Source organism: Anarhichas minor, unplaced genomic scaffold (assembly GCF_050575085.1).
Source record: "Anarhichas minor isolate MPS153535 unplaced genomic scaffold, ASM5057508v1 ptg000041l, whole genome shotgun sequence".
Classification (NCBI taxonomy): domain Eukaryota; kingdom Metazoa; phylum Chordata; class Actinopteri; order Perciformes; family Anarhichadidae; genus Anarhichas; species Anarhichas minor.
The window spans coordinates 6,473,394-6,595,471 of NW_027466487.1; the positions used below are offsets into that span (position 1 = coordinate 6,473,394).

At 44.7% G+C, this 122,078-nt stretch overlaps 2 protein-coding genes across 4 annotated transcripts; both read left to right on the top strand.

Annotated features, from left to right (window-relative positions):
- Positions 1-14,009: 14,009 nt before the first annotated feature.
- On the top strand, positions 14,010-59,775 carry pou2f2b (POU class 2 homeobox 2b). 3 transcript variants are annotated; one of them, XM_076108844.1, is made up of 16 exons: positions 14,012-15,442; positions 44,137-44,202; positions 44,362-44,396; positions 44,772-44,828; positions 45,725-45,841; positions 46,004-46,327; positions 46,627-46,732; positions 46,847-46,938; positions 47,076-47,216; positions 47,321-47,462; positions 47,569-47,717; positions 47,959-48,156; positions 48,275-48,471; positions 49,499-49,567; positions 49,974-50,047; positions 52,238-59,775. In XM_076108844.1, exons 1-16 carry the CDS (start codon positions 15,343-15,345, stop codon positions 52,564-52,566), a joined length of 2,196 nt encoding a protein of 731 aa, XP_075964959.1. In that variant the 5' UTR covers positions 14,012-15,342; the 3' UTR covers positions 52,567-59,775. The 3 variants fall into 3 exon arrangements, with proteins under 3 accessions (XP_075964958.1, XP_075964959.1, XP_075964957.1); XM_076108843.1 differs by lacking the exon at positions 49,974-50,047 and having other exon boundaries at positions 14,010-15,442; positions 47,965-48,156; positions 52,238-52,419; XM_076108842.1 differs by lacking the exon at positions 49,974-50,047 and having other exon boundaries at positions 52,238-52,419.
- A 12,968-nt stretch (positions 59,776-72,743) lies between these two features.
- erfl3 (Ets2 repressor factor like 3) lies at positions 72,744-115,175 on the top strand. The gene is made up of 5 exons (XM_076108823.1): positions 72,744-73,372; positions 101,037-101,271; positions 109,174-109,289; positions 109,587-110,737; positions 110,971-115,175. The coding sequence occupies exons 1-5, from the start codon at positions 73,351-73,353 to the stop codon at positions 111,667-111,669; spliced, it is 2,223 nt and encodes a 740-aa protein (XP_075964938.1). The 5' UTR covers positions 72,744-73,350; the 3' UTR covers positions 111,670-115,175.
- Positions 115,176-122,078: the final 6,903 nt, after the last annotated feature.

Genomic DNA, 122,078 nt, shown 5'->3' on the forward strand with positions numbered 1-122,078 from the left:
AAACCCTTCAACCGTCTTGTGGAACCATTGGTTTATAGTTGCTGCAAGCAGCAATGGTGGCAGTTTGCCTTTCATAAAGGTGCACGGTATAGATGTGATCTGCGTTGATTCAAAAAGTTGAACAGGTATGATATTGCAAAAAATATATATATATACCAGCTACATTTGCAGAGATTTATAGTTATTATATAACCAAAAACAAACAACTGAAATTCTCTTTACTAATATACCAATTGACATTAAGTCATGTAACAGAATCTGTAACAGTTTTATTTATTTTTTGTGCAGAAGCAATTTCTCTAAATGTTTTGCACATTTGCAGCTAATGTTTGGTTCATTGTTCTCTCGTGATTTTATTTTATAATTCAATCTAGTTATCGTTTATTTTATTTTATAATGTAAAAAAATAACGACCAACCACAAGTTTCCAGACTCCAAAATGATGTTACAATGTAGGTTATTTATTGTGATGTATTGTAAAAAGAAAAAATCACATTCACATTTTACTAAATATGAAACAGAACTGAGGTCAAATTTTTGCATTTGTGAAGATGTAACCAGCTAATGTTTGGTATTTTTTCTTGTTAACTGAAAGTGATAAAAGATATTTGCACTTATTTTCATAACCAAAAGATTTTATTTTGATCAATTAATCAACCACGTGTTTCAGCGCTATTGTTATAAGAGGTTCTAAAAGTGATTATTATGGCTATTCATCACATGAGCCCTTTTGTAAAAAACAACAATATTACCGTTGCCAGACCATTCCCTACATTGATGGTGACGGATACCAGGCACCCACATATTTTTCTCACATGCCCAGCAGGAATTAAACTCCTAATTCTTGACAGTGTAAGTGCTGTCCGTTACCCGTCGAGCATCACAGGACCACATCCCTTTTCCTCACATCCCATCTCCCACAGCCTCCCTAAGGCTATTGTGCCGGATTGATGGCCGCTCCGGCCGAAAGGTGAGGGGGGTCTCGGTCGGGCTGGTCAGCAGAATTTGTAGTGGCCACCCTCCGCCTGTGAGTGTCAGCAGAGAGCAGCCGGTGTGTCTGGCTCGATTAGGTTTCCTACCTATCTTCCCACTGTGTCAGACAGAGGAGGAAGGCAGCAGAGAGGGGGAGAGCAGCGGGAAGTTGCCCAGAGGAGAGGGAGGACAACAGAGGAAGCAGGAAAAATACGTCTTTTTATCCCTGCTCTCTCTCCGTCAAAAGCCCTGTACAGTTTCTCTTTCTGTGTCTCTGGCTCTCCTGTTCTCTCCGCCTCTCACTTTGTCCTTCTCTCACCCAAACCCCTAATCCTTCTCCTTTTACCCCACACTCGTTCCTTAATCCTAAATCTCTTCTGCCCTCTCCAACGGCCCTTTTTCAATTGTTCTCCCTGTACCTCTCTGTTACCCACCTCCTCCCTCTTTTCCTTTCCGTCTATCGCATCTGAACATGCCACCTCTCAGCATAACCCTTTTACACACTCCAGATGACTGCAGCACCTTATTTTCTCTCCTTCATCTCTTGAACCTTGTTTTCTGATTTTTTTTCCTCCCTTGTTTTCTTTGTTATATCATCCACACATCCTCTTTGAGCCACTAAATAGCTGCCCAGCATCTCTTTTCATTGTGCTGCTTGATGTCCAATAGTGCCAGATTTCAAAGTCACTAATGTCACCATCACAGTTATTTCCAGAACACATTCAGTAGTGCTTTTTCTAAAATCATTTTCCTATGTAGGAATGGTAGCCGTGCCGTTGTCACCATGCACCTGCTGGAGATTTTCTTTTCTGTCCCGAGCAAGCTCAAGCACACACCAATTTTAGTCACTGCCGCCATTTTGTTGGATGTGATCAATTTTCTGTGATTTGGCTTCAGTGATTTCCAGCCTGTCAGTCTCTCTGTTGTGTTCGGGTTCAGCGGTGTTGCCATGTATAGCTCAACGTGTTCAGCCGTACCTGAGGGCTAAAAGAGGAATAGGAAGTTGTTCGTCGTGGTTATTGGAGCATAATCATGGACGGAGTTTTTCATTATCAATGATATAACAAATCGACAGAATGTAAAGATTATTTTTCCAATTGAAAGCTGATGAAGGAAATGGAAAAAAAAAAATAATAAATGTTACGACAAACAAAACACCATGAAAAACTACTTTTGCTTCCACAATTCGACTTTTTTGTTGTGAGAGTGGGCTGTAATTTCACTCCTGAGTTTAACCACACAATGTTTCACAAATAGTGTTTCTGTGCCACCTCAGCACTGCTCATATTATTCAGATAACAAGAAAGCCTCTGTCATGTCCGACAAAATAGGATATGTTTTCTTAATCTGTCAATGGCTCCGGCCTTGAAAGACTTCATTTTGGCTGAGCAATGAAAGGCTCAAAAACATCAATATGGCTGAGCAGGATAAGAAGAAAGAGCCATATTCCAAGTCTGTATCGCACTCCCTCCATATCCTCCTATTTGTATGGTGCAGATATTGGGTCTCAAGCGAGAAATCAGGATTGCGTTCTCTCAGAATGGCAGCATCCTTCTGTTGAAGTGGAATAGGAATGTTATATGGAACCAATGCATCCGGACTTGCCTGGACATCTCAACAATACCCCTTCACACTTTCTCTCTCTCCCGCTCTCTTCCTCCATGTCTCTCTCTCTCTCTCTCTCTCAATAACTTTTTCGCTTTCCATCTCCATCATAACCCACAACAGTGTGGAGGACGAGGTGTGGATTAGGCCTAAATGTAGAGTCGTGTCGACCAAGCCATGACTGGCTCTCATGCACCGGTCCACCATGGTAATAAAGTCTGTGAAGAGAGGAAAATGGGAAAAAAGAAAAAAAAATCCACTCCCTTTCATACGCCTCTCACTTCCATTCTCTTTGTGCGTTTAACGTGTGAAAAAGGATTGCTGAAAGGATGTCAAGAAGGAAGAGATAGGAAGAGACAGACAGTTATCCTTGCTTTGCCTCGCCTGTCACACTACAATGTGCATGGTTGATAACTAATTCAGAAAACATGCATGGGCCGGGTGTAGCTTTTCAAATAGCTTGTACGTCTGAATGCGATTTAAAGGGTGGTTTTTATTTATGCAGCTGCCTGTGGCTGATCAATGCTGTTCCTCTTGTCGTGCTGTAAGAATATCACATTGGGGTACAGTAATTCAACACTGGGCATAGGCAGCGTTTAGCATTGCCTATGGAGAGGGTTTGGTTTGTAGAGTGTGATGTATATGGATGCGGTTGGGGGGGGGGGGGGGGGGGGCTGTATTGTGGTCAGTATAACTGTCAGTGCAAAAACAGAAGAGAGCAGTCTCAGCACCGCAGACAGTGATTTCACCGATGTACAGTGGTGGCTTTTGCCTCCTGTCTTTTCCCCCTCACTCATCCTATTTTCAGCCTTTCATTTTTTTTTACACAAGGGGAAAATGAGGAAGAACAAAACCAACATATGAAAACTAAAACATGACAGAGATGGGAGGAGAGGGGGGGGGGGGGGGGGGGGGGGAGGGAGGAGGAACAGAGGAAGGAGAGGCAATCTCAGAAAACAAGAGGGCTTTCAAAAGTAAGGGATGAAAGCTAGTCAGGCTGTTATTTTTGAAAAATGATCCTTGTGTAGTGCTCCTCTTAAGAGCCAGGTACATATTATTTTATCTTCCTGAGGAGAATCAGTGAGGTGTTTTGGCACAAAGAATAAAACTTGGCAGTAGTTTCTTTGAAGTTGCACAGTTTATTGTCCTTAATGTGATTTTTGACAGGCATATTTTAAAGCATTTTTCAGCGAAATGTTCTTCAAATCATAAATGGATCATATCAAAAGGCAACTCATGGAATCCTGAAATGTCAGCATGCATCTGCTGTTTATTACCACAATATATTGACAACCAGCTATTCAAAAAAATCTCTTTTATACGTCAAATTAATATATAGGTGCGAACCGAGTGCCACCATGTTACAAGCAAGCACTGCCTCTCCCTCTCTAACACAGACTCCCTCTTTCCTTAACGGAGGCTGCTGCTGGCTGGCCGGTGGCTGAAACCTGAATTAGAGTGAAGCTGGCTTCCGCACAGAGTCATTTTGAGTCCCCCCCCCCCCTTTGACCCTCAAAGCCAGGGGTCCCACAGAAAAGATGAGGCACGCGATTTGATGTGATGTGATGTCGGAGAAGAAAGGAGATGGAGGCAGAAAAAAAATCTAAATGGCTCAGAGGACATTGTTGAAGTCGATGGTCAGTCTAATAGTGAAACACCTTATCGCTGCTGCTCGGGGGTGATGCTTTCTTAATCACATCCCCGGGCAAGACAGAGATGGCCATTATTGTTCTGTGAATATATATAATGTTACATGAGATATTTTGTCAGATTTACGGTGAAGGTTTCTGCTATTTAAACGTGGCTTCAAAGGGCCTTTCAGTGTGTTTGTGTCCATCCAGATCTGAAGGAATGCCGCTCGCCGTAACAGCAGATGTTTGTATTGGAATGTGCGTCTGCGCGTGTGTGTTCAACACGTGTCCCCCGTATCAATAGGTTAATAGCTGAGATGTCAGTTTCAGTGACTGGCTGATTAGTTGTGTGTTCACTAATCCACACTGGGGCGGAGAACTATTGGCTTTCCCATTGATTTTAGCGTGGTGAGCAGGCAGAAGATAGAGAGAGAGGAGATCTATTGATTGACCCCAAATTAGCCCCCCCCCCCCCACCACCACCCATCGTTCTGCCGTTCCCTCACTCATCCCCGGCTTCCTCATTGGGTGCCCGTGCTGACAAACATTCGGTATGATTGGACACTTCAACGGGGAGAGAGATGTCTCCTTTTTGATGTCGTTGATTTGGCAATGTCAGCTGTCAGTTGATTTGCTGTCTGGTGAGGATGAGTGCTACACTGTGTCTGACCATAGGGAGCAGCTGCTTTGGATGCCTTTGATGAACCAAACAGCGCCACTTCCAGAGGGAGGGTTTTACTTTAGTGTTTTCTGATCACAAACCATAACCGTATTTGTAAGAACCAGCTCTGTTACATGTTTCTTTTTGAGCAAAAGCCAGAATATTCATAAAGAAAGTGTGGAGGACAAATCCGGCTCTGTCCTTCCGCCCACATCCTTCAACTTCTCCTTTTCTCCTCTGTTGTCCTTCATGACTGTCACACCACTGCATCATATTCTTCCTTTTAACTGTTCTTTATCTCCATTCCTGTCCCTCGCTCCCTGCCTTTCTCCGCCCCTCCCTCCAATCCTGCTTTCCTTGGGTCTAAGCTTTGAGCTTTTTCTCCTGAGCCTTTCCTTCCTATATATCACTCCATCTCATCCCTCTCTGTCTGCCTCTGATATTCCTCTTTAGGCCTCCGTCACTCTCTCCCCTCTCTCCCCTGTGTCTATGTAAGCAAGAGAGAGGAGGTTGTTAAACATTTTTCTTCCCTCTTAATTGTTTTGACTGGGCCGATTGGCATCCCGATTAGGCCCATTGATTTCCTGGCGCTAAGTGCATTGATTTTTAAATTTCTTATTGATCCCCGCTCTAAATCTCCTGCACACTCACTCACACAGGCTCACCGTTTGCAGGGGCAGAGACGGAGAAAAGGTTTGAAAGGAGAGGAGAGGAAGGGGGGAAAGGAAAGGGATTGGTGTTAGGTAAATACACTGACTGGTGACTAGTGTAGTGAATTAACAGAGTGAGAGGAGAAGAAGAGCAGGAGGTGATGAGGGAAAACAGAGTTATGAGCTGTGAGGGGAAGTCGGCTGAAAACGCTTCACCTCACAGCGTTGGTAGATACATGCAGAGAAGAAAGAAAAGAGCAAACAGCACTGCTGTAAAAATGTAAAGAGAATCCATAATTTTGCAATCATAACAAGCACGAGGAAGGACTGGCAGCGAGTTGCCGGCCTAACCGCCCGGACGGAACATGTTCACACGTGAAGAATGAGTCACTTTATGGGTGAACAGAGGTTTATGAGGGATAGACAGATATTGGAAATGTCAGAGATGGAATGGAGTGTTTTGTCTTTGCCTTGCTATTTCACATGGTCTGCAGAGCCTACTGGAGACGTGTGTGTGTTATTTCTGGCTTATGACTGTGTTAGGCTTTAGAGGCCCGCTGGACTCCGAATCTTACATGCCCACTGGTGTTTCTCTGAAGGTGGTGGACCTAATTGGCTGTATCCGAGTCTCTCTGTGTGTGTGTGTGTGTGTGTGTGTGTGTGTGTGTGTGTGTGTGTGTGTGTGTGTGTGTGTGTGTGTGTGTGTGTGTGTGTGTGTGTGCGCGCGTGCGCGTGTGCGTGTGGTTGTGCACGCTTGAATGTGCATGCATGAGTGTGCATGTGAGCTAGACTTATGTGAACTGAACTATGTCTCCTCTTGTGTGTGCGCACAAGAACATATATGTTTTTACTGTTTGTATATTTGAGTGTGTGTGTGTGTGTGCGTGTGTGTGTGTGCGCGCGTCTGACCTTTTCTTGGCTTAAGTGTTGAGGCTCAAATTCAGACATTAAGTTGATAGCATTTTCTTTTTAAAGCCTCTGTTCTTGAGCAAATTGTGCTAACCTTTCTCAAGTCATTTGCTGCTTTTCTGTCTCAGCGTTTAGTTGAGTGCCTTGCACAATACACAATATATGGGCCATATGTAGCATTACTGTGTTGCAATTACAATTGACTCTCTGTAGATCCACTTAAGATAAGTGCTTTCAAATGGCAAGCAAGGAAAGGCAACTTTTGTCAGCAACAACAAAAAACTTCAAAATCACTACCGTTGTCGGGGATAATGTATTGCTGCGCTGAAGTGACGTTAAATGTACGACGTTATGAAGAGTGCTCTTTAATGGCTGCATTATCATGGAGATGGTGAAGCTGTCAATGACAGTGAAGATGAGGACGGAGGAGATTGTTTTGCTTAAGTTCTCAGTGTTTACATTTTCTGCCGGCAGTTTGCAGAAAATGTAAAATAACATATTATTTCACAGCAGAGTGTGTGTTGGCTAGACAATGAGAGATAAAGTGTTTAAAATGCATACACTGGGCCGAGCTGCTGTTTGCTTTGTGGCGATGGGGCCTGTGTTTGCTCTGGTGATAGGGATGGCCTTACCGCACGCGCTGCATGCACTCACACACTCTCACACACACACACACACATGCTGGTTTGAAAACACATGGATAAATCAAGAATATGTGTCTTTACTCATGTGAGATTGCGCATGTACAAACACACACACACTCCCATACACACACACGCAGACAATAGCGCTCCAACTGCCCGATGGTCACTCTTTCTGACTGCTTTTTTAGATGAGAAGTAGAAACCTGCAGACTCAGCACACACACACGGCCATGTGCCTCTCAGCTCATGCAGATATACACATATGATCAAGAGACAGACACACAAACTCACAAAAGCACGACTGAAATTCAATCGTACCCATAAACTGTCCTTGGACTCACAGACACCTCTCACATACTCACAGACACACACACACACACACACACACACACACACACACACACACACACACACACTCCGTCCAATACACACTCAAAACATAACCTTGACCTGTCGTACTCCCAGCCTGCTCTGCCATCCATCCGTTCACTCCGAGATGTCACACACACTACGATACACTTTTGAACATATATTGATCACATGGATGTTTACAAACACAAACTCATCTCAATGTTCATGTTAAGAGTTTTGTCAAGACGTGTGAGATTTGGCTCCAGCTCTAAGATGTATTACTCAGGTAAAGTAGGTGTTGATCATTTGAGCTTTCGAGTAAAGATCTTCTGTATTTTGAGAGTATTTGATAATGAAGAATGAATTGGCCGGCAACTAAATTATTTTCATTCTCAAGAATGATTTGTTATGGGTTGATCTGTAAAATTACAGAAAATGGTGAAGAATGAAATGAAGATGTGCAAGGTGACGTCTTCAAACATCTTGTTCTGTCCAACTCAGATAAAACAGAGAAAAGCAGGAAATATTTACATGTGAGAAGTTGGAACCAGGAAATTTGGGCTTTTTTTCTTCTTAGAAAATTATTCAAAACGATATTAAAGTTTTTGTGGATTAATTCAGTTGACTAATCAATTAATCCAATAATCGTTGCGGCTCTAGTGATGAATTTGAAGTATACATTTCTTACATAATGGAACCATGGCTCCTCGTATTCATCCAAACATGTCCGTAGAATTAGGGCAGATACAGGCCTACTCAGTGATGAATTTCACTGTCAAAGACAAATTCGAAATAAATCTCTCGCCATGGACTTCCAGCGTGTGTCGCACTCTGATAATTTCCACAATATCCTCTGCAACCCCCGGGGGCACTTTTTTTTTTTCCTGTTATTTCTCTCTCCATCTTCTCCTGTTTGTTTCTATCCCTGTAAAATGCTGGTTGCTTTGCTGAAATACTGCAGTGCTTTATCTGCCCTCTTTTTCCTCCCTTTAGTCCCCCTCCTATACTCTTTTTCCTCCCCTCTCTGTGTTTCTCTCCCCTGAACGGGTTGGGTGTACACCCCCCCCCCACCTCCTCTTTTAGTTGTTGTTGTTGTTGAAGATGGTGTGTGGGGGGGGGGTGCGGACGGGTGAAGCAGAGAGGGGAGGCGGTGGTAGCAGCCGGGACCCAATGACGTGGGTGCGACATGTAACCGTGGCGCAGGAGAGGAAATCAATACATGAAAGGATGAGGAGCACTGGGGTGGATTACCGTCTGGGGCCCTGGCTACTGGAGGGATGGAGGGAGATGGAGGGGGTGTAGATGAGGCCTGGGGGGGGGGGGGGGGGTTAGAGAGTGTGTGTATGTGGAGGAGGGGTGTGGGTGTGGAGGGCGAGAGGCCAGATTGTCCAGTCCCCTCTCTCCTGCATCCCCTCCCCTGACCAAGCGCTGTTTGAATCTTGACCCCTCCCATCAAGCCTTCCGTGGCTTCTAAACACTTTTCAGTGCCAGTAGGCTGCCATAGGTGAACCTTCGGCTCCACACACACACACACACACACACACACACACACACACACACACACACACACACACACACACACACACACACAAAGTGGACTCTATAATGTTGAGTGAATACTGTTATGGCCACTGTGTGCTAACACTGCTGATAACCCTAAGCTATCTGTATGGGGAATAATCGCCTGATATTACCAGTGTAAATTAAAGAGCCCCAGAGAGATTGTGTGTGTATGTGTGTGTTCGTGTGTGGTTGTGCGGTGAGTTTGCCGGCCTGTAAGTCTTCAGCAGGGTGCGTCCGCAGCACTGCCACAAACCCAGATAATAAATATCTATAATAAATATCATTATTATTGGGCCAATCTCCCCCAATAACGGAGCCTCTGTGAAAGATGGCACGAGGGACTGAGCTGGATATTGGCAATATATCAGCATTGATTATTGAGAGTGCTGACAGAGAGAGGGAGGCAAAGTTAATAAAAACTAATAAAAAACACAAGGAATACAGAAATAACAAGGGCTTTAGCTGGATCAGCTGCTTGTACGGAAAAGGAAAGGCAGAGAAGGGAAGGATAAAGGGAGTGAAAGGAAGGAGATAGTGGTGTACAGTCATGGTTCGTGTTCCTCTGTATGTCTAGTTGCTTTTTCTGTCTCAACATGTGTATCTGTGTGTGTGAGTGTGTATCTGAATTTAAGTTTTATCACTCTTGGTGTCTGCATGTGGGACTTATTTTGTGTGACTGCGAATTGGCATTGACATCTACACACACACACACACACAGACACACACAGACACACACACACAGACACACACACACACACACACACACACACACACACACACAGACACACACACACACAGAGCTCACTTTTCCCTCTCCTGCATGTGAGTCTTTTTTGGATTGATTGAATCCTGGTTGGATCTGAACACTGTGGTTGGGATCCAAACCCTGCACAACCTTGAATTGGGCACTAACCAAGATGCACAAACAATACTTATCCACTCACCCACACACACACACTCTCTCTCTCTCTCTCTCTCACACACACACACACACACACACACACACACACACACACACACACACACACACTGCCAAAGACACCCACAAACAAACATCATAAAAGGCCATGCATCATATCTATATTATCTTGACAAATCTATACATCATGTCAGAGCATGGCTTTATGTGAATATTGCATTTTGCTGTGTTATTGGTGTGTGTGTGTGTGTGTGTGTGTGTGTGTGTGTGTCTGTGTGTGCAGAGAGGATATGAGAAGAGCGCGTTGGCGCTTTGTGCTGCTGGGTTGAGGCGGGACGGGGCGACAGTGAGAGAGCGTTGTCCATTCTAATGGGGCCTTGTTAGGCCGCTGACAGAGCCAGTAACGCAACTGTTGGCTGCTATTGATTCCCGACCGACGCCGTTATTGATGAGTGAGAATTTAATTCAACCAGCTCGTTTGTCAACATGACATCACCATTTAACTACGGCCATGACATGGATGCGAACACCCGCGGATGAGCTGGGTCACACACACATTAAAACACAGACACACACACACACATGGAGAGAAAGGTTCACAAGAAAAAACTGCACACACACACACAAACATTTTTCACACACACATGCAGTCTGACAGATTTGCGCCGTTTCATGGAGGCAAAGGAATCATTTCTCTGTTAGAACCTGCTGCTTCTTTTGCATCGTTTACAATCAAAATCATTTTGTTCAATATTCAAACACTGTGTTTTTAACCATTCAAATAAATCATTCAAAATGAATTACAGGCAATTACCAAGAGTGCAATAAAGTATATGACTAATGCATGGTCCATGCTATGACTAATGTATAGCCTAAGGATACTTCTGGCTCTTTCTGATTGGATAAATATTTCATGCCACATTCTGACCTACAGCACATGACATGGAAAACATGTTGTGGTGAGGAATTGAACAAATTGCTTTCTATGAATAAATTTGTAACTAGTGTAGGACAGGAAAAAAAACAGTTAACCAAACCATCATTTGCAAATATTGTACTATATAGCAAACATGCTAACATGACTTTTGATTTTAAATTAAAGCATTACATTAATATTGCATCTGATCATCACTGAATAGCAATTGTCAGTATAAAATAAATATAAAGAATAATGAATAGTTTTTAATCATTGTGTCTGTTTGCAAACAATACAAAGAAAAGCAAAGAAATGCTGCAACATTTTAACTTTTTTGTTTAATGGTTACATTCCATATATTATTGATCGGGTGGAAGAATTGTAATAAAATACCTTAATATACCGGGTTTCCTTATATTAAATGGACCACCGACGAAAAGGACATTTGCCATCATGAGCAAATTTGTATAGTTCATATAGTTATAGTTTATCATTTTTGCAGAAGATAAATATTATACATTCTGACATTCTGACAAATTAAAAAATGCAAATGATTTTTAGTAAAAGTAGTAAATTGCAAAAGCACAGCATGTACACAATGTAATGCAATGCTGTATAAGTACAACCGGTAATCATTTTATAATTGATAGAAAAACAGTATGATCATTCAGAGTGGCGCTCCTGTATACATATTATATTTATTTATATTGTATTTCTGTGATGATATAAAGTATATATTTTACACCCAATATACAATAATCATCCATAATCACTGGATTTAACTGCCAGTATCCAGCATCCAATAATATATCCATTACATGTTTCTATCTGAAAAAATAGAGGTAAAGAGATAGAGAGAGAGAGACAATTTTGGAAGAGCATTTTTCAATACAGCAGGGGGAAGATACAGCCTAGAAAACAATGGAACCAGCTATATATCTCTCTGTATGGATTGGGAGGCTTGATAGGGAGGGAGGTGGGCAATCAGGAGCCTGTGGGCCCCCGATGAGAGCGGTCCAGCAGGGGTTATTGGCTGGAGCGGCCCCCCAGGGGAGCTCTCTCTCTCTCTCTCTCTCTCTCTCTCTCTCTTTGGGCCCATGGGTCTCTCTGTCCCCGGGGAGTAAAACTGTAGAGACCAAATCGCTGCAGGGTTCCTATAGGCACCAAGCATGAAACGCACACAGTCAGCTGAATTTTAGGCGGTCGGTTGTAGACGCAGACAGACAGATGGACAGAATCAAAGATAAACGAGATAGAGGTTATCTCCAGGTATCTTGGTGTTCTGTGTGTTTGAATGTGTGTATTTTACTTGTCAATGTATACTTGTATGAGAGAGTGGTGGGGGGGGGGGGGGGGGGAGCCAGTCAGAGGAATGAAAAGCGAGTTTTCTTCTCCCTGAAAAGTTTTTACTGCAGGGTGAGTCTGCGAGATCATCTTAAATTCACGTGCAGGTGCTTCGTGATGTCTTTTTACACGTATGAATAGTTGATCGTTTTTCTGTTATGTTGTCTTTGCGGTCATGTCAGAAGGAAGAAAAAGAAAGAGTTTGGTCTGAATAGTGCGTGGAGGACGAAGGGGTGGATGCGTAGGTGTTAGTATCCCTCCTCCTCCTCCTCACCTCCCCATCCTCCTCTACCCCTCCAACACCATCTTATTTTCCCCTCTTTCAATCTCACACACCCTCCCTCCATCCCTCTCTTCCACAGACGCGCACAACCACACTACATTCTACAAGAAATAATTGCTTTTGTCTGGAAGGAGTGTAGGGAGGAGGGAAAGGGGGCGCGCATGGCTCCCTCTGTGGAGAGAAGGGGGTCTTTGAAGGACAACTAGTCACTTCTCCCTTCCCTCCTTCTTTCTCCTCTCTCCTCTTCTTGCCTCACCTCCCTTCCCCTCATTCTTTCTTATTTGCCTCGCCTTGCTCCTTTCTATCAGTTTTCCTCCTCTCCTTACCCACTTCCTTACTCTCCATCTCTCTCCTCCATCTCCCTTCCTTCACTCCCCTCTTCCTCTCTCCTCTGTCCTCCTCTTGCTCCATTCCCTTCCTCTCCCTCATTGGACCTGCGGATGTCATCTGTCATACGTGAAGCGGAGGGAGAAGGACAATAAAACCTGGTTGTCTCCTACAGAGGATGACACATTTTTCATAATTAAGAATATGCCAGTTTAGTGTGCAGCGCACATGTCTTGACAACGTGGCTGTCTGTTGATGACAGAGACCATGACAAGTGTGGTGATGATAGAAAAAATATTTATTTTACTGCAATTTCCATTAAAACAGACCTAATCACCCGAAGCATTAAGTGAGCAGGTATAAACAGTCCTGTGGGATGGGGCTTTCAGGAGCAAGAGCTCGCTCATTTCTATTGATTTGCCCGTATTGACTGCGATGTTTAAAGTATCGATTTTTCTATTTCAAAATCTATATCGACAATAATCTGGTGTGTAAGCGCCCGGCGTTGACTGGTGCTGGCCTGTAATTGACAACGTGTAACATGTCGGTGCCGGGGAGGGAGAGGGCAGGAGGCGATGAGAGGCATGCTGGGGAGGCCGGCATGCGTGGCCGGGACGGGGGAAACAAGATCCGGGAGCAGGAGGGAGGAGAGGGAGGTGGTGATCACCTCAATCATGGGGGAGCTCATCCCCTGACACCCAGGCTCTCAAGTATTTTTATTCTTGAAGTGTGTGCTTTTTAAATTAAAAAAATAGTCCATGCATATGGTGCATTTATCTCACTTAGTTTAAGGTGGTTAGAAATTCCCCAAAATGTATTTTCAGGCAGCAAACTAGATATTTTCCATGCTCGGAGCAGTAGAGGTCGTCCTTGTCTTCCTTTATCTGAATAATAATGATACATCGTCCGCTGAGGAGGGCTTATTAAAAGCAGCAGTGATGAGATAACTTAATTGTGTGCATGCTGGGTATCCTGGTAGGGATTAGCGTTAAGCACCTATAGGTATCCATGGATTCTCTTATCTGGTCCTCATCCCTTCCAAAGCAGGCCGGTAGTAATGCACTGATCACCACTGGCATCATTATAGCCGGTATTATTAAGAGGGGGAAAAAAAAATCCAGAAATCAATACAGGATACCTTTTGCAGCGGTAGTGAAAACGAGGGAGATGGGGGTGGGTGGGAGGAGGGAGGGGATGGAGGGAGGGAGGTGCGGGGGTGGGGTGGTGATGTGTGAGTAGTAGCGGGTCCTCTCTCGCCTCAATGTTGCGGCCAGCCTAGTGGCAGATCGCTACAATCCTGGAGGGAGCCGGGTCGAATGAGCTATTGGGGTTCCCATATAATAACGGGGACAAACAGACAGACAAAAAAGACACAGACGGACGGACGGAGATAGGCAAGTGTTCCGATAAAACGCGAGACCATAGCTGGAATCTATACGCTGTCTTATTGACGTTTTTTTTTGTGTTTTGGTAGTTTTAATTATTTATTTATTCGCTTTATTTATTTATCGATTGATTGCGTTTTAATTACTGCCTTGTGACAGAGAGCGAGGGAGGAGGAGCGTCAGGGCCAAGCGCGCGCGTGGTGTTTGAGTGTGCGTGTGTGTGTGTGTGTGTGTGTGTGTGTGTGTGTGTGTGTGTGTGTGTGTGTGTGTGTGTGTGTGTGTCCGTGCAGCCTCTGCCCCCACTTGTTTATTTATTTGTTGATGATAGCCTTTAATGAAGCTGTTTTAAATGTGCTCGCGACGCGATCCGCTGCTTTGCCCGAGCGGATGAATGTAGCCTTCATGCGAAGGAGAGAGGAGAAGGAGCGCGTGCAGCTAGAGACCAAATACAATAGATCAAACCAAATACTACAGAAATCCAAATAAGACTTTCTAACTCCGCTGGCCTTTTACACGGTCTTGTCCGTTTCTATGTATCGTCATTTATCGTGCTGTTTTAAATTGCAAAGCGAATACCAAAGCTAAGTCCGGTCGGGGATGCTACAGGAGGAGGCTAGCGACTGTTCTCATGCCTTTTTCACACCTACAGGAAACATCACTGGTGAGGAGTGAGAGGATCAAATAAGCTCCCGGGCCTCTATGTTTACTCAAGGAGAACGCTTTAGCTGTGCAAAGGTAACAGAGAGACGCAGGTGCATCAACGACAGGCAGGTGACACACAGCCTTTTATTATAAAGCCACAACAATAGGCCTGCAATTGTATCACAACTTTTTCCCGTAGCCCGTAAGAAGTGAGGTCGGAACTCCCCTCTGTCCGTCTGTGTGTTAGTCTGGACTGTAAGATAACTGCTGCACTCAAGGGACCATCCTACATATATGTTCTATGCACATTTACCAAAACTAATGCCGGCCACCAGTCGACATCCACAAATGTAAATAAAAAAGGCGCAGCTGGGCTACATGTGTACACACCCAATGTTGTGAGCCCTCCTTACCAAATATTTTCCCAAAGCCGTCTACCAGAGAAACGGACGAAGACACGGAAGCTTCACAAGAGGACAGAGCTTATTACAGCACTTCTGTAAGATTATTTGCATCAAAACAAGAAGCCGGAGGAAGACCATGTTTGTTCCCTTGCCGGTGCCGTTCGTGTTTCAGAGAACTGCCCCTGACCTCAACGCCTGGCGTCTCAAGTCCCCTCTGGCTCTCCGCTCCAACTCCGGTAAGACATTTTTACTCTTCTCCCTGCTATACACATCCTCCATGTCGGTCAGACTCCGCCGCGCAGACCCGCCCCGCCTTGTTCGGTGCCGATGCACTTGCAGCGGGGAGACCTGTCGGCGCACACACCCACTTACACGGGCGCGCACTCGCTCCTCCGGCTCCGTTTTGAAGGCTTAAACAGAGTCCTTTACACCTGCAGGCTGGTTGTTCAGATCAAAGAAGCGTTCCCGAGCGAGCTGGAGTGTCCGTGCGGATTGAAAATGAATTGCGTAAAATGTCCGTTTTTTGCTGTCCATTCTGTGGAGCGATGCGCCACTGTTCCTCCCGTGTGTTGCTTAATTTCCACGCCGACTATGCCCCTTTCTCGGAGTGTATTTCTCTCATGTCTCCGTCCCCATCCTTTCCCTCTCCTCCACTGCCTGCGCCTGAGCCTGAACCTCCGTCTCTCCCCAACTAGACTCTCGGCAGGCAGGGAATATTCATGCCAACTTATCGATCCTGCGGAGATCGATTCCTGGGCCGGTGGAAGCAGGGAGAGGGGGAGATAGAAGGAGAGAGTAGGTGCACGGAGGAGTACGAACGTACGAGAGGAGAGATACAAAACACAGTTATTCATTCGTTTTATTCCATACTGTTTTGACATTGTGTTTTATTCAGGGGGATAATATATTTGTGACTTGGCTCTGAGCTTGCCGAACATCTCTAATTCCCCGCGGTGACTGCTTTTGCTCTGACTTGTGTTTGCTGGGTAAGGGACAAGGCTCGCATCTTTGTAAACACCACTGGAAATAGACTTCTTTAGTGACTACATCTCTCTGTCCTATCGCTGCTCGGCTGCTGCACGGTTGAAAGCAAAGGGAGTGTGGAGTCAGGGAGGGGGAGGGTGCCGGCTGGGGCGCCGTCTGCGTTTCATCTGCGCTGAAGCGGAATAAAAGGACGCATGGTGGGAGCAGCCAGGCTGGCTTCAGTGTGTCACTGGCTGTCGTTGTGAGAGAGCTCTAGCTCAGTCCAGCTTCGACTGTTTTTCAGACATGCAACAGCTGCTCGGCCCTTTTACCCCTACTACCTCTTTGGAGAGGGGAGGATGTGCTGGCTCTAGTGTATTTCTGCGCACTCTGAAGGACTGTAGAGCAGGCCCATAGGGGGAAGATCATTCACAAATGCATATACATACAGTAACTTGCGTATCAGTGCGTAATGGTGCGTAAATGTGGCTGGTGTGCACCTTATCCAATGGACAGGCTCTTAAAGGGCCAGGCACCCCCCCTGCTCAGCTCCCCCTCTCATTTCCAGATCAGTTCAACCCCATATGATTTCAGAGATGCCAGGCTTCACCCTTACACCACATACTCAGTCAGAAGTGCACAGCATGTGACAATGAAGGGATAGGTGATAGAAGGGGAGAGGAAAAGAGCAAAGAGGGATGAGAGGGACCTGTAACCTACCGTATCTCCAGAGATATACACACAGAAATGAGGGGAGAGGGGTTGGAGGGAGGACGAGGGGAAGGAGCGGGGACCGGGGAGGAGGAGTTTCCGCGCTTTCGCACGTTGAAAAATGGCCAATGTCAGAATGAGATAAAAAAAAATGTGGAAAGAGAGAGGGAGAACTGGGTGAGAGTAAGAGTAGATGACAGAGTGAAAAACGAGGAGGGAGAGGAAAACCCAGTTTGAGTTTGAGAGGTGAGAGTAAACCACAGATGAGCCATTATGTTGCAGTGTCCCGGGCCAGGGCCTGCATCTGAATAAGCAGGCAAACTGATGGGATGTGTGCCGCTGGATTCCTTAGATGGTCGGATAATAGTGATTCACAATGCTATGCTGATTTTATTCCATTCTGATAACACAGTACAAGGTGCTGTCCTTTTCAAACTCAGAGGGTTTGTCGCTAAAAAGGGTGCACGGCCAGTTCAACAACTAAGTACTGAAACAGGACTGAAACAGGACTGTGCGGTTGTTTCTTCTAGAATTGTGCATTGCCAACACACCACAGAAGTGTCTTTAGTGACTTGTCTAGTTTAGTGCCCTTGAGCTCTAATCTGATAGCTCACACAGGAAATGTTAATACCTCCACACACACACACACACACACACACACACACACACACACACACACACACACATACACACACACAATGTTTTTTGGTTTTAGAGCTCTTGATTCAAGCCCTCAGTTAACTTGTTTCTTTGACTGCCAGCAGCTCCTTGACTCCTTTTGAGTTAAAGCTTTGTACGGGGTCAGAGGTCACAGCAGGAAGGTTTGATTTAGCCCCACCTGACCCTTCTCTGCCCCCTGTGTTTTCCTTCTCTTTCATGTTACAACAGGCCTCAAGCATTCATGCACAACCCCTGTGGGGGCTCACGCACACAGACACATCGTCATGAAACAGGCGAACCATCATATAGCATAAAGTGAGGACGTTAGACCGTTTTCCACCTGGATGGCGAGCCGCTCTAACTGATCCAGGTTTTGTTCTATTTTTAATGGCATTGTGTCTGTGAAGGTGCAGGTCAGGGCCACTGCTATAGTGAACTCTGTGTGTGTACGTGTAGTAAAGTGGTTTGTGAAGCCATCAGCATTAACTGGTGTATGAAAGTTTAATGGGACATAGAGGAGGAACCGCAGGTCTCCCACACAGCGCAGGGCTTGATATGATATGATATGATGGGGCATCGAGGTGACTGCTTTTTTTTTTCCCCTCTCTCGCTCACATACACTTACACAAACACCTAGATTCAGTTCATCTCAGCTATGCACCTTCTGTCACACACCATTAACCACCATCTCCTACAACATACCGTCTAGCTCTCTCTCACACACACCCCATCAGATTTTAGACTCGCTTCATTTCTGTCTGACAGAGTAACATTAAGCGTACAGTTATTGATATTTCTATTCCTCATAACTTTCCTGATCATCTAGGTTTTTTATTTCACACAGCGTGTTACAATTAAATGTTCAGTTTTAATCCATTAATCACAACATCTCCAGTTCTGTGTCTGTGCTTTACCGGCTACTTTCGAGACATTTCTACATGTTTGTGGGGGTCTGGCACATGTCTTCGATGGTTGACGTGGGACCATGCATGTGCAAACCCATTTGCTCTGTGTATGTCTGAGAAAGAGAGAGTGCGTATGTGTGTGTGTGTGCACAAGCACGAGCACACGTGCAAACTAGTGTGTGTAGGTATAGATCGGTTGGTGGAGGGGAGCGTGCAAGTCGCAGTGTTAACATGATTGCAAATGACAAAATGTCAACCTGGGTTTGTTAGCAACATAATGGGGAATCAATAGACACGAGAAAGATGTCAATACTACATGCTTTATTGCATTAAGCTACCTCTCTCCTTCTCTGTGGCCCTCTCTTTCCTCTTCTCCCATTCCCTCCCACTCCCCCCTGCTCTCCGTCACAATACGATTCTCTCTCCCTCCTCTCGTCTCCCCGTGGTAGTAGAATTAGATTGCAGTATATGAGCCAGCCACGGGCTCCTAAATGCAGCAGGCTGATGGCAGAATGCTTCTGGAGCTAATGGGCTATCGGTTCGTCTATTTACCTATATTAGGCTCACGTAGATGTCCCAGACGCAGTTTGACAACATGACAGGGCCAAAGCAGCTGCGGCAATGACATCTTATGTTTAACTGTTGCATTAATGCAATGCGACTAACAGCATTTGAAATCCTGCTCCAAGAAAATTATTAAAAGTAATCATAAGATATTACTAAAAAATCATCTGGCAACAGAAAAAGGCTTGTTTATGACTGTATGGCATCATTTCTGAGCATGTAATCACCTGCTCATTTAGCGATGTACTCAAGGTCATGATACTCTGTTTAAATTGATACATTTGGGAATTAAACCTGTTACATGGTTTTGGAATTATCCACACGAATCCAAGTGTCTCGTAATAACACTGCTAAGCTATAAATTAATTTCAATCCTATTAACCGTTTACCTTTTCTATGGATTTGCACAGGTGTGCATATGCGCCAGTGGGTTGTATTTATATACAGTGTGTGTGTGTGTGGGTTGGTTGAGACTAATGTAGTATTAATGCTGATGAGGTCCCAAAGCTCATTAGCAACAGTGAGTGGTATTGAGTTTCTCCCGGGGAACGCGGACCCGGACACACCCATATATACAGTACATCCTCACCAGCCATTAGCGTATTAATAACCATTACCACACACACACACACATAAACACGCTAACGCAACCGCACTCTCACCAATCTGTGACCTTTACACATATGCTTTTAAATATGCATTCTTCAACACACACACTCAGAGCATACACAGCAGGACACAGCCATAAAATCAGGCAAACATATTCATCTAAAGAGCTTGATGAGCAGCAGTTACTGGCCATCCATTATTCTTGAATGTGTCCACACTATATCATTTGATTCACACACACACACACACACACACACACACACACACACACACACACTCAGAGGAATAATTTTGTGCACTTGGTCACTGTGTCCAGTGAAATACAGCCCAGCATTAGTCCTAATCAGAGGCCGGGTGAGCAGGCCACTTAATCAGACCTATCACCTGGAGAACACACACACAGAGGGATAGATGGTGTGTGCACGTGCAATTAATCAACACATCAGCAGGAATAAACACATACACACCACCTGACTCCATTCTCGGTATTGATTTATACCTCTTTCTGTGTTTCTCGTTGCCTCTCCCTCTCTCTCTTTCAATAGCATACAGATGACGTATATACGGAGATTTCAAGCATTCTTGACCTCTACACGGGGGACGCAGTGAGTGTGTCTGTGTGGACGATCGGTCAGCGGTGGCCTGGCTGTGATCAGGGTTGGAGTGGGCTTCGCCACATGCCGCCAATCACCCACGTCAGTCTAGGCAGTCAAAACAAGCCTTTGAGCTCCCGCTGACCATATTGAACTCTTGATTATCTGATTTCACAACCAAGATTGACTGATTTATTCAAACGCCAGTGCAAAGGCTCAGCGGCATTTCTCTGGTCAGAGAGAGCGAAGCTTTATGTGTTTCTTTGTAACAGAACATGCAAAGGTTCGAGCAGCCTATTTGCTGAGATGACTGTGTTCTCGTAAACACACCAACAATGAGTTTTCGCCCGCCGCTGTCTTTTTTGTTGTTGATTGCCGCAGGCTGTAACCTTTGCCACCCCGCTCATGTGTCGGTACATTTAGATAATAAAAAAGACCAATAAAATCCAAGGGTTTGATTGGGTGTCTCCCCTTAGCCCAGCAGAGCGAACGACTAAATCAGAGGTCCTTCTCTCCATTTCATTTAGCTGATAAGATTTATGGTAATGAAGGGGTCCTATTAACCTTCGGGGTTCCACTGCTGTCCTTCAGAGTAAGGGTGGACGAGAGTGCTCACCGATCGGGTTTTGAGGCGGAGGCAGCGAACATGTCTGCTATAAGCAATGTCACATCGTAGCGACTGCTCCCTCTGGAGTGCACGCGCGCTCAGCTCACACACACACACGCACATGCACAACGGAGACTCTCCAAAAGGAGCGCTTTGAGAGACATGAATGCATGTTTAATCTTCCTCCTCTCTTCTCTGGTCTGTATTTTCCCTTTTCTTTAACCCCTCTATCCTTCCCCCTCGCTATCCTTCTCTCGACAGTAGCGTTCTGTTCTGAAATGTGTCTGTTGTACTCCACCACCTCTTCTCCCTCTCATTCCCTTGTGCAATCTCTCTTACTTTGCCTTTCTTTTACAAGTGCACGGTCTCGCTCCTTTTCTCATTGCATGTGAAAACAAGTGCCCCGGGGCATTCAAACATTCTCCAGAGTTAACAAAAACATTCTTGCGATTGATTCTAAACTTTCAAAAAAACATAACCCAATAGATTTTGGGATTTTTTTGTTTTTCATTAAAAATTAACATTTTAGATTTTGATACACCTCCAGTGTGTTTCTATCTACTCCCTTTCTTCCTGCGTCTATCCATACCATTACCAACAATAATCACTGGGCGTCTATAAATATTAGGGGGCAGAAAGAAAGGGGGGGGGGTAAACCCCTCCTTCTCCTGTACAAGGGCTGCACCCCTCTGTCCCTTTGTCTGCTTGTAAAGGGGACGAAAGAGGAGGCGCAGAGTGGGGGGTGCCGAAGGAGTGACTAAGTGACCTCTCTCTCCCATTTCTTTTGACGCTCCCATGTTCTGTCCATTTTGTCCTGCACGTCCCTCTCCCTCCCTCCTCTTTCATCCTCTTTCGTTCCCCCTTTTTTCAGCCTGGTTAAGTCGCCATGGCTGTTGGCCTCATATGTCCTCTCCTCTCCCCCCCCCCCCCCTCTCTCTCTCTACCCACATCTCCGACAGCAGCAGCCCGGTTGCCAAAGTGTCTGTAGGACACATTAAGGCCCATAAAAGCCTAGTCTGCGGTCGCACTCTTAACCACCAGTCAGAGGTAGTGTACAAAAGTGACTTTAAATGAGGCTGTGATTACCCTGGAACATGGAGAGATACTGAAGTGGCCAAGAGAGTGTGAGACAAGGCCGAAGCGTCGGGAAGAGGAGAAGAAAGAGCTGCTCTTGGACATTTCTTGACTCTCTTAAGGAAAATTGAACAGAAACGAATATTTGTTTCTCCCACAGCTAAGAGCTAAAAAGGCTACCCGAGTGGAACAAGCGATGAAAAGTTGTAACACAAATTTCCTGCCGCCCACCCCCATCATCGCAAACTCCCCTCGCCTTGCCCCTCCCCTCCCCGTCACCCCTTTTCCTAATTGGCCACATGCTGCCTTGAGTGACAAGTGTAATCATCAGTCAAATTATGATGGGGGAGAGAGGTGGAGGCCAGGGGAGGTGGAGGAGGAAGAGAGGAACAGCAGAAGGTGGTGGTGGTGGGTTGGGGGGGCGGGGGGGGTTGAAAGGAAGTGCTTTGATCAGAGGTAGAGAGGGGGTGAGCGGGCAAACAGACAGAGCTACATGGAAACCTGCTGTCCACACACCTGCTGCTTCATAGATGGGCGACATTAACACCCCCAGACCTCAGTGTATTATAGAACATCACAGAAGAGCTTTGCAACAGCCCTCTGTAACCACAGTTAATTGGAAAAATGTGTATTGATTGGCGTTACAGTGTAAACTTTGTTTTGAACTTGGACTCTTTCTCTGCTTTCTCATTTCAACCTGAATAGCAGCAAACCTCCTCTGCTGTCATTACAATTGCAACACAGACTAGAACAATGAAATCCCAGGGTGTGGTAGCAGCGCGCTCTTTGATTCTCACTTGGACGCACCAGGCCAGGCCCGCGTTATATATTTGGATGTACTTTGTTAGCGAGAGCAGATGTTGCTCTCCCGCCAGCTAATGAGGTTTACAGTAATTTGGAGTGCTGATGAAGCGCTTTGATTCTCCGGCTGTGGCGGCTCTCTCATTAGCGGCTAGCTAGCTAGCGCTGCAGCAGGCGCTCCAGTCACATCCTATTAGGCGGCTCAATGTACACTCTGAATTAGGAGCGGGAGATTAAGTGGAGATGAAAACTGTCTGCGTACGCACACACACACATACACAGAGACACATACACAGAGACACATACACACATAAATTCAGACTATTAAAAAAAAAAAAAAAAAAGACCAGCAAAGTTCACATACACTCACTGTTATAATGACGTTAATAGAAGAAAATTCCTCCCAAAATTCAAGAAGGTACTAATTAGAGGCGGTGTTGCACTGAACATGACGCATACCTCAAACTTATGCATGTGTCAAGTGCAGGTTTTCATAAATTAAGGGTGCTGGTCAGAGAAAAGAACAAATGCAACAGGGAGAGGAACAGATTTTTAAGACATAAGACAAGTTTCTTTATGTGTGTATGCATGCACCCTCCGGTGTCTAATCCAGGTGGTGGAATATTTCCCTGTGTTTCCTACAATTTGAGGGAAACAAAAAGACAACCTTGAAAATACATCCCTTTTTTTCCCCTTCTGTTCTTCTCCCCGCTAGTCGTCAATACTCTCTACATGCTCCTCTCCGCTCACTCCTCTCCCGCTCTCTCGTCGTCTTTTGTGTGATGGAGTGATTATTGAGGACGTGGCTCCTGTGTTTAGCGCTGGTTGATGAAGTCTGCCTTTGTCTGTCTGCGCTAACCTGTCGCAACCGGGACACCGCTTATAGCAAAATCAATACACAGTGTAGAAGAGGGAGAGAGAGGCCTGGCAAGGGAGGTAGAGAAAAGAAAAGAGAGGGAGGGGTGTTCAAAGGTAGATGAAGGCAACGAGACAGAGCGAGGATAGAACGGGAAGTCATTGGAAGGAAAAGGGAGTACGAAATTTGAATACTTAACTCCAACGCTGCAGAAATGTAGTGACATTGAATGGCTTGGGTCGCTCATAGTGCCTGTGTGTGTGTGTGTTTGTGTGTTTAAATCAGTGCATTTATATGTGTGTGTTTGTTTTGCCTGCATGTGGTTTTGACCGAGGAGCGGTTGTATGTCTTGAGGCGCCTGAGCATGTGATTGTTTAAGTGCTCGTACGCCCGCAGAATGGGACGGACCCTATCTGTGCGAGAGCTTCGTTTGCTTCCACTCCCCAGAGTCGAAGTCGGTGTGAAGAGGAGAGGGAAGCGACAGAGGGACGAGGAGAAGAACAGAGGAGGAGAGAAGGACAGGATGGGGAGAAGGAGAGGTGTATGGGGTGAGGAGGAGGAGGAGGAGAGGGGGGGAGCAGTTGTGTGAGAGAGGCACAGCTGGGAAATGAGAAATGCAACCCCCCTCCCCGTATACCACCACCTTACACTCACACATACGGCGCGCACACACATATATGATCCCCATCTCTTTATCCTCCCCTCAGGAAAGAAGGGGCTGATGTGGAGGGGGTGAAGGGAAGGGAGAGGCAGGGGGGGGGGGGATAGGAAGAGATGGAGAAGGGGACAGATAGGGGCATTAAAATTCATGGCCTTTTTTCTTTTTTTTTTTTTTGCTGAAAATCAATAGTGTTTACTATGAATGAGTGGAACAGTGGACAACAGTGGTGCCGGGGGGACAGAGAGAGACAGAGAGGAGGAGGACGAAGAGAGAGAGGGAGAGAGAGGGAGAGGTAAAGGGGAGGAGGGGTGACTTTATTGCGTTAGGCAGAAGCACCAGAGGCCAAGGTTAAAGACCAGCAGGGTTAGAGAGACACGGAGATAGAAGCACCAAGTAAATTCAGTTGTCTTCTAAAACAGACATACTACCCTATAAATGCATATTTACTGCTGGCTATCATAAGAATGTAATGTAAAGTAAGACATTATCTGCCTGCTGTAATATCAACTGTTCCACCGTCTTTACTTTTCTAACTTTCCATTCCTCCTCATTCCTCGCTTCGGCTTCCTCTACCTTTCAAAAACTGTGTGTGTGTTAATTGGCAGCCAGCAAACACCACTGACATGGTCTTTCACAAACAAACAGACCCACACCCATGCACACACAAACCCCTTCACATACACATGAACACACAAGCACACACAAACTCCAGACCAGTTCACACTGAGTTGTTCTGCAACCCTGACCCTGTTTCCTGCTGCTGAAAGCCTAGAAGTTCAGGATGGCTTACCAGTGTTTTGATTAAGCGCTGCCTGTGTGTCTCACACCACTTGATCAAAGAAGAAACACAGTGTTTGAATCTCTTTTTAGTGGATGCGGCTGCTACATGTTCCATAGCAATCAAAGCTTTTTAAAACATTTATGTTGTTCTTGTGTCTGCAAAATACTGTCAGTAAATAGAGAATAGATTTAAGGGTGCCAAACAATACTTTAAATTCCCAGCAAAGTTTTTTTTTTTCTCCTTTTTCTTTTTTCCCTCTGAGACCAAATTGCCATTTATTTTCTTTTTCTGTTTTTCTCTCTTTTCTGCATGTATGGTATCAGATTCTCACCATGGAGTCTGCGTCTTCAGGTTGTCTTGTGTGCAGCTGTGGTGGACTGCGTGTGTGTGTGTGTGTGTGTGTGTGTGTGTGTGTGTGTGTGTGTGTGTGTGTGCGTGCCAGCCAGCATGTAGGTGTGCATGGCTATGTCGTGCATGTACTGTAAGCCCCCGTCATTGTTGTAGTCTGTGTGTGCGAGAGAAAGAGAGCTGTACAAGGGGTTATATATTCAGGCAGCTCATGCATTATGGAGAGTGCAGGTTAGAGCGTCTAAATGTGAACTTCTGGTATGAGGAGGGTTCAGGGCCAATCTCACCAAAGCCTTTGGTATTAGCATAGCATCTCCATTTCAAATCGGCCTGTCAAAAGCCAGCAGCATGTTTTATTCAGCAGTAGATATTGATCACTGGTATTATGCATACATACCAGATCTATATTACATACCAAATCTGAGCCTTTGATATGTATATGATACTGCTTTGCGAATATGCTGCATGCTGGATGTAGGTGTTTGCTATGTGCATAAACTCTGCAACTCTTTGGTGATGCAAAAAATATACTTTTTCTTTTTTTTTGTGGCTGGAGTTATTTGATGTGGTGATAGTATGCAGAAATGTTGATCGGGCAGTAAAGTTGGGAGCTGACTTGTTTACTCGTCAAAGGAGAGGACAGAGGCAGACAAAGTGCATCCGTTGAGCTCATGAGAGTGTGGACACGGCATCGTCTGCGGGGATGTGGAGAGTTTGCCGAGGTCAGAATGGCACAAAGGTTCTTTCCTGTGGGCTCGGGCTTGTGTGTTCATTACTCCGACGCCTCAAAAGACCAAAGTGGATGTTGTGTGCTAACTACAATTTCTCAATCCACTTACTGAGCTTCTAGCTTCTTGGTTGAAATGACCTCCAAGCACCCATATACATTAACAGCCAACATTTCACTGTACCAGCGTCTCTTTGTCCATCAACATGTTTTTCCATCAATAGTTCTCCATATGTTAAACCGGAGACCAGAGGCCATCTCTGCCTCTCTATCATGTGCCGGGTCTGACCATCACGCTGCATCGGTGCTGCACTAAATCTCCCCTCTCTAAATGACTGGAGTGGATGAAAGGTCACAGTATATGGGGGAGGAGGACAATGCAGGCTTTAGTTGTGATGGAGCTTGTTTTTCACCCTATATGAGCAGAGGTGGCCCATTTGCTGAATGGGACATTAGGAAGGTTTGTGAGGGAATTAACTTTTTTTTTCCTGACCACACGACTTTGCTCTTACTGAGGTAGAATTCAGTGTTCCATTACATTTTTGTCTTTTTCCGCTTGTTTTTTTTCCCAACCATCTTGTACACCCCTTCCCCTCTCTCTCTCTCTCTCTCTCTCTCTCTCTCTCTCTCTCTCTCTCTCTCTCTCTCAGTACTCTGTTCCCTTAGCGACCGTTTCCAAGGTGCCCATTCCCAAGGGCTGGAGGAGGGGTCCAGTGATGTCATGCATGCATAACTCCACACCTGTAATTCATGTCCTGTTCTCCCTTCCTCTCTGTCTTTGTCACATTTTTTCTTTCCTTACTTTCTGTTTTTTTTCTTCTTCATTTTTTTCTACACTACTCTACGTCTCTTTTACCCCCCCCCCATCTCAAATGCTTTCGTACACTGTCCCCCTCTCTTTTTGTCCCTTCCTCCGTGGCTTTATTTCACATCCTAAATGGCTTTTTCCACCTTGTTCCCGCTCAAATAAAATTCACTTTTGATTTAGGAATCACTTCGGTTTGTTCCAGATTTTGATTTAAACTTGTAGCACTGCCTTTCATTTTAACAGTGACGCTCATCTTTTCACTTGCCGTTAAAAGACAGACAGTTGTGCTGCCCTCTTTCCACAGTGTACATGACTCTCTACATCTGCTCCATGTTTAGAAGGTCATTTGTCAAACCTGACATTTTCTGCCCTTACGAAAGGTTTCCTCAATATCCAGCCCGGCTCCCCCATTCAGAGTTTATGTTTTTTCATCTATTTGTTTGCTTTTGTATAAACCTTTTCTGACAATACATTCCTCTTCAGTGTCAATAAATATGAAGAGATAGGAGGCTGAATTCTATCATCTTGTAATGTTCAATAAATTAAGGCATGACAGATGCAGTCCCCTGTGTTGGTGTGTGTGTGTGTTTGTTTGTGTATGTGTGTTTGTTTGTGTATGTATGTGTGTGTGTGTGTGTGTGTGTGTGTGTGTGTGTGTGTTGTCTGGGTAATGGGGCCAAGGATTCCATGAAATGTAAGTTGCAACCGGAAGTGTAGTGAGTGGGTACTTGCCCATGCACACGCTCAATGGGGTCTGATGAGGGATTAACGTGTGTGTGTGTGTGTGTGCGTGCCAGCAGGATGTTTTTACTCAGCACAGGTTGTCACTCTCCTGTTTCCCTCCATGTACCTTTTGTTCCACCCCTATTCCACCATTTTGGTTTTTGTTCCCGACAAAAAGAGGCCCCACATCAAGGCCCCCCTACCTGAGCACCGCCTCCCTTCTGATATTTACCAAAGCTCCCCCTCCGACACACACTCTCCCCCCACCTCTCATCCCAAAGCCGTTCTCTCTTCACCTCTCTCTCTCAAATTCAAATGTACAAGTTTTACAATGCAAGTATAATAAATCCAGAAAAAAAACAAATGGTGTGAACATGAGTACACAAAAACACAGTAACAGTAAAAAAAAAAAGGTATATATATATATATATATAAATAAATAAATATATATAGAACAATAGGAGCACAGAATTTTCATGCGTTTCTTCGCTGACTTTCGCTCAGCATCATTGCATCATGCATCATTGACATTGTCAGATTCTGTTTCCGAAGAAAAGAAAGAAAATATTGACATTTTTTGGGTCTGAACGCTTGGTATTTTGGAAACCGTTGAAGTTGTATTTTGATAAAGAACTTGGTCCTTATGCATACAGGCTGCTGCAGGTTGCAGGAAGAGCAGGAACAGCTACTAATGGCCACACTCTGTATTGGAGGTCACATGACACAAACTGGAACCAAAAAGACTTTTGCTCATTCACCATTGGATACATACAGTATACATACTTAGTCAATATTTTCATGCCATTCATGTCTGCTGGGAGCTGGTAAAGGACTGCTATGCACAAGCCTCTGTGGGGCCTGAAAAACATTTCCAGCGTCCGTGCCCACAGCAACTTACATTGTAATACTTTGGACATCCAGTTCTCTTAATGCATACAAGGTGTCTCTCTAACTTTTGTTGCAGTTTCTTCTGGTTTGCCGGGTTTGTCTGTGTCAACCAGTTTCAATGGTCAGACTGCTCACTGAGGGGAAAAATCCACAAAAGGATCATGCCGTTTTTGCGGCCGCTTAACCTGAACAAATGAGACAAAAAGAAACCGTGTAACTCTCAAAACACCTGTGAAGGATAAAATAGCTTCTTGGTGCTCGTGTGCGATTTGCATGTATTTAAATGAGGTAACATGCATACATTTGGCTCAAAATTGGCCTCTTGCTATTTGAGCTTTATTGCAAAAACCAAGTCCAATTCACAGAAATCAGCGCTAAAAGCCACATGCAGTTACAGTAAAATTATTAACGTCTTGGTTGGTGGTGTCGCCCATACTTTCCAGTGATCGTGGCAGCATTGAATGATATTTTTTCTTTTTTCCTCAAAAACAAAAAAACATGGGCACTCAGCTGCAAAACTTGATGGGCTTGTTTGCGCTGTAATACCATTGGCGCAATATCTTTTGTGAATCGGACCTTAGATGGGGCAAATAGCCGTTTCAAGTGATGTGTAATTCATGGTGCTGTCCGCGGCCGCAGTCCATTCTTTGTGAATTCGCCCATCAGTGTGTGTTTAGTTAATGTCTTTTTCAGTCTCCCTCCCTCTCTCTTTCTGCTTAGCTGTGTGCTGTGGTGATGGGAGGGCTCTGGTGGGCTTGTTGAATGAACTTTGTGGTCGTGCTGACAAATCAATGATAAAGAGTAATGACATCAACAATGTAATGTATCTCCTTGTGCTTTCATTGACTCTCCCTGTCTCCCCCCAACTCCCCTCCTATTATGCCACCTTGGGTCTTTGACTTCGCTTTGCACCATAAACTATGTTTCTGTCTCTTAATGTTTGGCATTATATGTATCTTTTATCTCTGTCGCTTGTTTCTCTCTATTGGTCTGTATCCGCTAACTCCCTCTCTCTCCCTCTCTCTCCCTCTCTCTCTCCCTCTCTCTCTCTATTGATCCAGTCATAGTTTTCTCAGTCTTCACAGTACTGGGCCGCTCTAATCAATACAGATAATTGTCTGCTCTCTCTCGATGCCAAACATAGTCTCCCCTTCTCCCCTCTCCCTCCCTCTCTCGCTTTTTATCAATGAACCCCGGTCTTCCCTCACCCCTCCTCACCCGCCCCGCCCTCCTCCACCTCCAGACGGAGATTCCCCCTCCCCTAATCACGGGAGATAACCTGCTTTCTTTACCGATTTTCTCCCACCCGCCCTCCCCCACACACATCCCCGCCTCGCCCGCTGCCTCCCTTTCCTCCCCCGTTCATCGATTACCGTGAGAGCCGGGGCCCGGCCCGCCCGCCCTACAGATGTAAACACACACAGTGCTCAGGTTGTGGTTTAGTTGCCATTCGACCGCTCCTTGTGTGTGGGCCTTTTGGTTAATCAGTGGGATCCAGCGGTTTTTACCGGGTTACGGCGTCTTACTATGATGACTCGGACCCATGAGTGTCAGGAGGATGCCGTTATACATTCACCATCTAGCCTGTGACCTGTCATCTCCAAAATATGATCTCTCATTTGTGACGTCAAAAGCAGACATCCTTGACTAGTAGAAAGCTCCAATCTATATTAGAATTGATCCGTTTCCTTATCAGAGTTATAAGGTGAATTAGAGCCTTTAGTAAAGCAGGACAAGTCACATCAAGTCCATTTTATTTATATTGCCTAAAATCAGAAATTAGTCTCAGAGAGCTTTAAAATCGACACCCTCGCAATAACATTCGACACCTTATATCCTTAGACCCTTGATTCGGATAAAGAAAACCTCCACTAAGCAATCCTTTAAAGCTGGGGTAGGCAGTTTTCTGGAAAAGGCAAAGAAAATGCCAGAATTTGGAAATACAACCCTCCTCCTGCCGCTGTCCACTCACTTTCCTAAGCCCCTCCCATCAGACGAGCACGGACATATGCCCGTGCTTCATGCAGTAACCTGTACGAGTACTTGTCATTTATTTCAAACATTATCCCAATAGTGACTGTGATCTTGATGCTGAGAGTGGCAAATAATATTGAGATTTACCATCTTGTTTTCTTTACAAACGTGTGTTCCCATAAAGCCCTTTGAGATGACATACCAGGATTAGAGGCTTCGGTTAGCAGAAGGTTAAACGATCAGCGACATTTTCTCTGCATCTCTGATACGCTTTGCCGATATTGACATGTGTTTTGTTGCGTTTATTGTCAGACTCCTGTTAAGACTCTTTTTGATAAGTAAGTCTTCCTTTTTTGGGATACTTTGCAGTTGTTGCCAATGCTGGAATAGCAACTTTTTCTGCAGGATTTTCCACCATTGAATTGGGCTTTGTGCGCATCTGCATTTGTAGAACATCCAATAGTCTCCTGTCATGAGAGGAGGTGCAGAAGTCTAGCTTTCTCTCAGTCCACTTGAATTACAATATGCTGAAAGGTTATTATAGAATTTGTGCCCAATGATGTCCCAAAAAACTACCTGCCTCAGCCTTTACAGAAAAAAGGGAGAAACCTCAGGAAGAGCAACAGAAGAAGGATCCCTCTTCCAGCACGGACAGAGGTGCAAAAAGTGTTAGCATAATAACATGCAATAAGAATTACACTATGGACAAACAGAATGAGGATGTTAAGTCAATATTAAGTGTAATAAGTTAAAGAGTTTCAAGAAAAAGAGTGAAGACTGGAGTGAACAAGCAAATGCCCACAGTTGGACCCAGTGCAGCATTCATATTCTGTTTCTACATATGAAATCCTGCGTGTTTAATAATGCATCAACCCATCCAGCCAACAAGACAGGTTACAGGCCTGCAGGTTATTGTGCTGTGTGTGCAAGTGCGTGTGCACAAATGTGTGCGTGTTGGTGCGTGTGTAGGTGCGTGCATGCTTGCGCACATGCATGTGTGTGTGGGTATTCTTCTATGAATCAGACGTGGAGCATCCAGCAGAAGTCTCTGATGTATACTTTATCACTGAACTGAATCTGGTGCTGCACGTAAACCACACAAGCAATATCAATGACAATATATAAACAGTATATGTATCCAATGTTTACACAAATATCTCATATCCACTCACATCTGCTGCTACTGATAGCTGCGGCAGTGCCGTGCTTCTGTTTGGTCTTTACCACAAGAGGAGTAAGTGAGATGGAGTTTGGAAAGGAAATAATCCGTTTCAATCATGATGTAGGTCAAAAATAAAATGAGTTGCCGGGAAAACAGAAGATAGCGAGAGCATTTGTATTTGAATAGTAAGTGTGCATTGGAGTTTTATGAATATGTTTGTGCATCGGTGAGTTATCTGTACGATTGAATGTGTGTGTTTGTTTATTAGCAAGCCCGCACGTGCGCGTGCATGTGCACATCTGAGACAAATGGAGAGAGTCTGGAGGCTAGGCTCAGGTTTACACGTGTGTGATCAGACTAAGCAGGGCTTAAAAGGGCCAGCAGCGTGATGGAGAGGAGAAAAGGAGGGAGGTGAAGCAGTGGGGTTATATTGTCCTGGAGGAGGTTTAGGGGGGGGGGGGGAGGGTTGGGGTCGGACGGGAGACAGCAGGGATCCTCCTCGCCCCTTGGGAGTTGAACCTACAACCCCCTAACCTTCCTCTAGCCCTCTGGTCATGGACTTGAACCATGTAACCCTCTGATGGACAATCTGTTCTTCTCCCTAGTCTCGCTGCAGCACTGTGCATGCCATTAACGGATAAATAGGCTGTCTGTGTGTGTGTGTGTGTGTGTGTGTGTGTGTGTGCGTGCGTGCGTGTATACATAAGGACACTTCCATGTATGAGTCAAGTGTTTGGTCAGTTGGCTGGGGCTTTGACGTTGGGTCTTGCCCCCTTTTTATTTAATGCTTGTCAAACAGAAGAGGTGAAAAAGGAAGCCTGAAGCGCGGTGATTTGTTATTTTGATTCTTGACTCTGCTTTGTTGAGATTTCTGTTTTGCAAGCCGGAGTGAGAGGTGATTTTTTTTATTGTATTTTGCACTCATTGAAATAGATAAATAGAGCATTATGTGTGATCCACAAGGGCTCTTTCTGTCTCCCGTGGATCCCAGCTCTCCTAGTGTCTCTCTAACGAGGACAGTAGCGGAGAGGTTTATGCACGCCCGGACCCGACTCATTCTTCACCTGTCAACAAAATCATTCACACCTCGGGAAAAAAATGGAGATACAGTAGAGAGGAGGACAGGACGGGGGGCAGTTAGTGAGAGGGGAAAGGCTATGAGGAAGTAAAGGAGGTGGCTGATGTATTCCTCTTGGCAATTGTATTTTCTCTTTCCTTTATTTTTCTATTTCTTCCATTGTTTGTGTTTGTGGGCTCTTCTTATCAGATCCCCGCTCCATTCAGGGCCTCTGTCATGGGAAGAAGCCAGACGCCTCCGTCTCTCTTTCATTCAATCTCTCTGACTCTCTTGCTTTCTGGTGCTCTTCCTCTCCTAACCTTTGAGAATAAGAGCCATGAATTTGAATTTCAGAGCGAGCTAGCAAGCAAGAGAAGGGTTTGCAAGGAGGAGGAGGCGGATGGGCAGGAAAAGAGGGGAGGCTTGGGCAGCTCGAGTGGGGGGGGGGCGGGTTGTTGGCGCCGCGGTCGTTGAGAAAGGGCCTGCTCAGCGCGTCCCCCGGCCTCCCCCCTTTGCGGGGCCCCGATCGATACAAACTCGGAGCAATAAAGCTTTCCCCCTGTCATCTCTGCAGAATACAAAGCAGAATAGAGAGAGGGAGAGAGAAAGAGAGGGAGAGAGAGAAAAAGAGAGGGAGAGAGAGAGGTGAAAAGCTGTTCCGCTAGCCAGACCAATTTCCTAACCCCCCTCCTCCTCCTCGCTCGCTTCACCACCACCTCCCCAACACACCATCACCATCACCACCACCTCTATCACCCCCTTTTCTTACCACCGTCTTTTTATCTATTGCTCTTTCACCTTCTTTTTCCCAAATGCACAATATATCCCCCCGACTGTATAGCTGAACAGCTATCTCTCCATAATAAATACAGCATGAATAAAGTATACAATAGATTCCCTGCTTCCCCAACTATCTGGGAGAAAGGTAGAAAGAGGCAGATGAGGGAGGAAAAGTGGCAAGAACTGTGGCTTGATGGGGGGAAAAGTAAAACAGTCAGGGAGCAGGACGGACGGAAAACAGGAAGGAAGGATAGTTATATCTGGGGATAAAGTGTGTGAGTGTGTGCAGAGGGGGGAGAATAGGGATAAGGTAGAGAAAAAGGAGAGAGGAAAAGGGGGGAGAGGGATTGCACTCAGAGAAAGATGGATGTAGCGATACAGGTACAGAGGAGGCGGAGGAATATTGATGAGGAGGAGGGTAGAGGAAGAGGTAAAATGTGTGGGGATGGGTGAGCGAGAGAGAGAGAGAGAGAGAAAGAGAGAGAGAGAGAGAGGTGAGGGGGTCAAACAGCAATCCCTTGAATTGAGAGCCAATTACTGTAATTGTAATCTGGATTCAAAGCATAGAGACACAGCAGTGACAGGCTCATGCAGGCAAACGCACACATGCACCCACAAAACAGACAAAAGAGAGAATGTGTGTGTATATGTCTCTACATGCTGTGTTGATTGTTCTGTGAAACTGCAGATGTGCATGCATTGTGTGTGTGTGGTGTGTGTGTATATATATAAATATATATATATATATGTGTGTGTGTGTGTGAGTCCCTGTCTCCATTCTTCTTCACTGAATGGCAGTGCAGGAGTCAGCCTGCCAATCAACTATTGTACTCTTGTCAATTTAATAATATTTCTGAGCGTTGACCTGCACAGCGCTACAGCCATGGCTCTATATTTTTGTGTGTGTGTGTGTGTTTTCCTATATAATTCTCTGTCTCTCTCCCTCTTTCACCTCAGTCTAACCCTCACCACTCCCTCCCCCTCTATCTCCCTCCCCCGGTCCCTGTCTCTCATTCTCTCCTTTATTAGAAGAAGATAGTGCGAATCCTTCATCTCTCCTCCACTAATTCTCTCCGTTATTGTCCCTCCGCTCGGCCCTCTGTGTCTTTGCACTCCTTCGCTTGTGTCCTCCTTTCTTTCCTCGCCGTGATCTATATTGCTCGCTTTTTCTTTGGGTTTTTTTCTGTTTTGCTCCGGCCGTCCTTTCCTGTTATACTTTAGCTTTTCTCTCATTCTTTTTTCTCTCTCTGTCGCCTCACACAGATGTCACATCCCTTTCTTTCCTGTTCTCTTTTCCCTCTCGGACCTCCTCCCTCCATCAACATACCTCAACTTCCCCGCTCTCACACTCTTCTCCCTTCTAACCCGCTGATGTCCCTTTTCCAGGCCAGCTCATATTCAACATTGTCCCTTTTTGCTTTTTCATCATCATAGGCTCATTTTGTCAACTCTATGTCCCCCTCTCATTCCTCAACCTCCCACCCTCCGTCCATCCTTCCTTCCTTCCTTCCTCATCCCTCTCTCCCTCCCTCCACCCTGTTCGTTCCCTGGGGAGGTCAGTAATAATGGTAGTGATGGAGTGAGAGAGGGAGGTGCGATTATTGTCTTGTCGGGAGTCAGAGGAATCGATCGGCCCAGAAATATGAGGCGCGAGAAAGAGCCGCTGTGTCAGATACAATAACCACCCGCTCCCGGGGGCTTACACACATACATACACACACATTTAGACACACACACACAGACATACAGACACATACCCGTATTAGACACGAACATACACATTTATTTGGTTCGACGCAAGACACTGACACGCCCGCACACTCGTACCATCTTTCTTTTTCATTAACGCAATGCACACACATCCTTCTTCTTCTGTGGTGGATGAGAGTGGCGAGGCAGCCCAATCATCTACATGCTTTGATCTGAGATAAAGCAGAGAAGTAGATCTGTTCTGATCATTCTTCATGCACAGATAAAGGGCAAGGCGAGGAAAATCGCTCACACACCTTTCACTCACGTAGCTATAAACAGACATAAACACACGCATACACGCGCACGCCGCACACACACGCTCACACTGAGACCTTTCACTGCTGTTGCCTGGCAACGTGGCCGAGTGTCCAATCCGAGGCGAGAACAGTGGCCGGTGATGTCACAGCTGCTGCTGACCAGCAGGTCTGAGAGAGAGAGAGAAAGAGAGGCGGAGGAGGAGAAGAGAAAGTTTGAATTGGAGAAAGAAAAGGGGGGAGGTCGCAAAAGAGTGGGATGATGATGATGATGAGAGGGTTTGAAGGAAAGGAGGCAAAGCAGTTGAAGAACAAGCCGAGGTGAAAGAGGGGTGGGTCGAACACATAGACGAATGGTTGCCATAACTAAAGTACACCCATTTTTTTGTATTTTAATTGGGGGAATATCAAGGCCTAATCTGCACAACAGCGTGCTTTGTCAGTGTAAGTGAACAGTTTGGTGTAAAGTGGCCTAAATGCTCCTTGAGCCGGCGATGAAGGCCACAAGTCCCGCTCTTGTGCCAGAAGAAGAAGAAGAAGAAGAGGGGGTGAGACAAGCAAAAGATTTGAGCATCAACCTTGGTAGCGCCGTGGGAGAGAGCGGTGTCTGTCTAGACAAGCCCGGCTCCCTATGGGCTGCGGAGATGATACAGAGAGGAGGGGAATGGTGTGAGAGAAGGATTGAGGGGCCGGAGGAAAAGGAACGATTGAGAGGTATTAGGACAGGAGAGGAATAGGTGTTGTAAAGGTGTAGGCGGTGTGTATGTCTGTGTGAGATGGCGCATGTCCCATGGTAGCCAACAGTGTGAGTGTGTTTTAGCCCCTGCTGCTTCTCATACAAAACCTCAACCTCTGTAGTCTCCACACTGCTAGACCTACTGTTTATAATCCTGCAACTCCTCATGGGGCTACACCTGCACACACACACACACCTACACCAGACTAGATTTTAAATCTCTCACCTTGTAGAATGGAGTCTTGCGGTCGGACTGTGAATAGGACTTGGTGGGTCCATCACTGAGCCGGGCTCTGTCCCCTCTTCAAGAAGAGGAATATGATGGATTATATGAATTAGAGCCAGTGTGTGCACCAGGCCTGAGGCTGCAGTAGATATAGGAGGACCGAGCCGTAGAGGGATACTGAACTGGTTTGGAGACCTCTGAATTGTCCCTGCAATGACCCATTATACACACACAGCGTCCTCACCCCCAGCTAACATCCTCTCTACGATCTTTTGATTTCTGTCTCTCCATCCCTCACCTTCATTCCCATCACTCTCTCTTCTCCTTCAGCTCCTTCCCTTTCTTTTTCTTTACTATTCCTCTATTTCCCCCCTCTCAGTAACCCCCAACCCTCCCTACCTGCCTCTCCTTCTCCCTCTCTGACAGTGGAGTGATTGATGGCGCTCTAGAGGCCTCAGCTTCCCCCCATCCTCCTCCCTGGGGTCCCACTATCAGATTGTGTGTGTGTGTGCGTATGTCTGTGGGTGTGTTTATTATCTTAGGAACGTAACTTCTTGCAGTGACCAAAACACGCTCTGCGTTAACATAACTCATATTCCCTGATAAAAATCATCAAAATAAATACTCATTTATAATTACATATTTACGTATTTACTATATTTTCCAAGTTAACAGTATCACAATTTCTTATGGGGAAGTGTTAATATGTCGTCTTCGATTGAGACCATTTGCAGTCACCCCAATATCATCTAAGTGGAGTGTTGCTAGGTCTGGTCTCCATGGTAACCAAGGCTCAGACCTCTTTGGGGCAGGAAGGCCCCCCATGGCCATGAACACACACACACACACACACATACACACACAGAGCACACTTACATTCACCAGCCACCTATTAGAGCCACTCAAACAAAAATGCACACACACACACACAGAGCACGCATACATACACACACACACACACACGTACAAAAACACATCCTCTGTTAGGTGGGTAGATTGGAGTTTGAACAAAGGTCACGGCCAATGCTAGGCTGCCCAGACGACCTCTGACCCAGAGAAACGCCCCCTCCCCAACGTGCAGTCTGTCACAGTCGTTGGACAGGCCTGGCAGTCTGCCCGTTCACGTCCTAATGAAGGCCCCAAACATTCTCACAGAAACAAGGGGTCCAAACAGATTAGTGAAACTGAAGATTAGTCTCAAGGCCTTAAGTCTGCTTGGTGTGCAACCTGCATCTTAAGATGAATGGACTGGGGGGGGGGGGGCACAATCACTGCTCTGACTGTAACTGACCATTTTCATTAATCTGCCGATTATTTTCTAGATTAATCAAAAAATCATTTGTCTAAAAGCGTCAAATTCCTTGTTTTATCCAATCATCGGCCAAATAAAAGCAGCAAATCCTCAAATTTCAGAAGTTAGGCCAATTTAGGCCAATAGGCGGTTCGGTTTCTGTTGGTTGACCGATCATTAATCGAATAAGCGTCTCAGCTGTAAATCCAGCTATTTACCCAAAGACATTGTGCTTCTGTGAGTTTTTTTAAGAAGGCAATGTACCCAAGTTTATGTCCTGATATTGTCTGCATAGTAAATATAAACGTATCTCAGAACACCAGTATTTGTCTGTATTTTAGGACAGATGTAAAAAGATGTCTCTGTATATCAGAGAGCACCTCCAGCGCCATATGCACTTGTGAGTGTCTATCCAGCAGTACATTGGGCGGTTGTAAATCACCACATAAAGTATTTATAAGGTTAAACTTGGGAACTCTGCTGCCGTTAGCTTTTGAATTAGTGAACTCGGACCAAGGGAGAAGGAAGGGGAGGGAGGGGGGTGATCAGTGGTCTGCCTTGTCCCCTCCTCTGTAGATGGAGTTTATTTCTTCATCAGGATTAGAGAATCAAGAGTGCCACCTTGTGGTTGGTTCATCCTGCTGTCAGAGCAGCACTTTTGTCTCTCAGATTTAAAAATCTAGGCAATATTTCTGCTGAAACATGCTCGTCTGCTTCCTTGATCTCATTCTCCGATGACAGATTTTCACTAATTTCGCATCTTCTTGGTCGGTTAATCTTTGTGGGCGGCACTTCTGGTGGCTCATATCTAGTTAATCTGCAATGTTCCACTTTCATGTCACATCTATTCGTCACATGAACAGATTTTGCGGCGTGGCTTTTCTGTGGTGCATCACTGTGTGCAGCCTATACAGTGTGGGTTGGTCAGTGGTACAGTGAGTGTTGTGACAGAGTTTTTCCTTTCGCTCGGGGTTAGAGTGGAGCTGTGGCTGGCAAACTTAGCCGAGGATGTCTCACATCTTCTCTTGTTGGTGTCGACCTCCCTCGACAGACCACCTTACCTCCCACTGATGTGCTCGCTCGCAAAACAACCCCACAGTCTCACACGGACGACCAAGGGGAGATGGTCATGACTCATGGTGGACAAAACAGACTACGAGAGCTTGTTAGAACAGCTTGGAGTTGAGGAAAAACTCTGCTCAGTTTGACTTATCGTTAAGGTTTTGAAGCAACACTGGGTCACATCGTGCATACGTATCATACACTCTTCGGTCACAATGCCAAGCCTGCTGTTTTTCTCTTGCGTGTGTGTGTGTGAGTGGCTGTTTCCAGCCGCGCCATCACTTTCCGTCGGCACCCGTCATCCCCCTCTTTTTCACCTCATCTATCTCTTCGATCTCCTCGCTCACTCACTCTCCCACTCTCTAACCTCTTTCGTGTCCCCCCTTTCTTTCTCTTTTTTCTTTTGTCTTGTGTTTTTCTCTCTTCTTTGCCGAGTTCCTACTCTTTTGAGGCTTACTTCCTGTTGTGTTGCAGGATGTGGGGAGGAGGTGGGGCTTGGGGGGTGTGGACTAGCGAGAGAGAGAGAGTAATTCTCTCAACCATATAATTTAATACACTCCTCCTTTTGGTTTGAGAGAGAGGGGTAGAGTGAGAGTTTTTCTTTACGTAGCGTGCACACACGCTCTCACACAGACACAGATATGACCAAGACAGCAGCAATAGCAGCAAAGGACTTCTTCAATATGTGGTTGCCAGGTGAGTGACTGTCTGTGCAGCCTTCTCTCTCTGCTGGCCTTCATTTACCAAGACCAATTAAGCTTTGCGTGAGTGAGAAGGCACTGTGTGTGTGTGTGTGTGTGTGTGTGTGTGAGGCAGAAAGAAAACTGTGTCTATGCTGTTGATTAATGCCACTGGGTCTAACAAGTTCTGCTAATTAGAGAACATCAAAGAGCAAGAGGTGGTAGAGAGATGGATGGATGGATGGATGGAGAGATGGATGGACGGGCGCCTGTCGCAGGCACAGGGAAAGGTCAGACACCTCGCCAGTCCATAGCATGCCTCTGTGTGTGTGTTAGAATGTGTTTATACTATGAATGGGGAAAACAAAATTAAAATTAACACAGTAGGAAAATACAGTGAAAAAGTTTTTCAAAATGTCTAATGAAAGGTAAACCAGGGTTGGAGCCGTTGTTTGGGAATATTGGGATTATTTTTCATTTGTCATCATAAAACATTTTTTCTTTTTATTGTCTCTGCAGCAGCGTTGCATTTGTTTTTAGGTTATAGATTTCTAGCAACCTCGACACCGGTGTTAACTTTCTGTGTGTGTGTGTGTGTGTGTGTGTTGCACTGATTATTGTTTTGTCCCTTTTAAAGTTTAACTGTATGTCAATTACTTCTCAAGACATTTTTTAAGGACTCAGATACAAAGATACTTGTTTTTTAGTTTTTTATAGAAGAACGATAATCAAAAGAGGAAATGCCTTAAATAACTGTCATTCTCAGTATTTGAAAATTGATTCAACAAAACAGAAGGATGGGACTCTTCTTGCCCCTCGGCCTTGTTTTGGTGGTCCGCTCAGGCTGATAGACGTACCAGAGTCTCAGTTGACCGACAGCGTGTCTCAGCAAAAAGTACAGCAGGCGGTTAGCTTACTCACCTATTACCAGAAATACATTTTTAAATGTCAATTAGCTCATAATTTTCAGCCTTTGATGTCCTGATATGATTCTTGAAAATTACAAGTGTCTTTGACGCCACACGTTGTTTATTAAGGAGTGATTCATGGGTTAAAATTCACAGAGTCACATCTCAACCTGATGTGGTCACAGCTGGGACCTTCGGTACGTTGCTCTGACCCGAGTGAAACCTCCTGAGCACCAAACTGCGACAAGCAAGAATATATCACAACGCAAAAAAAACAGAGTTAGTGTAAATAGTACAACAGGTTCATGCAAAACAAACTAGTTATTATTATTCGATATTCATTTTTATTAGTTAAAAATGATGGGGCATTTTCTACAATTATTTAGGTTGATTAAACTGTTATGCGGTTATGCTACTTTTTCCCAGAATTATATGTGAATAAATAAGTAATTTACCCAATTTAAACATTTTCAATATAGTCTTCTTGCCACCTGCATTTACAACCTCACTCATCTGCTCAAAGTGCATCAATGCAGGGAGAACATATTTCACTGTAAATGAGCATAAGTCTGCAAACTGGTGAACTGAGGTTCTCAGTGATAAAGGCCCTCCACAGTGACATCAGTCTATATTTCAGCCGCATTTGCTTTTATTCATAAGCTGTTTTACCAGTTGATATTTTGCATTTTTAGTCATTAGTCATTCCTCTGTGTTATTGATACAAACACCAACTTAGCAACCGACAATGTCACATCTCAGGTTTTCCTTTAGCTTCTTACTTTTGTTAGATTTTTCCTCTTCAATTCCGTCTTTCATTCTCCCATTCTGTCTTCATCCACTTACTCAATCTTGTTTTTTTTCTTCAGCACCTTATTTCATTCTCAAATTGTGACGTCAACTTATGTCTTCATCCTCATGTGCAAAAGCTGTTGAGCTGGATGGCCGAATCTTTGATGCTCAGTTTTAAATGGAAAATATCTATTTTGCAATCAAAATCGTTACCTCTCAGCGCTTCTTGGTTTTTTAAATCCGTAGTTAATAGGTGTGATGACTTTAGTTCCCAGACACCCTCCTTGGCGCTGGGGTTGCGTCCTGAATCAGGAAGTACGGGTGATTGTAGGTGGGGGGTTGGGGGGGGGGGGGGCATTGGGGTAGTTACAGCAGAGTTTCGTCTCAGCCAAAATACCCAGAGGAGAATAACAGAAACAGTCCTGCCTGAGCAACGACACTGTTGTTCCTTGTTCATTTTCTATTGCATCATTTATTTATGACACAGGATTATAGCACATTAAATTTGCTCCGTTTAAGATACAGAGAGCTGCAGCTCTGGTCTCAATGGGTCAAAGTTAAACCCTAAGCTTTGCTGTAAGATTAGTACATCTTAATGAGGGACAAAATAGACATAATAATCTAACCTTGTTCTTTGTAAAATGCTTCTTAACACTTCTATAAATTACGTTTTTACCACATATACGTAGAAAAAAACAAGGAGCCGCTGCCTCTTATTCTCAAACTTATTTAAACAAATTCACTAAAATTGTAAAAACATTGCCAACATGTAACTCTGCCCCGTGTCAAGCTAAATTAGTAGTGTGTGTGTGCAGCAATGTGTTGTAAAAGGGAGGGCAGGTTTTCAAAAGATAGAGTGAAAGAGAGGGAGAGAGCAGGCTAATATTAATAGCCTCGCTGACAGTAAGTGTTGGGTTTAGCACTCTGTGTTCAACCCGGTACAAGGGGAAGTCGGGAGGGGAAGTGAGAAAAAGACACAGCATCTTGATATACTGTCCCACTACTGTATTACTGACCACATTATCCACCATGCTACTGTCTGTAGGCCATTTTGAACCATGAATCAATACACACCTTGCCCGGGTGTCCTGCGAGCGAGCAGTACAGGACAAGAGGCAGCACTTTGGTAACTTCACATTACAGCTGTTTTATGAGCTGGACAATCATGTTATATGGTGGATTTGGCTTTGGAATATTGTACACTGCACGTGTTGATGATTGGAGCACAAGATAGTCCACTGTAGTGACACAAAATACATAGTTTCGCATTACAATTTGTCAAAGACTTAATTTGGTGCATCTTGAGAGGATTATATTTTCACCAGAAATTACCGAGAAATAACCAGAAGTCAACCCTAATATTAGATTCACCACATGTTTGCATCCATATGGCCAAATTAGCTTTTTTTTTGCAGAAGTCTGTTCATTTGAGGGAAACCCTGCTGTGTGTGTGTGTGTGTGTGTGTGTGTGTGTGTGTGTGTGTGTGTGTGTGTGTGTGTGTGTGTGTGTGTGTGTGTGTGTGTGCGTGTGTGTGCGTGTGCGTATGTGTGTGCGTGTGTGTGTGTGTGTGTACTGACCCCAAGTTATAACCAATGTGGCAGGAGAGTGGAGATTTTCTAGCTCACAGACACTTCCCCCTTCCCCTAAAAACACTGCCTGTATCAAAGTCCACTTATTTTTGATCAGGAAGTGGCTCATTTTATCTATAAGTTCTTGTCTTTATAAAGATTGGACTGATGATTCGCCTTTTAAAAATGGCATCAGGTCAGTGATGGTCAGCGGAGCAGTGATCCTCTCCATGTGTCACTGCTGCCCCCCGATGGAGAAAACCGAGCCTGACCACTTGCTTGTTGGAATTGCACTATAGGTCGAATAAAAGTATTTAGTGTGTTATAATGATAAAAGCTCAGCAATCCGCATATGGGGAAATTAAAATGTGCTATAGTGTCAGTCAGCGCCTTCTTATCTGGAACGTGAGAAAAAAACAGGACGAAGAGAGGAGAGATAAGAGGAGTGGAAGGGGTGAAAGGGGAGAGAGAAAAAGGAGGAGGGAGACTGAGAGTTTATTATGCAGGTGGCAGATATAATTAGTTGGTCGTTGGGCAGATTTGCATGTTTTCACAAAAGGGAAGTAGCTCTGCGTGTGTGTGTGTGTGTGTGTGTGTGTGTGTGTGTGTGTGTGTGTGTGTGTGTGTGTGTGTGTGTGTGTGTGTGTGTGTGTGAGAGAGCTTGTCAAGAAAGGGGGGAACAAGAGAGAAAAAAAAGGTTTCAAATGGACACAACAAAAAGTAGTCTTTCAGTTTGTGGTTTCAGAGAAATAAAAAGTTCTGTAATGAGATGATGCCATTGGGTGATTAATAAAACACAACTACTACACACACTATACAGACATTCAAACCACAAACTCACACATACACACACACACACACATTCAACACTCTTCTTGGATCATCCTCATCCCCATCTTTCCCAAACTCTGTGCCAAAATGCTCCAACTTTTGTAATACTGGAGATACATTTTAAAGACTTACATTTCTTGCCCTTCACTCCTGTTGCCAAAGGGACTGTCCCAATACAGTATCAGAAGTGATGTGACAACACACACAAAAAGATGACACACAAAGTGTTTAGTTGCTCCCACGTAAACACCTCAAGCTAAATTTAGAACAAGCTCACCTCAGGTCAACCCACTCTTTTGTTAAACCGCTAATTGGAAAGAATGAATGAATGTGGGCTGGATTCAACTTGTGAATGATTCAGCCACATTGTTTGTTGTACAGTGTGTAGGCTTGGTCTGTGACCTAAAAACACTAACCTATCTAAACTCGACGCCCTGGACAACCTCTTTCCCATTTCGTCATCGAGATTGTGATCGCCTGCTTCGTAAATGTGTTCTGCTTCTGTCTGCATTTATTTCTCTGACGCATATTTAAGAATGAGCCTCGCTGACTTATTTATCGGTGCGTCTTCCTGTTACAGATATCAGGATGTCAAAGGCAGTAGAGGTCGAGAAAATCGGGGCTGACTCACCGTTGGAGGGAACAGGTAAGACGTGCTGCTGTTAGTGGCAGCAAATATTCACAAGCACATACATATATTTTATATAAACAGTAATACATACATGATGTCGTATGCCATAGTTGTCTGTGCGTTGGAGCTCAACACATAATCAATTTCTCACTTTTTCCTTTCCCTCCCACGCAGATTCAGAGCGGAATGGACCTGAATCAAATCACCAGGTACGTCTGACTGGTGTGCTCATAATCAACCATTATCTCCCACTTCTGTCACCCACATAGTTAATGCAAAAAAAGACAACACTGCCAGTCAGACAGTTTGTACTGCTGGCTTTTTACACTATCGATTACTTTGGCCAGTCTTTTTAATTTAATCCTTTAATTGACCGTGAAATAAAGCAGAAGTTAGCAACAAATCCTTACATTTAAGCAGTTGGATGCAGCTTGATAAATCACTAAAATTAGTTATAAAATTAATAAAAAATATATTTTCTGTTAATAAATCCACTATTTATTTTAGCAAATAAAATAGATTAAATAAAATATGATGCATTTTGGCAGTCATTTTTGATATGAGGTCCGTTTTGTCTCCTCTAGGCTCAGTCAATGAAAGTCAATCCCTTTCCCCTTTCACCGACCCTGAGCAGCAGCAAGGTGAGTGTGTGTGTGTGTGTGTGTGTGTGTGTGTGTGTGTGTGTGTGTCCATGTCACTGAACTGCCTGTGCATATGTCTGGACTTATGTTTGTGCATCTTTTGTGTTTTAACCTCCAACAATGGGTTTATAGACAGTATAGCTGCCTCAGCTTTGTATTCATTGCTTCGCAATTGTTCTTTTGTCGCGTTTGACGTTGAGGTTCATAATGTGTCGACTCTCCACCCAGTCCTAAATCTAAACAAATTCACTGAGAGTATGATGGCACTCTCCCTACACAAAGTGCCTTGGGAATCGAAATATATCCATAATGCTACGACTTTCACTGAAAGGGTAAATTGACCTGATTTGCATATGCAAATTATTAAGCTGGAAGAGTGCCCCTCTGCCAGTTCAAACATGCCTGATCCTGTGAGGAAATATGATCCCTTTGTGCAAGAAAGAAACAAACTGGTGGACTCTCATTGCCTGAGACAGACTAGACACGCACTTCTCATTAGTTTATTTGGGACTGATTATGAGCGATCATCTGAAATTACTCCGAATTTAAACAGTCAACGCCGTCTATCATGATCTTGAATAGCCAGGTAAGCTTATGTAGTTGTACGTTTCTAATGGACCTTTTTGACCAATTCTAAGTTCTGGGACATGGTGGTTCCCTACCTTGTGTTTTTTTTTTTTTATATATTTGCTCTGTCTTTTTAGTGCAAGCATGCTTTTAACAGTTACCATTCATGCTGGAAAGGAGAGGCGTAATTGCTGGTTTCAGCAATGGGATAATGGGAATGTTCTGGGGGCATAAAGGGCATATTATGATTTATGTTTTGGATACATGTATGCTTTTTTTAAATTAATGTTCTATTACATTTGCCGCTCTGTTTTCTGTCTTCCACACAGAATAAGATGGAGGAGTGTGAGATGTCCCTGGCTCTTCCTCTCTCTCACGGCCCGACCCCCTCACAGACGGCCATGCAACATACACAGCTCATGCTGACCGGCTCCCAACTAGCAGGGGTAAGACAGACAGACTTATATTACCTGCTCACAGACACACACTGTGCTTTGCTTTTACCCTGCTTGCTTCTCTTGTGCTGCTTTTTGAACACTTTGTTTCCTTCTTTGTCTCCCTGTGTCCATTTCCTCTCCTCTCCTCTCCTTCCTCTCCCTCTTCGCCAGTTGACAGCTCTGTTGCCAGCACAGCAGCAGCTGCTGCTGCAGCAGGCTCAGGCGCAGCTCCTGGCTGCAGCTGTGCAGCAGTCCAGTGCAGCCCACGCTGCCCATGCTGCCCACGCGGCCGCCCAAGCCAATCAGCAAGCTCAGGCAGCCGCAGCAGCAAATCAGCAAGCCCATCAGCAGCAGGCGGGACAAACAGGGCAGCAGGCCCAGTCGCAGTCCCAGGGACAGGGACAGAGCACACAGGAACAGACAGCCCAGATTGTCCCTGTCCCGCCTCCTCCACCCCAGCTCACCCTCTCCCAGCCAATCCAACTCACCGCCCAGGTACTGACTGCCAATCTAAGCCTGATCCTGGTGATCGGCTTGATTGAGGAACCAGTATCAAGCCACGGAACAATTCTTCTTACATGTCAATCGCTTATTTCATGAGTCACAGTTTCCATCTTGCATGAATGCACACATTTTCCATTTCTAAGTTTCTCCTCCTACTTCTATGTTTTTTTGTACGTCCAAATCTGCTGATAACACCTTTTTGTGTGCCTACGCGGTCTATCAGTCTCTCGTAAAGTCATGCATTCTTGTTCTCTCTCTAATCTGTCCGTCACTCTCTCTTGATTGAACAGGACATCCAGCAGCTGCTGCAGCTTCAGCAGTTGGTGTTGGTGCCCGGCCACTCGCTCCCGTCCCCTGCCCAGTTCCTCCTCCCACAGGCACAGCAGGGCCAGCAAGGTGGGAAGGCCTCTTACTGGGATAGCGTTTTGTGTTATTGGCAGAAATAAGTTGTGAACATAAATTCTGATTTGTTTGTTTTTGGTCATAATTAAAGGTGATTTTTCCCCTCAGGACTCTTATCGACATCAAATCTCATTTCGCTACCTCAGCAAAACCAAGGGAGCCTGCTGTCTGCTTCAAATAGAATGGGACTCCAAGCACATGTATGAGGAAACTCTCAAGCTTTAGTCAGTGGAAATCGAAAACCAGCCTCTGCACCAGCAATAAACTAACACTTTTGTCTCTATCGCCCTTCCTTCTCCTTCTCACTTTCATTCCTCTGACGTCGTACCCGCCACAGCGAGATAAGAGTATGGAGGTGAGCGGTGTGACCACGGTGTCCTCAGTGACCTCTCACCCCGAGGAGCCAAGTGACCTGGAGGAGCTGGAACAGTTCGCCCGCTCTTTCAAACAGAGACGCATCAAACTGGGCTTCACACAGGTGGGGGAGAGACACCTACTGTGCATGTGTGCATTGGCAGGTTACATTAGCAGTTTCTTAGTCGTTGATTTATTTTGACTGTTCTTCTTTTATCCCTCCTACAGGGAGATGTTGGTATGGCCATGGGGAAGCTGTATGGCAACGACTTCAGTCAGACCACAATCTCTCGCTTTGAAGCCCTCAACCTGAGCTTTAAGAACATGTGCAAGCTGAAGCCACTGCTGGAGAAGTGGCTCAATGATGCAGGTGAGCTCTCATCAAACAGTACTTTACATATTAACATATGTTTTTAAAAAAATGTGCTTTTAGAGTCAGACACTCATCTGTTTTTATGTTTGCTCTCCTTCATCAGAGACCATGTCCATAGACTGTACCTTGCCCAGCCCCAGCTCCCTGTCCTCTTCCTCTATGGGCTTTGACGGGCTTCCTGGTCGCCGCAGAAAGAAGAGAACCAGCATCGAGACAAATGTACGCGTGGCCCTGGAGCGCGCATTCATGACGGTAAGACGATTAACCTTATTATTTAACTCAAAAAAAGAAGAAATTGAAATTCATCGATTTTTTTTTTCCTGTTGATTGTGTAACAGAAGAAAAGTGTGTTATGAGTTCAATTTGTTACGTTATTATTTTTCCGCTGAGCTCTTAAATGTCAGATTGTGCTCTTTGTGTTAATATAAACATCATGTGGCGGAAATATAGCACTGCTGAAATGATCTGAATTCCTGTCTGTCCCTTCCCGCAGAACCAGAAGCCTACCTCAGAGGAGATCCTAATGATCGCAGAGCAGCTCAACATGGAGAAGGAGGTGATCCGGGTCTGGTTCTGCAACCGCCGGCAGAAAGAGAAACGCATCAATCCCTCCAGTGCCACCCCTCCCCTGCCCAGCCAGCCCCCCCCTGCCCCACAAGCGCACAAACAGCCCTGCTACAGCCCTCACATGGTAGATATCCAACATTGTTGTGTATTTTTGAAGAATATTTAGTGATAAACATGACCCTGTTTTTCAGCTATCTTAAGTTTCAGAACTCTGAATTTGCCTTTTTCTTTCCCTGTACCAGATGTCCAGCCAGCTGTCGCAGGCCGTGACCAGTCTCAGCACAGCAGTGACCACCATGTCCCCCGTCTGCTCCCTGACTTCCAGCCTCACCTCCACCCACCCCTCTCTCAGCTCCGCACCCTCCCCGGTGACTCCTCCTCCCCGAAGCACGGTCAGCCCAGCCACTCCCAGCCATAGCACACTCAACCTTAACACAGGGTAAGAGACCATGACCCGTTCACAATGCACCACCTGGGATTCCCCCATCAGTTACTTGACAGCAGTTATTGTCTTGGCAACTTTGGGTTTTCCACTTACCTTTAGGGATAGGTGTTCTCCAAAGTGATTCACAAGGCAGAATCTGGAAAAGCGTGTTTCACTGCCGTGAGGCTTCCAGTTCCCTCGTCTCTAGAATAATGAGATGTTTTGTTCTATGACATAAAATATGTCAGTAAATATCCCCCTTGTGAATTCTGAAGCTTTTACGTGTCTTACAAAAGGCAGCCGCTAAACGTCATCTCGCCAAACACTAGTCCGCCTTTAGCTTAGTGGTGGTGACGCTGAAGTCATGTGACCGTGTTGTTGTTCATTTACAGCCTTACGTTAGCTTCATGGTGCTCATATGTGAAGCTTATCTTGCTGATGGAATGGAAAAATCCCTTTGGTTTTCTGTCGAGGAAACCATGATAGCTTCCGGGTTGGCCTCCAAAAATGCGTCATCTCTAAAACACTATATATTTGGTCGTCAGCAAAAATGTCAACATGATGGCTATTGAGAGGACATTGCAAAAGCTGATTAAGTCAAATAACTACCTGTCAATATACCACTAAAGTTGAGGGAGTAGCTTTTTTGTCATTTGTGGGGACTGATCCTTTAAGTATTAGGTCTCTGTTTGGTTTTCTTTTGAACTAATCTAAATTACAATATTTTTTTATAGCTTCCACAACTGAATACATTTAGGCAAATTGTTTCAGTGCCACTACATGCAACCACACATTTCCATAAACACGCTCACCTTGAATACTGTACCGGGCCATCCTCGGTTCACCTGCAGTCTGTAGTTAAATAGTTGACACTCTACAGACACACAGGGATTGTTTGGGCACACACACACACACACACACACACACACACACACACACACTGATATCCCAACATGCCATTGGGCACCACTGCTTCCGCTGTGCTACAGTGCACTCTAATCCTGTGTGTGTGTGTTTCTGTGTGTGGTGCTTGTGTTCACAGCTTATGGCGTATGGGTAAAAAGAACGGTGACGTGTCTAACTACATCACCGATTTTGCTGCAAACTTGAGGTGAATGCGACCGAGACACACACATGCCGATGACGCAGCACAACACACTTGTGTTTGGTGCAGAATGCTGTGTTCTTGTATTGAATCACTTCTCATATAAATGCATAGTTAATGAGAGTTTTGGTGTTTTATAACATGTTCCAAGATGTTCTGTTCCTTCTGCATTTCTAACCTCTTGTTTATTGGCTGTACAGCCAACTGTCAGCAAACTACTGCTCTTTATATGTGCAGGGCTGCATTTGCCCTCCGCTTGTCCTTGCTTCTAAACCTGCTTTTTTTCTCACCTTTTCTCCTCTGTCTGTCTGGGTTCGTATATATGCTTGCACATGTATGGTGCTGCGTGCGTGCTTGTGTGTGTGTGTGTGTGTGTGTGTGTGTGTGTTTGTGTGTGTGCGTGACACAACAGGAACACTGTGATGGGAGTTAACACAGGGATGAACCAAGCCCTCCTCGGTAACAATCCCCTGGCCACTCTCCAAGGTCTGTGTGTGTGTGTGAGAGAAAGAAATGGGTTTATTTCAGTAGAGTGAAAAAAGAGAAAGCTTAGCATCAGCAGCACTGATAAACAGAATATAATTTAGAGGTCAAGGCTCAGGTGGTGTACTTTATAATTCAATTTCTGGGAAGATCTTAGGGTCACAGAATACATAAATAATACGCAGAGAAGAGTGTTTATTTTCTGGCAATACATTCTCCTCCTCTCCTCTCTCACTTATACACTCCTACACGCACATAAATGCTCAAAGTCAGACACATACTGTACACGACACGTCTCCTCTCACACACCTTCCTACACTTGAGAACAACACAAGAATAGCACAAGAAAAAAATAGGCGTACAATCCTGCAGAACTGACCACCAAGCAATCCAGACCACCGTCAGCAGAGCTAATTTTCAATCATACTTTGTGGTGTTGTGATGAGGAAGGGGGCGAGAGACGTATTAAAAACAGAAGTGTGATGATGAGTCATACAGTCATGCATGGTAGGTGAATCAAATCGTGCCGGTAGACTGCAGACTGGAGACGCAGATGAATAGGCAGCCGAGGGTGTTTGCTCATCCACAGTACGAAGCAGCTGAGGCAAAGATAGTTGTGGAGAGGAAGAATGACTTGTTTCTCATATGTTGCCATCAACATCCATGACTCCATCCCATCAAGTGTGTGAGTGTGTGTGGCAATTATTACGTTAATGCGTGGGCTTTAGTTTTTGTGTGTGCATCTGTGCTGTTTCACTCATCTTTGGCGTTTCATCTCTTCATTTCATCATCGGTGAAATGTGTTGATGTGTTGAAATTCACCCTAAAACGTTTTAATTAATGCAGATTTGAAAAAGAAAAAAAAAAACGTTTGTGGGGCTGTTTATAGTGTTTATTTAAGGTTTTCAGTTTTAACCATCAACTTTGAATATCAGACCATCAGGGTCACAGAGCAAGAGCTACATTTTGGACTCACTATTTCACACCACATTGATGCTAAACACTCGCAGAAATAAGAGTTTCTTCACCAACAGTAGACCACAATGCAGTTCAGCCACAAGACATTTGGAGAAGTATGGATGCTTTTTCTTCAATGGAAGAAAAAAAAAATTGGGTTTTGCTGTTGCTGTGCAATCACGAACATTACTAGGCTGCGTTCACGTGTAGCATTTTGTGTATGAAAGAAGCGCTGCATGAAGCACTATTCACTATTCATCGACCTTGTTTCCATAACAACAGACCGCTCATGTCAGCTTACCTGTTGCTGCGGTTTATCTGATCCCACAAGATTATCTTGGTTCAGATATTAAACAATATTCAAGTATCCTTTTTTGGCAAAGTGCTGGGATTGTATATATATATATTGTTTTTTATTTTTTTATTCCCCAAAAACCAGACAGGTGCCTTTTTTACAAAGAAACCGCACTGTGAGCACCTTGAGGCCGCGCCCTGAGTTTTCCATTTAAAATGGGTGGTGACAGTTAAATCCACCTACTTCTGCTTAATTCAACAAGTTCAGGCACTTTCTCTCGCTTGGCTGTGTACTGTAGGACATTATTAACTGAAGTAAAGGTAGATGAGGAAGACTGACAAGAGTGTTGAAATTAAAACACTTTACAGCAAACAACAATGACTAAAAAGAGCTGGATGTTACTTATTAATTACAATGAATAAGCTTTTGTTTTCCTTTTGGAAGTGTCTGAAGGAAGAGGAGTAGGGAGGATTGTAAGTTTACCCATAACTAACCTTAGAAGGAGGCGAGGAAAAAGGAAAACACAATACAACCCAGTCGGCAGAAAAAGAAAGTTGGCATTTTATGTTTTTTAAACCACACGATATGTTTAATATCGACTTTTCTGAACCAAAAATACCTGTCATAAATAAGTTTCATATCAGCCTCGCATCACGCTTGCAGGAATGCACAATACCACGTTGTGGGTGTTGTGAAACGATCGGTTACGTTTAGGAAACAAACCTACTTTGGTAAGGGTGGAAAAAAGATCATGATTTGTGATAAAAGGATAAATTAACATTTTAACGTAACAACCGTAACTAGCATAAATAAATAACAAAAGCCCTTAGCAGACTGTTTTACGTATTACAAAACAAGCCTAGCAGCGTTACTTACCAAGCGTAAAGTCAGCGTTTCGTGCTACTCCTTTAATCTTTTTCTCTTCTTTCTCCCTCCCTCAGCCCTGGCAGCCAGTGGTGGCCAGCTGCCTCTTTCCAGTCTTGAGGGGGCCGCAAAGATGATGTTTGGGGCCTCTGGGGGCCAGGGAGGGTGCCTCCCCTCCTCCCTCTTCCTCAACCACCCCGCCCTCCTCCACTTGGGCCAGAACCCCGGCATTGGACTGATCAGCGCCGCCCTAGCTAAAGCCTCCCAGGCCTCCCCCTTCCCCTTTGCCTGCAGCATAAGCCCCACCCCCTGCTCCCCCTCCCCCTGCTCCAGCCCCGCCTCTTCCTGCTCCTCCAGCGAAATGGCACACAGCCCAACCTCTCTGGGCGGAGCCAAGATTGAGTGACTGCGCCAAGGGCCAATCAGAGAGGAGGAGGAAGGAGGAAACGAGAACCTCGCCTTTCACACCAAAGCTATCTCTTTCTCTCTCTTGCGCTCTTCTTCCGTTATTTTTTTCGCAATGGCTCTCTCTCTCTTTCTCTCCCAGTCTTTCGATGCCAAAAATACACAGAATGAAAGAGGAGAGAGGGAGGGAAAGAAGTGAAAGAGGGGAGAAGGGGAGAAGGGGGGGAAAGGGGAAGATTGAAACCAAAAATCTTTATCTATCCAAATAGATGGAGAAGAGGCAACGTGGGACCTTTTTGTCAATAACCCGTGATATCGACATGGCATCTCTCCACTCTGTCTCTCTAAAGGAAAACATACCAATGACTCTTTAGCAAAGAGACGGCAGAGAAGCATGTCGAAGTGCATAAACCAAAAATGACAAAAGATAACTTTACTATGTGACAAACGAATGGCGGCAAGGACAAAAAAAAAATGGAGAGGAGAACTGTGCTTAGGTTTTCCCTTTTTAATTATTTCGAAAAAGCTGCGGGTCTGAAGGAAGAGGAGTAGGGAGGATGAGTTTAAACCAAAAATTTACCCAAGGAGGACGTGGAGGAGGAATACACAATGACAAAAAATAAAAATAAAAAAAAAACGGCAACCATACCAAAATCCCAAATACCAAAAACCAAAAATACGGAGAGAAAAGCTTTATTCAAAGGACGTGTAAATACTGAAGCTATCCAGGACCAGGACTCTACTGCTACTCACACACACACACACACACACATCAAGAGCCAATCCATCCTGTCATCGACTCATCCTGTCTGTGTCAGCCCATGTGTCTCTTATCGGTTTTCATGCTCGATATACTGAATAATTTTGTAAAAGATTGTTACTGAACCGGTCAGGAGCTCACGTATGAATGATTGCCTCTGTATCTTCATGTCTCTTTACCTACCTCTGGTTCTAAGAGCATAGGATAGCTTTCCTGTCCCCTTTGTTAGTTCACAAGTCAATGACAGAGGCTTGTTATTCAGTATCTGTTTTTTACTCTTTGACAAGTACAGTTTGGATTTGTTTTTTAAATTATTTATTAGTATAATTTTATACTCCAACTCCTATTTATTGTTGCAGCTTTTTTTTTAGCGCTATAGCTTCTGGGGTTCAAATCATCATCAAGTGTCATCATCATTGTCTTCATCATATGTATTTTTGTCATCAACGTGCATTTTGTTTTTGTTGTTACCGTGACTATTCTGCAGGAGCAGAGATGACGCAGGTGAAGAGATGCTCACCAAGTGCCACATATCCAAAATAGAGTTGGCACGCTGATTTCAAGGTGTGAATGAATTTATTAAGACCTGAACAGGTGACATATTGTGCTGTTAATCAGACCACTCTTTCCTCACTCTTAGAGATAACCCATTATCAGTGACTCCGTGGCTAAATGAACATGCCCTGGAAAACTTCACATACTGAAAATGGCGCTTGTTAAAGAGTGGCGACCATTTTGAAAGTATGAAATAGGGCTCTGATTGGAGATTTAAAGTAATAACCGTTGAGACTGAAGGCTAAATAAGTCAATAAAGCCAAGTTTAGTCACAGCCGGCTCTCATTCCTGCCTCGTCAATCAGCATAGGCGCCCCGACACCTGTCTGTCTAGACATGTTTACTGATATTTGTCTGTTTCCATCATCACTCCATCGATCACATTTCACTGTCATTTTCCACCTCAGACTGCCATTAATTCTCAAATGGAAACCAAAGCATTCTCAAGGCTGTGCTGTTCTTGAAGAACCTCAGCCAAGACATATGAACACAATAAAGACCCAGAGGGGCAGAGGACAGGACGTAAGCCCCCTGGTATAATACCCTCCACCTGGCCCGTCCAAAAACCCACGGGGGAAGCTTTATTTAGGGAACTGATCCTTTACTCCGAACCCCCAGAAAGAAGGGTACACTTTGGACAGGGCGAGAGAGGGACACTGTAGTGAGGGGAGCAGGCGTCACACTTTTTTTGTAAGAGGATACCAAAAATAAACCCAAACCAAAAAAAAAAAAACACAACCCAAGGAATGACAGAAGCAAACCAAAAAGAACCCTAACCAAATGTGGCTGGAGGGAGGAGGGGAGGAGGACAAAATGCAGGTGTGTCGAAAGACGTGAAGCCGTCTGTCTATCTGTTAGCTTTAGGGCTGCAGCATACGCCCCACTCTGAAACTGTGTAGCATGGAAGGAGGGATGGATAGACAGGCGGACAGAAGAAGGACAGACAATTCCTCCCCTCCTCTGCCTCTCACTCTCTCCAGCTCAGCCCTCTGGTCCTGGATGGAGCTAAACGCAAATGACCTCACTGAACTGAAATCTTCTAAAAAAAAAAATCAGTTTTTATTTTTCTGTTGGTTGGTTCTGATTGTTTTATCTCTGCTGTGTCTCTTGATGCCGTTTTATGTACTGTACTTTAGTGCTTATTACTCATTTGGAATAACGTACTCGCTTACTTACTACAAGAGCTCCTTATTTTTTTCGTAGTCGTGCTAGAGATTTTTATCAGGTGGTTGGAAAAAATACTGTGAAAATTTAGCTTCCAGATTTTTATTAGATAAAGAAACAGACTGTCTTGGCAGAAGGAAAAAAGACACACAAAAAAGCCAAAAACAAAGAGTTGAATAGCAAACTGAACCAAATACTGAACCAAACCAAACACAGTAGAGAGGAACAGGAACGGCCTTCTCTGCATGAGGGCACAGAAATGGGTCAATTTGTCTGAGGTGAAACTGTGCGTCTGAAGTGTTAATGGAAGGCCAAATGGTTTTTAAAAAGGAAAAGGAAAAGGGTCTGCAGTGATGTCTTGTCATTAACTTTGACCCCAGAGACGGCAGAATATACACACTTCAGACACAGAATAACACACACACACACACACACACAGCAGCGGCCTCAGTCAGGTTGACCGTTTGAGAGTTGGACGTAAACGTATCCAAAGAATATTTGGTTTGATCCACACCAGAAAACAGTCGACACGCGAGAATCGTTTCATGAACCAAACTTTAGATGTGGGGTTTGCACCTTAAAGGTGAAACCTTTTCTCCACATTGACTCTTAGACGGAATGTATCTGTTAGTGCTTCTATAGATTTTGTAGAAAAAAAGATCTATGTTCTACTGCTTACTTATCGCTAATGTATTAAAAAGAAAAAAAAACGTACAAAAAAGACTTTGAGAAAAAAAAAAGATCCTAAAAACATTGATGATGATAACTTGATTTTAGACCAAAAATTGTAACTATCTCTCTTTGGAATTTTTTTATTTCTCCTTATTAATGAAGATTTAGACTTTTGATTGTACTATTTATTCAGGGTAGGGTTGATTTAATTGCTTGTTATCTTTTTTTTTGCCTTGCTATTTATTTCCTAATTTATTTCGAGCCGTGCTTTTTTTAAATTTTTTTGTTCTGGGATGTATTTGTGATGTAATTCTTTTTGCCCCCTGCTGAAGTTCTTTCTTACTTCTTTAAACCAAATAATACCACAAATGCAACCACGGGTCCTGTAGGGACTTAATAAGGGAATATGGCTGATTAGATGGTCAGCCATTAAGATATTCTCCTCCTCACTGAGACGACTCTCCTCTTAAAGCGGAGGGGAAGCTCACAGCATTGAGAGGCAGCACTGTGTTGATAAACACCTCATCGTTTGCAGGACTTTTCAAGGGAAAACAATGAATTTGGCAGAGTCATTCTGGACACATGCCTTTGTTTCTCCTGATAATAAGACAGAAAAGGGCAAGTTGAAATTCTGTTTCAATGGAGAACGCATAAATATAGTTTATGTGGGAAAAACTGCCTGAGTTACAGCATGAGGTGTTGTTTGAGACGCGGTGCTGCTTCAGTTCTCTACATTTTCTCCACAGGGAGAACACGCTGAAAGCTTTACAGCTACACAACCAAAAACACAAAAGAAGAAGATCAACTGAGGCAAAGGTTTTTTTTACACGATAGGGAGGAAAGAAGGAGGCAGGAGAGAAGAGGCCGATTTTGGATTTCCAGTCGTAAATTGCCTGCTTACCTCTCACACTGTCTCAGTCTCTTTTTCAGTTTTTGTTTCCACTTTTCTAGAAGTTGGCTTCAACTTTTTTCTTCATCCACTGTAGGATGTAAAAGAGAGATAGTTCATCATATACCTCATATTCTTTGATGATAAACCAAATAGATGAATGCTTTAAAATGCGGGGTTCCGGTGGGGATCGGGGTACCGGGATGGTGCGCGTGTGGACGGTGTGTTTGCGTGGCCGGGAGCAGACACAGTACGGCTGGGTCACAGGCTAAAGGTTGTTGCCCTAATGGGGGTAAATGCAGAGGTTTAGAATTGATCTGGGAAGTAACAGATCATCGACTAGATTGCAGTTTTTCTCCATGGGATTCAGAGGGTGCCATTTAAGGTCAAAGGGCCACACTGGTCCATGCTCCGGTCCACACACACACACACACACACACACACACCTGGTCCCCCTGGAAAACACCCCCGCCGTCTGTGTTGAGCTTTGAACACAGACCTCTCCTCATATCTGACCCTCACTGCTTCCTCCCTGTCACACACGGACTGTGGGCTTAAAGCTGCTCTTTGGCACAGATCAAGAATCAAATCTGGATCCAATTTTTGGGCTGAAAAAAAGCTCAAAGATTCCTGCCTCAGAGCAACTTTATCACCAAGGTCGCCGAGCCCTCTCTCGCCTTTAGGTGTTCGTTGCCTGATGAGGGGCCTTATTGACCATTTGATGTCCACGTGTATCGGGGAGCGCCGTAGGGCAGCTAACCGGGGAACGGCTGAGACCAGGGTTGCTAGGTGACACATCCAGACACTTCTCACGACTCGGGTGTGTTTTGAGACATTGGAAGAGTGAAGGAGAGGTGTGCCTGTGATCGAACTCTAAGGGTCCATTTTGTTGTTAAGCTCTCTCCGTGCATTCAGAGGAAATGGAAGCAGTGCTCTGCTGCGTTTCTGACCAGCCACTTTTTTTGTGAACCTCAGGCTTTCAGGGACCGGGTGTAAAGTGTAGATCCCTCCGGTGGGGATACCCCCTTAGTGAATGATACCAAAGTCAATGCCCCGCCATGGGATCCAGCATGATGTACACACTCCCTAAAATCCTGATGTCCACCTGAGTGTTCAGAAGCTCCACTTTCCTCAATAAGGCTTAAACGGCAGCAGATTCTTTAATATGTCTCTCGCCACACAATCGCATCATCTCTACAGGCTCAGAGATGGACATTTATGGATCTAAAGAAGAAGCTTTAAAAGAATAGCTTAATATTTGGGGAAATACGGTTACTAATTGTCATGCCGAGAGCTAGATGAGAGCCGCAAATTGGTATATTTACACGTGGGCTTTTGAACAGTGTAAACAAACTATTTAACATTTACATTTCTGAGCTTTAGAGGTGCTGGTAGGCAGATTTTGTGGTAACCCTGTGGTGTTCCGTACACCGGTGAATGAATCTTTAACAACATATTCAAACTAAACTGTATCTACTGAATTGGTAGCTTTTAGCAGTTGAGCTCCGTTCACTGGTAACTGAGAGCACTGTTTTAAGCTCAGCATTGACTCACAGTACACTACTGCTTGGTTTAAAGGCTTACCAAAAGACACTGATAGCCACATAAATAATTAAGCGGATAACGCTGCTGCGAATAAGTGTCTGCTGATCTATTGATGTCAAAAACAGAGCTTGTATAGGCATAGTTTTGTACTAAAAGTAACAACTTGCCAGGCTAGCTGTTTCCCCCTGTTTCCAGTCTTTATGCTAAGCTAAGCTAACCATTTCTCAGCTGTAGCTTCATATTTACCATACAGATCATTTTTTAATCTGCAAGAAAGCCCAAAAATGTCAAACTATTCCTTTAAAATGCAAGAATCAATGCTTGAACTTGATTGAAATCATGTCAAGATAAGAAGAAAAAAAAGGAGACACGGTGAGCAGAGCAGAGAGAACAACAACAAACACAAGCTGCTTCTTCCTCCTCCACCCACTCTCATCCACACCACTCATGCTCTTTTTCTCTTCCATCTTTTTCTTCTCTCTCTCTCTCTCTCTCTTCTACAATACAGCTTTAGTCCAAAGGTTTCTCCAGCAACACAGCAAAGCAAGTCAGACGTTAAAGAATTAAACCAAAGAGCTCTAACTTGACCTTCTTTTCAATACAAGGCCTCCACTGCATCCTTCACCTCTCTCTGTACATCCTTCCCTTCCTGTTTGCTCTCCTTTAACTCCTCCGTCACCTAGCGAGCCGGTCTTTGAAGCGTTAACCTCAGCTATCCAAAGGGGAATAATAATAATAATGATGATAATTTAGATGATGATGAAATGTATATTTTTAAGTATTTGTCATTGGAAAAATAATCTTCTCATAATTATGATGATCATGATGATGACTACAATGATGATGATGATGATGATGATAATGAAGTTTCTCTTGGTATCTTTGTAGCTGTTCTGATCCTTTTTAAGTTCTAGTCCTTTCTGCTCGTGCTGGCGGAGAGTACTGCTCTACTCCCATCAGCCCCCCCCCCCCCCCCACCGTCTTTCATTTGGTTTACCCAATGTTTAGTCCTAACGTCTACCTGTCAGACCTTTACCCCTGGATGTTTGCCCGTGTGTGTGAGAAAGAGTGAGCTGTCAAACCTTGACCAAGGGAAGTTCAAGATTTTTCTCTGGAAGTGGTTTCTTGTTGGGGGGGCTTCAGTCTATTACATGAGCAGCATATGTGTGCGTGACCGGGTGGGGCCTGCTGGGAAGCGGGCCGGGTGTGGTTCGCTGCAGCAAAAAAAGACAAAAAGATTCCCTGTTCTTTAGAGAACAACAGGCCCTCACACAGGCCGTTTACTGTCAACTGTAACGTCCAGTTTGCCAACTCCCTAATGCGCGTAGCTTTAAATCCCCTGTCACAACAGTTAGTGTGTGTGTGTGTGTGTGTGTGTGCAGGTATGGTTGTACCCCCCTCCCCCCCACCAATCCCCATTTCCCTTTCTGTCTCCCCCCTTCTTCTCCCTTGTGGTAGCAAGTTAGACCTTTAGTGTATTTATCTTGAAAACCAAAAAAACGAAGAAAAATAACTCTACTTGTTCATTGTACAGTGTTGTTCATTTTAAGTCATTTTTGTAACTGAAAGTGTTTCATTCATCCAAATAAAACAGGAGACAAAAACTGTACAGATGATCCCCTTCAACGCCTCTTAGTCTTCTCTGTTCTGTACACCAGTTTTCATCTTGAACCACAGGTTTCACTTGGTTTGGCGAAACCTCATCTACGAAACACGAAACGTAGCTCAACTTGTCGTGCCACTTTCTAACCAGAGGAGGGAGATGTTCGACTTGATACCTTTCCTGACAGAGCCCCGAGTAACTACCACTCCACTGATTCTTCTGTTGCTCTGTGACCCTCTCACATACGGGGGTCCACAAGTGTCATGGAAAATGTTATAAAGCGTTAATTAAATAATTAAACCATAGATAACTAAACTTAACAGGTGATTAATTGATACAAAAATGGTTAATGAAAATAATGATTTATAATAATTTACAATTAGATATATTAATCTTCAATAAATAGGAGAAAATAGAATATAATAGTCAACAAATACATTGAAAATAGTCCCTGCATATTCAAATCTATGCTCAGCGTCAAAAAAAGCAAAAGCTCTGATGGAAATGGTTGAGCCAACCAGCTGCACACTAAAAAACACTGGGTCAAAAGTGATTATGGGTCAATACAGCGACGACTCAACACTGGATTAGCTCTACCTGTGGGTAGAAGACCATTGGGTCACCAATCAAATCAGAGACAATGGATTGTTTTGACCCAACGTAAGTGTTACTTGTATTACTGACGGGTTGCTTACCCAAACTAAAATGTGATGTGGTCTGGAACTGCAATGATTTCCCAGATTGTAGACACGTTGAGTGAGAGCAGCTCATGCAGACAAGGGCTGCACCCTGTGTCCCCACACCTGCAGATAAGATCTCCTATAGTAGACTTGTTGGTGGGGGTAGAGGAAGAGTCAGATCATCTTCATCTATCCCTCCGTGTATTTTCTTTCAGCCAAGTCAGGGAACATCTGCTAATTGACAAACAGCCTTTCATACGTTTGGCCTTCTCTGATCCGTGTTTGTTTCTCTGTCTGGCTGTTTTGTTGTCTCCTTCCACATTCTCCTTCTCCTCCTCCTCCTCCTCTTCCTCCTCTCTTGTTAACTGCCTCTCCTCTTCAGTCTGTCTCGCTCTCCCTCTCTCCTGCACCCCCCCTGCTGTGTGGCTCAGTAGGTGGATGATTAGGTAGGATGCTGGAGTGTGTAAGTGTGACAGCTTTCAGACACCCACCTTCGAGTTGAGTCACGGACGGCGGTGATGAGCATGTGATCCTATCACCAGGGTGACTCGGGTAGATCTGTGTTGCTGTGTTGTCGCATCGATATGTAATATTTCTGCTTTCCCAAAATGATTCCAGTTTGATCATTTGCAAATATACTCAATGGTGCAATGTAGCTCAGTAGATTTATTACTAGAGCACACATTTGAAGTACTTGTACTTTACAACATTTCTGAGGGAAGTATTGTACCTTCTACTCCATTACATTTATTTGACAACAGTTACCACACAACAGAATCATTAAAACAATCTATCTCAACCCACTGCAACAACAAAATAGAAATGCATTAATGCATCAGTATTAATAATCCATTATCACTCAAAGGGTGACCGTTTTCTACAGATTGAGTGCTTTTATTTGTGACACTTCAAGTATATTTAACTGTAAATACTTTTGTACTTTTACTTAAGATTGTTAAGATCTAAGATTTTTAGTGCAGAAATAGAAATAATATGGAAATGAGTCCAAATTCCCCCAATGTTCACACCACACCGCCTCACCTCAGGAAATTTGGACCATACACCATCAATAATACCATCTCAAATTTAAATAAAAAAATATTGTTGCCCAAAATGACCACCACATGTACGTTTTTATTTGTTAACTATCAGGTTTATTAAGGTTCATTCTTCACCATGAAAACAGTAATTTCTTAAAGTCTAGTGTTTTTTTGTCCGGTTTGAGCTGCTGTAGAAACATGGCGGACGTATGCAGATAACTGCTAATTATAAGCTTACGAAAACACAACTGTTCTCATTTTCAGGTGATTATACAATAAAGAAAACATATTTAATGATGTTATATTCCATTTCTGCCAATAGAGTTCCCTAAATTCTTCACACTGTACCTTTAAATCAATGTCCACTTACTAGATTTCTTACAGAGCTACTTCTTCCATAACTGCATATACCTTGACTCAAGTTGATGTTTTATTCTAAGTCAGATGTATCTCACTCTTCAAACATTTATTAGTTTTCTTGTTCATTCCTAAATTGATAATCACACATGCTTTTCTTAAATAAAGTGTTGCTGCTGTATGTCAAAATGTCATTCTATCACCAGATGGTTATTATTGGGGGATGCAAATTATTTTCTGTGGGCCTGATGGGGATCATAACTTTCTGCGTGTCATTGTTGGAGGTTGTTTTGATATCATCTTCGAAATGAATCACTCTCCATGACCGTAAAACCACACTATGGCATAAAGCGGGTAACTGGAGAGCAACATATCTGGTTAGGTGAGGAGTCAGTTATCACAGGAGCAACTCACAGGTGCCCCGGTAAAGGTGGAATTGGCTACGAATAAGGCCTCACTGTGTCAGTGGTACGAGAAGACAGAGTGCCAGCTGTCAGTTTAACCAGAAACGCTGCCAGTGTGTGTGTGTGTGTGTGTGTGTGTGTGTGTGTGTGTGTGTGTGTGTGTGTGTGTGTGTGTGTGTGTGTGTGTGTGTGTGTGTGTGTGTTATTGGTGCCAGTGAGAGACAGTGCCAGCGGTGAAGTGCCACTAGACAGATCTGGTTTCCCTCCCTGAACAGCAGTGTGTGTGAGAGAGAGAGTGTGTGTGTGTGTGTGTGTGTGTGTGTGTGTGTGTGTGTCTGTGTGTCTGTGTGTGTGTGCGTGTGCCAGTATGAGCTACTGTTGCCTCACCCGTCGACCCCCTGCCCTCTAGCAAAGCCACAGATGGAAAGAGTATTGGTGTATTCTACTCAAACTGTAGTGCATGTTTTCAAGTACTTAACGAAAAAAGGATGAGTAGCTCAATGAAAAAAGTGACATGATCTTCTCACTGAGAGCTATTTATTTTAGTATAATCCCTGCAGTTATTTCAACTGGTAATTTTCAGGCACCATATTTGTGGAGTGCCTTTTCCAAAACTGTCAGTGACTTCAAGGTGTTCAGGCCAGGGGCATAGTGTACAGTGGGAGGCCCGATGACCCCATCGTCCATCAATCGACTCGCACCCATCTTCGAATATAATCTTCTTTTTGATCTCAACTACTCATGTGTATATTTACATATAAACACCTGACAAAGAACTACCAAACTGCTTCCCGAGCACTGTAGCTGCCCACCGCTCCTAATAGTTGGGCAGGTTGGTTAAATGCAGAGGCTAAATTTCACTGCGGCGATATTAAACGCTCAGAGTGGTTGTGGTGACAGAGTATGGAGAGCGAAAAGTCCACTTAGGTTAGGTGGGAGTGATGTAAGGACGGGTCGAATAAACACAAAACCTCACACCCAGGAGACCGCAGTTTGTGTCCCTGGTGAAACCAACAACATGTTGGTGTCTAAGTTAAGTATTACTTTTACTTTACAAACAGTCATTTTAACCCAAACCACATGGTTTTGTTCATCAACACAGAAAGAGAGTTCCGTAGTTTCTTTAGGTTCATGAAGAAAATAGAAAATAGTGTCTGAAGCAAACCTTGCTTCCCATAGCTTTAGGTCTTATGAACTCTCATTTTATGCTGTTCAATCAATTTCAATGAGGTGTTTACAATTTACTGAGATATGTTGTATATTTCAGCAACTCTGTTCTATCCTCCTCCTCTTATCTTTTCTGTGGCTCCTTCTGCCTTCACCTTGTCAATAAAATGCATGAATAAAAGCAGGATGCCGACACTCCAAGGAAATTAACATCAGAGCACTTTGAGAGACATAAGGATGTAACAGTCATTTAATACATTTGCCTCCTCCATTCCTTCATCTTCCTTTGGTTTTATAGAGATGTTGAACGTCACTCAGAAACACACAGGAACACACAGCAACAGTGGGCACAGCAGGGATGCCGTCCGCCCCCCTGAATGACACATCGCATAGAGCTCCCACCGCCCAGAGAAACCCTCCATAACGCTCACACCTCCTCTCTTTCCCACAGTCTGACAGATTTTACTGACTTTTATTTTCTCCACTGATGTAAAGCTCCTCAACAATAACCAGATTGACCTGACTACAAACCTGTTTGGTATCCAGAGCGAACATTAAAACTGTTAGGAGAAAGAAAATCTTAACTGCACCCGTCGACAAGATGCAAAAAATCTCCTGAAGCTCATGTCAAGAGTGAACTTTCACACTCGATGATGAAACAGTTGTTTGTATACCTGAGTATTACTGTGACAGAGTTGTGGCCTCTAAGTGAGGAATGTACAAAATGTTATGAAGATCACATGATCAAAATGTGTCTCAAAATATTGTATCTGTATGTTTTATGCCCAGTTAACAATGACTCTTTTGTTTCCAACCACTTAGTGTTGACTAATAGGACTTGAACCAGCTGCACACACTCAACATTTTAGGATATTGTGACCATGCCGCCATCCTTTCTGCTGTAAGGCTGTGCATGGGCACTGCAGTTCCTTGATGCTTGAGTTATGTACGTCAAGTTAGAATGAAGTACATTTTGTTAATTGGATAGCCAGATATTTGCTCCCTGTGTATTAATGTATGGTGATAATACATGGTACATCTTTCTCTTTAGATAAAACCAGCATTGATTGTGCCCGCCTCAACTACACCCGTCCATGGTGCCTTACCTCACACCCATAGTGTTGATCACAGTACCTGGTTGTCAGCACGCCCCTCATATAGTCCTGATTGGTTGATATTCTAAAGGAACAATGGTGCTTTGAGCCAATGCTAACCTGAAAGTGCTAGCAGGCACACAATGACAGGCGGCCAATATATTAGGCAGCCACAACAACTACAAAGATTGTTTGTGAAACTTCATTCTTCTTCTTGGAAATAGAAGTTTGACCCAAAAATCTATGTTGGTTTTCTCTATGCAGTTATTTAGTCATTCATGTCCTCTCCATCCGGTGAGGAAGACCATGAGATGCAGCTGAAATCTCTCGAAAAAGCTGGTGAGGTGACCTTGAGTACATTTTTTCCTTTGATACAAATAAAATGTGGATTATTCTATTTTCTATATTCTGTAATGAGCTGTATTGAACATTAACTGTACACACAACACGTCAATAGTTTAGTTGAGGACTTGCTTGATGTGAAACATGAGGACTCAAACTACCAATAAACACAAAGACACACACGGGTCAGAAAAAAATGAATCAGTGCCACATAACAGCAGCTCCCACACTGAATGAGCCCACTGCGCGGCACCTCCACAAAGGGACCTCCAGTGTAGCAACGCAAAAACAATCACACACACACGAGCCACGCACATATGAGGAGAAATCCGACAAAGCAAAGGATGATGGTGATTATGACACATAGTTATGCCGCCCACAGTGGTGCCTGTGCGAGGGCAGAGCACATCCAACTGAGCAAGTGTAACACATGCTCTGTGTCAGTCCTCCCCTGCACTGGCATGTAATGTATGACACATAGTTGAACCACCTACAGACCTGCTGTCTCCATGCTCAGCTGATGGTGATGGGAGCGGGGAGGGAGGGGAGGGGAGGGAGGGGGGGGGGGGGGGAGGGGGCACCGGGAGTGACGGCCAAGAAGACAGATTCCATATCGTACTCTGGGTGAAAGATGGGATAGCGTGTGTGTGTGTGTGTGTGTCTCTGTGTGTGTGTGTGTGTGTGTGTGTGTGTGTGTGTGTGTGTGTGTGTGTGTGTGTGTGTGTAAGACTGCTGACTATTACTTGTTTTGGTTAAAATGTTGTTTTTCAACTTTAAAAATATCCCCAAATGTCACTTGGAGTAGAACAAATGAATGTACCACTGAACGTCATCTGCCGTTGCATCCCACCCCCAGTGTGGCTACAGGGGCATCTGTCCAGGGCTATTCTCTGTATGTGATGAGCGTGTTGTGTTGTATTGGGTGCGTGCGTGTAAGGCATTCGGTGGCTGGTGGCCAAGTACCTTTGGGTGATCCAACCTGGGGAGGTGGTGAGTGACCCAGACTTTTCCCGGTGTGAGGATGACTAATTGAGGATGAGAGAGAAGGGGAGAGAAGTTTAGGCTGTTGCTGGATCTGACCTCTTCCGCACATACAGTACATACCTCGCACACACAAACACAAGACAGGGAGTGTTTGGTGCTTAGCAGGGAGGGGGTTGTTTTACCTTCTTTTTTTTTTACTGAAAATGAAACAATGGTGATGAGGGTGGTGACAGTGAACTAAAACAGGGACCTTAAAGTTGCTATAGAGCTCCGTAGAGTCGAGGGGAGCTGCAGTCAGGGGATCATAACTATCGTTGGGGTTCATTAATACAAGCGACCCCTCTCATCGTAGCCATAAATACCGAAAGAAAAGTTATCAGTTATCAATCATCAATTATCAATCAACAGTCATTGTTTGAGCACACCTGTGCAATTAGTCCAAAGCAACTGTACTGAGTGGAAACAGGTGATAGTAAGACAGACATCGTGGTGAGACGTGAGACTGTATTTAAATCAAAGATAAGGAAGGTAAACAGAGGGGGATGGATGGGAGGAAGAGAGCGTGCACTTTGGTCACTGAAGGTTGTGGAGAGGAGTGACAGAGGGGAAGAGGAAGCTCTGTACGGTGCCAATAGGAAGAGTTTGTTCCTCAGTGAGATACAGGAGACAGTGTCAACACACACGCTGTGCTCAATATAGCTACTGTCACACAGCCAGGCATACCTCTCTCTCTCTCCTCTCCACCCTGACACTTGCACCTTCCTCAACACCCATCCTGCCTCGCTCACGTTCTTCTATCTCCCCCCTCATATGAACAGGTTACATTCTTCCTTTCCCTCCCTTCAGACCTCCCCCGCGGCCCCCGTCCATCAATGTCACGTCCCCGGAGCTAAATTAACTGATCTCCCTTCCTTTGCTCTTGTTCCCCTTCCCTCTCCCCTCGCTCTCTGTATATATTACATGCTTGACACCCTGCCAGACATTGGTTTAATATAACACACATTCTCTGTGCCTTCCACCCGCTCTCACATTACCCTCTCTTTCCAACTCCCACCACCCCGCTTTCATATGGGGACTGGCCGCTTGCTTTTTCCATACTTTACCCACCGCAAAAGGAGCTTTTTGTTCTTGAATAGCTCCCTCATTGCCATGGTAATCCAACAGCAAGAGAGTGCGGTTTTTCTGCCTAGGGCCTCGAAATAGTAAGTCATGATGGGTTACTGTAAGTGGCCCTGAATCTGGGAAATCAGTGGGCAAATTTGGAGCTATCATGAAGTAGCCAGAAGTTTATATATGTCTGTATTGTGTGTGTTTGTCGTAATTTATCACCATCACGACATTTCCCAAATTTGTCGTCTTCTACTTCTTCCGTGTGAAAATCTTGTTGCCACCTTGGCCTCCCCGTTGATCCCCCTCTTCCTCTGTCTCACTTGTCCTCCAACGTCACCCTCCCTACCCCCTTCCTTCCCTCCTGCACCACCCTCACCACTCGCTGTGGTAATCCCATTACTCATGTGCGAATACCAGCTGGGGAAGAGAGGCAGGGAGGGAGGGAGGGAGAATGTGGACAGAGGATAACTGTGTAGAGGCCTCGGGTCTCAACTTGACGGTTGGAGGTTTTTTCAAATTCTTGTTCTTTGAGAAGAAAATATTGATTGACATTGCAAATTGTTTCTCTGTAATTTGGGAAACGTCCAAACGTCGAACCCTTATGACCTTATTTGGGGTAAGGAGGGCGAAAAAGGGATTGAGAGAGACAGAGGGAGTGATATCTGGCTGTGTCTCGCGACGGTTGGACTGGCAAGCTTGAAAATAAACAAGTTCTTTGATGACAAAGAACCCATTGACTCTCTTATTCCCTCGCTCTCTTTCTCCCGATCCTTATTCGCCACAGCTTTGCTCTCTTTTCCTCTCTCCCTCTCTGTCTTTTTTTTTTTTTTGCTCTTGCTGTTTCGAAAGGGGTGAGGTTGGAGGGTGAGTGTGTGTGTGTGTGTGTGCGGGAAGGGGGGAGGCATTAACCGCCACCCCGCTGCACTTGTTGTCCCCTCAGCTGCCGGCTTTTTCTTTCATCCGGTCTGCTCTCGGCCTGCACGCCTTTTAGTCAACCCACCCATCTTCCCTTCTTCCTTCACTGTCACACAAGAAGTGAAACCTTTTTCTCCTCAGTCAAGGTTCTCCACATGAACAATTAAAGCTGAACAAGGGTGTAACTTTGCAGGCGTTTCATACAATACCGTCTGAGGTTGATGATGTAAGATCCTTGCTGAAAGTCAAAGATAATTGTAGCACTTACAAAGAATAGGTGAATGAAAAAAAGGAAGCCAAAGAAGGAGAGAGTGTGAGAGAGTGTGTGTGTGTGTGTGTGTGTTCGTTTGTTCGTTTGTTCACGTCACCAATGGCATGAATCATCACATACTCTATATTACACCTCTGTTGGTTGTTTAACGCCCTGTCCAGGAATTATAATCCTGCCGGGCTTCCACTGGTTGATGAAATCGGGTTCTGTGTGTATTTGCATTGTGTGTGTGTGTGTGTGTGTGTGTGTGTGTGTGCGCGCGCACTGCCTGTGGTGGCACTGGTTAGTGGGCTACCACACCCATTGTCCAAGGTAATTACAATGACTCGGGCCATCTGTGTTGTAGAGGCAGAGACCAGAAGAAACCGGTGTGTGTATCAGTGCTGAGTGGATGGCATGCTCTGCAGTTACACCACTGCATAAAACAAAGTTTATCGGGTTTTTGACCTTCTTGAGCCACTGTACATTACCTTGTAGTTGCGATTGTTTGGCACTGATCTCAGTGACGTCGTCAATTATTCGTTGGGATATCTCATCTATCAGCTCACATATGATAAAGAGTGGAGACGATGGGGGGTGGGTAAGGCTTTCAATCTATTGGGGAGATATCTGGAGATGTTCACACCCACACCCACCCAACTGCGAGGGTTCACATACACACAAACACCCCAGTGACAAAATCTCCGCTCTCCCTTTCATTCTCTCTGTCTTTCTCTGCGGAGCGTCTGTCTGTCACTCTGATTAGGAACGGACATAGTCACATAAAGCACGGAGGGGATGAAAAAGGGCGGGATGGGAGATAGAGGGAGTTACAGATGATGTGGAACCAATAGGACAAGGCTCTTCTGTGATACACTCTAATTGTCAAACACATCATCAAGTTCACTCGCCAAGATCCAGCCGGATCTAATTTAATGGCCTAATATATGAGAATCTTTTTAAATGAAATGTGCAACACACTGGACGTATATGAAATGTATCTTCTCTTACTCTGCAGAACAAAAAAAATCAAATATCAAACACAGAAATGGTCCACGACCTGATCATTCTGATCGGGCATTTCCTGTACACAAATAGCATATCTTTCAAAAGATGCAACTTTTTAAAGAATATGTAAAGGTGAACTGCGTTAAAGAGTTTATAGTAGAAAGATGACAGGGCAGAGTGAAATTCACATTCAACAAAGGTCTCTGCCCCAAGGAGCCTTAATAAACACTGCTTTAAATATGACATATGCCAAAGTGTGCAAAATAAATTATTTTGTATTGAGGTTACATTTGCCTGCCATGATAATGGCTAAGTTGCATAAAATTTTGTTTTTTTTGAATACCCAAAAATCGATTGACTACGCGTTCAAGTCCTAATGAGACTCCCTGTGATAACTTTATTAAAAGGGAACACACTGCAAAGGTGTCATCTGTTACAAAATGCACTAAAACAACAACAGGCAGCACTATCATTAACACTTTTTCAATATGATGAAATCACTAAAGTTTCTTTATAGTTTTATGAGCACAATCAATGTGATTCAACAGTAAATTTAAAAAAAAATGTAAAACCTTTTCACTGCAGTGAATATACATTTGTGGCCAAAATAGATGAAAATGGAAAATTACACTGAAAATGTTTTCACACCTTCAACTCGTGAGTCCATCAACCTTGAGCTTGTAGCTCATACAATAATGACCCGAGGAGAGAAAATGAGTGATGAGTGTGAGGGAGGCAAAGAGAGAGCAGGCATGGAGAGGTGGCAGAGGATGGAGCTGGGGGGGAGGAATAGAAGAGGTGTGAGAGGGAGGGAAGGTGGACGGACGTATGGATGGATGAGTGGTAAAAGACGACGTAGTCCGCAAACAGTCAGAGTGGCTGCAAAGTAAAGAGGGAATGGGGGAGAGAAAACAGGAGAGGTGGATAAACAGTGAGGGAGGAGGAGGAGGAGGAGGAGGACAGAGGGAGGGTGCTGAGTGTAGCACTGTGTTCAGAATGTTCTGTGCTGTAGATTTGTCTGTAAATGTCATCTCCTGTGCTTGAGTAACAATAGAGCACACTCACACAAGTCACAGACAGGCAAAGTTATAAATACACACAGAAATATCAAAGAGGCGAAGCCATTTGTCCACCCTGCACTTAATCTCTAAATCACTTTTTTCTCTCTCTCTCTCTCTCTCTCTCTCTCCTCCTCCCTCTGGAGCGGTTTGTCTTGGCCTCTCTTTGATTTCCTCTCTCTCATCTCTCACTCCGTGTGAAGAGCCGGGGGGGGGCGCTGAAGAGCTCTTCACCTCAACCAGAAACGCAGACGTCGGAAAAAGGGGGAGATTAGAGATATATGGAGGGTGCATGCCACAGTAACAAACAGAGAAAGAAAGGAATAGTGCAACTATCTTGTTCCCAGCAGTTGTCGCGTGAGAAAAATGTCACACGGGTGTGTGCAGTGGTTTTACTGCTCTGAAGAAGACGACAGGACAGATGTTTCCCTGAATGTGAAGGCTCAGCATCCCATTTTTTCCTTCTCTTTAAGTCCAGTTTGTTATCAGGCAGAGCAGAGTGGGTTTCCTGAGCCTGTCACAAGAGAATGGCCAGCGGAGGGAGGAGAAATCCTGTTTGTAAATCACACTACAGGGACGTTGCTGCTGTCAGAGGACTTTGTTTATTTTGTTTTACTACTGCTGTCTTATCCTGTTGACAAGGCAGGGCAGTGGTGTGTATCGCTGATGTTACAACAGGGTACAAAACACACATAAAGCCTCCATCCGCTGCACCAGGTGCCAATGTACAAGAAGGCAAAAGAGGAGATTCACTTCACCTCCCATGTATGACGCCTCACCCACTGATATGCACTTATTGATAACACGTGGCGGGTTCATATCAGCGCCACATCACAAGGAAGCAGAAGGTCAGGGTGTTCGAGGTGACAGAAAACCGGTCTGGGCATGACACCGGTCTTAACAATCAAACCAGCCATGCTGAACATCTGATCAATGAAAGAGTTACATATATAACATGAAAGGGTGTCATGTGCGCTTTGAAGCACTTGATATGCATACACACAGCATTATGCTAATGCACAGTCTGGGTCATTGTACATGTGTGTGTTTTGATTGCAAGCTAAAGGCCATGATACAGTTGGCTGCACCTTAAAAAGAAAGAAAGAGGAAAAAGGAGATATTGCTACATGAGAAACTGGCAACAGGACAGGATGCAGGTTCATATTCAAATCAACCACAATCTTTTGGTGTTTTTTCTTTTTCTTTGAATCTACATTTAATCTACGTATTCGAGGAGAAATTCAAAAAATGGTAAAAGGTTTGCTGCTGTGGGTGCTAAACCAAAAACAGTGCTGACTGTGGAGAAAGTAGTACAATTAATTAGTTAAGTATAGTTTTGTACTTTCCCTTTACATCAGATTTTTTTTCCACATTTTGGAGTTTTACTCAATTAAATTATTTTACAATTTCTTGAAATAAAGAATGTCCAGCTCCCAGATGTCTTAAAAGTAAATAAAAAAAAGGCGCATTCTTGTTTAGTTTAGTTAATTTAATAAAAAGCCAATTAATACTGGGGTTAAATTATACTTAAAGTGGAATACTTAAGTGTTATTCTTGTGACTTGAACACAGTCAAGTTCAAATTCAAAGAAGCTTATTGGCATGAGCATATTGAAAGACAATTTTGCCAAACACAAAGTAGGCCTAAAAGGTGGTATAAACAGGGAAAAGTACAGAACTTTGTGTCCAAATAGTTATAAACCTCTGACTTTTAACTTTGGAGACGTGTGTGCTAACCACTGGGTCCCAATGTCAACTGACAACTGTGGGTCTAAACTGAGACCACAGCAAAGCTGGAACAAATGATTATTTGGATTAATGATCTATCTGTATGTTGTATTTTTCAATTAATTCATTAAAATGTTGGTTCTATAAAATGTCCCACCATGAAAATGGTGAAAAATGTCCATCATAATTTTCTGTCTCTAGCCTAATGGGTTAATTGACTGATTGTTGATATAGAGAACAGCAGCAGATGTTACCTCCTCTGTGTTTTAAACATAGATCTTGAATTCACTTTTTGCATATTAGACAATGATTGGCTTCCAAATTGGTTGTGATGCCACGAAACCATGCTTTCCTTTCAGCAGATGCACGTGAAACCAGCTTTCAAAACACACATTATTCACAGTGAAGAACAAACAGTATTTTTGAGTGAAGATGGATTTTAAGTAGAAAACTGAATGCATTTCTTGTTTTTAGTATTCTTCTGAGTAAGTTGAATTTCCTGTTTGCAGTGTAAATCACTGAATGAGGCTTTCATATTTAATTTACCATTTTAATAAGTGTAATTATCCTGATATGAAAGGGCCTAATTAGAGCCGTAACCCCCCGATTGACGCAAATGGACACCGTGAGCCACCATCGCGCCTCTCTCGGGTCGTAGGATTCGGATGTGATGTCACCACGGCAGCGGTGCTGTGGCGGCGGTCTCCAAGCAACGCCGCGTGCTGCAATGACGCCAGCCCAGGCCCCCGGCTCGTGGTGAGTGGGCGTGACTCGCCACGTTAGCCCCCCCCCCCCCCCCCCTTTCTCCCCCGTCAGAGTGGGCGGGCCCTGTTCAGAAGAGAGCGAACGAAACACGACACCGCGAGGACGGAGAGACGCACGGGGGGGAGGAGAGAGAGTAGCATTGAATGGTGCGCGAGAGAGTGGAGGACTTAAAAAAAAAAAGTCTGTAAAGAAAAGAGAGAGGTTCCTCTTTAACGGTCATTTCTTGTCAAAAGAACAAAGCTTTTTTTGCGGCGGAGAAGATGTCAAACAGTGACGAGGATGCGGTTGAGACGGAGTAAATAGCGACCGGGGCAGTTGGCGAAATAACTTGATACAAAAAAGAAAGAAGAAGAAAAAGGCTTTTTCGTGCTGGAGTCGAGTCGGGACGGTGGCTCGTGTTCCGCTGCAACTTGAGCAGATTTGGTTGGTTACGGGACGAAAAGCTCCGGACCAGCAGCGAGGTCTCGACCGCTCGGCTCGGTGGAAAGCACGGTCGGTGTGGTCGGAGAAACGGACCCGAGAACAGCCGCCGAAGCACACAGCTACTAAAGTTTGCAGCGTATCTTCACCTAGTTTTCCAGCTCGGGAGGAAGAGGCCGAGACACTGACTTTTTTTTCTTTCCACACGCAACTTTGCGGAATTCATCCTGTGTTAGCAAAACTTTAAGCTCAAGTAGCGCACGTCAAAGCAGAAGACATGAAAACACCTGGAGACAACGGTAAGTTCTCGTGACTCTCGCTGTGTCTTTCCACCATTGTCTCTGTTGTTTACTTGCAGTAACTGTATCGCTGATTAAGGAGCAAGCCTAAACAAACCTGTTGATTTTGTCTGTTCTCTGGATCAGTGCAATGGTCCGTGTGGTTTGTGCTCTAACGTTAGATAAGATACTGAAATCTGGTGCATGTTTAGTACTGTACTCCTTGTTCAAGAGGAAGTGGTTAAACTACTGTATACTTGTTACAGCGACATCCTTCTGTGTCACACTGACGACCCTAATTTCACCATGCACCACCTTTCAGAGAACTGACTGGAAAAAATCCTAGAAGGACCGTGAGAGTGAGAAAGAGAGACGTGGACGTGTTGATACGTTGCTCAGACTCTTCCATTCCTGGTGGAGGTGTTGGGGGTGATTTAATCTAGTTATACTATCTAGATATTAATCTAGATATTAACTCAGTAACCCAGCAAACATTTGTCAGGTACTTGTCCTGTCAGCATATTGAAGTGAGAGGGGGGTTTCCAGTAGTCAGCTGAGGTTGTGTGTGTCTTTCTGTCTTAATTCCTGAAATGCTTGCATAAGTTAGTTCTTGCTCCCTTCTCATGAAGCCCGTTTCTTTAAAGAAATGAGGAAGTGGATGTGCTATCATTTGAGTTATCAGTTTCTAAACTGCCTGACATGACCCTTTCTGTTAGTTGCAGAACTAAATGATTTTTACTTTAATCTCAAGAGACCCAGTGGATAACATCTGGAAGTATATATAACAATCATTTGTTGTCTATGGCCCCTGTGTGTAAAACAAAATATACATATTTGATAGGTTGTTGTTCCTGTGGGAACACTGGGATGACTTCCTCAGTAGTTACTGGTGAGCCTTTGGCATCGGGAAGTGTGAGTGACGGACAAACTGTGTGGGACCCTTTTTCCACTTGGGACGTTCCCCTCCCATCCCCCACCCTGTCCCCTCCTGACTCCCGCTGCACCCAGCCTCAGCCCCTCAACCCTCCACATTCCTCCACACACACACACACATACACACACTCCTTACAAGCAGCCCCGAGGAGGCTGCCATGACATCACACCACATCCCACCACAAGTAGCCCTTTATTATAAGGAACTCAACGTTTGTGTGGCAGCAGATAGCTTATAAGCCCTTCAGGGGAGGATACTAAAAATTGATTGTGCTTTAGGTTATGGCTTTGATGTAATGCTGTCGGTGTGTTTGAGTAGTAGGTTGGTTGTGTTTGTCATCTATTGAGTAAAGATAAAGAATTAACTGGACCTACTATAGTGTGATTGGTGTGCTGCTGTCCTACCAGTCTTATTTAACTTTTAACTTTATTGATAGGGACTTTGAGTCTTGATGACTTTATTGATTATTCGTTTGTTCCGTAGTAAGTCAGAATACAGTGAAAAATCCCCTTCAAAATTTCCTTCACCCCACGGTGACAGTTTAAAATCCAAAGCTATACTGGATAATACTTGTGCACAGTATACTTTAATTTAAGACAATGAAACATTTAAGAAATTGGAGCCAGCAAAGATTGTGACGGTTTAAGTTTCATCAAACTATTTGTCAGTCATCATAATGAAATTATCCGTTGGATAAACAATTGGTTAATCCTTTCAGCACTGGTTGGTAAACAACTCATTATCTAACAACAAATCTGATTTTATAACGGCACCTTTAAATAGCTGAATTATGGAACGGGTTAATCCGCGGAGCTGCTCTCCTGCTCCAGTTGCATTTAGGACGCACGTTTGAACCTTTTAACTTGTGTAGATCTCATCATTTTGAAGTTAATATATTTCTTTGAATGCAGAAGAGAGATAACAGAGCCTCGATGTATATGTAGGATAAAGAATGTAATCATCCCTTCCTGGTATGTTTCATGATGTAGGATTATGTCCCACACGGTAAGCCGCCTCTGTGCGCAGCTTACCTCATTCCTCTCCATCACCGGACACTTCCCCGTGCACTTCTGTTTTTCCACGGTCACTTCATTAGTCTGGATAGATGATAGGATTTCTGCTGAGATAACAGAATTGATATGATGAAGCAGGAAGTGGTGGGGCTGTAGCTGCATCTGCTGCTGCTGTCATGTTGGTGTTGGTTTTGTGGGCATGGGGAAGTAATCATTTTATTTTCTTTCAACTGAATCACTGCTGTTTACCTGGTCTTTGTTAGTGTTTGGTATAGTTTGGGGTACTGAGAGCTGGTCGAGTGCAGTATTAGACTTTAACTGTCATACATCCACATTTTCATTTACTTCAAACGCTGTGCTAATGATTGATTAAGCTTTAGTGATAAGGACATACATTTACAATATTAACTTGCCTACTGTATGTCCCTCCCACTATAATATTTTATCTACACTCCTGCCACACACACACTTTGCACTTTACTTTGAGTTGCACCCGTTTTCTTCCATCCCTCCCCAAGAGTTACAATTTTTCTCTTCTCCCACCGCTGTCGTTCTTTTCTCTCTCTTACGGGATAAGGACTGGTGTGTGTCTTTGTGTGATGGAATTGCATAGTGGGACCCCTGGCTCTGGAGTGGCCATTGTGTGTGTGTGTGGAGTGTGGGACAATGGTGGGAGTGGGGCAGGCCTTGGGGCCGATTGTGTGTGGACTTGTGGGGCCAGGGACCTCTCATTGTACTCATAATGGTGCGGAGTAGCTCATAGTTTGGTGGTGCCTTTGACCAGTGAAGAGACCGCACTTCTGTGTGTGTGTGTGTGTGTGTGTGTGTGAGAGAGAGAGTGAAAGAAAGAGTGAGGTAAATGTGGACATCCCACTCTATTTTTCAACCACGGAGTTTAATGATGATTGTTTTGTGCTGCTTCCCCGGAGTGATTGATGTGCTTTGGAGCCATTTTACCATTTATTCTAGACACACACACACACAAAGTCTCACACACAGTCCTGCCTCATGATGTGGCAGGGCAGGAGACAAAAGGGTAGCTTGTGAGCAAGAAATCGAGAGGGTAAAATGTTCACCTTTTCCCTGTGTGGGTTTATGTGTGCGATTGCAAAGCATATACTTTTCAATCTCAACACACAAGCGCTGTGATGATAAGCGCCGTGATTAGCCTTATCTGTGAAAAGTCCCTCGCAGTGCTGACCACGGCAAAAACCACCACCTCCCATTATCCCAATACAGTTTTACAGCCTGGTTTATGAGACTGTGACTCACACAACATGTTTTAATTCTAAACGAGATGATGTTCCACAGCAGAACCGGGTATCTGCTCCATTAAAAAAAGCTGGCAAAATGAGTTATGTGCCAAAAATAATGAACATATCAGCTATTTGGAATACTGCTAAAGCTATTAAGCCCAAATATATTTGCTTGGCAAACGGTAGGCTAAAATCTTAATGCAGCACTCAATATTTACACTGTGATAATACTTTATTAGGTAGTGACGTTTTAACGATTGATTTTCTGACAGACAAAATGAGCATTCCCATTGCAGAGGCAGCATGGCCTACTTTTCCTCGTCACAACAGTTCTCCATAAAAGTTTTTGATATGGCCGTCTGCGACGCTTGAAGTTGACAAATGACTTCTGGTGGAGGCGGCCTTCAGTTGTGGAAATGTCTGTATTTAGCCAGGAATGTGTCCAAAGGGAACAATGTGCTCAGCCAGTCGACACTAATGGACCTCCCCACCACTGTGCCGCCCTTGACCAGGGAGACCAGAGAGAGACCACAGCCGACAGGGCAGCATTACCCGTGGTGCTTCTGACCACTGTCCAGCACTGCCTTAGGGACCCACACATTAACCTCAGATCTGGCCATTGAATCCTATGGATTATTGTCCTCTCAGACCTGTTTGATCAGCTGCATGGCTGTGATGTTTGACACTAAAGAGCTCCATTTACAATTCACTTTTTTTTAACGCGGATAACACAGCATCAGAACTAAATGTGTCTTGAGGCCGTGTGTGTGTGTGAGATGTGAGTTGAGCCTAGTTTTACTGTGATGCCATTGGTTGTAGCCACAACATGACCCCATATTGACTGTTTTGGTTATTGGTCAGGCATGGTAATTGGGTGTGTCTGGATGGGGGGGGACTGTTGACAGATAACTGTAACACTTTGACTAACATATGTGTGAGTACACACACATACAGAACACACACTCGCACACACTGCTGCTTTTTATTGGAATTCTTGGACCTCCCACATTCCTGCTTAGAAGGTTAATAGTTGCCGGCTGTGTTGCATTACACATGAGGGGAAAACACAACAGTTACTATCTCTGCAAGCCTTTCCTGAATGCACTAAGTGACTTGCAAAGATATGCAGACATTCATATATGTTATTTAACATAGTTGTAATACCTCCTAAGCACAATATGAATAAAACTGATTGGAAAAATGCATTAAAAATAACGCCTATTATTTTCAGAAATTAAAAGTAACATTTTAAATTAAAACTAGCAGCTTCGAAATGCTCACACACTCTTCCATGCACAGACACAGACACAGACACACACACAGACACACACACACACACACACACACACACACACACACAGAGGGTCTTTTTTCAAATGGGTATCAAACTTCATGTTGAGAATGCAGTAGGGTGTGTTGGTGTGCATGGATTGACCTGTGCTGTTCAGCAGCTGTTTGTGTTTGCGCATGCATGTGTATTGTAATTTAATATGGGGAGTTTACAGAGCTGCATTGTTGTAGAGGTGACTCAGAGCGAGGCGCAGAATAGGCATGTTTTTCTGTAGAAGAATATCAAGTGTGTATAGGAAGGAGACGGGGATTTTCTGGGTGGGCAGCTGTGCAAAGGTATCCCTTGTGAACGAAGTGTGTATGTTGCTGCATGCGGGTGTGTATAACAGCTTTTCTGGTTGTGGCGGCGCCATTGAAACCGATCCCGAGTCTGATGACATGCACCCGCACACACACACACACACACACACACACATGTAAAGATCAGGTAACTCTATTCCTCTGATCCTTTCAGATGAGGGTTTTTTATCTGGAATCCTCACAATATAATGACCTGTCCTTTAGGTTAGAGCCTGGAGTGTCACCTCTCTGCTGGTTGGAGTATAATCAGGGTGTAAGATGGCAAGATCCTGACAGCACTTAGTCAGTCAGTCAGTCAGTCATGCAACCAACGCTTCCTTCAACCCTTCCCAATTACTCCACCTCTAAACCACACCACAGTCCAACTACCTGGCCTGGCTCGACACGCACACACACACAGTAGTTTCTCGTAATCCTCTGATGATTCCGCTATACCTAACGCCGACCATTTTTGCCAATGGTAGGATTTGGCCCGCGTGTTGTAATCTATACGCCTAATCTTTTTAGATTAACCCCAATAATACTGGTCATGCTGAGGGCGTCTTTACACTTGGGATCAGTGTGGCTGCTAATGTACATTCCGGTCTGGATCAGAACCAAAAGGACTAGATCTTTTATGTATTCTGAATTAACATGAACCGATACCTAGTCAGTAGCAGTCAGAAAGAGCGAGCATTTTTTTAAACCAGCAGTTTTGTCATATTTTCTTCTTGTTGATTGTTAGAAAACAGGAATAACTGCATGTTCACTGTAATTTAAAGTGGGTTAGTGCTTGTGTGTGTGTCTGTTAAGTGTAGTGTGACAGAGATCGGGCCGTCCCGGGCCTTCTGGTTCAGGTAGGTGGTGAGTGGAGATCCTAACCTCTCTCTAACCCCTTAAGTCCAGTGCAGTCAGCAGACACTCCCTGCAGAAAGGCAGCAGTGTTTGAATAGTTCCTCCGGCTATTTTTATCTGGGAATCTGCTTCTGTGCTGGACCCAGGGAGCGGGGGTGGGGGGTGGAGGGCAAATGTCTGATCTAATTTCGGGACGATGGGAAGTCACCAAAAGGACTTCTGTGCCACTTGCATAGTGTCGATGTTTTGTGCGAGCGTCTGTGTGGGTTGGCTGTCGGGTATTGAAACGCCGTCTGGCGCCAAGTTAAACTTTCCCTCTTGCCCCCCCCACACACACACCTCGCTCTCTCTCTCACTTCACCCAATCCTCCCTCTTTTTTTTTTCTTCACCTCCCTCTCTCCTTCCCTCCACCCCGTGTAAGGAATGCGAGATCACGTTTGGAGTTTTCTTTTCAACCAGTCTTTCCTCTTCTTCCTCTGTCTGTTTGTCGTTCACTGTGCTCTCTCTCTCTCTCTCTCGCTCTCGCTCTCTCTCTCTCTCTACCTTGTTTCCCTCCCTCCCTCCGACCATGTTCAGACCTGTTCTCTTTTGTATGTAAGAGCTCATTTTGAACTTTGAGCCAACTCACCACAGCCTGTGTATGTGGGTGGGAAAGTTATGTGCATTTGGGAGGCGGGGCTTTAGGTGGAAACGCCGTGTCAGAGGTAAAGAAAGTGTGTCTATCTGGGAACAAACTGTCCCAAATGGTTCTAATTGAAATGATTGATTCTGGGTACTTTTTTAGGCATTGTAAACTTATACACTTTTGCATTATAGTTAACACCACCTTGTAGGCAAGCTAGCAGCTCTGTGCACAGGCATATTGTGCAAAATAACAACTGGACTGTTTGCAGGTGTGTACAAACAGACGCCAAATAATTGCAAGCCAAATGGCACTCTGCCCGGTATGTGTGTGTGTTAACATCCTCTGCTAATATTTAATATACCTCTCGTTGGAATCACAGGCCTGCTGCAGAATGCTGCTCTTTTACAAGAGTTCTGACTTTTGAGCCAGATGGAGTCGTCCGATAAAGTGTGTGTGAGTGGGAGAGAGAGAGATGGTGTTTTTATTTGGAACAGTTTGATTGTGCACACACAGATGCACATGTCCCTGTAGGGGAGTGAAACCTTTTTTAAGCATCGATTGACCCTCCCCATCCCATCATCCTCTCCGCCCTCTCACTATCATTTCTGTGTCACCAATCCATGGACTAATACCCCAGTGGCAGCTCCTCTTCCATTAGCCTCCTCCTCCTCTTTCCTCGTCTCTCCTGCTTCATGTGCTTCATGTCACCCGACCCCCGTCTCTCTTTCTCTCACTGGACACCCTGATTTACCAGCCAGCCCGACTCGATGACCAGACACAGCATGGTCGTCTGCTCGCGTGGCTCAAAGAGTATAGAAAGCTGTAAGTAACTGTGAACAATGTATCAGCAGCAGTCGGTGGTGGCTGGTGCTAACGTCCCCGGAGTCGACCTGAAAATTCAAAATATTATGAGCTGAAAGTTAGACTAGACCTCAAGGTATCAAGTGCAAGTCGGCCTGAGTGTGCATGTTCGTACATGTGTCTACACACACACAGCCATGGGCTCCTTCCAAGATGTGTGGTCATGGGCAGAATAAAGTGCGGTGGATTGAACTCACAGCAGGACAAACATCTGACTCTATTTTTGCCCGCTGGCCATCGTCCTCTTAAATGTTCATAAGACTTCCTTCCTCCAGGGCACCGGCTTTTTTCTTTGGTCTCCGTGTGTGTGTGTGTGTGTGTGTGTGTGTGTGTGTGTGTGTGTGTGTGTGTGTGTGTGTGTGTGCGTGTGTGTGTGTTTGTGAGTGCTGGCCTGAGAGAAACTGAATAATGCATTGGATCATTGGGAAGGTATTTATAGGAAAGCAGAGCGATGAAACTTTAATGCAAAACCGGCCATCAGTGCTGCACATCATATAGCATATCCTCCTCAATGCAAACACACACACACACACACACACACACACACACACACACACACATATTTGGAATACGCTCATCTCATCACTTATTTCCTTAAGAGATTGTCCCTAAGTGAGTGGGCCAGTGCTATACCACTCTTCACTCGTTCAGTGCCTTGACCCAAACAGACCCTATTTGATGTAGCTTTATTTGTCTGGTCATCCCAGTTGCCTCGGTGTTTTGACCCGGACGTCTTATTGCATGGGATCAATTTTAAATTACATCTTCTAAACACTTATTTATATAGTTGTTATCCGTTCATTATCAATCGTTTTGGGTTATTTGCTGAAGTTTGAGTAAATTATTCATGCTATAGATTGAGAAGTATTTCACTTACCGATGCTCACTTACCGTTTCCTTTACCTTTTACCAATCCTCCTTTACAACCAGATTTCATTGAGGAAAGATGCATTTTGTATCTTAGAAGCCTTTAACGGTTTACTACTATTGAATACTGTCAGGACTGATCGTTGATTTAAGGAAAAATAGTTTACAATTTGCATCTTTGGTTCATGACATCAGGGTTAATCAGCTTGCCCAGTCCCCGCTGTCTGTGTGTGCATGTGTCTGTCTGTGTGCACGTGTGTCTGTGTGCATGTGTGCATGTGTTTGTGCTCCAGTGCCGCTGTACAGTAGCCCTGCCCTCGGTCACAATAGTTTTATCCGTGTCCATTTTTAGCATCAGATGTGGCCCGATGAAATTACGTAACAACCAGGCTGTTGCATGCGGGTGGCTGCACACACACACACACACACACACACACACACACACACACACACACACACACACACACACACACACACACACACACATATATATATATAGGCCTGCTGTACATACGCACACACAGTGATTGTTGTTTTAGGGGATTAAAGCGTTTGATGAAGAGAACAGTGAGCTGGATCCCCTGACCAGTCACAGGGTGAGAGGGGGAAAGGAAAGCGGGGAAGAATGGATCAAGGCCAGTGGAGGGATTTACAAAGCATGAGGGGAAATATGATGGAGGAAGAGGAAGTGGACAAAAGAGAAGTGAAGGACAGGAAGGCTTTTAAATCCAGTTAAATGGAAAGCAAATTGTCCAATGCAGCAGTCTATGAGGCTACAGGACACATCGCATACTCAATGACATTTAAACACACGGCAACGTAAATCCTGAGCAAGGAATCCATTGTGGCTCTATAGTCCGATATCACATACTGTGACATACTGTGTGTGGTTTTTAACTGTATATGCAGCTGTGGTAAATATTAATACTTTTGTATACGCGTTCCCTTGGAAACAAGTCCTAAGTGCGGCATCTTTTGCCTGCCAAAATATGTCGATCAAATGATTACGTTGTTGGCTACAGAAAGAAAGTGTTGTGAATGTGATATTGGTGAATTACTTTAGCCCATGCACACACTAATATACACTAGGGTCTTTGTAGTGTCTCTCTTACACATACATCTAACATCACACACACACATTCGTATCCACAGCTCTCTCTCTCTCTCCAGCTGGCCCCCAGCTAGTGTCCTCGCTTGTTTTGTGTGTGGGTGTTGTGTTAGTCAGGTTATTGTGTTTGTCTGGCCCAAGTATTAGCCGGGTTCTGTGCAAAAGGTACACTCTCTCCCTTAGGTTAGTTGTGAGAGGAGGCAGAGAGAGTGTGTGCGTGTGCGTGTGTGTGTGTGACTCATTGATGTCAGCCATGTGAATGTGTAAGCTTGTTTCTCTGTGTAGTTTAGGGTTGGGCAATAAGTCACAAAATCTTTTGCCACGATCATGCTGTCATCCGCGGTGGCCGATGTTTGGTTTACTGCAAGGTTGGATTTCATTATTAGAAATGAAGTTCCTGCTGTGGAAAGAGGGCCAATGCCCACTTTTTTTCCAGTGTCTTGGTGTCTTAGAGGTCATTTCTTGCCTGATGAATTAAAGTAAATGGAGGCTTCCAGACTCTGCCACAACTTGTGCAGGATAATTCAAGTCTGGTTTATCCAGTACTTCCCAAACACATACATCTAACTATTAAAAACTCTTCCTCCATTACCGTATCGCACTCGAGAAAAACAGGTTTCTCCAAAAATCCAAAGTAACACGTGATGAGTAACTGATCTACAAATGGTCATTTTGTGGGTGAATTATTCCTTTTAAGCTTCTACGTTGTTTGCAATAACCAAATGTAGTGATCTGGTGGATATGCAGAAGTAGCACTACGATATAAGGGGAAGGGATATGCAGAAATGTTAATGCCTCTTGTTCACAATGACGGAGATTATTTGTTATCCAATTAAAACTCAGATTGACATCGGTGGCATAACATAACTAAGATAACACAATACAGGTTTCAAATTGATGGTAATTGAAGTACTTCCTCCTTAAGAGTGCATTGTGAATGAGTCTGATCTATTGTACCATGTGATCTATTGTACCATGTGTGTGTCATCAGATGGGTTTTGTGGAGGTGTAACTGGAAGCCGGTGCAGCTCTCACTTCATGGGGACCCCCCCCCCCCCGTGCTACTTTACACCTCGGATGGATGATCTGAGCCCTTTTCAATCCGGACAATAGTTTTGAATGTATGCTGTCAGTCTGTATAATGTGCGTGTTCACGTCTTTGTGCATGAAGTGTAACTGAGATGTAGCACCGTTGTATGTTCACACACATGTACCCAAACACACACACACACACGCGCCTCATGTTAGCAGAGGTAATCGGTGTGTGTACACTCGGCTCTTACATCACAGCATCAAGCAGTATACTGACGGAGGGGAGAAAGTTCACTTCTCTCTCGCTCTCTCTCTCTCTCTCTCTCTCTCTCTGCCAGTCAGTGTTTTATCACTGTGGACTTTACTTCCGCATCACTTTTCACTTCCTTCCTTCTTGTCTTCATTCTCTTTTTGTCTCATGACACCTGTTCTTTTTGTTTTTCACTTTATATGCATGATACAAAACCAGCTTCTTTTTGGAGAAGAAAATCACATGTCAGAGCATGTAGCACTTCATATGATATAGATATGATGAATATTGTCTCCATTGAATTGTAACAATTAACAAAATATCAATTATTTAATGATTTTCATCATTGATTAATCTGATGACTATGCCTTTTTATTTATAGATTAATCGTTTTGTCTATAAAACCGATTCCCACAGTCCAACAGGAACTTTGTCATGATGTGAAAAAAAAAAAAAAGTTTTTCATTTGAGAAAAGAAGAAGCTCCAATCAGAGAATGTTTTAGTTATTTTTCCAGCAAACATTGTGAAAAAAAAGCCAAACGATTAAGTGACTATCAAAATAGTTGCCTATTTTTCAAAATTAGTTGTTTCAGCCCTAAAATGAATTCAAACGCATTGTCGACTTCATTGTCGACTACATTGTCGACTACATTGTAGACTACATGTTAGTTTTAGGATTTCTCCATCTATGGTGTTGAAACCAAATTGCTCCCACACATAACTTAATGTCAGAAGGTTTGAGTATCTGTTCAGTGTGGCTCACTAGTTAATTCCATTGTGTTACCAAAGGGAACAACAAGTCCTTAATTCTCTGATGGGGCAACAGGGCAGTAGATCAGAGTGACGCCACACTCGCCACGGCCTTTTTAACTGACTGAATATTCATCTTTGTTCCTATGTTTGTGAAAGCATTGAGCTTGCACTCTATTCATAGCTTTACCTGCATTACACTCTCTACCCCGGCCTGCTTCTCTGGCGGGCCAGTCAGAAACCACATTGTAGATTGAATCATGCACATCGTCTCATATATGTCGCTCAGGGAGGCCATAATGAAACTGATGAAGACACAACATGAGATTGACCTTAACTCGTGGGGTTTAGTTTTCTGTGTGACTGGGCCAGAGGATGTGAGGGAGTGAAAGAGGACTGGTGTGTGTTCACTGCTGAGCTCATGGCATGGTAGAGCAGATCGGCTGCCATTGTTGAGATGGATAACTGGCACCGACTTCTTCAAGGCCTCCCATCACACACCTCTATATCTCTTCTTCTCTTTCTCCCTTGTTCTTCATTTCAGTATTTTGCCCTCTCTCACGTTACATCATCAGTCTCTCTCTCTCTCTCTCTCTCTCTCTCGCTCGCGCTCTCTCTCTCTCCCTTATCCTCCCTCTCCTGGGTTCTTGCATAACGTCCAGCTTTATTTGCTCCAGTTGAGGATTCTAATCTCTCCCACGAGGCCGAGCGCCAGAGCAAACCAGGAGAGGAGCGAAGAGGAGCCGAGTGAGTCGACCTTTCTAACCTGCCCGTGTGCGCTGCTTCGTTAACTCAATCACCCCACCAATGATTGAGATCTGGAGCATGGCTTTGTTTACAGTCAGCACCAGCACGGTGTTAAAGTATACGTGTGTGTAAAAAATTTATAATTTTCATCGTTAATGCCTTCTATCATGTAAAGTGTGTGTGTGTGCGCGCGTGTGCTGGCGTGCGTGTCTCACCCCCTGCTGCAGTGTTGAAGGTGCGTGGTCTCTCTTGGCAGCCCCATGCTAACTAGGGGATAAGCAGTGATTATCTACACGGCCTGCAGTAGGCGCACACACACACACCTTGGGAAACCACGATGATGTGCACATACCACCATTGTGGCCAAATGTGCTCATATCAGTGGGAACACACGCTGACCTGGCTCCGATCCATGAAGACACAGTGTCACCATAATACATACACAGGCTTGTGCTTGTGTGTGTGTGCGCGTGTGTGTGTGCGCACGTGTGTGTCTTGCAACTGCAAACACTCCACACTGAGCAATGTTCATTGAAGCAAATTTTTCCCTCTCTGATTCCTCTCATACACACAGAGGCACAAAGACCGTGTGCTGGCTGGCAGCGGCGTATGTGCGAGGTGAATGTTACATAAGGCCGATCAACACTACTTAATCAGCTTTAGGAGACACGCTTAACAAGCTGACCAAGTGGGGTGGGGGGGTAGAGGAGGTGGAAAGTGAGGAGGCGAAAGCGGGGCGCAAGACGAGAGCAAGGGCACAGGAAAAGGGCTTGATGGAAAACCGGAGAACGGGTGAGAACGGTAGGAGAAAGTAGTGACAGGCGGTGACACTGCATGTGTCTCTTGTCCCTGTTTACGACGACGGGATAAACGCATAAACACGCTGTGCTCTGCCCTCTGAGTCCCCCTCACAGCCCACTGTCCTGCACAGTGGTGTTTGCCAGGATCCTGTGTGTGTGTGTGTGTGTGTGTTTCTCTCTGTGTGCACGTTTGTCCACGGCTGTGTGTTTTTCTTGCGATTGGCTCTGTCCACTTAGGACAAAAGAAGACCATGTCTCCCCGCTCTACTGAAGACAATACAAGTCTTTGTGTGGGCCCTCGTATTACAGCGGACACATGTAGCCTTCCACAGACGTGAACCTGATAGTTTTTCCAATCAACACAACAAAATGATGAATGTTGACTTCACTGAATCGGCCACTGTAAACGCCACTCTTGCAGGTTTTCATGTACCGGGAATATGAGCCAGTTACCGAGCTTTCAGGTAGTTCATCTTAATAGAATAAACACCGTATTTTTGTGATTATCATGGAAAGGTACATTTTGGTTTCCATTCTTATGAAGAAAATATTTAAAGCACGGTTGAAACATTGCTTTACTTTTGAGCGTTGACCTCTCCTGTGGCCAGCATCTCAAAACCACAGGCTGTTGGTTCTCCCTCTTCCTTTTGTTTCAGGCTACAAATGAGTCCCATTTGGATGATTTACGATCATTAAAGAGAGCACCGTTTCCAAGCACTCTGCCTTCACATTTGTCTCTGCTTTTTCGGGGGCAAATTGAGCCAAATGATGGTCTTTAGCTTTCTTTTTTCCCCCCGCATTCTCTTTACTTGTGAAGGCAGTTTGTTGCTCTTGTAGTTCACCACTGTCAAGTAAATGTAGACGAATCACTTGAAATGTAATTGACTGTATATCAGTCACGATGAACGTTTGTTCTGGTTGTGACAGTGACCCTGTCTTTACCCTGCTTGTTTTATACCTTATGCCTTTTATTTATTTTTTTCAACACTCATTCCTCTGCTTCTCCTTTCTTCTCTCTCCCTTTTTGACCTTTTCCCAGTTTTCTTCCACACACACACACACACACACACACACACACACACAAACCAACTTCTTAAAGAATGACTAGCAGATGTGGACAGAGCCTTTCCCCTTCATCTAAAATTAGCTGAGATAGAAGAATGGCAGGAAAGCGCACAGGGTTGGACGCACAAACAGGGAGGGGTAAGGGGGGGGGGGGGGGCATTAATGGAGAAATGGCCGAGAAGTGGAGGAAAGGAATAGGTTGATGGGACTTAGTGGAGTTGTGTGTATTTTTGGTGCTGTTCACACATCGCTGACGAACAGGAACCACTTAAGATGCAAAGTCTACCACCGCCTGATGTGCTTTTATTAGTGCGTACACTGTTAAGTATTGTTGCAGACCGGTGTGAAATACATTAAGGAGCATCAGAGGTAATAGACGATGATGATTTGGAGGAACAACATATTAGTTTGAAGCAGCAAAGCCGAGCTATTAGCTTCAGTCAGTTTCTCTCACCATGATGCAATGCTGCTGCCCATCTTTAATCTTTTTGTAATTACCCGTCAATTAGCACTTTGGAAGCTGTGTGTTGTACACGGCTCCTACGCTGCTCTCCCCCAAGCAGCAGCAAGGTGTTAAGGACAACAGTGCCGGTTGGCAAGCTGCCGATGTCCCCTGTTCACTCATCACCCGAGGGCCCGTTTAGAATAAGTTAGGCTGATTCCTCCCCCGATGATCACATGTGTCGGATGGGAGCGCGTTCGCTCGGTCAACAAGTGATACTTTTAGGTTGTTTTTCTGCATACGAGCACGGCCGCTGTACATTTTTGTTCCATGTAGGTTCTCTGTAATTTGCCTCCACTTTTTTTTTTAGAAAACACTCTGGGTAGCTGCGCGTGCGTGTCTTATGTTTGTACCGTACCACTCAAGTGCAAATACCGTGTGAATGCAAAGCCGGCATCATCAGCACAGTTAGCAGCATCGGAGCAGTATACCGGAGAAAAACAGGACTCCCCAGAGCCAGCCACCTATTCCACTCTCACCTCTAGTCTGAACAACAGCACGCAGCTCATAACAAGAGGCGCACGCACACACACACACACACACACACACACACACACACACACACTCACTGTTGTGCATTCAGGATTTAAAAGGTAAGACAAGCTGAACAAGTAATATATAAAATTAATTGATGTTTTTTTTTCTGTTCGGAAGAGTAAAATATACAAGACTTTCTCCATGCGCACATGGTTAATAGGAGTAAAGGAATTATTGGGGCTAAATATAGCTTTATGTAGGCATTTATTTTAGTAAAAGAGAGACAGATAGTGAAAGCTCTAGGGCCATAGGGAAGGCCAAGTGTGTCAAGAACAAATATTGTTCTCAAGCTGTATTCTCTGTATCTAGCAGGCCACGCGTCGGTTGATTTACTACAGCGGTATGAACCCAAAATACACAGATTTTACTGCCTTTTCATTGTAATAAACTGATCAAAAAGGATGCCGAAATAGCAACATAATGATGCAGATTCATAAAGTCTGAATTCCTGCTTTGTCAGGTCTCTCCGCAAGACAACAAGCATACACCTTTTTTTAAATGCTTGTTTTCTGAATGGAGTTTGGATCGGTAAGTGCGAGACTGAACATTGTAACTGCTCCATAACGTCATCAAGGCATAAATACTGCAGCAACATTATTGTTTATACCTTACACAGTCCAGGCTTTTGAGACACGGAGTCACACAAATGTCTTGCTCAAGTTGAAATATTGAAATATTTGTAATCGTGTCTTTGCATTCGGGGGGTTAACAAGAATTTGACTGGCCTGTCTGTGTATACGGTCCATTAATGAATCATCAGGAGCTACATTTCAGCTTGTAAACGGACTCGAGAACAAACTGACAAACAGACAGCAGATGAGTACCATGCGTTTCAGTCTAATTGGAGACATCAGTTTGCATTCATTTAGAAATCAGGGCCACATTATGTGTCATTGCACTGAATGTATTGCTTTGTTCAGTCAGTCAAAAAAACAAACTTGTTTAGATGCAGCAGTGCTTGCCACACTACTGAAAGAGGGAATTTGAATACTATAAGCCTCCTCTGGCTCTGCAGTTTGCATGTAAAGGCAACATATCGTCAACGAACATCTGGCTTCTGTCTTCTGTGGGAAAGCTTGAACACAAACTCTCCAATAACTAGACGATTGCTTTTTATTTTAAGTTATCGTGTATTGGTGCACACATTAAAGCTCTTATTTAACTCATTGTGGAGATTGGACAGTCTTAATAAGAATAAGTCCTTATTAAATGACGTAAATATTTTTGTTAAAAGAGTTTACATAAATCTGGTTGAAGCAATTAATCATTTGTTAATAAATACCATTATGCCATTGCCTCTGGACTCTGAATGCTCTGGTTGAATGGTCCTATGTAAATAATAGCATGATCTAATATGAATAAGCACCAGCATATAAGCATCTCCATCAGGTGTATGATTCATATAAAAACAGAATAATGCTGGTCCCAGATGTGCTCAGAGGTTATGCCTCAGCTTAACAGAACCAATTGAATCTGCTACATCTGAATGAAGCCTTATTCACAGGTATTTGTTAGTGCAATGCTAATTATTAATCCCCATAAGGACATAGTAATGAAAATAATTCTATGTTATTAGAAGACCACATGTTTCAACTAGAGCTGAAACATTAGTAGATTAATCTGCAACATTCTTGTAGGTTTGTAGACGCCGCCTTAGGCTCTCGGGACCTTTTCACTAATTTCTCCTATTTTACAGCCTGAGCAACAGATGAAATATGAAAAATGAAAATGGTCATTAGTTGCAAACCTAGTATTGACACATACCACAAGTCAAAACTCAAAAAAGTAGAGACTGAGGTTTATCTCTCTCTGACTTTGGGGTTTTTGGGAAGGAGATATATATATATATATATATATATATATATATATATATATATATATATATAATCTCACGTGAAAAAGCCATAAACCGCCGTATACAACAGCAGACAGGCCTAGAGATACACAGCACAGCCCTGATCAGGTTTTTAACAGAAGAAGAACTCCTCCTCCGCTGTAAGACGTCTGGTGTAGAGATCAGGTGTCCCGCTGCTCCGTCTCTCACTCGCCATCATGCGTCTCCAGAAGTTAATCCACTGTGGAATGTGTCTGCTTCAGACCCGAGACAGCTGGCCTCTGTGTACTCGCGTGTCTGTGTGTGTGTGTGTGTGTGTGTGTGTGTGTGTGCTCATGACTCGGTTGTCTTTTTTTTACATTGTTTCATAACTTTGTTTCTTTCATAATGTTTGTGGGAAGAGGAGGGGAATACAAATCACAATAAAAGGCAGCATGTTCTTCTCTTTAAACTCTGTTGAACACCGGAGCCTTGTTTGCCTTGAGCAGCGCTTGCTTTTTGGAGAGGGGTGGAAAAGTTCTGTCTTGTTCCCAGCCAAGGCTAGTGGGCACATGTACACACACACACACACACACACACACACACACACACACACACACACACACACACACACACACACACACACACACACACACACACACACACACACACACACACACACACACACACCCCCCCCCTCTCTGTCTCCTGACGACTACCTGTTGCCTCCCACTCCTTTCTCTCTCCATCTCTCCCGCTCGCTAGCTCCAGCCCCGCTCTTCCCTTTCTTAATACATGGTTCTATTTGAGTCTGTGTTCCCGGGTTGAAAGGATTAATTGCCGTCCATGCTTTATTTTTTTGTTCTGTTCGTTTTCTGGGGTGTTATTTTTAGGCCTTAAGTGTCTGGTTGCTAGGAGACAGTGTGAGAGAGAGAGAGAGAGAGAGAGAGTTTGCGTTGTGAAGGCTGAATTACAAAATCATTCGCGCACTGAGTCAGCACTGACACACAGATAAATATGCTCACACGGGGTGTTTGAGTCTGTTGTTGTGGACTTGTTTTTCTGGTTCTTTGTGTCTTTTCGTCACGTCTGAGCTCCGTGAGTGTTTATGTTTAGAGACTCTGGCTCTTCAGTACCGTCTGTCACGTGCACAATGGAGTGAGTCGTTGCATGTGGTCTGAGTGCATGCTCGATTGATTGTTCTTTCTTTCGGTCCGTCTTTCAATCTCTTGAGTAGAAATAATAACTATTTGTGAGTAGACTGAGCTGTGTTTAATGTCCTCTCTATATCGCCTGTTTTGGTTTTGATTCTTGCCAGATTTTCTACGTATATCTGAAATGACACGCATGGATGCGCGCGCGCACACACACGCACGCACGCACGCACGCACGCACACACACACACACACACACACACACACACACAGGAAACAGATCTGTTGTTGTGGTGCATAACAGTCGCTAACTTCCTGTCCCGCTCTAGTACCACATTCCAGGAAACCACCTCCCAAAAGTGCCACCTATCTCTCACTCACACATGCACACCTGACGGATATCTATGGTTCCATTATGCCACATCTAATTTACTCCTGTGTGGCAAAGTCACCCTTTGACCCCCGGACCTGACAAACGCACTAGTGACAGTCCAACTGCACTGTTGGTCACTGTTGGTGATCACTGTTGGTGATCACAGCTGGTCACATACTGCTATCAATATATGTTATCAAAAACCATAACTCAGTGGGATAAACATAATAGGGCTGCAACTAACAATTCTTTGTATTATTGCTGAATAACTTTGATTATTTTGTCAACTTTTCAATCACACGTTAGTCTAAATAATAACAGGAAATGGTCAAATTTGCCCATATTTAACTCCCACATTGACCTCTTTATTTCTCAGTCCTCCAGCAGTCCAAAACCCGAATATATTAGTTTCCTGAAAAGCTGGAACCAGTAAATATTTGGCATTTTGAAAAATTACCCTGAAACGATTATTAAAAATAATTCATATTCAGTCGATTTACTAATTGCTCGATGGAGTCATCATTTCAGCGCTGAAGATAAGCTTGACTTTTGCGAGTTAGAATTGTTTTTAACAACACACATCATAAAGATATTTACATAATGTCTCTATATATCTATATCTATATATATATGCGTCCCTACACACTGAGGTGCGTGCACACAGTCGAACACACTCTTTCTGGCAGTGGTGAGTGTCGGCAGTGTGTTGTTGAACCAGAGGTGAAGCGTCAACTGGCAGCTCACTGCCAAGCTGTTGGCTGTAGAAGTACATTAACAGCAGCGTGTGAGGTGGGCCGGCGGAGCGAAAGAGAAGAGCGGCGCCTGTGGCCTGTAGCGTGGTCGTGTTACATCTCAACAGCTTTTCCCTAAAAGTAACTTTGAAGAGAGTCATGGGAGAAAAAAAAGGACCACATATTTCAGCTTACATGCGCAGACATAGAGCCACTTCACTCACTGTTTAAAGCCATGTTTCAATATTGATGTGGCAAGCTAACTTTTCACATTTTACATTTTTATGTAACGGTGAAACTTATCAAGAGTATGATTTGCAATGTCTTTACGGAGCCAAATTTCAATTATTCACACACATCCCCCAAAAAAAATGTGTGCAAAAGAGGTGAAAACTTGTGTTGTTGTGTTTCTAAAATGCTAACCATCATGGTCACCAGAAGAGTTAACTACCAAATCATTAAAGCACATGCTTCACAGGGGCTTCAAGTATAGTTCAAGTATGTCTTCAACTACCCAGTGTTTATAACACAACTGTTATTTAAAACAGAGAAAATGACACTAGCTATTTCTCTACGTATAATGCTGCCGTTAAGCTATCACGCTGTCAAATCTGGATCAGCCAGTATAGTTTGTTGTCAACTCATGAAAAAATGTAAGTGTGTGTGTGTCTAAGGAGAAGGGTGAATGTCCTGGGAGAGTAAATATACCTAACAGCGCCCTGAGAGAGAGCTGCAGGACTCTTCTCTCACTGACACAATATTATTCTGCTGTTCTTAACACACTCTGGGGAACACACACACACACACCCACACACTCCCACCAGACGTGTTTATGAGCGTGATTACACAGAGAAGAGTCCAGTTGTCCACAGCCCACCTGGGAGCACATCAGGTGCTTCGGGGCTTTATGCCTGTTTGTGTGTGGACAGTTTTTTTGTTTTGTTTTGTTCACACGGTGCTCGTCCTACATGCATTTGGGACTTTTGCTCTTTTAAACTTCCAGTTCCTGTGTGTGTGTGTGTGTGTGTGTGTGTGTGTGTGAGCTCCCAGGTGAAGAACCGCCTGTTGTGTGTACATGTTGCTATATAGTGTGTTATCCTTTTTAGTCAGATACCACTTGGGTCCTCACAGCCTTAAAATCAAGCCGGCACCAACGTGCACCGCCGCTTTAAAAACCAGGCGACCACAAGGTGATCAAATATTGACAGATTTAGTTTAACCTAATAGTTGGGCCGTTAAACTTGATTTTTTCTTAACAGTCCCTGGTTGTTCTGCACATTTCCATCTATTTTACAAAACACATGGCAATTGTTTCCGAGCAAGCAATAACTTTATTGATTCAGGCAGGCAGATGCATATATTTCCATCACTGCTGCTGCATTGTTTCTGCACACTTTATTAATGAAACATTGACCGAGAGCTCATGTCACCCAATGTTCACTGAGTTGGTCTCATATCGCTGCAAGTTTATTTTCTTAATGTACTGAAACAAATGGCAGCGTGGAAAATTCAAAATAGATCTAAAAAATCTATAAAAAAAAGATTATCCCGATGGACGCTCGGCCTTTTCTTTTGGCTTTTTTTTTTTTGCTCCTCCCCCTACAATTTCCTGGAAAAGACGTCTGGTGTGTTCACTGGAGGACAACCTTTACAGAGAGAGGAAGAGAGACAAAGTTCTCTGTCCCACTTGTTCCCTCATCACCTCCTCCTCTTCCTCATTCAGCCCTTCTGTACTTTCCCTCTTCTCCCCATCCATGTTGTGTGTTCTCTCACACTGTTGAACAATAACCCGTGTGTGTGTGTGTGTGTGTGTGGTGCTATTTTTGGCTCCTCCAAGGCCACAAAGCACTCTCTTCCTTCTAGCTCTTCTCTTCTGCTGCTACATGTGTGAGGAAGAGCCTATAGAACATGTAGACTGTGGGTGACCTCTAAGAAGGGTTTAGGTAAGGGTCATGAATGCTCTTGGCTCCTATAAGAACAATTCCTCTCGGGGAATCTAGACAGTGAAACTGTGATCACAAGCTTGTGTAACTAACCAAACAACTTGCTTACTTGCCGATTTAAACATCCGATTCTTCTTGACTGGCAACGAATCCTGCAGCCACTTGCATGAAACAATATAGAATATGTTGCAAACAAATAAAAAATCCAGTTTTTGGTCGACTAGTTCACTGCACCAATTGATATTATGAAACCAAAGACTGAAACAATGAGTGGATTTCCAGAAAATTCGACCACATCTTTTTTCATTGTCGATTAATCGTATATGTAATTAAAAAAAAAAAATTCATAATAATAACAGCTTTCAGTCCGGAAAGTTTGCTTGTTTGCTTTGATAGAAAGTTTAATTTTGAATAAGACATCATCTTTAGTTCTCGGGCAATTGTGATGAACACATTTCACTATTTTCTGACATTTTGTAGACCAGACAATAAATAGGTTTATTGAGAAAATAATTAGCAGGTTAATCCATAATCCAATCAATATTAATCATTGTTAGTGGCAGCCCCATCTATGCCTCTGTTGTACAACAAGTATCAGACATTTAGCTGATTGTGTCCTTTGTTTATGATAATCTCAAAGTACAAAACGATACGATATTTGCTTCCAGGAGCTCATATTTGAAAAAGTAAGTAGTATTTTGAGTTAAAAATCCGTTCCAAATGATTCACTTTTCCCATCCTTGTGTTCCCTAACTTCTCTGTCCCTCTCCTGTGTCCTCCTGTCTTTCTCTGTGTGTGTCTCACTCTCTCGTCTTCCTCAAGTATTGGCCTAATGAATCTTTAATGGAGTTGGTGGGAAGAGTCCAGACACTTTGGGATTCAGGCGTACGGGCTCTGATTACCCCTCCTCCTCTTTTCTCTCCCTCCTTTCACTCTTACTTTCTCTGTCTCACCCTCCAAGTCTTTTTATTTTCCCTCCATCCCTCCCCTCCACCTCCCGGTCTTGTGTTTCTGTCTCCTCTGTTCCCCGAGCTCGGCGCTTCAGGCAGTTTCACTTATCCAGGCAGCTGTGACAAAGACGAGGCCGCGTGTGTACTTGCGTACGAATGCGCTACAGGCAAATGCAGACTCGGCCTCTCAATTTTTAGCGCTTTTTACAGACAGTGACCTCACCCCCTTCACCCACCCACACACACACACACACATCCACACTCACACACACGCACCGGTCGTTTCCCACATCCACGCTAAAGCCGAGTTGGGTTAAAGTAGCACGGTGCTAGCCAACTGCCGCTAATGGGTGTTCAGAGGCCCTGCATAAAAATCCCGAGTCTGCAACTCCACTGTTAGTTTGGCACGGGCTTGTCAGCTGAGTTGCTGCTGAGTGGGAATCTCTCCTCCTCATCTCTTTTCTCACTACTTTGTCTGACTGCCCGTCTGTCTCTGCCTCCTTCCCATCAGCTCTCGCCCTCCTTGGCACTTCAGGCCCAGTCAGCCTCCGAGTCAAATAGATCACCAAATTCCTTGTTGTATTCATCCAACAGTCCAAAAACACAAAGTTACTCAGTCTAAGGCACCCTGCAGGGCTTTCTGTATACAAACACTGTTTCTCCCCACAATGCATTGTGTGTATACTCTTCTCTCCTCGTAAAACATTTGCAAAGCTTGCATTGTTTACATCCATGTTTGCTCGCTAGCAGTCTTCTTCTTACTCTCCTTTCCATGTGTGTTGCTACATCTTTTGGTGCATCACAGCGACCAACTGTTGGAAATTGGCAGCAGGGACATGTATTGTGTTGCCCGTGTGTCATCAACTCCACTGGATACCATAAACCATCATATATATGTCAAAGAAAAGCAGCAAATCGTCAACTAAAATGTTTTAAGTTGAGTTTTTTGGAGAACAACTTGGGGTTCACTGTCGAGCTCGAGGTCACTTAGACATGCGGAGAGGAAGAGCAGGGGATCGAACAGCCAACCTTGTGGTTTAAAGGACAATCAAAAAATGTAAGTTAAAGTTATGGACGATGGAAACTGCAGTGACACATCGGATGAATTATGAGTTCCAAGTAATTGGACATGAACTCGTGTGTAACTGTGTCATAATGCAGCATCACACGGACAAATCTTCAACGGTATCTATTGAAGTTGGCCAAGAAGTTTCCTCTTCGCCCAGCCGTAACACAGCACCCGGTCTCTTCATCTTCCGAAGTCCTTCTCTCTCTCTTTTGCTTTCATCCCCCCCCCCCCCCCCCTCACTGCTCACGTGGTGTGTGAGAGAGTGGAGGTCATTGTTGGACTGGTGAGTGGCGCACATAGCTGGAATAGCAGCAGTGTTGGAAGTCTGCTAGGGGCCTGCCACCAAGATCACACAGAGGAAAGGAGGCATCCGCACTCCCAGAGAGGAGGAGGAGGAGGGGGGAGTGGGAGGCGGGAGGAGGAGGAGGTGGGGGGGATAAGCAATCTGATCTGGATGACAACAGACTACCAGACGAGCTATGATCTCATCGCTCCCTTAACCTCCCCCCTCCTCCTCCCTCCTTCCCTCCTCTCCATCCACCCCCTCTCTCCTCTCCCACTCTTGCTATTGTCTCTCTCTCTTCCCACTTTTGTTCCCCCCGATCTCCCTCCCCTGTCTCTTTTTCCTCCGACTTTCTTTTCTCTGATCTCCACTTGTCCTAGTGCTCACCCCATCTCATCTTGCCTTCTTCTCTTTCACTCTGAACCCCCCCTCCCTCCCCTTCATCCTCCTCCTTTTCGTCTCTTTTGCATCACTTTCTACCACCTGCCCCTCACTTGTCTCAACACACACACACACACACACACCTCTTGACGCACTTGCACTCTCTAGTGTCCCAGGCCAGAGATTAGGCGCACCCCTATCGTCAACCCTCCACACCAGTCTCTACATTATTGATGCCGTGTGTGTGTGTGTGTGTGTGTGTGTGTGTGTGTGTGTGTGTGTGTGTGTGTGTGTGTGTGTGTGTGTGTGTGTGTGTGTGTGTGTGTGTGTGTGTGTGTGTGTGTGTGTGTGTGTGTGTGTGTGTGTGTGTGTGTGTGTGTGTGTGTGTGTGTGTGTGTGTGTGTGTGTTGTGCATTTATGCTGTAATGGCTATCTGGTGTCTCCCCCGGGAGGCATGGAGGAGGGGGGGAGGGAGGAAAGGAGCCAAAGAGAGGGAGAGTGGAGGTCAGAGAGGTTAAGTGTGGTGGAGGGGGTTAGGACGTGCTCTGCAGGCTCTTCCCTGCTGCTCCTCTCTCTCTTCTTCATAACCTAACTTCATACCGATCTCACACACACATTCCAAAAATTCCCCGTAGAAATTCTTCTATTGGGTGAAGAAGACTGATGAAACAGATCAGAGTGTGTGTGATAGCTGATCCAGTGTGAGTCAGGACAGCTCAGCCTGGGTTGGACTCTAGAAGGACAAAGGCACCTGTTCTTGCTCTCAGCATTCCTCTAAACCTAATCCCCACTATCTCTCTCTCTCTCTCTCTCTCACACACACACACACTATATATATATGCAATGTGCTAGCTTTTATATACAGCGTCATTTCAGGTATAGAATGTCCTCTTGCCTCTATTCACACAAAGCCCTGGCTGCCAGTCCTCCAAGTATTTACATGGGATCCATTTCAAGGAGTGTGTGTGTGTGTGTGTGTGTGTGTGTGTGTGTGTGTGTGTGTGTGTGTGTGTGTGTGTGTGTGTGTGTGTGTGTGTGTGTGTGTGTGTGTGTGTGTGTGTGTGTGTGTGTGTGTGTGTGTGTGTGTGTGTGTGTGTGTGTGTGTGTGTGTGTGTGTGTGTGTGTGTGACCTGACCTCTGTGGTCAAAGTCAAAAAGATCACTACAGATGCGTCTTGACTGACACACACATGCTCACAAAATCACCGACTCACATTTGCACAAAGACATTTGCACAAAGCGGTGATGTTCTTTTCTTAATATTTATCTGTTTTGAGCTTCGCTTGGTCAACTCCTGCTTTACATGCAGACGTGTGTGTTATTGTTGGAGGCTCAGCCGAGCCAATATGTTTATGATTGCCCCCGGTGTGTTCCTGTGTGATTGTAGCTCACTCAGGGGTTTGATCGTGCAACAAGTGTTTGTTTGAAAGTGAGAGAGGAGGAGGAGGGTGGGAAGTGAAAAAGAAAATAAAACGACAGTGAGGGAGTGTTGTTTCATTTGCATGCTAACTGCTACCTACTTGTCTGGAAAGTCTGAGGAAAATAACAAACACAGACGGCACAGTTTATGCCGTTTTTACACCCATGGTCACTTCACACTTCACACATCGTGGTGTTTGTTATAAAGAACAATAATCTGTAGTTTGTTGACGGCCTCATCGGTCACATACGATCTGCAAAATATTCAGCACGGATAAAAAAAGAAAATCCCGTCTGGAATTTGGAGATGGAAAACGTGTAGGCACATTGTTTGACTGATATTTAAAAAATCTTTAATTGAGTCACAAAATGATTCCTGAGTAGGTGAGTGATTCATTGACCGTGCCTTGCAAATGCATCATTGTGATTGGAGGAAAACCACCAAGGAATAGCGGGGAGGAATTAGCCAGCATAGCTCTCCTCTCTGCCTACTTCTAACATAACAACTGGAAACGTGCCTGCTTCTGGTGGGTCTGGTACATAGAAATAAATCAAAGGAAAAAAAATTGTAAAGTTATTAACTCAAGTTTATGTTCGTACAGATTCTTAATAGTCTGGCAGATGTGCTTTCCGCGTTATTTAGTGTTATAGGCCGGTGCAGCAGAGATTATCAGGGCTATCTATCTCTGCCTCGGGCTGAGATCCTGCAAATCCATTGACAAGCCTGCACATCCATAATCTGTTGATTTGGGCCTGTTTGTTTTCCAATTTCCAGCCCAGCCTGTCTCTTTCCCTCTGTGGCCATTCACATGCGGTGCAGCTGCATGCATTGCAAACACTGGTTTCATGCTAGCCTTGTATGCTTTTCCATGTCCTCCCGAAGAAGGAAGTAATAATAATATAAACCGTGACAGTAGAACAAATAAAGCTGTACTTTTTCTAAAAATTTACAACTTTCAATTAATTTTCATAGTGACAGAGGGGGTTGTTTGTGTGGTTTAATTAGAGTGTGTTTCTAATAACGTATGATACTTGTCTTGTGTTTGATTACATCAGACTTGCAACATTTTTATTCCGGGCAGTCAGTGTAATGTGGAGCTTATTAATAATATTTGCACCAAACATTATAGAATAACATCAGCTGGCATTACATTTCCTGCAAAACAACACTTGATCAGGGTGGATGCTATTTCTCTTAACAGCTCCACCTCCTCACGTTGTGCATTTATCCGCGCCGTGAGGATGACTGTTGATGGTCTAAAACCCAGTCCAGGCTATATCGAGCTGAACATTATACTGTAATACTCTATTTTGCTGTGGTCGTGTCGAATTCTCTTGACCACCCGGGCAACAGAATGTTAGTGGGAGACTTGCATAAACATTTTCAAACACGAGCACTGGCACAGAAAGCTCTTTCTAACTTGTACATTTGGGCGCACACACACATGCTCATGCTAACAGGCGTACACCCACGCCCACAGTCTCGTTCTGTGTCTCTTACTCTGCGTTTCCTTCGAGCCGCGGGTGGAGAGACATGCAGGGACAGACAGGAGAGATGACTGGCCGTGTTGTTTTCCTCCGGTCGTAGGAAAGAGTGACTGCACGAGAGGAAAGAGGTGGAGGAGAGTTGGAAAGGTTTTTCGTGTGCCGAACTGTTCCATGAAGCCCACTTACACTACTTTCAGTATTGTAGTTTCAGTGTGTGTGTGTGTGTTTCCTGTGAAGAGCTACTGTGGTCATGACAGTAGAAGAATGCGGTTTAAACAAAACCCTTAGTTCACCTCTCCATTGAGCCGTCTACATTTCTATTCGCCGAGCATTTCTAGGTAGTTTTTAGCAGAGACCCCTCGTGCAGTGAAACACCTGAACAACATTAAACAAAAAAGGGCCAAACATCTGGAAAGGGGTGAGACAGCCTAGCTGACCAAATAATCCTTTTATGGTCACATAAATACACGTTAATGACAACAGCTGTGTTGTGTAATCGGCTATATTAACATTTAAAATGCATAAACGCAGAAAAAGCGAGACAGAAAGTTGCCTTCATCAGACAAATCAAAGCCTCTGAAGCTTCCTTCAGGCACACAAGGATGAAGTTTACATGCCTTTATTAGTTTAGAGCATATCAAAGTTAAAAAGTGCACGTGTTCCCCCACACTTGAAAGAGAAGTCTTCAACCTGCCTCGGGGTCGTAATTCAAATTTTTAGATGTCAATTTAATATGACGTGTGGCTAGTTGTTCACATTGACATATTTTTCTGCTTCTGTCGTCGGAAAATTGAACAAGTGTGAAATACTTATTTAATGGCAGCCCATAACTTTTACCTGTTAAGCAGCAGTCCGTCCCAAACTGCCTGCTGCAGTGATAAATCAATATTTTATAATTCAGACGTCATCTGTCTACATAAACATAAATCCAGGATAATGAATGTTGTGTTCTTCACTTTACTGGCACACGGCCCCCGACCCTCACTGGGCTGACTTATATCATCATTTTGGAAAAGTGCTGCCATTGTTTGTTGTTTTTTAACTCTTTCCTGCCCTTAGTCTTGTTTCCAATGGTTCAAACTGTTTAATAAGAGAGACATTGTACGAGAATCATCCACGAAATGTAGTGAAGACAGCTACTGACCTGAAACATCTACGACTGCAGTTATGTGTTGCACTCCGGTGACGCACACTAACCCCCCCCCCCCCACCCCCCCCCCCCCCCGCTCTCTTTATCTCTCTTTTATAGGGATCGCCTTCCCAGAATGGGCCTACAAGCCCGAGTCTAGCCCGGGGTCCAGGCAGATCCAGCTGTGGCACTTCATCCTGGAGCTGCTCAGGAAAGAGGAGTATCATGACGTCATCGCGTGGCAGGGGGACTACGGCGAGTTTGTGATCAAAGACCCCGATGAAGTGGCCCGGCTGTGGGGGGCCAGGAAGTGTAAACCCCAAATGAACTACGACAAGCTGAGCAGGGCCCTGAGGTATGATGACGGAGAAACCTGCTGAATATGTTTTGATTCTTTGTGTATCTGTGTGTGGAGGTTTGTATTCATTCATAGTTATTTGCTCCTGTTCCTGACCTTTGAGAAAATACTCTAATACATAATAACTTTTGTGGAAGAACTATTCATATTTCTGGCCGGTGAAGGGCCAGACGAAGAGCGACTCAAAGACCTTTATGAATCGGTCTCCCTCTGAAACCAGACCTGATGAGTTGGCTCGCAGTAATCTGTCGCCCAGTCACCCGAAACAGTTCACATGGAGCCACAATCTTGTGGGTGGTTTGGCCAAACCGGAGAGGTGTAAGGCTCTAGTGTGTTGGCTCGTGGACTGTGGGCAGAAGCAGGGGCCGTGGTGGACTGACTGACTGGCTACTAGCTCTCTGGATGTCTAATGTCATCTTTTTTGGAGGGCAATGAGCCTGAAATAGTACAGTCTCTGGTTTCAACTAATGGACACGGGATGAAATTGCTCCTTTTCCAGATAATTCAAGCAGGACAGCCGGTTCCTTCCCCAGGCTTTACCCAGCTGGGAAGAGGAACTGTTGACCTCCGCTAAGGATAATGTCGAGAGGTGGAAGGAAAACCTTAAAAGAACTTGTAAGCCTGGCTGTGAAGAAGGCACACTTGAATACCTTTTATTCCTAATAATTTGGGGGATTTATGCCTTTATTAGATGGTTAACAGTATAGAGATGAGAGGAAGTGAGGGGAGAGAGAGATGGGGAATGACGCCGGCTTTTGATTCCAGTTCTAGCAGTGACCTGCTGGAAGCCTTTCATTCAGACCCACAGACCCCGATAGCTTCCACTCTCCGGCTCTGTTTCACCCACACATGCATTAGTCATGCCTGCCAAGGCACTAATAGCACTTAACCAAGTCTATAATACGCGTGAATGTCATAAGAGTGACACGCTGTTGACCTGGACAAGTTTAGCTACTCTTATGCTCTTATGCTCCAAATAGAGTTACAACACTGACCCATTTGGCAGGTCACGCCATTACACCTTTAGGACGCCTGCTTAGCCAAGACAGTGATTGACATTGTTTTGGTTGTGACCCTAGCTTCAAGTTCAAGTATACATATCGCATGAAAATATTAGATTTGATCACCATCAGTCTAGTGTTGGTCTTTGATAGGATTCACCCTCATCAATGGACTTAATCATTTGTTTTGGATCTCTGTTCACCACTTTTTTGTGAATAGTAACATTGTGATACTTTGATTTCGAGGGTCGCTTGAATCTGCTTTGATAACCGGGTTTTCTAGGTGAGCGGTGAATCAAATTGGACTAATAAAGCAAATTACCTTCAGGACCGACACAATAGTTGAGGCGTCCATAAAATGGATATAATCTGAGCTACACAACAGATGCTTCTGATTATATTTGTGATTTTTGGCTTCACGAGGAGACAGTGGGGGTCACGATTTAGTTTGATTATAGAAAGAAGATACATCTAATCAATCTTGTGATCCATACTGTAACACAATGACCTCTCGGCACTTTAGAGTTCAGTATCACACATCCCTGGGGGACTCTCCTCAGCTTAGGCCAGTAGTGGTAAGAAGAGCATCTCACTCACTGTGTTGTGTGGACCCGGTGAGATTAAGATAATGTCAGTTACAGATGGGATCCTATGGGGACCGAGGGAATTAACATGGACTACTAATGTGTGCTAGACACACATACGCAATCAGACTTGGAGTCCGGATTTAGGATTCCTGAATAGATGAGGCTACTCGTGGTCAAGCTGTGTATTTATAGCATGTCCATCCTCTAGAGCTGCTACAGATTTGGAGCTTAGGCTGCAGGAAGTGCGTATATATATATATATATATATATAGCGGGTGTTAGTGCTCTCTGATTTTCTGACCTTAGAGGCTGATTATCAGACTTTTTTTCTCGTGTCCAACCTCAGCACTCTTGTGTCCTCATCCACCCTCCTACGGCCAGGTCGTCTCTCTCTCTCTCTTCCTGTAAACGGAGCAGAGTCACTTCAGGACAGTCACCAATACGTCCCACACATGCACTCACCTGCGTCCATGCTGATCACCTGATTTGACACCAGAGCTGTCGTCAGTCCTTCACCGCAAGAGCCACTGGAAATGAAGCCTTGCACATCAATAGTAACGTGCCGACAGGAATAATGGCAGTAAAGACTGGTGAAGTTATAAAGGAGGCACACAAACACACGTGTGAACGATAACGGTCCACATATGGAGCAAAACTGTTGGAGAGCAGGCCAGCTTGTGCCCTTCATCTGGAGAAAACCTGGAGTCTGCTAACAATGGAGACCACAGTCGGCATGTGGCAATTACCAAACACACACATGCTCCCTCACTTGAAAAGGCGCGACTGTTTTTGAAGTGTTCTTTTTTTTTTATCACTTAGCTTCGGTAATTATTATTTGTACCTCAATGATCTTATTCTTTCATGTCTGCCATGCACATGGTGGAAATTCCCTTAATCAGCGCTGGTGTGTGTGTGCGTGTGTGTGTGTGTGTGTGTGTGTGTGTGGAGGGGACACAGTCTCAGTCCATGCGTCATCTCGGTCTGCCGCTCCCACGGCCACTGTGAAATTCCCACTCCTGTTGAGAGGATTACACTCTCACTGCGTGCACGTTTATTTGCATGTGGACATGCTTGATGTTGAAAGAGGCTAGACTAATATTTCATAGTTTAATTCAGTGAATTCAGTTTGTTGTTCTTTCTTGTTATGCATAAAAACAGAAGCATGGAAGGTCTTATGCTGCTCTTTTTGTCTCACCTTTTGCTTGGATATTCGGGGCTATCTGACATGTTTGGTGCAAGCAATGAATGAAAGGAAGGTCACAGTCTTTCAACCATCGGCTGCATGTTTCGGACGAGGAAGTAAACCCGCCCACAAATAAAAAGCCTCCACCCCTCCTCCTGATTCCCTGCACCACCGTGTAGCTCTCATAAATGAGACCTGGTGCTGGTCCACACACGAGAGCAGCAGAGGTAGTTAAGCCTGTTGCCAATCAGTCGTTGCAGAGTGCTGGCTTAATGAGCGTAATCATGCTAAGGGGTCCCGGCTCCTCGAGACCTCCAGACCCCCCTGTCCTCGAGTCAACAGCCCGTATCGGCTCCAACACGGGGGTCAGAGGTCAGGGGGACTGCCGCACACAGCTGGCAAAGATTAACAACACAGCACATGTGCACATTCAAATGCACCATTGTACACAGACTTCTTGCCAATGCATGTTTGTAGTGTTCGCCACTACAGCTGGAAAATTGCCACCACAGAAAAAACACCTAACTAGAATGATGGTTCCACAAGTTCCCTGGTTATGGTGATGCTGTGAATTTAGAATATTTAACCATTTATTGAGTGCTAAAACGTCATGGGAACATGCATATAACACCCTAAGTGTATTGATGGTAATATGGCAGAGTATGATGGTGTAAAGCCCAAATTGGCTCTGCTGTGCATTTAGAAGTAACCCCAATGCCCGCACAACACAAACACAGATTTAGATGAACACACACACACGCACAAAATCTTGCAGAGAATACTGCTGCGTATGCACACAGTGTTACTCACCTATCGGGCCGGTTTATAGGTCAGAAGGCCTCGCTCTACATCAGCGCGCTGTGTGGAAACACCCAGGGCCGGAGAGAAAGTGCCGAGGGAGCAGCCAGGGACAGTACCACTGTATGACTTTGTGTTCACCGTATGCTAGCGTCCACTGTCTTTCCATTGTCTCTTTCTGCAGCATGTATGTGTTCAACTTGAGCATTGTGTGTATGGCATTGTCCCTCACTGAATGAGCCCTTTATTTTATATGGGGGCGGAATACACACACACACACACACACCAGAGTGTGCTCGGGTACATATTCGCGCCACCCACAGAGCATGTGACCATCGTAATTGGACCCTGACCTGACCCCCCTCTTCACAGACAAACATACTGTATATATTTATATCTATGCCAGGACAAACAAATTTCCTTTTTTAAGCAGGAAACACTCATCAAACCTGGTTTCCTCACAAAGCACGCTCATGTGTGCAGCTTTTACACACGCACACACACCTGTGGCAGCTGGTGTGTGTGTGTGTGTGTCATGTATGTGTGTGTCGAGAAGGATCTGGCTGGGATGTTTGTGTAACAGCCAACGCTGACGAAAGAGGCAGAAAATAAACACGGGGCTCATGGGGAGTATTGTAATCCCAACTTCCTGTCACCGTCAGCGCCTATTTACAACCCAACAATGGGCAAGGCACAGCCTGTCCACACACACACACACGCACACACACGCACGCACACACACACACACGCACGCGCACACAAGCGGTTCAATTAATTTTTAGTGTCGACGTGTGTGTGTGTGTGTGTAGAGTGATACTGATATAGATTGTTGAGCTTCTACAGATATCATATCATAGGGTAATACAGGAAGTTGGCCATTGCGTACAGTCCTGAACTGAATGTACAGATAGAACACATTTAGTCACACAACTTTATTTATAACAAACATTAGTGGTCAAACACTTGTATATTTTGCAAAAAAAACCTCCAGCAACTTATCGAAATAAAGTTGTAATAAACAGTTAATAATAAACTCCTTTTAAATAATAACTTTTCCGATTTTGTACCACACTGTGGTTGATTATGTTAAAGGTCACACAGTGTGGCTTCTTTGTTAAATGAGCAAAATGAAGGGTTTAGGGAAAGTTGTTGTACTATTCAAAGTAAAAAATAAACAAACACTGGTATTGTATTGTCATCAGTATGAAAAAGAATATCAAATAACACATTGGTAAATGATAATACTGAGTTTAAAGGGCTTCAAACCGGGTTGAAGTGCTGTTTTTATGTCTATGCTCATTCATTACCATTGCGTCCCTGCACTCCTGTGTGTGTGTGTCTTCTTTGATCATAATGTTTTAGACCATAGCAGGTCTGTGTAATCGCAGCTTTAATCCTTGGCCTAAAATCACACACGGTAACAACATGCGCTGATAGAAATCCTCCCCTCTGCTCCCCTGAAGGATTTGCATAAACCCTTACTCGCTCCGATTGGTCAATGTACTGGATGGTATGTTCTGTGGGCATGTGTGGGAAACACATGCACCCATGTGTGTGAGCAGGTCCGAATAAGATGGCAGTTATAGAGTCAGGATATGGGAGAGGTGTGTGTGTGTGTGCGTACGTGCGTGTGTGTGTGTGTAAGGCGTGTGTGGTGGGCAGCTAAACACAGGCACTCAAAGAATCTCTTTCTTCTCTTTTGAAGTGAGTTCAAATGCTCTTCAAAGTCAGCGTGTGCGATGGTGCAGGAGGTGGGGGCCTAAAGAAAGAAGGGGCGACCATGTGCTCTAAACGCAGCATCAGTTGCCGCGGCTAGGGTTACGCAAAAGTTGTTGTCTGTTTCTCGCTATGCATCTCGGCGTTCTTTGTAGTGTGTGTGTGTGTGTGTGTGTGTGTGTGTGTGTGTGTGTGTGTGTGTGTGTGTGTGTGTGTGTGTGTGTGTGTGTGTGTGTGTGTGTGTGTGTGTGTGTGTGTGTGTGTGTGTGTGTGTGTGTGTGTGTGTGTGTGTGTGTGTGTGTGTGTGTGTGTGCGCAGCCGAGCGCGCACAAGATTTTTGTTGGCTACGCTCCCTACTATCCAACCGCCATGAGCCAATGTTAGACAGATGTGTCAGCACAGTGATATTATTGGCCTTTGGGATGCGTCCATATTAATGCCAATTATACACTAAGGTACGCCGATCTAAAAATGAATGCAGTGTAGTGTAACGGCTCACAATAACTCTTACCGTCGTTAAGGACAGTTTTAGAGAGGAGTTGATTCAACATTTAGTTTTACCTAATAAACTTGAGCTATTTTATAAGGTGTTTCACAGTGTGATGTTTGTTAATAAAGGTGAAGTACATCATGAAATTTTGCTCCAATGGTGCACAAAATAAATTATTTTTAGATACTTTGGATTTGTTCCCTTGTAATCCGTATTATATTCGACCCGTGTGTGGGCCCTAGCACAGCTTGTTGACTTTTCTGTCATCGGCTAATTCGATCACAGTCTCGTCGTGGTTTTAATTCTGCTCGACTTCCTGCCTGTCTCGGCCCGTCTCCTCGCTCCCTACTCCTCCTCTCCCTACTCCTCCTCTCCCCTCCTCCGTGGCCCTTGTGAGTGTCTCCCCTAGAGCAGAAATTACATGCTGCTTTGTGCCTGGCGTAAACAATGTTTTAAACAGTGCAGGCCTGTCCTGTCTCCCTCCCTCCCTCCCTCTCTCTCTCTCTCACCCTCTCCCGTCGCCTCAGGGGACGAGTGCCGAGTGCAAGGGAGAGAGAGAGAGAGGTATCAGTGGGATAAAGGGGGGAGGAGGAGGGTTGAAGAGAACAAGTGAAAAAGAGCAACAGTCTGTTCCCAGAGCCAAATCGGCCCAACCAGTCTGTGTAATAAGCATAATAAGAGGGGGTGAAGGGTGACACCTCCCCAACACCAAACAGACAGACACGCACACACACACACTCCCGTCTGGATAACTACCATTCAGCATAATGATAGTCAATGGGCTCGCATTAACTCGGCATTACCTGCATACCCTGGAGCCCCGATCTTTGTCAGCACACTTCACTTAACTTGTGCCAGCAGACACATGCTGGAGGAAGGGAAGCAGAGCCTGCTGCTGTAAAAGCAGGTCGCTATGCAGACATGATGAGCAATCGTGCAGTCTGGTTGAATCTTATGATCAATAGCCAGGGAAAAAAAGATAGGTGGTAGTGTTTGGTTAGCCTGCCACACAAGCTTGTTATCTCGCGGACAAACACGCCGTCTTTTTTTGTTCCTTTCTCGCTCTTTGTCGCTTTCTCTTTTCCTTCGCTTTGTCTCCTTCAGTGTGTGAGGGTTGGCAGAGAGGGATGTAGAGGTTACATAAAGTGGATGTGGATCTGGGGAAGAAAGCAGAGAGACGTTACATAAAGAGCTGAAGCTGGACAAAGGTTAATACAAATGGAGCCTTGTACTGTCGGCAGGAGCCATGAAAGAGAGAATGGCCATTACATAAGAAGATAAAGATGGGGAGAATTATTGGTGGCTTTGCTGTTACATAAAGAGATGGCTCCGTCTAGCAAAGTGAACGACAGACACTGTTGTTTGTATGGGATACTTGTCTAGCAAACATCGGAACATGTAACACTGTGAAAGACGCTTTTCCTGTTTCTTCCTGGCTTTCTTTTAGACCACTACATACAAAATCCACACAAAGTAACATGAGTCACACACACACACACACACACACACACACACACACACGTGTCGAACATGAATGCAATTGCTGACACACCCTTGTGGCCTTAGAACCCATTTACGTTCCACATTTGGCATTAAGCATTGACCTCTGGTCTGTTAAGTGTTTGTTTATGCTGACACAGCATCACTGCTGCTCCACAGCTCACTTCATCCTCCGCCTCACATCTATCTGTTTTCCATCTTTTTACCCCCCCCCCCCCCCCCCCCCCCCCTCGTCCCTTCTCTTTACTGGGTCTGCTTTGTGCAAATGTCATACAACACTCTTTAATATCTATCATTAGAAGTGTGTGTGTGTGTGTGTGTGTGTGTGGGGGGGCGACATGAAAGACTCATGCTTATTAAAGTGTGTGCTTGAGTGTGAAGGCGCATCTGTCATAGTCTCATGACTTCAGGAACATAATTATTTTTTAAATGAGGTGTGCTTCTTAAATTGAATGTTTCAGTGTTGTTAATAGGCCAGTATTTTATACTCCTTGGTGGCAAAAGATAATACGCAGTTATTTAACCCTGTGTCTTTTATATTTGTCTTTGCATGCATTAGGCGCGTGTGTGTCTTTTCTTCATGTATGTTTTATTTATCATGTCTGTTTTTATTCTCTTTTTCAGATACTACTACAACAAGAGGATCCTCCATAAGACCAAAGGCAAGAGGTTCACCTATAAGTTTAACTTCAACAAACTGGTTTTGGTCAACTACCCCTTCATCGACATGGGCTCCACCGGTAAGCCGTGTGTGTGTGTGTGTGTGTGTGTGTGTGTGTGTGTGTGTGTGTGTGTGTGTGTGTGTGTGTGTGTGTGTGTGTGTGTGTGTGTGTGTGTGTGTGTGTGTGTGTGTGTGTGTGTGTGTGTGTGTGTGTGTGTGTGTGTGTGTGTGTGTGTGTGTGTGTGTGTGTGTGTGCAGGCCCGATCCCACAATTAGATAGCATGATTACATAGGATTACACTGCAGAACATAATATGTTATTTCTCAGTATTCTTCCCCTCTTTTCTTTTTTTTTTTTTTTTTTTGCCGTCTCCAGGAAGCAGTGTTCCTCAGAGCGCCCCTCCTGTCCCCACCGGTGCCGGGACTCACTTTCGCTTCCCTCCCTCGACACCCTCCGAAGTCCTCTCCCCCAACGAGGATCTGCGCAGCCCCGGCGGCATGTTCAGCTCGGTGGCCCGACGAATGGCCCGCGGCTCCGTCAGCGACTGCAGCGACGGCACCTCGGTCAATTCTGAGATCGAGGAGGGCAACGCTGGAGTGGGGGAGGAGAGGGGAGAGAGGGGTGTGGGTGGTGGTGGAGGAGGAGGAGGAGGACCTGGCGGTGGAGGAGTAAGTTACCGGAGTATCATCCATCCCCGTCTGTCTCATGAAGCCCTGTTCCGCATGTACGGAGGACCAGGAAACCATGCTGGGCACCACGGCTCCCGCCACACACACCGGATCCACCCAGACTCCCTGTCGCCCTTCCCTGTGTCTCCTCTGCCGGGCCCGGGAGGAGCCGGCCTCCTAGCCCCTCCTCTGTCCCCGGCGCTTTCCATGACCCCGACATCTCACCTGCCCTACACCCCTTCACCCACCCTGTCGCCCATGTTAGGCTCCCACTTCTCCTTCAACCCGGAGGACATGAAGCGCTACCTGCAGGCCCACACCCAGTCGGTATACAACTACGGCCTCAGCCCCAGAGCTTTCCTCCATTACCCCAACATCGTCATCCCTCAGCCCCACCGGCCCGCCGCAGACAAGTCCGGTCTGACCGGAGAGAGAGGAGCGGCCGAGAGAGCGGAAAGGGCCGCGACGGCAGCGGGGGGAGAGAGGGGAGGAGAGCGGCACCATCACCCGTCTCTGGCTCACTCTGCCCACCACCACCCGCATCCACCTCATTCTGCCCACCCTCACATCCATTCCCACCCCATGCATCACCCGCTCCACCTGAGCGAGGAGCCGCCACACATGTCTCCCTTCAAGTTCAAGCTGCAGCCGCCACCGCTCGGCAGGAAGCACAGGGAGAGTCAAAGCCACAGCAAACCCAGGCAGAGCTCCCTGTCCTCAGGCTCCATGACGTCTACCTCCGGCCTGGGCTCCTCGCTGTCGTTCGGCAGCGACCTGAGCTCTGCCAGCGGTTCAGGCCTCGTCTCTGCCTCCTCCTCAACCCAGTCCCTAAACAGTGCAGGACTTCCCAAAATAAAGGTGAGACACACAGACCCAAATATCCCCCATTGTGATTGACTTTACAATCTCAGAGTTAAACAGGGAAAATGTGTGTCCTTAGAAAGGACACAGGTATACAGTATGTAATCTACAATATGAGCAACACTCCATTGCCAGACATTGTCTTAAAATAAACTTGTTTTTATTAAAACTACATTTTAAATGTATTTCAATATATATGTTAACTATATGTTAACTCTTTTTCTGTCCAGGTGGAGCCCATCTCTGACATTGAGTCAGAAGAGGAGGTGGAGGTGACCGACATTAGTGACGAGGACCCTGACGAGAGAGATGAGGAGTTTCAACTCTTCTCCCCTCGCCACTCCAGAGCCCCTGACCACCACCACCACCACCTCCTCCACCACCACCACCACCACCACCACCTTGCTAACGGCACAGCCGCGCCCCAACATCAACCCCATCCCGATGAGGACCTGGACGAGGACGTCTTCAAGGCCCCTGCTCCGCCTCCCCCTGGCCTGATGCCCTTCTTCACCTCGCAGCACACACACTCGAATGCACACCGTGTGCTGCCCACCCTCAAGAGTGAACCCGTCGAACCAGGGGAGGGTAACACCCCCCCGCCTCAGACGGTGGAACCTCCCCAGACCAAGTGCATCCCCCTCAAGCTGCGCTTCAAGAGGCGCTGGAGCGAAGATCAGCGCATGGAGGCCTCACAGGAGGAGTCGGACGACAAGAAAGTCCGACCGGAGGAGGAGAGGGAAAGAGAGAGGCAGAGCAATGGCCGGATGGAGACGGAGGAGGACGGGACAGGCAGCGGAGAAGGGGACAGTCCTCCCCCGTTGGCCTACGAGGGCTCTTTAGCCACACCGCTGACCTCACAGCGGAGGGTGAGCGCTGAGCTGCATCGTGCCACAGCACAGCTGTCTCTGGAGAACAAAGACTGCTGATGAGAGACAACAGTCCAAACACTACTGCTCCGGGAGCACTGGAGGTGGCACAGGAGTATGTCAATGGTTCCTCTGTAATCTCCCTCTCCCAAAACTAGATTCCTGAAACCCCCAGTGAACTGAGAGCACAGTCCAACATACACGCGTAGAAAACCGACACCTCAAAAGACAGCCTGACTCTCCCACGCCGATCATCCGTCTGGATCAGGGCTCTTCTGGGACACATCCTTTTGGGGAGATGGGACTCACTGAGACTCAGCCGTCCCAGGCAAAGTGACTGAAATCAGAGGGAGGCTTCCTCGCGAAACTTTTGCTCCAAGTTCTCCTCCCGCCTGGCCAGACGCCCTGCCCCAGTAGCACAGCTCCTGCCTTCAGGCCCCATCAATAGTATCAGCAGCCAGTCAGCACTTTCCTCAGGGGACACACACACACACACACACTCTCTCTCTTAAAGCCCAGCAACACACCTAGGATGAGGATGTGCATCTTCTCCCCGATGCGACTTCTCCCTAAAAAAGGCCGGGACTTTGATAAGTGCCTGTATCTAAGAAAAGAAAAGCCCTGGAGTGACATGGAGGAGAGAAAAGAAGGGAGAGGACTGCTGCAAGCAATCACTCTTTAACTCATGAAATCCTTGTAAAGTTTGGCGGATACGGAAAAGGAAAGTGTGTCTCTGAGACTGAACAGTGGGGCTGTTGGGTGTTGTCTGACCGACTCTTAAACCTGGCCCACTCCACTCAGGGAAGCCTATTGCTGTATGTTTATTGGATTCAAGCACACACACACAAGCAAAAAAACAAGACAGCCAACATTGAAGGGGACTAAAAGCGGAAACATTGCTCACGGACACTTAACAATGTTCGCCGCGGCGCAAGAAAACGACACACATTCGTACTCACACATCCACAGACTTCTCTCAGAACTTTTGACTTTTGTGTAACCGTCCTTCTGTCTCTCTCCTGTTCCTGCTTCTCTTTCTCTTGCGGATCACCTGTGGAAAGATCACGACTCCGCTCACAGAAATAATCTCAAACCCCGGGGAGGTGTGAGGAGAGGAAAAGAGAAGAATGAACAAGTAGAGAAAGGACTGCTGGAGGGGACCAGGAGGGGGAGGAAGGGAGTAAAGGGGGTTCCAGTAACTGTTAACTAGCCTCCTCACCTCCACTAACATGGCTTGTACACTGAACATAGTTTGAGTCCCAGCAGCACAGAATCCTAGTTCACCAGCTAAAGCTCCTCTAACAATCATCGATAGTGTTTAACTAAACCAGCAAAACACACACACACACACACACACACACATGCACAGCACTGCCTTTAGCTCTTAAACACGCTTCCTGTCTCTCTGTCTGGACCTCCAGCTCTGCAGTGGCGTCATCCTCGGGTCCTGAGAGTGTGTGAGACTGCCAGGCCTGTTAACTGCATGAGTGTGAGAGCCTGAGAGAGCAGGGAACATCTTAGACCTCACACACACGCACACACACACACACACACACACACACAGCGCCTCTCTATGCCTTGTTTTTATAGCATGTACAAAATTGCAAACTGAGCTCTGATAACACACATACAGACTATATATCTTTATATATTCTAAATGAAATTATTAAGAAGGTGAGATTTTAAAAAGGCCGATAGCATTTTAATGATATGATTGATTCAGGGTTGTTTGTAAGTGGATTATTTTTGAGTGGTAAGACGTGTCCTGCCACTCACTAGGTAACATGGTAGGGGGGGGGGGGCGGGGTTTTTCTTGTGCATTTGTTGCATAGACAAACAAGCCAGAGAAAACCAGCACGGGCCAGTTTACCAGAACCAGACTAGCAAGAAGAAGAGAAAAACAACTGGAGGACTGGAGCAGACTGCTAATGATTCAGATGTGTGGTTCACGCTGCCGTTGACTTCGTTTGCAGCAGCTTGGCCTTTCAGCACGCAGCACTCTGCTCCTTCCCGTCTGTACTGTCTCGCTCAGCTCAGTCGGGTTCTCCTCGACCCGAGCTGTCCTGGCCCCAGGCCCTCTCTGTGTGTGTGTGTGTGTGTGCGAGTGTGAGGGTGCGCCCATGGGATAAAAAGTAGTAATCCTGTCTTTTCTCTTCGGCCAGTTAGCATAATGCTCCAAAGTTCACATCAGCTCTGGATTGAGGGGGTTAAGGGGTTAATCATTACTGTAAGATAGCCTGGGACATGTGAGGCCCAGTCCTGAGAGGCCCTCTCCTCAAACTATGCACCTTCACACGTACACAAATGATTATACTTGTGATTATGTTTGAACATCTCTGCAGCCAGGCGTCTGATTGGTTAACTGAGCCAGTGGCCTGACCAGTGACGAGACGGATCTATAGCAGCGACCTGTGAGATAGATGGCCTCCAGGCGGTCTGTGTAGCCGAGCTGATTGAATTTCCTCATCAGACCCCTGTGGTCTGGACTGGAGCATGTCACAACACACACACACACACACACACACACACACACCCACCAAGTCCTGTGTCTGTATTTGACAGCTGCCTTATTACTACTTTTTCATATCTCAGCAACAGGTGAGGCATCAGCCGTACCTGCTCTGCACTCCATCTCTCTATTTTCTGTTTCATTTCGCTCCGTTTCAGGCGTCGTCTGACTTTCTGTAAACCGCGGCGCAGCCGACTCCGTCGTGATATTGCAGGAAAAAAAAAAAAAAGGTTGATTGTAACGCTGGTTCTCTCACATCCTGTTTCAGGCCTCAACAGTCAAAGAACAGTAGACAAACAGCACAAAGACGACATTTCTCTTATCAAAAGAATAAAGGTTTCTCAGTTTATTTTTCTGATGACAATATTGCTATTGATTATTGTTGTTGTTGTTGTTGTTCTCATTGGGTTATTTACCTCTCCACCTGGCATTATTATTATTCCATGGCCCTGTTAGCTGTTGCTTTTTATGTTGTGTTACATCACTTTGGATGATGTTGAATCCCCCCAGACCTCCATTCCCTCCTTTAAACCCCCTAAACCTTTTCCTGTCTTTAGTTTTTACAAATGTAATATAACTCAAATGTGTAATGTTAATTTTGATGCTGACAGAGAAGTAACACCGGGGACTAGGAGGAGAAGGCAGCGGCGGAGGATTTTATTTAGTGGCAGAGGGAGGAGTGATTTTATCTCTTTTTGTCATGTATTGTGATTTTTTTATTTTATAATGTTACCTTTTTCTCTCTTTGCTTCTGTATATTGTTTTTCATTTTGTTGGGGGGGAGGGGAGGGGTTTTATCATTTTAAAAGGAGAAACAAAGATGTGTACTGTTTGACTGTGTAAAGGTCTTCTCCCTCTTTCACTCCCTTCTTTGGCCTCGTCTCCCCCGAGCCGTTACATAACACTCAGATGGAGAGATGAGAGTTAATACCATGATGTAACATTGGATTTCTCCACTTCTTTCGTGTTTCGTTTTTTTTTTTTGTTTTTTTTCAGACTTGTAATTAAGCTGTAATCAGGGTTAATTAAAACCGGTTGGAACCCAATATGAATATCACTGTGTTTGTTTGTGTGTGCTCTTCTTTCATATTAATAAGGACACATAAGCCCGAGCAGACAGAGGAGTTTTATTTGTAAACAAAGAGATTGACCTGCTGACTTTTTGTCTCATCAACAACAAGCCGACAGTCATACCAGGTCTTTTTGTGTTTATATACTTCAAAATTAACATTAATTAAAAGGAAATATCTTAAAGTGAAAGTTATTTAGTGAGCTTTGGTGGTGTTTGTAGGTAGATTTTGTTAACATGTGATGGAGCTATTGTTTCCCCGTTTATGCTAAGCTAAGCTAACTGGCTGTGAATGTGTCAAATTCTCTATTTTTAAATGCAGGTCTATACTGTACTCTCCTAAATGGATTTATTTTTTGCACATATATTTTTTTTTTATTGAAAGATACGTTATTTGCCCCTCAAGCGAAAACTTAAAGAAACTAACATGAAAACACATATACAGTATATATATATATATATATATATATATATATATAAAAAACACTCAAATATAAATCAAAGAATACAATAAAAGATATTCCATTCCATTTATATTGTATAAACATATTTATATGAAACAGTTCCCTACTTAAAAGTAAAACTTTATGACTTCTTATTGGAACAACAGCGTGTCTTTCATCTCGCCCTTCGTGATCCCTGATGGTTGCGTGGATGAAATGAACACACACACACACACACACACACGGCCTCCGAGAGGGCTCTGAGGTTTTGCGTTTAGCTGATAAAGAAAAGCACTTTGTCTGCAGTGCTGCTGCCCACTCACCCACATAACGCTCACATAAGGCTCACCCATTTACCTTTTAACGTGACGTCATAGCTCCCTCGTCTTAAGCGCACTTACAGGCACATGTATGTGAGAGGAGGAGGAGGAGCTGCTGGCCTTGAATTGCATGTCTAGATGTTTAAAGTGTGGGGTTAAAGAAGAAAAATGCAATCCAAAACAAGAAACATCGCAAAAATCTTCATATTAATTTGTTCTAAAGTACATTTTTCAATAAAATCTTAAAACAATTAGTTTTTTGGCCAACCATTAACTTTCATAGATAAAACAATGTCTAAAGTAGATATGAAGATTAATGCTGAAACATATTTCGACCAGTAACTTTATCAACATGTATATGGGCATTAGTATTATATTAAGACACACTTGACTCAATCTAAAACCACCCTTTAAAGCACTGTTTCCCAAAGTAAGAAAAATATTGTTGTTTACGACTTCTCTCTAATCTTTATTTATTTTCTGTGATATAGTTTTACATTTTAGCTCTTCGGGCCTTTAACAATTATTCATGTGAAACAATCCGATGGTTTAGAGGAGAAAACAAACCCCGCAGTTCAACTTGTCACACGACACACTCAACCTGTAAGTGGGCACAAGTGGACGCTGCTTCATTTTTAAAGGTCACCGGTGAAAAATGTCGGCAACTATAACTAAAGATTCACTGACACAGAAGCTTCTGTGCTCCTAATATGTCAGTGTGTGAGGCATGACTCGCGTAACCTGGTTTTACCTCCTTCTTTGACCTGGGTGAGGGTCACTGTGTGTGTGTGTGTGTGTGTGTGTGTGTGTGTGTGTGTGTGTGTGTGTGTGTGTGTGTGTGTGTGTGTGTGTGTGTAGAGATTCCTGGCCCCCATCTGTTGACAAGTCAGTCATCCAGCTGCTCCATTCACATCAGTGGAGAGAGAGAGAGAGAGAGAGAGACCACAGGAACCACCGTGCTCTCTCACCTGTGCCACATCCCTCTCCCCATCGATTCCTCTGAGCGCCTGCTTTCGCGGAAACCAGCGCAGAGGCTCTGTGCTCCGTGCTCCACATACAACCGCAGCCTGTATGCGTTGTGCACACGCTGCACAGCAAGAGGCCTTTGTGAATGCACACACACACACACACACACACACACACACTCAATACATTCATACACACGCGGGGCTGTTGCATCCTCTGCGAGAGTTACGGTGCAGTGACATACGGGAGGGCACGCTAGTATAAGTTCACCACATCCTCCACCATACAGAGAAAAGCTGCACCGCACAGGAGCGATGATGCACTTTTCACAGCGAGCACAGACGAGTGTGTGTGTGTGTGTGTGTGTGTGTGTGTGTGTGTGTGCGCACATTGATGTGGTTTGTTTGACGAGCTGGTACTTGTATTTCCTTTTTCTCCTTCCTTCCCGCCAATCTTTGTGTTTGACAAATAAATATGATTATCTAAAATATGTGTTTCCCTGACATAGGTGACTGAAACAGTGCCTGATCTGATGGCTAAAGGGCAAATACGACTTCATGAAATCGGCCTTGCTTTGCACTTTGTACGCCATCAAAGAAAAAATGGTTCACCTTTAGTCCTGTGTTTAGTCATTTCACATTGACTGTCTCCCCCTGTTGTTGGAACACAGCACTGCACACTGCACAGCTCGAAGATGATTTTGCAAACCGAGTGATGTTTCTTGGTGCATCTTTTTTTCTCAGATGACAACATACAGTAGTAATTAAAAGCTTATTTTGTCGGATTATTTGGCTCTTTGCTGCTTTAAGTTTACTTATCGCTTAATGAACAATAAGTCAGTGAGTAGTGCAACAACTTCATCCAACTGAAGCATAATCATACAGTGAATAAATGATCCATCTGAAACATCGAGCGTATCCTTTTTATTCACCAGTGGTTCCCAAAGTGAAGTGTGGTGCCTAAGGATGGGCTAAGAATGAAATACAAAAATACTAAAGCGGTGTCCTGGTTTGGAAAAGCTTACTAACCACTCCTTATGCATCTCGTCTCTAATGCAGACAGGAATCTGTGTGTCCAAGGACGCCTGTCCATGAGGGGCCCGCCTTCAGCTCCGGGACATGACGAGGACCCTGAAGAACAGCTGAGTGGTGTAAAGTTACTGTGAACAAGAATGCAGTGAGTACAAGGGCCCACTGTTCTCCGTACTGCAGCTTGTGTGGATGCCGGCCTCCTGTGCCACCTCTCTAACGATGCTATGATGTCCTCTCTTGGCTCATTCTTGCCATTTAGATGTGACACGGAGCCAATATCATCACTTCTCAGGAGCTATTCAAGCTTCAGAATAGGTCTGCAAAAGAGGGACTTTAATACATTTCTGTCTTTGTCTTTTGTGGTGGCATCCCTTCAGTCAAATCCTTGGAGGTTTTTATCACCAGGTTGGTCTCCCCTAAATCCGTAACCTCGCGCGGCCTGTGTGCAGCATTTATCAGACATTTTTAGACGTCATGACTCCTCGCTGCCTCCCCCCTGTAAGCCGCAGGAGCAGACTTGTCCTCTGTTGACACACGATACACAAAGAGCCCCTCCATTCTTTCAGTAACTCGCTCTGTAACTAAAAGCCGAAGGTGAAGAGTGGAGAGAAAAAACCTGAAAGTGCAAATCTTTTCAAAGACTCTTGGCCTCTTTTGTAAAACTGCTTTTGTAGTTCGCCTCAGCCCCAGGTAGGAAGTTTGATGGCTGAAACACAAATGTTACTAAAAACTTAACGTAAACTTTGATAGAAGCCTAAATGTGTGCAAATAAGATGATCAAATCAGAAAGTTTTAAATATCAAAATGTTATATAATCAAAGTGAGACTGCACTTCAGTACAGCAGCACTTGGAGTTAAATGCTGATGTCAGCATGCTAACGTGCACATTGCATTACCATTAATAAAGTACCTATCTATCTATCCATCCATCCATCCATCCATCCATCCATCTATTTACCATGCAAAACAGCCATGCTGCTTGAGAAGACACACAACTTTTAGATTTTAATAATCCAGAAGTTACGTGTCTTTGCCATCTCTGATGACTCCATTCCTTTTGGTAACAAGAGTCCATAGCTGCAGGGACTCCTAAAGTCCGGCTTTCAGATGAAGCTGGGTGGATAACTTCACGGTCGTGCAGCTGAAACCCACACTGAGTTTTATTGTTGGTTTTGATCGTCTTATTCGAGCGAACCATCTCCATGACTGCAGGAGCTTTTGTTTTGAGGAACCTTTTCCGTCTTCCAGTTTTCTATTCGCATCACTCCGCCCGGGGGTTTGATGGGACATGCACGGTCTGACCCCGAGGGTGAGTGTGGTCATGATGAGGGTCAGAGGTTATGCTACTGCCAGCGTCTGCTTTAAGAGACCCTGAGGTGAGAGACATTCCTGACGTGGGTCCGCCTTTTGTGTGGAGTTCGGGTTGGTTTACGGAAAGTGGGAAGAAAAAGATAAGACCACTGCTGAGCTCCAGACCAGTTAATTCACAATAACTTACTGTTTTGGGCAGAGTAAGTAAAGTTTATTTTATGTCAAATTATCGCCACTCCGTCCAGCTCAGGTTATATCACGCTCTTCCTTTCTCTTGTTGTCTAACCTCACAGTGTTTCTCTCCTCTCTCTCTCTCTCTCTGTTGTGCTCGGCTGCTGTCTGTACCTGAGGCCGGTCTGACAGCAGAGCCAAGCAGGAGAAGGGGGTCTCTGGTGTTTGACTGACAGGCCGGTGATGAGCGCACAGAGAGAGGGTGAAGGGTGAAGGTCAGAGGTCACGCTCCCATGGAGAGAGGGAGAGCAGAGCGGGAGGGGGGTGGGGGACGGGGACAGAGAGGGGGACTCGCTAACGAGGTGGGGTGGTTGTTGGGGTTGCATGCAAGGAAAAGACAAGTGAAAAAGTGCATTGAAAAAATGATATGAGACTTTATTGATCCTCGTAGTGGGGCACTGAATATATAGTTATAGAATAGAGTAGAACGTATTTTAACTAAATATATATATGAGTCTTACAAATAAAAATTGAGAAAAATGTAATTATAAGTTTACATAATTGCAGCCAGACTTCCAAACAAGATGTGTTCCTATTCACAATACCACACAGGGCAACCCACATCTGGGTTTATGAAACATCTGGGTGTGTAGATGTGCGATACACTTTATTGTAAATAAATTCAAATTTCTAATGATGACGCTCAATGAAAAGTTACGGGGACACCAAAGTTATTATGAATCATCCCGAGAGGGACATGAACAGTCTGACTGCAACCCATTCGTATTTCACCCGAAACTTGATTATCTGGACATTAAGCTGTCCACTGATAAAGGTGAAAGTGCATTTATACAGCGTAATGGTGGTGTGCCTTGTTATGTATCTTGATTATCACTTTTATATTCTGCAGTGTAGCGCCTGCAGAATAGCAGCAGCAGTCCAGCTCTTCACCCACGAAGTGCACACGCCTGGCTGCAGATAGTTGAACTCTGGACTGCTGTCTGGAAAGTGCATCCAGTTTAAACAGTTCATGTGTTTTCAAAGGGTTTCCCAGCCATTTTCTATTCTTTATTCTTCCTGCCTTCATATAAAATAGTCCTCCAAAGGGCCGCCAACAAAAGCAATCTACCACCCACCGCTCAGGCACAGGACCTACAGCTTGTTGTTGGGGTGACCCTGTACCTACAGGTGGTAGGAAGGCTTCTGCTCCATCCTGGATCGTTACACCTTTTTTACTCGACACAGACTAATAACACGAGCCGGGCCGATGTACTGTCTGATATTAGGTTATCACAGATAGACTGGTATCAGCATAATGTCTGACAACAAATGCAGAAGATTTGTTTGAGGTCTCAATTACATAGTTTGTCCACCAGAGAGCACTGACAAGTCTATTTTTAAACTGTCGGATGTACGACTCAGTGTATATCCTGGTTGTGATTCTTTTAACCAATTTATAATTGATGTTATATGAACGTTCAAATATACTTTGGATACACAGTAGGAGTGTCACTGCTTGTGACACTTTAAAGAGAAGTAAAGTCTACTCATGGCTCAAAATCATGAAAGGTGATGTTCACTATTCATATTGTTTAGTTGATTTAATTCCTGATTTTAATGCCTAAAAAGAAGGAAATATCTCAACAAGTTAGTTATATATGAACAAGTTACTTTAATCACTTGTTTATATATTGTCTTATTTCCCAGCATCCCAGTTTGAGTAAAGCACAGTATCTCTGAGACATTTAACCTTTTTTGTGGACAGATTGTTCCCTATTGAAAAGTAAGTTGCAGTGCTGAACAATTACAACTAGATGTCGCTATACATCAACATTTAATCAACACCCGTCCTCTGTCCTTCTCTCTCTCTCTCTCTCTCTCTCTCTCTCTCTCTCTCTCTTTCTCGACACACACGTGCACAAACACCAGCAGACACACGTAAGTAGTAAACTCTTTTAAAAATATACAGCCCCTTCGGCCAATCACAACTTTGTTCTGTTTTTAAGTCTATCTCTTCTCTCCTCTCCCTTGAGTGAGAGATCAGCACGCATGCATCAGGTCTCACCGACAGAGGGCGCTGCTCCTGTGAGATCCCGCATGGCTGTCTGTCTCAGCATGAGTCTGGTTTGCTACAACACAGAGCAGGGGGGTTATGTCATCTTTACTATTATGGCACTACATCTTGAGTGAGATACTGTGCTTTCTCTTCCTCTCTGCAGAGGTTAAAGCTCACTGCACAGATCCCATGTATCAAAGTTATTACACGTGCAGGATTGCCCGTCTCACGCACCTGCAATCATCTCAAACATGCGCACCTTTCTCTTTTCCAGCCACAGTTCCCAAAGCACACCGGTTCGTCTCCAACACCCCCTGCAAGTTACAAACACGGGGTTAGCCGAGTTTACGCGCAGACCACGCCCTCTCGGTTCAGCTGGTGGCAACACTCATGATGACATCATCGCTGCGCGCAGCCATTGGTCCCGAGACGTCGCACGCCTGCCCAATCGCCTGCCGGTGAAGTGACGTCAGCCCGGACCGGTCCCCGTTCACTTTCACTGGAGTGGGCGGGGCGGAGAGATTGCCAACGTCAGAGCCAGCGGGATGCTGCGCCGTGATTGGCTGAATGCGGTGAAAGTCAGCGTCTTGTTG

What these genes read in the sequence shown, in the direction of transcription:
- erfl3 (XM_076108823.1), top strand. Translation starts at nt 73,351, where the DNA reads ATGAAAACACCTGGAGACAACG. An exon ending in GAAAACACCTGGAGACAACG is followed by an intron (nt 73,373 to 101,036) that starts GTAAGTTCTCGT and finishes TCTCTTTTATAG; the next exon opens with GGATCGCCTTCCCAGAATGG. An exon ending in AAGCTGAGCAGGGCCCTGAG is followed by an intron (nt 101,272 to 109,173) that starts GTATGATGACGG and finishes TCTCTTTTTCAG; the next exon opens with ATACTACTACAACAAGAGGA.
- pou2f2b (XM_076108844.1), top strand. Translation starts at nt 15,343, where the DNA reads ATGTTTGTTCCCTTGCCGGTGCCGTTCGTGTTTCAGAGAACTGCCCCT. An exon ending in GGCTCTCCGCTCCAACTCCG is followed by an intron (nt 15,443 to 44,136) that starts GTAAGACATTTT and finishes TTCCTGTTACAG; the next exon opens with ATATCAGGATGTCAAAGGCA. An exon ending in ACACTCAACCTTAACACAGG is followed by an intron (nt 48,472 to 49,498) that starts GTAAGAGACCAT and finishes TTGTGTTCACAG; the next exon opens with CTTATGGCGTATGGGTAAAA.